The 112835-nt window shown below is 40.7% G+C and overlaps 7 protein-coding genes across 10 annotated transcripts; 2 read left to right on the top strand and 5 right to left on the bottom strand.

Annotated features, from left to right (window-relative positions):
- Nucleotides 1-4233: 4233 nt before the first annotated feature.
- On the bottom strand, nt 4234-17061 carry srgn (serglycin). The gene is made up of 3 exons (XM_029698919.1): nt 16857-17061; nt 7929-8067; nt 4234-4738 (listed from the first exon to the last, which is right to left on the bottom strand). Exons 1-3 carry the CDS (start codon nt 16927-16929, stop codon nt 4528-4530), a joined length of 423 nt encoding a protein of 140 aa, XP_029554779.1. The 5' UTR covers nt 16930-17061; the 3' UTR covers nt 4234-4527.
- A 6733-nt stretch (nt 17062-23794) lies between these two features.
- On the bottom strand, nt 23795-25648 carry LOC115153458 (KIF1-binding protein homolog; the record flags this gene model as incomplete). Its single annotated transcript, XM_075074240.1, is given in 7 exon segments — nt 23795-23989; nt 23992-24373; nt 24459-24571; nt 24691-24784; nt 24931-25114; nt 25208-25287; nt 25538-25648. Coding segments are annotated over 7 exon segments (1062 nt in total), but the record flags the coding sequence as incomplete, so codon positions are not given.
- Nucleotides 25649-39794: 14146 nt separating this feature from the next.
- On the top strand, nt 39795-42968 carry LOC115153457 (interferon regulatory factor 2-like). Its single transcript, XM_029698916.1, has 8 exons — nt 39795-40061; nt 40444-40543; nt 41223-41402; nt 41514-41606; nt 41758-41910; nt 42033-42085; nt 42222-42315; nt 42449-42968. The coding sequence occupies exons 1-8, from the start codon at nt 39975-39977 to the stop codon at nt 42526-42528; spliced, it is 840 nt and encodes a 279-aa protein (XP_029554776.1). The 5' UTR covers nt 39795-39974; the 3' UTR covers nt 42529-42968.
- A 15-nt stretch (nt 42969-42983) lies between these two features.
- LOC115153455 (nucleolar RNA helicase 2) lies at nt 42984-62079 on the bottom strand. The gene is made up of 14 exons (XM_029698915.1): nt 61900-62079; nt 60717-60941; nt 60224-60364; nt 60030-60102; nt 57418-57596; nt 52595-52712; nt 50189-50374; nt 49886-50031; nt 49172-49321; nt 44761-44922; nt 44292-44645; nt 43993-44127; nt 43765-43809; nt 42984-43448 (listed from the first exon to the last, which is right to left on the bottom strand). Exons 1-14 carry the CDS (start codon nt 61981-61983, stop codon nt 43218-43220), a joined length of 2229 nt encoding a protein of 742 aa, XP_029554775.1. The 5' UTR covers nt 61984-62079; the 3' UTR covers nt 42984-43217.
- Nucleotides 62080-75311: 13232 nt separating this feature from the next.
- LOC115153454 (membrane-spanning 4-domains subfamily A member 15) lies at nt 75312-83424 on the bottom strand. 3 transcript variants are annotated; one of them, XM_029698912.1, is made up of 7 exons: nt 83310-83424; nt 81678-81803; nt 81307-81417; nt 81052-81108; nt 76336-76512; nt 75976-76089; nt 75312-75538 (listed from the first exon to the last, which is right to left on the bottom strand). In XM_029698912.1, exons 2-7 carry the CDS (start codon nt 81801-81803, stop codon nt 75500-75502), a joined length of 624 nt encoding a protein of 207 aa, XP_029554772.1. In that variant the 5' UTR covers nt 83310-83424; the 3' UTR covers nt 75312-75499. The 3 variants fall into 3 exon arrangements, with proteins under 3 accessions (XP_029554772.1, XP_029554773.1, XP_029554774.1); XM_029698913.1 differs by lacking the exon at nt 83310-83424 and adding an exon at nt 82671-82809; XM_029698914.1 differs by lacking the exon at nt 83310-83424 and adding an exon at nt 82429-82451.
- A 3280-nt stretch (nt 83425-86704) lies between these two features.
- Nucleotides 86705-104096, top strand: LOC115153451 (chitin synthase). 2 transcript variants are annotated; one of them, XM_029698904.1, is made up of 19 exons: nt 86705-86810; nt 88939-89074; nt 92830-93015; nt 93129-94210; nt 94450-94551; nt 94914-95078; nt 95232-95379; nt 95553-95618; nt 95768-96002; nt 96323-96523; nt 96774-97058; nt 99698-99877; nt 100259-100775; nt 100896-101041; nt 101476-101819; nt 102288-102398; nt 102491-102708; nt 103153-103219; nt 103428-104096. In XM_029698904.1, the coding sequence occupies exons 1-19, from the start codon at nt 86764-86766 to the stop codon at nt 103497-103499; spliced, it is 4308 nt and encodes a 1435-aa protein (XP_029554764.1). In that variant the 5' UTR covers nt 86705-86763; the 3' UTR covers nt 103500-104096. The 2 variants fall into 2 exon arrangements, with proteins under 2 accessions (XP_029554764.1, XP_029554763.1); XM_029698903.1 differs by having other exon boundaries at nt 100893-101041.
- A 270-nt stretch (nt 104097-104366) lies between these two features.
- Nucleotides 104367-111950, bottom strand: LOC115153453 (mitochondrial pyruvate carrier 1). Its single transcript, XM_029698911.1, has 5 exons — nt 111778-111950; nt 109788-109791; nt 109321-109417; nt 108885-109017; nt 104367-104886 (listed from the first exon to the last, which is right to left on the bottom strand). The coding sequence occupies exons 1-5, from the start codon at nt 111846-111848 to the stop codon at nt 104865-104867; spliced, it is 327 nt and encodes a 108-aa protein (XP_029554771.1). The 5' UTR covers nt 111849-111950; the 3' UTR covers nt 104367-104864.
- Nucleotides 111951-112835: the final 885 nt, after the last annotated feature.

Raw genomic sequence — 112835 nt, 5'->3', positions numbered from 1 at the left:
GGGTCCTCAAAATGTTCTACAGCTGCAACATTGACAGCATCTTAAAATAATCCTCTTAAGGATCAGCCCCTTTTAAAAAAAAAAAGTCACCTAAAATGACATACCCTAATCTAACTGCCTGTAGCTCAGGCCCTGAATCAAGGATATGCATATTCTTGGTACCATTTCAAAGGAAACACTTTGAAGTTTGTGGAACTGTGAAAGGAATGTAGGAGAATATAACACAATAGATCTGGGAAAAGATAATACGAAGAAAAAAACAACCGTTCTTTTGTATTTTTTTGTACCATCTTTGAAATGCAAGAGAAAGGCAAAAATTTATTATTCCAGCCCAGGTGCAATATAGATTTTGGCCACTAGATGGCAGCAGTGTATGTGCTACGTTTTAGACTGATCCAATGAATCATTGGATTTCTGTTCAAAGTTTTGTGTCAAGGCTGCCCAAATGTGCCTAAATTGTTTATTAATAACTTTATGTTCAAAATTGTGCACTCTCCTCAAACAATTAGCATGGTATTATTTCACTGTAATAGCTACTGTAAATGGGACAGTGCAGATTGATTAACAATAATTTAAGCTTTCTGCCAATATCAGATATGTCTATGGCCTGGGAAATGTTCTTGTTACTCACAACCTCATGCTAATCGCATTAGCCTACGTTAACTCAACCGTCCCGTGGAAGGGACACAAATCCCTAAAAAGTTTTTAACTAGCTGTGTCACCGTTTAGTATGGCAACTGATTGGCATCCGACCGTAAGACGCTACAGATGGTAGTGCGTATGGCCCAGTACATCACTGGGGCTGAGCTCCCTGCCATCGAAGACCTCTATACCAGGCTGTATCAGAGGAAGGCCCTAAAAATTGTCAGAGACTCCAGCCACCCAAGTCATAGACTGTTCTCTCTGCTACCGCACAGTAAGCGGTACTGGAACGCAAGTCTGGGTCCAAAAGGCTCCCAAACAGCTTCTACCCCCAAGCCATAAGACTGCGGAACAGTTAATCAAATGGCTACCCTGACTATTTGCATTGACCCCTTTTAATTTGCACTGACTATCTTGCACCGGCTTTATGAACACTCACTGGACTCCACCCACATTCACAGATACTACACTGACACTCCAACACACACATACGCTCACACACACAATGCACACACACACACTTTCACACTCTTTCATACGCTGCTGCTAGTCTGTTTGTTATCTATCCTGATTGCCTAGTCACTTTTACACATACCTAAATGTACACATTACCTCAATTACCTCTACCTCGTACTCCTGTACATTGACTCGGTACCGGTACTCCTTGTGTATATTCTCAATATTTTATTGTGTTACTATTTATTTTTAGCAAATGTTTCCCACTTTTTAACTTTGCATTGTTGGGAACAGGCTTGTAAGTAAGCACTTCACGGTAAAGTCTACACCTGTTGTATTCGCTACATGTGATAAATAACATTTGATTTGATTTGAAAAAGTGAAGGTAGCAGATGTATAACAAAAATTATAAATTCTTTATTTAGACAGGTTATCACATTGAGAATGAGATTTCTTTTCGAAGTGTCACCTGAGTTTGAAAATAATAATAACAAAGCAGCTTGCATAGGCTAAAAATCGCTTTCACCTGGAAAGGAGCATTCAAGAACATTAATATGTAAATGAACACGCACTGTTTGCGGATGACAATACATTTCTGAAGGTTTTGGCAATATCTCTATTGTTTACAGTAACTTTCTTTCGAAGAGGTTTAGATTATGCCTATTCACTTTGATACATATAGCACTGTGTGACCATCCAGCGTTACTCAGTAAACTTTTATTTTGGCAGAGAAATGTGTACTGTAAATCCTCTTGTTGCAACATCACACTTTAAAATCCATGAGCTATCATGTGACCTAAAGTCATATGAATAGGTGGAGTGGGCTTGCACCTTTAAATGCACAATCCTTAATTCGTTATTCAGCCTGGAGAAATGTAACCACTCTCAAATTCAAAGATGGATCTATGAATGCAAAGACTGACAGTCTGTGAGATCAACATTATAGCTTGAAGCTAAAGATACAAAAACCTGTGCACTACTATGTGTGTACTAAAAGGAACAATACAGTCTATCCTGCATTCTCATCTGGAAGGTTTCGCTAAAGAGAGGCAAGTGCGTTTGCCACTTACTAACTCATGACAGGCTAATATATTTTGTAACAGAGGTTTTCTAAGTCATGAGAAACTCTACAGACGAAGCTCAGGGAAATATTCAACGCAAGGGTGCGATACCAGACTATGGGCAGTTCAGGAAATGATCCAGTGTGGTGGAAGTGTCATGTGGGGATCTGAACAGTGGAGGGGGAGGACCATCCTCAGTGAATTTCTTAAAAGTTTAAATAGTGAAACATTTAAAAGCTATCCTTTTCAGATAAAACTATACTAAATATATTCACATCATCAAGTAATTGAGCGAAACACACTATTATGCAATGAAGGTCTACAGTATCTTTAACAGCACTCTGTAGGGTAGCACCATGGTGTAGCCGGAGGACAGCTAGCTAGCTTCCGTCCTCCTCTGGGTACATTGACTTCAATACAAAACCTAGGAGGCTCATGGTTCTCACCCCCTTCCATAGACTTACACAGTAATTATGACAACTTCCCAAGGACGTCCTCCAACCTATCAGAGCTCTTGCAGCATGAACTGACATTTTGTCCTAATTTATTGCCACTGGGCCCACCGGTGTAATTGCTGGGCCCACCGGTGTAAATTATTGCCACTGGGCCCACCGGTGTAAACTGCTTACTGACTATACACTGTACTGCATGATTTAATTCTTTTTAACCTTTATTTAACTAGGCAAGTCAGTTAAGAACAAGTTCTTATTTACAATGATGGCCTAGAAACAGTGGGTTAACTGCTTTGTTCAGGGGCAGAACAACAGATTTTTACCTTGTTAGCTCGGGGATTCAATCTAGCAATCTTTCTGTTACTGGCCCAACACTCTAACCACTAGGCTACCTGCTGCCCCATGATTAGCAGGGTTACGAACACATTAGTTCTATTGGCTATGTTGACTTTACTATTATGTTACTTTAGCTAATATGGTGACAACGATGTAGACTGTGTGTAGCAGTCAGCGGTTATGATATGGTTTGGCTTGGAAAGGTTTTTTCACCTGGTCACAGACAGCTGATGTATTGTGCATTGAAGTCCACAAGCAAAGGGAAAAGGTGAGAGCAGGAGAGTGTGTAGATGCGAGAAGGAATACAACGTGGCTGCTATGAAAGTGAACTGTGTTTAAGTGTGATGAGGGGTGTATTCATTCTGTCGATTCTGTTGAAAACTTTTCTTAGACAGGAGCAAACAGAACGAAACGGGCATAAACAATCCTAATTTTGCAAATAGAAATTCTTGTTTGCAAATGTCGGACTAATGATTAAGCCCTAGATCAGCAAGATGCAGGCAAGTGTATGCAAGGCAGTGTGTCACTGTCTGTCACCTCAAATTTGTCTCTCGACCTGTGTGCACCTACATTAAAAACATTAATTCATAGGCTATGTTGTAGCATCCTCCTGATGGGTGTAGAGAAAATTTGAGTATCATGTAGTAGCCTAAACCTATCGATGTTACTTTGAGCTGGGTGAATGGAATATGAATGTCAGTCATCCAATATGCTGTAATTGAAATAAGGCCATGCTCATAAGAAAAATAATCATCCTCCCTCATCTTAAACGGCACCCATTGCCACTGGATCTGAACCATGGTCTCCCACAGGAGAAACCAATGTATTGACCATTAGACTAACAGGGAATACCATGTGGTGTTGAGCGTGACTGATTCTGAAGTCACAGGCAGGGCTACCTCATCACGAGACCATGAGCCCGACTCATGTCCGCTACAGAAGCATAGGGAGCTCATATCCTCTCTAAAACAGTATTTGAGTTATAAATCATTGGATGATTAAAACATATGTTTATTTAATCGTTTAAATTGTCATGTTAGATTGTGACCATCGTGGAAATTCTGAATAAAGTATATTTGAAAATGGAGTGTTTCACAATATATCTTATAGTTTTAATTGTGGCTCAGTTGGTAGACCCTGGTGCTTGCAATGCCAGGGTTGTGGGTTTGATTCCCACAGGAGCCCAGTACTAAAATGTAAACAAATATATGCACTCACTACTGTAAGTCGCTCTGGATAAGAGCGTCTGCTAAATGACTAAAATGTAAAACAATAAAAGCACGATATACCCTTGAAAGTCGTGTTTAATAATCTAATTATTAACATTCTTGGCTGGTATTACAAATAATAATAAAAATACAGAAAAAACCACACGGAAGACTAATTTAATCTCTTTGGTTCCATGGGAAAATAACTACACTTCAGTTACCTAAATCAGATTAAATACAATCTTACACAGCCAAGCATCAATAACTGGGTCAAAAAGCATGTGCTACTGTAATCTTGAGAGGTTGCAAGAGCCAATTCATTTTACACAACCAGATTAACATCAACATTTCAATATTTTGCATTCTGGCAGGCTACAGGATCAGGTGATCCTCTTTCAATTCCCGAGCAGGAGGCAGAGCCTGATCCATGGTCCTTTTCTGTGGGTAAACAAAGTCAGAGTAGTCAATCCCGTCCACATCTGCACTGGCCAACTGGTTGCCAGAGCCCTGCTCAGTGAAGAGGATTCCAGTGTCAGAACCCTCGCCTGACTGCTCTAGCTCAGAGCCACCCTCTTCCAGCACTCTGGAAGAAAAACAAAAGCACAGGACCATTAGTCATTACAGTCTACATCCTCTGAGCTCTTCCTGTGATTTTTCACAACAGCACAGGCTGGGGCGTCTCTAAACTCCCATCATCCCTGCTTCCTTTGTGTGGGAGCCTTAAGTCGTATTCAGTTGAATTGTGCATTGAATCAACAATATTTCACAAAGTGATTAACAAGAAAGGCTGAGTGATAACTCTAAAACCGTTCTATGAAGAGAATATATTGTTGAAATAGTGTTCCTTTGCTTACATTATCAACTAAGTAAATTAGAAAATAAACACATTTAGATGAATCTGTTGTAAAACATTAAAAAGTTGCTCAAATACCTGTGAAGAAACACTTATTACTCCAGTCACTACATTGGATTTGTTACATAGTAACAGTGGTGGAAAAAGTACCCAATTGTCATACTTGAGTAAAAGTAAAGATACCTCATGTCACGCCCTGACCTGAGAGAGCCGTTTTTCTCTGTTTGGTTAGGTCAGGGTATGACATGGGGTGGGCATTCTATGTGTCAAATTTCTATGTTGTTTTTTTCTTTGATTGGCCTAGTATGGTTTCCAATCAGAGGCAGCTGTCTATCGTTGTCTCTCATTGGGAATCATACTTAGGCAGCCCTTTTTCCCTCCTTCAGTGTGGGATCTTGTTTTTGTACAGCTCAGTAAGCCTGCAGAACGTGACGTTAGTTTTTCCTTGGGTTGTTATTTTGTTTGAGTGTTCAGAGTTACTATAAATATGAGCACTTTCCACGCTGCACCTTGGTCTACTCATTACGACGAGCATCACAGAAGATCCCACCACAAAAGGACCAAGCAGTGTGCCCAGGAGGAGCAGGGATCCTGGGCCCGGGAGAGGAAAGAGTGGAGGACGTCCTGGACCTGGGAGGAGGTAATGGCAGGGGACAAGACCCTGCCATGGAAGCAGGTGGAGACAGCGAGGGAGGAACAGCAACGTTATGAGGAACTAGCACGGCAACGACGGAAGCACGAGAGGCACCCCCCCCAAAAAATTGTGGGGGGTGGCACACGGTGAGATTGGCAGAGTCAGGGTGGAGACCTGAGCCAACTCCCCGTGCTTACCGTGGGGAAAGTAGGACTGGTCAGGCACCGTGTTATGCGGTGATTCGCACGGTGTCGCCAGTGCACATTCACAGCCCGATGCGCTCTGTGCCTGCACCCCGCAGTTGCCGTGCTAGAGTTGGCATCCAGCCAGGAAGGATTGTGCCGGCTCAGCGTTCCTGGTCTCCGGTGCGTCTCTTCGGTCCAGGATATCCTGCGCCAGCTCTACGCACTGTGTCGCCAGTGCGCCTGCACAGCCCAGTTCGTCCTGTGCCACGCCCCGCACTTGCCGGGCTAAAGTAAGAACAGTGAGACCTGTTCCGGCTCCATGTAAGAAGCCTCCAGTGATGATCCATGGCCCGGAGCCTGTAGGGATGATCCATGGCACGAAGCCTCCAGTGATAATCCATGGCCCGGAGCCTCAAGTGATAATCCATGGCAAGAAGCCTGTAGGGATGATCCATGGCCCGGAGCCTGTAGGGATGATCCATGGCACGAAGCCTCCAGTGATAATCCATGGCCCGGAGCCTGTAGGGATGTTTTTTCCCCTTTGATTGGCCTAGTATGGTTTCCAATCAGAGGCAGCTGTCTATCGTTGTCTCTGATTGGGAATCATACTTAGGCAGCCCCTTTTCCCTCCTTCAGTGTGGGATCTTGTTTTTGTACAGCTCAGTAAGCCTGCACTTGTTTGAGTGTTCAGAGTTACAATAAATATAAATATGAGCACTTTCCACGCTGCCCCTTGGTCTACTCATTACGACGAGCGTCACACCTTAATAGAAAATGACTCAAGTAAAAGTGAATGTCACCTAGTAAAATACTACTTGAGTAAAAGTCTAAAACTATTTGGTTTGAAATATACGTAAGTATCAAAAGTAAATGTAATTGCTAAAATATACTTAAGTATAAATAATTTCAAATTCCTTATTTTAAGCAAACCAGATGGCAAAATGTTCTTGTTTATTTTAATTTATGGATAGCCCGGGGCATGTTCCAACACTCAGACATTATTTACAAACGAAGCATGTGTTTAGTGAGTCTTTCAGATCAGAGGCAGTAGGGATGACCAGGGTTGTTCTCTTGATAACTGTGTGAATTTGACCATTTTCCTGTCCTGCTAAGCATTCCAAATGTAATGAATACTTTTGGTTGTCAGGGAAAATGTATGGAGTAAAAAGTACATTATTTTCTTTAGGAATGTAGTGAAGTAAAAGTTGTCAAAAATATAAATAGTAAAGTACAGATATTACGTATTAGTAAACTTACCGATGCTTCTGTTTGCATGGCACTTTTAACAACCGTAGTACACAACATTTATAATTAAACAGTATTTCCTGACTTTTTGCCAATGTTTTTTTTAACATGCTTAGAGTGAATTTATAATGATAAGCCCTTTCTGTGCGACCTACAGTATAGGGAAGAGGGTTTCGTGAGATCCAACCCTTTTGGGTCCTGATGTTTTCTAACTGATACAATGTCTTGCTGAGGACTTAAACCACTAAAGGGGAAGCGGTGTCTTAGGCCATATGATAGCAAATGGCCATATGATAGCAAATGTCTAGCTTCCTCAATAGTGAAAACGTTTAACAGAGCTGAGTACATATTGTTCTCTTCTGTCTGCTGTAATATAATGAATGCAGATATTAATGCTTGGGTGCTCCTTCACCCATGTATAATTAGATCACCTAATTCATATGGCTTGTAGTTTAAACACTCAACTTTCAGCAGGATAATCTACAACCATAGAGTGTAGTTTAAACTCATAGTAGTAAGTCAATAAAGTGCTTACTTCTTGTATGCTACCATCACTCTCGGAATGAGAAATAATATGAGGCCATTCAAATCACAGTACGCAACTACCAGACTGATTCTGTCATTAAAAAACATTTCCTACTACAGGAAATTGTATAATGATTCTTGAAAATTCTGAAATGTTATTGATCAAGTCTATGATTGCAAACCTTTATGGGGACATATCTCATCAAAAACAATGGAGCAAAGAAGCTAACTTAGTCAGGACAATTCTGTCACATTATGTTCAATTCTGAAATTCAATAGCCCATCAAGCTTTGGTCTCCTGATAAATACATTTGCGATGACGTATACTTACATATCCTTTACTGCAAATGGAGGGAGTCTGTCAGGAGGCCCAGGCAAGTCCATCCAGGGACCCCTCTGTGTCTCACAGTTGGGATTCTTGGTGTCTGGCCTGCACTTAACCCACATATATCTACCTTTTGCTGGAGCACCTGTGTTTCATAAGGGAATAACAATATATAAACATAACTCATTTGTGACAGAGAATCTTCATGGACAATATTCCTATTGAATATGAAATGCAGGTTACTGCCAAAATAAAGGAAACTGAGTAAATGAGGGATATAAAGTATATTGAAAGCAGGTGCTTCCAGGTGTGGTTCCTGAGTAACATCAAATAAAATTAAATGTGATGTTATTTGATGCATTTGTCACATGCGCCGAATGCAACAGGTGTAGACCTTACAGTGAAATGCTTACTTACCTAGGCGCTGAATACAACAGGTATACCTTACAGTGAAATGCTTACTTACAAGCTCTTAACCAACAATGCAGTTATAAGAAAAATACCTACAAAAAATAAATAAAAGTAACAAATAATTTAAGAGCAGCAGTAAAATAACAATAACGAGGCTATATACAGGGGGAACCGGTAAAGTCAGTGTGCGGGTGCACCGGTTAGTCGAGGTAATTGAGGTAAAATGTAAATGTAGGTAGAGTTATTAAAGTGACTATGCATAGATAATAACAGAGAGTAGCAGCAGTGAAAAATGGGTGGGGGGGGGGGCAATGCAAATAGTCTTGGTAGCCATTTGATTACATATTCAGGAGTCTTATGGCTTGGGGGTAGAAGCTGTTTAGAAGCATTTTGGACCTAGACTTGGCGCTCCAGTACCACTTGCCGTGCGGTAACAGAGAGAACTGTCTATGACTAGGGTGGCTGGAGTCTTTGACAATTTTTAGGGCCTTCCTCTGACACCGCCTGGCTGGTATAGAGGTCCTGGATGGCAGGAAGCTTGGCCCAAGTGATGTACTGGGCCGTACGCCCTACCCTCTGTAGTGCCTTGGGGTCGGAGGCCGAGCAGTTGCCATACCAGGCAGTGATGCAACCCGTCAGGATGCTTTCAATGGTGCAGCTGTAGAACCTTTTGAGGATCCGAGGACCCATGCCAAATCTTTTCAGTCTCCTGAGGGGGAATAGATTTTGTCGTGCCCTCTTCACGACTGTCTTGGTGTGCTTGGACCATGTTAGTTTGTTGATGATGTGGATACCAAGGAACTTGAAGCTCTCAAGCTGCTCCGCTACAGCCCTGTCGATGAGAATGGGGGCGTGCTCGATCCTCCTTTTCCTGTAGTCCACAATCATCTCCTTTGTCTTGATCACGTTGAGGGAGAGAATGTTGTCCTGGCACCACAATCCCATCATGCTTAGGGTCTTGCATAAAGATGTCCAGTTGCCCATTATTTTGCCTACCATGGTTAGAAGAGATATCAATGACTTTGAAATAAGCAAATAAGCAAATAGGGGTCTCAAAGGAGCATTGAGTGTTTAAATGGTGTGCGTGTGTGTGTGTGTGTGTGTGTGTGTGTGTGTGTGTGTGTGTGTGTGTGTGTGTGTGTGTGTGTGTGTGTGTGTGTGTGTGTGTGTGTGTGTGTGTGTGTCTCAGTGACCAGATCACAACTCAATTGAAAACGTATGGGAGATTCTGGAGTGGCACCTGAGACTGCATTTTCCACCACCATCAACAAAACACCAAATGATGGAATTTCTTGTGTAAGAATGGAGTCGCATCCCCCCAATAGAGTTCCAGACACTTGTAGAATCTATGCCAAGGCGCATTGAAGCTGTTCTGGCGGCTCGTGGTGGCCCAACACCTTATTAAGACACTATGTTTGTAAGTTTCTGCTTTTCTTTTCTTAGTCAAACTTGTGTTCTTTTTCTTTGTGTTCTTGAACGTAGCCCTGTTTCGTTGTGTTCTTGAATGTAGCCCTGTTTCTTTGTGTTCTGGAACGTAGCCCTGTTTCTTTGTGTTCTGGAACGTAGCCCTGTTTCTTTGTGTTCTGGAACGTAGCCCTGTTTCTTTGTGTTCTGGAACGTAAGCCCTGTTTCTTTGTGTTCTGGAACGTAGCCCTGTCTTTCATTTTTGTTCATTGATTTCACCTGTGTTCGTTTCTCACCTGGTCTCATCAGCTCCCTATTTAGTTCAGTTCTTTCTGTTTGTATGGTTGTGAGGTATTGCTTGTTTTTGACTGCCTACCTGTGTTTGACCATTGCCTGCCTGTGACCATGATTCCTGCCTTCTGCGAAGGCTTAATAAACATCTGCCATGCTCTGCGTGTGAATCTACACCTTTTTCTCCCTGAGTATTCATTACAATGTTGGTGTTTCTTCTATTTTGGCAGTTACCTGTACATGCTTATAACCATTGTCTCTGCTATTGTAGCAAGAAATTTGTAAATATTTGTCTAGAACCAAAGTAACAGGACACAGTGACTTGCTTTATAGTGTTAACCTAAAGGAACTTGATTGAAGTGATTATTGTGAGCCATCAAGTTGTAGTTGTGCTTGAAAGGGTATTGTCATCTACATACACTATGGTTATTCATTTCTACACATCTGGATGCTGATTATAATGCCTGCAGCCTGTGCATAATCAATAGGCCTGAAAAGGTTAAGGGCAGGGGTGTCAAACTCATTCCACGGAGGGACGAGTGTCTGCGGGTTTTTGTTTTTTCCTTTCAATTAAGACCTATAGACAACCAGATGAGGGGAGTTCCTTACTAATTAGTGACCTTAATTCATCAATCAAGTACAAGCGTGGAGCGAAAACCCTTAGTGGAATGATTTTTACACGTGCTCTATCTAAACTCTTCTGGGGCCTTATGTACCAAGCAGACTAGGAGTTCTGATTAGGGATCAGTTTTGCCTTTAAGACCACAGTGGACAGAGGGGACCTGATCAGCACTCCTGCTCTGAGACGCTTGCCCATTTCTTGCCAGGATACTTGTTCTTGCAATCTGTGAGTAAATTATTGCTTTTGAAAAAATACAAATAATAGGTAGCCTACAGCTTAAGTCTTTGTTGGACAGGACCATTACTGCATTCGACAATTGATATAGGTCAACTTATTTGGATTTTTAAACCGAAAAGGTACAAATTCATTTTAATAAGGGGTCCTTATTACAGTGTAATTACACTGTAACAAGTATTGTAGTTAATTGTCATAACTCATAGTTACACTGTTATAACATGTAACTGGTGGTAATTGGAGTCTGTAATTACAGATGTGTAACAACAAATGCCTGTTACAAATGGGCAAGTTTCCACTAAATTCACCAATTTAGTGTTAAGTTTCTTCTCAGCTGCATCTGATTCAGTAATAACTGTCCCAAGGCTGTAATCTCTTTTGGACAGATGCACTGGGAGTCAGAGATTACAAAGGTTGGAGGATCACTAGGCTATAATTACCAACCCATGAATGCGCACTCTTCAAAATCGCCACTCAATGTTGTATTTAATGACTTATTACTAATTACCAAGTGAAAATACCTACAAACAAACGGACAACCTGGCCGGCCAAACCCTCACTTAACCTGGACGACGCTGGGCCAATTGTGCGCCGCCTCATGGGTCTCCTGGTCGGCCATGACACAGCCTGGGATCGAACCAGGATCTGTAGTGACGCAGTGTCTTAGATTGCTGGGCCACTTGGGAGGCCCTTGACTATGACTTTTTAACCCAGCAGTGCTATTTGCAGAGTTAGCTCCAAGTAAATGTTGCAATTCTTCAACCATTCCTGAACCTGCGACCAGAATGACTGTTGCCTTTAGTTAGAGGTCAATTTTTTTATATGTAATAATTTCTACCCTCTGATTTCATATTCTGTAATGCGTGTATATGGGAGGCGAAGTCAAGTGCAGGAGAGCGGAGTAATATAAACAGACGCACTTTAATACCGGTTACCAAATGACAGCGCATAACACATACAAGTGCCAAAAACACGGTCTAAAACAAAAGTGCAACGCCTGACAATAATCCACGTAACAAAATAACAATCACTCACAAATACAACATGGGGAACAGAGGGTTAAATAATAAACAAGTGATTGGTGAGTGAAGCCAGGTGTGATAAGACAAAGACAGAACAAATGGAAAATGAAAAGTGGATCGGCGGTGGCTAGAAAGCCGGCGACGTCGACCGCCGAACGGCGTCCGAACAAGGAGAGGGACCGACTTCGGCGGAAGTCGTGACATATTCATTATATAAATAGGCCCGTTTAATTTTGTCTGGCTTGCCATTCCTAATAAAATTGAATATTTCTTGCACATATCATTTAAAAAAACAAGTCACTAGGTGTAGGCAAGGCCATAAGCAAATAGGTAAACTGGGATATGACTAGAGTTAATCAGGGTGATTTTTCAACAAATAGACAGGTATTTTCCATTCTACGGTTGCACGATCTTATCTGTTTTTACAAACTTTCTATTAAAATGTATTGTTATGAGATCATTTCTTTTTTTCGGGATATGAATACCGAGGATGTCCACTTCACCGTCAGACCATTTTATCGGTAAACTACACGGTAATGTAAAAGTTGTAATTTTTTGTGATTCAATACTTAATATTGTAAACATATCATACATTTGGTTGGAATCCAGAGACGTTAGAAAAAGTATCTAGATTATTTATGAGGCTGAGGAGGGATCCAATTTGTGGATTTAAAAGAAAATATGAATCTTTAGCGTACAATGACACCTTTGTTTTTAAGACCTGGATTTCCAGGCCCTTGATATTATTGTTGGATCTGATTTTAATCATCTAACATTTCGATGGCCATATTAAATAGATATGCTGATAGTGGGCAACCTTGTTTTACTCCTCTTGACAGTTTTTATTAACCCCTTGTATAAGAGATTCTCCTAAATTGAAATATTCCAGGCATTTATACATAAATTCCAGTCATACTTTATCAAAAGCCTTTTCAGTCAGCTATGAATACCAGGCCTGGTTCCCAGATTTTTCATAGTGTTCTATTGTTTCCAGTACTTGTCTTATAAAGATCCAGTCCATTTAAACAATTGGAGGCCCTTATACCTAATCAGACATTTTTTTTTTACATGGACAATACATTATAGATAATATATTTACCACTTGGGTCCTGTGTCAGTAATAATTAAATCTTGTTGAGTATCTGATAATCTGCCATTTGTATTGGAGTGGTTAAAACATGGTAATAACGGTCCTCTGAGTACATAAAAAATGGTTTGGTGTACCTCAACTGGTAAATAATAATAATAAGGATTTTTTTTATTGTTAATACATTTATTAATTAGACGAAACAAAGATATAGGCCTACTCAATAACATAAATCTGTAGCCTACAGTATGGTGAGTAGCATAGATCATTGTTTCCCAACTACAGTTCTGGAGTGTCCCCAACACTACACATGTTTGTTGTAGCTCCAAACAAACACACCTTATTCAACTAATTTAAAAATATATCTATATTATTTCACCTTTGTTTAACCAGGTAGGCTAGTTGAGAACAAGTTCTCATTTACAACTGCGACCTGGCCAAGATAAAGCAAAGCAGTGCAACACAAACAACACAGAGTTGCACATGGAATACACAAACAGTCAATAATACAATAGAAAAATCTATATACAGTGTGTGCAACTGAGGTAGGATAAGGGAGGTAGAGGACTTGATGATTAGTTGAAAAGTTGAATCAGGTGTTTGTCCGGGGCTTCAATAAAAATGTAAATACTGTTGGGGGTACTCGAGGACTGGAGTTGGGAAACACTGGCCTAGACAGATAATTTAGAAAAACAGGATTGTCTCTTTCTTCCCTTTTTAACATTACAAAATGGAAACTGACAACTGTCTTTGTCTTCATCTGTTTATTTATTGTAAACAGAGACCTTATAGTCCAGTTCTCTGCTGCCAATGACTGGAGCGAACTGCAAAAATTGCTGAAGCTGGAGACTCTTATCTCCCTCACTAACTTCAAGCACCAGTAGTCAGAGCAGCTCACGGATCATTGCACCTGTACATAGCCAATCTGTAAATAGCCCATCCAACTACCTCATCCCCGTACTGTATTTATTTATTTTGCTCCTTTGCACCCCAGTATCTCTACTTGCACATTCATCTTCTGCACATCTATCACTCCAGTGTTTAATTGCTATATCGTAATTACCTCGCCACTATGGCCTATTTTATTGCCTTACCTCCCTTATCTTACCTCATTTGCACACTGTATATATACTTTTTTTCTCTACTGTATTATTGACTGTATGTTTGTTTATTCCATGCGTAACGCTGTGTTGTTGTATGTGTCGAACTGCTTTGCTTTATCTTGGCCAGGTCGCAGTTGTAAATGAGAACTTGTTCTCAACTCGCCTACCTGGTTAAATAAAGGTGAAATAAAATAAATAAAAAATCAATTGTAGGTATCTGTGGTAGAAAAGAAGAATATATATGACAATTTAGCATAGACACCATTACCTCTGGTTATCTTCATAATGATTTCTATGATTTAGGCATAGCTTGGCCTACCTAACTACCTAGCTAGTTTGTTGTGATATCCCACTAGCCATATTAGTGCTTGCTAACCCTAATAACAAAGATTTGTTTAACTAACCCAAGATAGATCAGAGCCTGTCGTTTCCAATTGGAGCATATTAATCATAGGGGGCAGAACAAGCACAAGCTAGTGAGAACCTATTGGCGCATTCTAGCATTTATTTGCATATTTCCGTTAGGGAACGCCTACTCTGTGAAGTGCGCGTGTGCAATAATTCGATTCACCCTTGCACTCATTCTAAACAACTCAATTTTTTACACTTTGGCAAGAGTAAAGTCTACAAAACGCAGTCCAATCTGTTTGTTACAGATTCTAGTTTTGGAAAAAGAAAACTGTAGGAGATCAAATGTTTCATCGATGAGAAAATGATCAGAATGTCGGCCAAAATCAATCTTCTCGCACTGCTGGCTACTGGTAGTGAGTGGATACGCCAACCGGATGCTCGACACATTTATACATCCGGTGAAATATCTGTCTCACTGTTCTATCTGTGCTGATAAATTATCTAGTGTTAAATTATTAGCTACATTGAAAATGCACCAACGTTACTCATAGTGTGTTGACACAAGTAGCTAGCTAGCTAACATGCTGGGTGTGTCTCACGCTATACCCAAGGTTCAGGGAAGATAAGACCATCGAGCCAAGCTAACGTTAGCTAGCTAGTTAGCTAGCAAGTAGCGACCATAGCATAATTGACAGCGTTAGCTAGCTAGTTAGTCAAGGTTAGCATGCTAACTAATCCCCAAAAAACTATATTAGATGGTAACTAGCTAGCTAACTTAGTTGGTAGGTTAAACAAAAACATGAGCTAACGTTTGCTAGCTAGTTACAGTTAGCTAGCTAACATTAGGCTAGCAAGCTAACTACCTATGCTAAATCATTCAGCATAATTCATGTGTTCAAAAAAGCAAAATAAATTGCATGGAAACTATACTTTCTCTCTCATGTTGATGTTTTTGACCTACAACACTTTGTTTCTTTCATGTCTGGATTTTTGGTGCTTACAAGACACCTGGGACCTCGGAAAAAACAGATCAAATCATGACGTCAGGTCGGAAAGTCAGAGTTCTGGAAAGATACCAGAGTTTCCGACTTGGAATTCTAAGTTGGATGACCTTTCAAAACTATTTTCCCAGTCAGAGATAATTTTTTCCCGAGTTCCGGAGATTTCCCAGTTGTTTTGAAAGTGGCATTTGCACACTGACCTACTCGACCATATTCTCTGCGCACTGTCACATGACGCCAGTGTCAACACGTTCTACATGTTCGAGGTCATTCTTATTTCGAGCGTGTTGCACAGATAGGCAAATCTTGACATGATGCCTTAATTCCTGGGATAAATAAATAATTGCACCAATGCATTCCATTAAAAAGTGATAATGCTCCTCAACAGTGAAACCCTTGCAAGGTTACATGATGGAATAAGAGTTTGTCTTATGATCATTTTAAGTGCATTTATAAACCATTATTCAACCAAGCTTAATAGGCTTACAATTTGGCAATTACGATTGACTATTTCACAAGTTTAACCATAACCAGGGGTGAAAGTAAGCATAATTATTGCAATTATGTCAATGAGCTGAATTATGATGCGGTCCGTGCTATCCGGGATCCTTGGGATGTCCCTACCCCACTGAAGTTGATATTTAAAATGGTTAAGGTAAGGGTTAGGGTTACGTAAGGGTTATGGTTCGGTTTAGGGTAGGGGTTAAGGTTAGGGTAAGGATGACCCACGGATTCCGGATAGCACTGACCAATATGGTGCGGTGGGATGCTATCACAAAACTTTAACATGTGTAACAAGCATGGTAACATGCATTCATTGTTATACCTCTGTAATTACAGACTGCAATTACCAACAGTTACATGTTGTTATTACAGTGTAACTATGAATTATTACAAGTAATTACAATAATTGTTAGTTTAATTCCATATGTAATTACGCTGTAATAAGGACCCATTAAAATAAAGCGTTTCCGATCAAATTACACATTCACTTATGCAACCACCCCTTTTATAAATGGCAGATTAAAGTTATAAGCAACATGTGCATTGTTCTAATTTGTGGTTCTTCAAATGTTTTAATACTCTTACTCATACTTTATTCTGGTAGTGAAAAAGATGTCCTTCAGACAGAAAATACAGACAAATTTAAACAAAATACACAGACGCGGTTTCGTGACATTTTGTCAGCAACCTAGGGTATTTTGTCAAGCGTGCCAAAAGCAGACATCAAATTGATAGCAGAAGTTCAGATACGTTTTCAACATGAATTAATCAACATAAATGTTACTGTTACAAATCCGTAACTACACCTACTTACTTTTCTCAACAGTTAAATACTGTAGAACCCAACATGTGGCTAATCCAAACATTTGATATAGCCTATTATTTATTTGAATAGGCTACTTACCAAATCCGTTATCTGCGAGAAAGAAAATAACAGCCAGTGTCAGACAGATCTTCAAATTCAGTAGTCCCTTCATTATTTCCTTTGTAATGAGAAGACGTCAATATATCCTTTAAAGAATAACCTCTGTGTGAATATTCTTAAATACACTTAATCGTGCTGTTGAATGTCTCCAAACCCTGCCCATATATGCGTCATTATTTCCTGAAACCAGACGTCTTCGTAAGAAGTTTAACATCCGCAGTGGAAAGTTATTGTCTTCCATATCTGGCATGCCGACGTTCACCACATTGAGTTAATAACGTAGATATAGCCTTAATAAATATGATGAATACAGTATATCTGAACATTCAACGGCTATAAAAATTGGTAGTCCCACTGTAAAACTGCAGTAGACCATAATCTGTTGACACATAGCATAATTTGAATCATCAAAATTCTCTCTTTGACCCAATAGATAATCCAATAGATTAATTCATAGTAGTCACTCAGAAATGTCCTTGTTTTCCATGAAAACATACATGAAATGAGTTGCAAAATGAATAGGAAATATAGTCAAGACGTTGACAAGGTCATAAATAATGATTTTTAATTGAGATAATAATTGTGTCCTTCAAACTTTGCTATAGTCAAAGAATCCTCAATTTGCAGCTATTACAGCCTTGCAGACCTTTGGCATTCTAGTTGTCAATTTGTTGAGGAAATCTGAAGAGATTTCACCCCATACTTCCTGAAACACCTCCCACAAATTGGATTGGCTTGATGGGCACTTCTTACATACCATATGGTCAAGCTGCTCCCACAACAGCTCAATAGGGTTGAGATCCGGTAACTGTGCTGGCCACTCCATTATAGACAGAATACCAGCTGACTGTTTCTTCCCTAAATAGTTATTTCATAGTTTGGAGCTGTGCTTTGGGTCATTGTCCTGTTGAAGGAGGAAATTGGCTCCAAATAAGCGACGTCCACAGGGTATGGCGTTGCAAAATGGAGTGATTGCCTTCCTTCTTCAATATCCCTTTTACCCTGTAAAATCTCCCACTTTACCACCACCAAAGCACACCCAGACCATCACATTGCCTCCACCATGCTTGACAGATGGCGTCAAGAACTCCTCCAGCATCTTTTCATTTTTTTTATGTGTCTCACGAATGTTCTTCTTTGTGATCTGAACACCTCAAACTTAGATTTGTCTGACCATGAAACTTTTTTCCAAACTTTCTCTGTCCAGAGTCTGTGTTCTTTTGCCCATATTAATATTTTATTTTTATTGGCCAGTCTGAGAAATGGCTTTTTCTTTGCAACTCTACCTAGAAGGCCAGCATCCCAGAGTCGCCTCTTCACTGTTGTCATTGAGACTGGTGTTTTGTGGGTACTATTTAATGACGCTGCCAGTTGAGGACTTGTGAGGCATCTGTTTCTCAAACTAGACACTCTAATGTACTTGTCCTCTTGCTCAGTTGTGCACCGGGGCCTCCCACTCCTCTTTCTATTCTGGTTAGGGCCAGTTTGCACTTTCTGTGAAGGGAGTAGTACACCGCGTTGTACGAGATCTTCAGTTTCTTGGCAATTTCTCGCATGGAATAGCCTTCATTTCTCAGAACAAGAATAGACTGATGAGTTTCAGAAGAAAGGTCTTTGTTTATGGCCATTTTGAGCCTGTAATCAAACCCACAATGCTCCAGATACTCAACTAGTCTAAAGAAGGCCCGTTTTATTGCTTCTTTAATCAGAACAACAGTTTTCAGCTGTGCTAACATAGTTGCAAAAGGGTTTTCTAATGATCAATTAGCCTTTAAAAATGATCAACTTGGATTAGCTAACACAACGTGCCATTGGACACCAGGAGTGATGGTTGCTGATAATGGGCCTCTGTACGCTTATGTATTCCATAAAAAATCTGCAGTTTCCAGCTACAATAGTCATTTACAACATTAACAATTTCTACACTGTATTTCGGATAAATTTTATGTTATTTTAATGGACAAACAATTTGCTTTTCTTTCAAAAACAAGGACATTTCTAAGTGACACCAAACTTTTGAATGGTAGTGTATATTGTTGTAAGTGACTGTATGGATACTATATTTTACAGATGTTATTGGTAACAAGTGAAATGTTGAAGTGTGGTTAGTCACCATCTTGGATGTGGTTTGAGTCGGAAAAACAAATGACTGCTGGAATGTAAAACTGTGGAAAACACCAAACAACTTGGTGCATTACAAGCCATACTCAAAATACACAAGGGTGAGAATATTAGAATTAGATGCATCTGACAAGCAATCTAAGCACTTTACCTATTTTGGTCACCTTAAGTCATATAAAATATTAGTACATTAATGAAAAATGCTGAATGTGCTCTATCTGAGTTTAATTAGGAAAATTAAGTTAACTAATTAAGTTTGCAGTTGCGCTGTTGAGTGAGTTTGGGGGGGTGAATGTAGCAGATGGGGATCTGTGAAACTCACTCCTCAAGTGTCTCCACTTGCGCTGCCAAATAGGTAGCTTTTCGGTTGCGCAACTGGGTAAGACGCTTTCAGGGGGGCAGTCACATGTGTTTGTGAGGCAGAGGTCCTGGTATGAGCCAAATCAGGAGGAAGCGGTACTGCTCGCTAAACAAGACAGTCCTTTACTCTCATGTGAAGTTTATGCAACACTCCTCCAAAAAGTTTAGTTAACTCAAAAAGGCTGTGGAACTACTTACTAAAAGATCTTGAGCTGGACCAGCTAGATTTTTTTTACACTGTACTGTAAAGTATGATGATTGATCTCTTTCATGTTAATTGTTCTCTTGAAATTCTAATTTTGAAAGGGTCATGTGGATGTGTATGAACGCTTGTTTTCAGCTGATGCACAGCTGTGAGATGGTACAGGATATGGGTGTATCGGGCCATTTTACCTTTCCTCAGGAAATGACATTTCAATCTCTTCATTGAGACATCCAACGCCACTACTGCAACTCATAACTTTATAAAATGTCAATCTCAATTTCAGATTAGATTTGTTTTCTTGGTCCTGTGCAGTTGTAAATCAAACAAATACATGTGTTAAGACAAAGTTTTTAAATTTCAACTTATTTTAAAATAGTGAATCGTGCTAAGGTGCCAATATATTTGACTGCAACTGTTCTTATGGGTCTAAACATAAAGCTCTGCCAAACTGTCCTCTTCAGGAAAGATTGCACTGGAAACCAAATTTCATATGTTTTTATTTTACATGAGAATCCTCTAATTTCTTCTAAGCAGTCATCTGATAATCCAGACTCTCTCTCTCTCCTGAACTGTTTCAACTGTCTTTAGTCAAATGCATCTGCAGGTGCCATTATGCCTCATCCTCTCTTTGTGTTGAGTATGCTGTCTGGTCTTCCACCCCCTTATGTCTGCTCCATATTTATCTCCATCTTCCTGTTGCTACCTGCTGTCAGAATAAAGGTTACATTCATCCAGATGTGGGAATCTCCTCAATTTTCATTAGGGTTCCATTATACTTTACCCTTCAACCACATATCCCATGAAAACACATTTCTTGGGATAGTTCAACTATTGGACTAACTTTACTAATACCACTATACATTTTATGACTGATAATCAAGTGTTTGCTTATGTTACTTGTACTCATGCTGTTTTTCAGGTCAATCCTCATCTGGAATAAAAAGCAAGCTCAATGGATAATATCCATAACAAAAAAATAGTTGTCCAGGACTAGGCTAAATCTGTGTCTGCGGGAAACCATCCCATTGTGTTGAGCACTTACGCAAACAGAAGATTTTCTGGAGAAAGGTAGATATTTGAGACATTTTATTTTCTGCTTAGACAAGTTCCTAACTGTAAGGGGTGTTTAACTGGCGGCAGAGAAGTCAGACGCAGGAGAGAAATAACTGTTTCCAACGGCGCAGTTTATTACAACAACAAAAAACCACCGGAAAACATAATAATAAAAATCAATGGGTAAACATAACCCGACGCACACCAGTACATGTAACCAATGTGAAATGGCTAGTTAGCTAGCGGTGGTGCGCGCTAATAGCGTTTCAATCGGGTGACGTCACTCGCTCTGAGACCTGAAGTAGTTGTTCCCCTTGCTCTGCAAGGGCCGCGGCTTCGTGGGTGTCAGTTGTTGATGTGTGCAGAGGGTCCCTGGTTCAAGCCCAGGTTGGGGCGAGGAGAGGGACGGAAGCTATACTGTTACATACACACCAGTACAGACGTACACGAACACTTACAATAAACAATCTCCGACAAGGACATGAGGGGAAACAGAGGGTTAAATACACAACATGTAATTGATGGGATTGGAACCAGGTTTGAAGGAAGACAAGACAAAACCAATGAAAAAGGGATCAGTGATGGCTAGAAGGTCGGTGACGTCGACCGCCGAACACCACCCGAACAAGGAGAGGGACCGACTTCGGTGGAAGTCGTGACACTAACGATAATACCATTAAAACTGCAGTGAATGAAGTCATCTAAATTATTTGCTGCCTGTCTGTCTCAAATATCAGTGGGAGTAAAATACCCTAGGTGAGCAAAAACAGAAGTGTTTGATGTGCAGTTTGATGACCTAGTAAATTAAATGTCTTAAACCAGTCATTTTTCTAGAGCAGTGAGAAAGCATGTTTCAATTATAATATTGTTGTTTCTTTTAGTTTGTTATTGTGGACACCATGTTTGTTTAGTAAAATATATTAAATTCACATTTTTGACCCACAAAAATAATGATTCTCCACCTTGCCACCGAAACCAGCTTTTGCTTTAATAAAAATAAGTATTAGCTACTATTTTAGAATGTTTATAAAGTAACAAGCATGCTCGTCAGCTGTCATTGCGGTCTGTAATCTCTCTTTAGCACACACAGAGAAAGGAAAATACCTCTTCATTGGGGTTTTGAAGACTGCACTGTCATTGTCAGGCTGAGGTTTCATCTTACAGCCAAGTCATACCAAGACGAGCTAAATGCTATCCACAGCTCTGTTTACGTGTCACTCTAGAGAATTCACATTCGGATGGTTTTGCATTCAAAGTATATTTAGAGCTGAAGTGGTAATACATCTTGGCACAGATACACATATATGCCTCTTAAAATTGAAACAATAAAGGTCTGTAATTAACTACTCACAGGACATGAAAGTTACAATTATGTACATCTAAGTCTGTCTAAGCTGTTTTAGGGTCCATTTATCAATGGCAATCTTTTCTTATTTAAGAAATGTATTACACGTTTGTGTGAATGTTACAATAAAATGTTTCCTTTATGAAATAAATATTCATATACATCAAGCATTCGTGAGCCTTTCAAAGGGGAACTAAGATAAAGGTACGTTTCTGCAGTATCCTGTAGCGGACCAGTGATTAGGATAAAAAAAAAACTGATTACCAATAGATTGACATTGCGTAATGACCTGCCTAACAAAATGTCGTCCTGGTAACTTGTCTGTGAGGAACTAGTAGATAGATCAATAGATGAAGCTTATCAGATGTTTTTATTTTCAACTATCGACACAGTGAAGACTTGTTCATCTAAACATAACATCTACTACTTTGTAATTGAGAGCTAAGGATGTGTGTGTATGACAAGGGGAGGGGGGGGGTTATCAGAGGAAAAGATGAAGTGATACATACTAGTCATAGTCACATCTGCTAATACACATATCATAAGGGTAATTTCCAATGAAAGGCACAATCTGTTATTTTAACACCCTGACCCTACCACTTTGTTTGGTAAACTGAGGGATGGGGCTTAGGAAATGTAACCACACTCAAATTCATGGACGCAAGGACAGCTATGGACGCAAGGACATCCATAATACCTTTGAAAACCATTTTAAATATATATGTTGTTTGTTTACAAACACTCAAATTGTTACAAAAACATAAACACTGGAATAATCTTAGATTTTGGGTTATGATAGGGTAAGACATCTACGGCTATACTTGCCTGGGAGCATTGGATATATTCATGTTTCTCATTAGTATAGTACTGACAATGAAGTAAAGTTCTTGTAGAACTACTAAAATAAGTAAGTAGCTAGAGAAATAAATAACTTCCACTGTATTATCTGCCTGTGGATTTTATGACCTAGAAGCCATTTGATGAGTAACAGCACCCTCTTCAGTTTCGTGGGCCACACTGACCGTTCTGTTGCAGCAACAAATCTTCATGGAACTTTAATACATAGATACGATTTGATACTGTATTAAAAACACAATTGTCACTTCCTGGACAAGAACAAAAACAGATCGTCATAACCAACCTAATTGGGGACTATTTGCACTGACATTCTTGCACTATGTACACTCACTGGACTCTACCCACACACCACACTGACACTCCAACACAGAACACACACTTTCACACACACTGCTGCTACTGTTTATTATTTATCCTGATTGCCTAGTCACTTTTACCCCTACCTACATGTACATATTACCTCAATTGCCTTATACCCCTCCATATTGACTTGGTATCGGTACTCTTTGTATATAGCCTCGTTATTATTTTATTATGTTACTATTTCCCTTTTTTTGCTAATCTATTTTTACTTTTTAACTCTGCATTGTTGCAAAGGGGCTCTTAAGCATTTCATGGTAACGTCTACATCTGTTGTATTCGGGGCATGTGATAAATCATACTTGATTTGTTCAAAATAACTTCCAACAATGAAAGCTTTTGAGAGGCAAGAAAAGGTTATTTGCACGTTATGTTTATTTAGGGTTTCCGTAGTCAGTTGGAAATAGACAGATACTTTTCAAAATAAATATCACATCAGTTAATTCATGTTTCCATTATATTGTTTTTATCTGCATATCTACAAACCATACAACATTACAGTTATTTTCAATCAGCCAGGAGAACAAATAAATTAGGCAATGAATGTGGCATCATGCATATAACTAATTATTTTCAGTTATTAAAAGGTGTTTTTAATTAGTCATCAGGAAATGCAGATCATCAAATGGGGGTTGAGGAGAATGACCTATTTAATATATGATAGGGGTGTTTAACCAGGCTTTGTAGTGTGGAGTTTAGGGCACATTCAGAGTCAGTTAGAGGAGGCCAACTTTGCCTTGAGTCGGTTGATCTTGAGGGGCAGATGCAGCTGGCGGCAGATGAGGAGGTAGTACTGGGCGTTCAGGTCTTGCAGATGGGCTCCATCATGTCCACCCGCCGCTTGTGCATTTTGCAGCACCGCTCCAGGTCCTCCTCAAAGAATGCCAGGGCCTTGAAGAGAGCGCTGTGGTCCTGCAGAATCTCAATGTGATCTGTGACACGGCCGTCCATCTCAAAGTACTCCTTAGCTTGGTTTACCAAGGCCTGGCCAACCAGAAAGATGGCGCGGGCCTCCTCAAAGTTGACGGGGACGACACAACTCACCTTCTCCTCCAGACCACAGATGGAGTCAAAGGTGTCAATGGAGCCAAACAGAACAGCATTCTTCCTTCCTCTCTCCTTCTCCTTCTCCTCTTGTAGCTGCGTCGCTCTCAGCTCTGCCTGTCGATCCACCTCTAGCTCTCCAATGTTGTCCAGCAGGCATACAAATTAGATATTGTCTCACAATATAGGCTAATCAGCTACAAAATTACATATTGTTTGAAGATGTCTAAATTACCTCGAGAAGTTTCTTGGCATCTTGCAACAAATTAAGACAGTATTTTATCCAACACCTTGCAATTTCGTCTCTCTTCTGTCTAAGTTGGTCTCACTTCTCAGCCTCATCTTCATCTAAACACAAAGGTTTGAGATGTGTGTTAATGAGTACAGAATGATCGACAACATACAAACATTTCAGAATGAACATATACAGTCAAGGCTGAGTATATGACTTTAGAGTGAGAACTTACTCTCCTGGGCAGCGGCTTCTGAGGGGACCTCTCCAGCTAGGCCTGCTATGACAATGGCAGCAGATAGACAGTGCCTGCCCTCTATGTAGAGGGTCTGGCAGACAAAGTGGTGGGAAGAGAAAGATGTGTTAGATTAATCTATAGAAATATCATTATAAAGAAATCAAGTCATTTACGCACTGTAAAGAAATGATAAGTAATTAATCTTGATGAAGAGATTACATACAGTTTATAATTTACCTTGGTGATGTAATATTGCGATAACGTGGCAGCGTTGATGGCCCATTCCAGAGGAATGAACTGGTTGAATTCCAGCTGTCTCTGAAGAGTACTGTGGCAGTAGCCCCCAGCTTTCTCATACAGCTCCAAGTTCTTGTACATTTGTGCAGGATAGTACAGTGTGTGGGTGTAGGCCATTTGAAATCTGTTCGAAGAGAGTGAAAAGTTAAAGTTAAAAGAGCAACTTCACTTCTTTCTGTCATTTATGAAAGACTCCACACAATAATGACTTCCCTACCTCTTTATCCTCTCCTGTTGTGGTAATGCATCTTCCTCTGCCACAAAGAACTCAGTGAGGTCCATTGGGGGTTGCCCATCCTATGTTGTGAAATAAAACAATAGATTATCCAGTCTGAATTGTCAAGGTCACATTTAAACAGATGCCATAGGATTCAGTCTGCCGGGACAGTAAACCATATAGAATGCACCACAGCTGAACTTCCAGATGACAGATGATGAGGCCTGATGATGATGATGCTGCTGCTTGTTCTTCTCCCAGAAAGAAAATGATAATGTAGGCAAATTATGCATAGGCAGGCAAATTGCACATAGACAGTCTCATGCCTACCTCTTTCATGTAACAAATATACATTGCTTCTGCAGTTTCCAAAAATCCTTGGGTTCTCTCAATTTCATCCCTACCAGCCCACAGAATACCCAGTTGATAAAATATATATATATATATATGTCAGTCCACAACATTTAGGGTAGGGTCATATTCATTAGATTAGGGCACACGGTAGCCATGTGTTTTGCAACAGAAAACATGCATGAGCGTTAAGTCACAGAGTTTCTAAACCCAGAGGCGCAACATCGCAACACTTCCGGGAACGCTTGCGAAGCAGACCAAACAGACCAGGCTGGGGTTTGAGAAGTCAACGAGAGCGGTCTTCTTCTTCGATGAGGTTAAACGGCGGTTGGCATCCAATATGTTGCATTACCACCACCTCCTAGACTGGAGTACAACTCCCTTATAGTTTGCTTGAAAAATAAATAAACAAATACCCTACCACCATACCTTCAAGACTGTTGGAAAAGCAATGGAGTGTGCAAAGAATGCCAAGAGTGTGCAAGGCTTTCATCAAGGCAAACGGTGGCTACTTTGAAGAATGTCAAATCTAAAATATATTTTGAATTGTTAAACACTTTTTTGGTTACTACATGATTCCTTATGTGTTTTTTCATAGTTTTGGTAGCCAATAGTTTTGCAGAAAATAGTAAAAATAAAGAAACACCCTGGAATTAGTAGGTGTGTCCATACTTTTGACTGGTAGTGTATATTTACCCCCAAAATATATGGGGGATTGGAAATGATGCAGACATACACTACTGTTCAAAAGTTTGGGGTCACTTAGAAATGTCCTTGTTTTTGAAAGAAAAGCATTTTCTTTTTTTTGTCCATTAAAATAACATCAAATTGATCAGAAATACAGTGTAGACATTGTTAATATTGTAAATGACTATTGTAGCTGGAAACGGCAGATTTTTTATGGAATATCTACATAGGCGTACAGAGGCCCATTATCAGCAACCATCACTCCTGTGTTCCAATGGCACGTTGTGTTAGCTAATTTTATCATTTTAGTAGGCTAATTGATCATTAGAAAAACCTTTTTCAATTATGTTAGCACAGATGAAAACTGTAGTTCTGATTAAAGAAGCAATAAAAACTGGCCTTCTTTAGACTAGTTGAGTATCTGGAGCATTAGCATTTGTGGGTTTGATTACAGGCTCAAAATGGCCAGAAACAAAGACCTTTCTTCTGAAACTCATCAGTCTATTCTTGTTCTGAGAAATGAAGGCTATTCCATGCGAGAAATTGCCAAGAAACTGAAGATCTCGTACAACGCTGTGTACTACTCCCTTCACAGAACAGTGCAAACTGACTAACCAGAATAGAAAGAGGAGTGGAAGGCCCTGGTCCACAACTGAGCAAGAGGACAAGTACATTAGAGTGTCTAGTTTGAGAAACAGACGCCTCACAAATCCTCAACTGGCAGCTTCATTAAATAGTCCTCAACTGGCAGCGTCATTAAATAGTACCCGCAAAACACCAGTCTCAACGTCAACAGTGAAAAGGTGACTCCGGGATGCTGGCCTTCTAGGCAGAGTTGCAAAGAAAAATACATATCTCAGACTGGCCAATGAAAATTAAATATTAAGATGGGCAAAAGAACACAGACACTGGACAGAGGAACTCTGCCTAGAAGGCCAGCATCCTGGAATCGCCTCTTCACTGTTGACGTTGAGACTGCTGTTTTGCGGGTACTATTTAATGAAGCTGCCAGTTGAGGACTTGTGAGATGTCTGTTTCTCAAACTAGACACTCTAATGCCATTGGAACACAGCAGTGATGGTTGCTGATAGTGATCCTCTCTACGCCTATGTAAATATTCCATAACAAATCTACAATAGTCATTTACAACAATAACAATGCCTACACTGTGTTTCTGATTAATTTGGTGTTATTTTAATGTACAAAAAAATAGCTTATCTTTAAAAAAAACAACGACAATTCTAAGTGACCCCAAACTTTTGAACAGTAGTGTATACATTGATGGAAGCTACAATCTATCCGCAATATTAAAGCTGATCTACCCTCTGTTAAAATATGAATAATAAAACATTTAAAAAACAGTTTCTCCTTATCTTCATACTGTACTGTCTTTGGTTTAGTGTTGGAGAACTTCAGATAGTCCCTCCCTGTTTCAGTCTGTTTGGTTTCGGTTGGTGCCTAAAGAATAGAACCTTGGTCACACTCAGTACATATAGATGCCACCCAAAACAAGTGGGAACTCGGAACTGGGAACTCGGAAATTTCCGACTTCAGTGCGTTCAAAACCAATGGAACTTGGAAAAAAATGACCTCCGACTGGGAAAGGTCGATTTGAACGGTCATTCAACTCGGAATTCCAACTCGGGAACTCGGGCCTTTTTCTATACCAGGGTTTCCCAAACTTGGTCCTGCCCCTACAGCTTAATAACAAACACATCATCAGGCTTTGATTATTTCAATCAGCTGTGTAGTGCTTAGGGAAAAAAACAAAACGGGATTTTTCAGTTAGCTAATTGAATTCTATATTATCCGAGTTCCCAGATGTTTTGAACGCTGCAAGTGAGTGATGGAACTCCGAGTCGTGGTGAGGCAGACATGTTATGTTTTTGTTTGTTTTGTGCATGAAGAAGTATGGTAAGTAAATCATTCACCACGAAACAAGCGTTAGATGCGACTTTGAAGAAATGTAAGAAGGAAAGAGATGATCTGATCCAGACAGTTTTCTTGTTATACTTGTAATATTATTTGGAAATATTTACTGTGTCGTAACGCATTGGCTATTTGGTTTATTTTAAAACATTTACTATTTACTGTGTCGATAACATAGCGTCCAATGCATTTTATTAGCCTAGTCTACAATAACTTTGTTCCGTTATTATATATTTAATTGATAAATTCAATTGTAAATTCAAATATACACATTTGGTGATACAGTGTTGATTTTATATTGAAAAAGGCCTATATCATTAGAGGCTACAGCAACAAAAAATCAACAATGTAGCCTACTATGCTATATTTTCACAGCACAGAACTTTCCTCAACCCCAAGGCATTGTATTATTCCACTATATTGATATTGACAATATACACACTTGGTGATACAGGGTTTATTTTATATTAGAATAGGCCTATAGGCTACAGCACAGAAAATGTACATTGAATGCCAAATATGTTGCATTTTCACAGCACAGAACTTCCTACAAACCGCTACCATTACAAGAAAACAATAGCATAGGGCAGGTTACCGAGGTAAAGACAGTTTCAAGCTTTCAAACCTCAATAGCTTTCAAACCACTTGAGCCACAGACTCCAAATAAGTGTCACGATGTTGGAAAAATTGCGCACAACATACCACAGGTCTTATTTTCACGATTTGGACATTAATTCGCTTTCCAAAGCAAATAAATATGTGGAAATGTGAGCAGCATTTTGTATTCCTAGTTGAATTAGTTAGGGAGCATAACTAATGTACAAACTTTTTTACATTCAAATTTTAATAGCTCCTTGGTCATGTGACCTACTAACTTCAAACAAGGTTCAGAATGTCCACCCAGTGGGCCTACACATTGCACACACTTTAGTTTGTCCATTTTCATCTCACATGATTTTACATGAATGTTTTAAAATTTAAAATTTCAATAGCTCCTTGGTCATGTCTCTGGTCACCCCCAAAGCCAATTCCTCCTTTGGCCGTCTCTCCTTCCAGTTCTCTTCTGCCAATGACTGGAATGAACTACAAAAAATCTGAAACTGGAAACACTTATCTCCCTCACTAGCTTTAAGCACCAGCTGTCAGAGCAGCTCACAGATCACTGCACCTGTACATAGCCCATCTATAATTTAGCCCATACATCTACCTCTTCCCCTACTGTATTTATTTATTTATTTATTTATTTTGCTCCTTTGCACCCCATTATTTATATTTCTACTTTGCACTTTCTTCCACTGCAAATCTACCATTCCAGTGTTTTACTTGCTATATTGTATTTACTTTGCCACCATTGACTTTTTTGCATTTACCTCCCTTATCTCACCTCATTTGCTCACATTGTATATAGACTTATTTTTCTACTGTATGTTTGTTTTACTCCATGTATAACTCTGTGTTGTTGTATGTGTCGAACTGCTTTGCTTTATCCTGGCCAGGTCGCAATTGTAAATGAGAACTTGTTCTCAACTTGCCTACCTGGTTAAATAAAGGTGAAATAAAAAATGTTTAAAAAATGTGACCTACTGACTTCAAACAAGGTTCAGAATGTCCACCCAGTCGACCTACACATTGCACACCCTTTAGTTTGTCCATTTTCATCTCACATGATTTTACATACATTTTTCTAAATTTAAAATGTCAATAGCTCCTTGGTCATGTGACCTAATGACTTCAAACAAGGTTCAGAATGTCCACTGACTATGCCTTCATATCGCACAGTCTGATGTTTGTCTACTTTCATCTACTGCTATTAGACTTAAATCTGTAAGCTTTGCAGGCCTTCATTTACATGGGTGTTCAACTTTAAAAAAAAGAAGTTATTAACAAATGTTCCAGCCTCGCAATAACTATCTTTCACATGGACACTGAAAAGATCCGCAAATGGCTGTATGTGGTATGGATCAAGGACAGGAGAGGTGTTCAAACAGAGGTGCTTAAAGGAAGGCGCACAGGTGGGCCTCATGAAAAACAATGTTTCATATGCTCTTTTTAATCACAGTGATAGGCAGGGATTTGTCAGTCAGAGTGAGCTTGATAACGTGAAATAATCATTTTCATAGCATCACTTTCGTATACTGCATATTAACACAAATCCTTCTACTGTGAGTATTAGCATGCAGTTTACATAACTTGATAATGACTTGATATTTGAGTGCATTCACAACAAGCCACCTGCAGACAACTTACAAAATGCTATAGTGCATTTGAGGGTTTCCTTTTCTGATGAATATAGTTATTTGACGGGAAAATAAATTCCTATGTCTTTGTGTAACACCAAAATGTATAACATTCCAACCACCACTACACGTTAAAACTACAGTTTTCCTGTGCAGTGATCAACTTACATTTTGATAGCTTTTTGTATTTCTGAGTGACGTAAAGGAATCGACATAGTGATTAATTCACTTTTTATTGTCATTACAGAAAACATACAGCAACAACACAACAACAACAAAATGACAGAGTTAACAACACATTAGAAACAGAGCGTGTCATGAAACTGGCAAATAAAGATGACAATGGAAAGGGAAATATTGATGATGGCCAGAAATCCAGTCAACACCAACTAGATCATTACTCCAGAGACAGAGGGACAGAAGGTGAGGCAGAGACTCTAGAGGACTAGAAAGATGACATGCAAGCACAGTGACAATGTTTTTTTCCCCAAATGTTAAAGGATTGTGATATTTTGTTTTCAGTTGATGTTTAAGAGGACAATAACTCTTCTAAATGTGTTTCATTTGCATATTGCAGGTCACAGCTCTGCGGTGAAGAAACAATTGCAAGGTGGCGGTTGCTGTTGTGAGGTGTACAGACAAAAAGTCCTCTTTCCTTCTCCATCATTCAGAGTTTAAAACTCTGCAGCCCCACAAATGCTTATGGGTGAGGTAATAAATACTAGTCATAACATGACAATATGCATTTTTTTAATCACAATTCTAAACGTATTGTGTAAAAAAATTCATACAGTATGAAAGATGAACAAGTACATTAGATGTGCACCTAACCAAGTCTAAGGACATGTAATATCATTATGTAGTTAACTGGAATTGTAGTTGAATGTTTTTGATGACATACACTTGAATATTTATGGCCCTTAATCTGTCACTTTAAAGTAAATAGTGAAGATGTGTCATCATGTAAACAGTATTGTCAGCAATAACACACTTTTTTGACTACATAACACCTTATGTATGATACTTAATCTCCCTAACAAGGCATATATACAGTTGAAGTCAGAAGTTTACATACACCTCAACCAAATATATTAAAACTCAGTTTTTCACATTTCCTGACATTTAATCCTAGTAAAAATTCCCTGTCTTACGTCAGTTAGGATCACCACTTTATTTTAAGAATGTGAAATGTCAGAATAATAGTAGAGAGAATGATTTATTTCAGCTTTTATTTCTTTCATCACATTCCCAGTGGGTCAGAAGTTTACATACACTCAATTAGTATTTGGTAGCATTCCCTTTAAATTGTTTAACTTGGGTCAAACATTTTGGGTAGCCTTCCACAAGCTTCCCACAGTAAGTTGGGTGAATTTTGTCCCATTCCTCCTGACAGAGCTGGTGTAACTGAATCAGGTTTGTAGGCCTCCTTGCTCGCACACGCTTTTTCAGTTCTGCCCACATATTTTCTATAGGATTGAGGTCAGGGCTTTGTGATGGCCACTCCAATACCTTGACTTTGTTGTCCTTAAGCCATTTTGCCACAACTTTGGAAGTATGCTTGTCTATTTGGAAGACCCATTTGCGACCGAGCTTTATTTTCCTGACTGATGTCTTGAGATGTTGCTTCAATATATCCACATAATTTTCCTCCCTCATGATGCCATCTATTTTGTGAAGTGCACCAGTCCCTCCTGCAGCAAAGAACCCCCACAACATGATGCTGCCACCCCCGTGCTTCACGGTTGGGATGGTGTTCTTCGGCTTGCAAGCCTCCCCCTTTTTCTTCCAAACATAACGATGGTCATTATGGCCAAACAGTTCTGTTTTTGTTTCATCAGACCAGAGGACATTTCTCCAAAAAGTATGATATTTTTTCCCCATGTGCAGTTGCAAACCGTAGTCTGGCTTTTTTATGGTGGTTTTGGAGCAGTGGCTTCTTCCTTGCTGAGTGGCCTTTCAGGTTATGTCGATATAGGACTCGTTTTACTGTGGATATAGATACTTTTGTACCCGTTTCCTCCAGCATCTTCACAAGGTCCTTTGCTGTTGTTCTGGGATTGAGTTGCACTTTTCGCACCAAAGTACATTCATCTCTAGGAGACAGAACGCGTCTCCTTCCTGAGCGTTATGACGGCTGCATGGACCCATGGTGTTTATACTTGAGTACTATTTATTGCTTGTACAGATGAACGTGGCACCTTCAGGCGTTTGGAAATTGCTCCCAAGGATGATCCAGACTTGTGGAGGTCTACAATTCTTTTTTCTGAGGTCTTGGCTGATTTCTTTTGATTTTCCCATGATATCACGCAAAGAGGCACTGAGTTTGAAGGTAGGCCTTGAAATACATCCACAGGTACACCTCCAATTGACTCAAATGATGTCAATTAGCCTATCAGAAGCTTCTAAAGCCATGACCTAATTTTCTGGAATTTTTCAAGCTGTTTAAAGGCACAGTCAACTTAGTGTATGTAAGCTTCTGACCCACTGGAATTGTGATACAGTGAATTACTTGTCATGCACAAAGTAGATGTCCTAACCGACTTGCCAATACTATAGTTTGTTAACAAGAAATTTGTGGAGTGGTTGAAAAACGAGTTTTAATGACTCCAACCTAAGTGTATGTAAACTTCCGACTTCAACTGTATGTGACAAATTGCATGTGGCCAGAATATATTAGACAAATAAAAACAAAGGCAAATGTATTTGCTTTTGTTTTAAATCTCAATTAACAATCATTCTAACTAACCAATATTCTCTGAAATGTCTATGTATTTTAGTTTATGCTTAATTATTTGTATAATGTTCTTCACATTCAAAGCATTTGTGATTTTAGTTTCTCTCCTTATACAGACAATCGAATGGTACTTTCAAGCAACCACAAAAAGCTGCGGTCACGGGACAAAGATTTACATCCTAAATCACTACTCAGCCCAAGTCATTCTAAATGGAGAAAGAAGTTTAGTGTGCAAGCAAAGTCTGGCAAAGGTACTTATATAATCTGTTAGTGGAATTTTAAAGGATTAACTATTGATCAAACATTTTTGGCTTAGTGGCAAGCATGTGAAAATATTTATTTCAGGTGAACTTCAGTAACTACAATGTTGTCATGAGTTTCTTGAACGTGAACCTGAACCACTGGAAGTTCATTGTGAGTAAAATCCTTTTTCCAAAATTGATTTAGGTACATTTTTGTGAAGGGGTATGAGGGTTGTGATATGGGTGATTTAATAGTAAAATCATTTAAGGGATCAATACATTTCTATATTGCTTCCCCAGTATAAACCATCAGGCCAAGTGTTTTTGGTTGACCCTGTTGGACAGAAAGAGAAGGAGGAATCGGAACACGCTGCATTCAAATTCAGCTCTTAGTTATTCCATTGTACTGGATCTAATACATATTAGCATTTTACATACATTCATAAGTGTAATCATTTTTTATGACACACTGTGAAAAGCTCTCTTGGCTGCTGGCTCTGTCACTAAGGAAGTTGCACAGAACTTACCCAACAACCCCTCCCAAATTGATATAGAACCTTCACAAAAACACAAAAAATGGCTGAGGATATACTGAAAATGTCTGGTTTGTAATGACATTTAATTCTAAGTAAATGCTAATTCTTTATTTTTATGTCATTGTGTGGGACAGCCATATGTTCAGTTCATACCTATGATTTTAGAGTTCAACAAAGCCAACAACTGCTTCATGTGTGCCACTGATAAAGAACCTGGATGTGGCCCAAAGACTGACTGGGTAATTAACTATATTTACATGTTTATAATCTTTTGACAACAGTGACGGCATGTAAGATGTAAGACAATTTATGATATAACACAATGGATGGCTAGTTTGTCATACTGCATTGATATTTTATATTATTTACATGACCAAGGAGCTATTGACATTTTACATTTTAAAAATTCATGTAAAATCATGTGAGATGAAAATGGACACACTAAAGGGTGTTCAATGTGTAGGCACACAGAGTGTACATTCTGAACCTTGTTTGAAGTCAGTAGGTCACATGACCAAGGAGCTATTGTCATTTTAAATTTAGAAAAATGTATGTAAAATCATGTGAGATGAAAATGGATAAACTAAAGGGTGTGAAATGTGTAGGTCGACTGAGTGGACATTCTGAACCTTGTGTGAAGTCAGTAGGTCATATGACCAATGAGCTATTGAAATTCAAAAATCAAAATAAATAATTTAAAATAGTGCGAGATGTAAATCAACAACAAAAAAGTGTGTGCAATGTGTGTCTATGCCATCGGGTTAAATACAACCAGATTTTAATGTTTTAGGAGTAATGGTTAAAGAGCTATTGAAATTTGAAAAATGTGATTTGTCACTATGTTGACGGTCCCTAACTACTGTTGGTGGATGTAAGGAAATCTACAGGCAAATATCCTTCGAATATCCAACCTGAAACTGTCTTTACCTTGGTGGGCAGGTTATAACATTAACCCCTTCACACCACTGAGCTGAATGGAGGGAAAAAACACCACTGAAAAAAAAAACATGTTGGTAATGAAGGATTTTCTGCTTTGAAATGTGGCAACATTTTTACAATGTAGAACTAATTTCTAAATAAATGTTTCTTTTAGTCAAGAAGATGAGATGTGTCAGACCAAACAAGATGGGCACAACAGTACTACCACAGGCAGAACAATGAGCCAGATATTTCACCGGATGTATAAATTTGAAACATCCGCTTGACGTTTCCACTCACTACCAAATAAGATGGAACGAGAAGGATTTTGGCCAACATTTTGCTGATTTTCTCATCAATTAAACATTTGATCTCAATACAGTTTTCTGTTCACAAAACTAAAATCTGTTACGGACAGAGTGGACTGCTTTTTGTAGACTTTACACTTTGCCAAAGTAATTTTTGTTTAGAAGTAGAGTAAAGGCGACTTGAGTTATTACTCATGCGCATTTCACAGAGTAGGCGTTCCCTAAAGGAAATAAGCAAATGTCTGCTAGAACACGCCAATAGGATCTCACTAGCTCTTGTTTGGCTCTGCCCACCTCCTTGCTTGTTCTGCCCACTGTGACTCATTTGTTCCCATTTGAAACAACAGGTTTTATTATTATTATTATTATAACATTTTTTACCTTCATTTAACTAGGCTAGTCAGTTAAGAACAAATTCTTATTTTACCATGACTGCCTACCCCGGCCAGACCCTCCCCTAACCCAGACAACACTGAGCCAATTGTGCGCTGCCCTATGGGACTCCTGATCACAGCTGGTTGTGATACAGCCCAGGGTTGAACCAGGGTCTGTAGTGACGCCTTTAGCACTGAGATGCAGTGCCTTAGACTGCTGCACCACTCGGAAGCCCCATCTTGGTGTAGTTGTAAAAATCTTTGGTACTACACTGTGCCCCACAAGAGATGGTACAGGACCCTTTAACAAAAACAAATTCAGCTGCAACTTCATGTACAACAACAATGCCTATAAAGTCTTTCCCTAAGGCGCAATACACATGAAAGGCCAGTAGATGGGGAACTAGTCCCACTAATGAGGTGACCCAATGTGACATTAGGAATGGCATCCAACGGTGGCATAACATGTGAGTGAAAGACATGGCAATTCTGTGTGATTGGTATTTTTGTTCTGTTGAAAAGCAGATGTGGACAGTGGACAGTAGTTGTTGGTTTGTTTGAAATTTTTCCCCCCTTAAACTTATAGAGGTACTCAAGACCTGGGTGAACCACAATCTGGTGATGGATATCTTGTTCATTATAGTTTGCAGTGCTTTTCAAATAAAAAACAAAGAATTTCAATATGAGTTTTTAGATTTTTTTGCCTTTATGGCACATTATCACTCATATACAGTAAGCGTCTCAAAACTTTGTTTTGACATATATTTTTTGTAGCTGACAGTGTGCTGAATCCATAGACCTAAAACAGTTGATGGTGCCTATTACATAAATGCCTGTAGAAGCCAAAATGTGAAGGTAATGAAAAACGTCAAAAAAAGCCTTAGTCTTTAGGGTTTCTTAAAGGATTCCACTCAGAGAGACGGAAGCAATACTGTTACACATACAAGTGAAATCTGAGGCTGCTGAGGGGAGGACGGCTCATAATACTGGCTAGAATCGAGTGTAATGACCCGTCCTCCCCTCAGCAGCCTCCACTGAATCTGACCATTAATCTTGAGCAGAAAGTGGACACATGGAGACAAGATACATTTTTTTTGCCGTATGCCACTATGAGCCAAACTGCAAGCTCTCAACACTCTATCACGACACTGAAGTTCCATTAGGTAAACAAACAATATCATGGCACAGTATCCATCCATCCTCATCACACAACATTCATGCAAGTTATTCATTGAAATAATATCTCAAGATGGTATTTTTCTCTTGTCAATTCATATGCCAGTAATCAAACTATCTTCATAAATTTAAGAAATGCTCACGTAAAGCTTTGTCTTGTCTGATGGTCCACATCCTGGCCACTGAGCAGTATTTGCACTTTCACCACCCTGTGAATAGCTTAATCAGAAAGTGAATAACGTAATCAATTTATAGTGACAGAATTAGATTACATTTTTTGTCTCCTCCACTATGGTTGTAGCTCAGAATCTGAATGTCAAAGAAATGGATCAATGATATCTCCATATGCATTGGAGTCAGGTCTTTCCTGGGTGTTTTACAGCTTGTTTCTAGCATAAAGCTTTGCCGACCAAAGCGCTGTTATACACTGAGCGTACAAAACATTAAGAACATGCTCTTTCCAGGACATAGACTGACCAGGTGAATCCAGGTGAAAGCTATGATCCCTTATTGATGTCACTTGTTGCATCCACTTCAATCAGTGTAGATAAAGGGGAGGAGACAGGTTAAAGAAGGATTTTTAAGCCTTGAGACAATTGAGACATGGATTGTGTATGTGCACCATTGAGGGTGAATGGGCAAGACAAAAGATTTAACTAAGTATGGTAGTAGGTGCCAGGCGCACCAGTTTGAGTGTGTCAAGAACTGCAATGCTGCTGGGTTTTTCACGCTCAACAGTTTCCCATGTGTATCAACAATGGATCACTACCCAAAGGACATCCAGCCAACTTGACACAAATGTCTGAAGCAATGGAGTCAACATGGGCCAGCATCCCTGTGGAACGGTTTCGACCCCTTGTAGAGCCCATGCCCCGACAAATTGAGGGTGTTCTGAGGGCAAAAGGGGTATCAACTCAATATTAGAAAGGTTTTCCTCATGTTTTGTATACTTAGTGTATGTAAGGCTACAAGTTGTTACAACCAAGTTTGTTTTTGTGTGGGAGTCATATTTCTGTATATAATGTAGTGGCAAGAAAAATATGTGAACCCTTTGGAATTACCTGGATTTCTGCATAGATTTGTCATAAAATTTGATCTGATCTTCATCTAACTCACAATAATAGACAAACACAGTCTGCTTAAACTAATAACACACAAACAATGTTACGTTTTCATGTCTTTACTGAACACACTGTGTAAACATTCACAGTGCAGGGTGGAAAAAGTATGTGAAGCCTTGGATTTAATAACTGGTTGACCCTCCTTTGGCAGCAACAACCAAACGTTTTCTGTAGTGGCCATTCAGACCTGCACAACGGTCAGGAGGAGTTTTGGGCCATTCCTCTTTACAAAACCATATCAGTTCAGGATATTCTTGGGATGTCTGGTGTGAACCGCTCTTTTGAGGTCATGCCACAGCATCTCAATCGGGTTGAGGTCAGGACTCTAACTGGGCCACTCCAGAAGGCATATTTTCTTCTCTTGAAGCCATTCTGTTGTTGATTTACTTCTGTGTTTTTTGTTGTTGTCCTGTTGCATCACCCAACATCTGTTGAGCTTCAATTGGCGGACAGATAGCCTAACATTCTCCTGCAAAATGTCTTGATAAACTTAGGAATTCATTTTTCCGTCGATGATAGCAAGCTGTCCAGGCCCTGAGGCAGCAAAGCAGCCCAAACCACAATGCTCCCTCCACCATACTTTACAGTGGGGATGAGGTTTTGATGTTGGAGTGCTATGCCTTTTTTTCTCCACACATAGTGTTGTATAATACTTCCAAACAACTCAACTGTAGTTTCATCTGTCAACAGAATATTTTGCCAGTAGCGCTGTGGAACATCCAGGTGCTCTTTTGCGAACCTCAGACGTGCAGCAATGTTTTTTTGGACAGCAGTGGCTTCTTCCCGTGACGTCCTCCCATGAACACCATTCTTGTTTAGTGTTTTACGTATCGTAGACTCGTCAACAGAGATGTTAGCATGTCCCAGAGATTTATGTAAGTCTTTAGCTGACACTCTGGGATTCTTCTTAACCTCATTGAGCATTCTGCGCTGTGTTCTTGCAGTCATCTTTGCAAGACGGCCACTCCTAGGGAGAGTAGCAACAGTGCTGAACTTTCTGCATTTATAGACAATTTGTCTTACTGTGAATTGATCAACATCAAGATTTTTATAGATACTTTTGTTACAATTTCCAGCTTTATGCAAGTCAACAATTCTTAATCTTAGGTATTTTGAGATCTCTTTTCTTCAAGGCATGGTTCACATCAGGCAATGCTTCTTGTGAATAGCAAACTCACATTTTGTGAGTGCTTTTTATAGGGCAGGGCAGCTCTAACCAACATCTCCAATCTCTTCTCATTGATTGGACTCAAGGTTAGCTGACTCCTGACAGCTTTTGGAGAAGTCATTATTAGCCTAGGGGTTCACACAGTTTTTCCAACCTACACTGTGAAAGTTTACATGATGTATTCAATATAGACAAGAAAAAATAAAATAATTTGTGTTATTAGTTTAAGCACTTTGTGTTTGTCTGTTGTTGTGACTTAAGATGAAGATCAGATCTAATTTTATGACCAATTTATGCAGAAATTCAGGTAATTCTAAAGGGTTCACATACTTTTTCTTTCCACTGTACATAGAGGAGGGGCCTTAAAGGGTGCTGTGTGGGTGTAATAGAGTTTCCTAGCTACCTGTTAGTGTGGGCACCTGTAGTTTAAGGAAACCCGTCAGTGCGAGCACACAGGAGGTTTGAGGATTCCATGCGCAGGTTAGTGAAGTAGCTATTATCAGGATTATTCTAAACAGTGGGGGATCAATTATAGTCAAATATGAAAGGATAAGTATCACAAAACATAGACATCAGTCATTATTAAGCATGGTCTGGTTCATGTCTGAAAAGCAGTCTAGTTGGACAAAATTGTGCATGGTGATTGCAGAATTGAGTCAGTTGTATAACTAGTTGAGTGGGATCGTTTAAGAAAAAAGCTGTCATGCAGTATTTATTTCTATTTGTTATAATCTTTGAGAGATTCACCTGACTATTTAGGGTCATTCCTCACCTCATTTTATAATCACCAGGACATACACATACTCACTTATCAAGTACAGTTCTGAATGCTGAATCCCCTGGACAAGACGTTAATGTAGTTGAACATAGTACAAATACATTTTAGTACAAATACATTTTAGTACAAATACATTTTGGTACAAAATGTGTTTTATTGGATGTCAGGTGTGAAGTAAGGCAGACTGCAACCCTAGGTTCATTAGAAGATGCATCAAGGTCGTCTAAGACTGCGACCCTGGCTTGAGGAGCAGATACAGTCAGGGAAATACCCAGGGGTCACCTGGCGTGATGAGGTAAAACATTGTTTCAGATGTTTTAAATCATTTTACAATAAAAATGTCATAATCCAGATTGTAATTTCTTCTGTTCTTGTACATTTGTAGTATAGTTATTCTGTACACTTAAATGCATTTAGGTCCAACGTCTGATACAAAATATCTAACAAAAGCAAGATTTTTATGTAAGACTTCACTCACACCAGAAAATGCTTAAGTCCATATCCAACAGGTATCATATCTCAAGTGAAATATCTTTCTGGTTATAGCCAATATAATTTAAATCCCCTCTCTAATAGAGGTCTCACTTATTTCTTTTGGGAATATACTGCTTTTGTCACAGTCCAGATGTGAAAAGATAAAAAGTTTACCATTTGGACTACTCTGCTTTGATCTTTAGACAGCTCAAGTTTTTCAGATTCCTTGGAAGCACGCGGCTCGACATGGTTGGAATATAGACAAGGACGCCACTTTGTTCCGAAACTGGGCGATACACACAGGTAAGAAGCAAGTTCAGACACCAATGGACAAAGCTCTCTGATTGCACCATGAAAAGCTCTCTTCCACCATGGCATGAAGGTATTATGTATACCCAAGTTTCGCATGGTCCGTTGCCAGTAAAGTGCATTTATCACATCTCTAAAGCAAGTTAGAATAGCAGCAAATGTATCAGTTTGCTTGCTCCAATATTTGTCACTGATACTTGATATTATAAATTATAATACATCCAGGTCAGCACTAAATATCCACTTCATTGTGTCTAGTGTTTGGATCATGGACCTAAAGAACAGAGTTCTGCATTTTTACATGACCCTTGTGGATTAAACCTTATCAAAGATTTTAATCTTATTCTCATCTTCAATGTTCAATGGCCATAGCAACTGAAACCCTGAAAAGCCATCTGCCTGTAAACACATCACACAACAACAACATTTGTATGATCTATTTAGATCTATGGATGGGAAAATCCATTTCCATTGTAGATATTAATAGTTTTATCAATTGCCACAATTTTTTTTCTGTACTGACAAGGGCAACAAATTGACCTATTTGTGCATGTTTTCCAAGTCAGTAGTGAGAACCTTTGGGATAAAACAATACTTTCTCATCCTTGCTTGTTTGTAAAATGACACTGTTCAGTTTTGCTTTGATTAATTCATTTTATCCCTTTGGTTCAAGGCAGATACAAACCTGGGATAGACAAGCCTGATCCGAAGACATGGAAAGCTAACTTCCGATGTGCCCTGAACTCTTTACCCGATGTGAAAGAGCTACAAGACAAGAGCATCAAGAAGGGCAGTAATGCTTTTAGGGTTTACATGATGCTGCCTGTTATTAAAATGACCAAACAAAGAAAAGGTGAGTAGCTTTAGAAAGCTATCAAGAGTAAACATCTCAATGACGGAATATAGCCCAGTGATAATAATGACAGTCGTGTTATTTGCTGCCATTTACTTTGTTGCTGTCTAGGACTAAAGGAGTCAGAGGTTGCCATAAAACAAAATTTGATCTCCCTCTCAGAAACTCAGGCAGGTTCTTGTGCGTCACTGGATAGATTTGCAGGTAGGGACAACTAACTACATAGTGTATTGGCAGAAAGTCACTGTCCTGCATTCTCTTATGGCGTGTTGATCAGTGAATTGGGTTCTCTTGGTATCAAGCCCTCTGTCAAATTCAATGTTTAATTAAGCATCAGTCACCCCTGTTTCCATAGAGGTTTTCCTGAAGTATAGAGGCGGGCAGGCCAGTCACAGCCCTGGTATATTTCATGTCAATGACAATTACCCTCCCTACAACACCATAAAGGATGAACAGTCACCAGAACAGTCCTACTCTCACCAGTCTTCCTTAACACCTGAAGTGCATGGTAAGAGCTGCTAAGTATATAGCTAAAGTGCCAATGTATGTACATACAAAAGTAGTTCAAGCGCATAACATTTTTTCTTTCTAGAAATAACTTTATGCATGGCCTTCTTTTTACGTATACAGAAAGATCTGATACTACCACTGACGACAATGAGCAAGCAGAGGCTGTATTCAAGGTAAACTAGCAGTTGAAGTTACTGTGATTTCAGAATTGTCATTTGTAAGCTCATTAATATGGCTAATATATGTAGATAAATTAAAATGACATTCCATGCATCTATAATTTTAAACCAGTGATATGTGCTCCTGCAGATAGTTGACCACCTAAAAACCATAGAGCACTGGAGCCAGTCTAATGAAAACAGAAGCTGGAGGGCAGCAGCCACCGGCTGGGTGGACTGTTACTGTAAGGCACTTGGCTACTGCCTACTTTCTCTTTACTCTCTAAAACGGACAACTTTTTCAAATCATTTCCTCAGATATGGTTAACTTTTTTGGGTGGGAAATTCTTCTCAATATGTTTATCCTCCACTCTACAGGTGAGGATATGGATTACTTGGGGTATCCCTTACAGACCGATTGCTACACACACAGTGCACAGCAAAGACCACTTCTATAAGACGAGTGGGATCAACATGCATCTAACAGACTGCTGTGCTAAAATCCCTGAAAAAGGTGGAGACATTTTTCTTCCAAGCCAGGCACAACTCTATAATGTTGTATTCAGATGAACTGGAAGACTGACCAAGCAGTTGAGAGCACATACAGTACATTAAAAACTGAGTTTATCACATTAAGCTGAACAGGTAATGACTGTCATTGTAGAATAGATTTTTTCCCCTAAAATGTTTGCCTTTTATTAAACTTAAATTGACAAAAGGCCTATATGTTTAAAGTTGTTTTCATTATAACTACAAACTCTTCTAGAAACTTAAATTGAGAGTATTAGCACAGTATCTCAGGAAATGCCCTTCAAGATACATAAAGCAACGTCCATGGAGGAATTTCTTTCTTTAGGATAAAAAGGAGCAGGTACAAAAAAAGAAAGAAAAAACCCCCAAAATAGAGCAGATAACCATTTCATTCCTCAGACCACCTTTAATGAAAAAACATCTCATTCCAATGAATGAGTTTATCAAGTAGAGATAGTTAAATATATAATTGCAAAGCAATCAGCTCATACATATTTTGGGGATATACTTTCGGGCACAGGGTTAGCCAGTCCCACAAACACCAGTAAAAACCACCAGCTTGCTGTGCAGGAAACAGACAGCCATGTCATCAGTCCAGAGAACGGGAAGTCTGTGGTTAATAATCAAATGCACTGCTGAAGCTGCGTTTATGACTTCCTCCACCTCCTCTCCAGTTGCCACCACCGCTGCCGTTTCTGAAGCCACGGCCACCCCCCCGTCCTCCACCACCACGTCCACCGAAGGAGCGTCCGTATCCACGGTCACCACCCATGCTCTGTTTCTCCTCCAGCTCAGGGAGCTCTGTGGCGATTGACAGCTGCCAACGCCTACCATCCTGCCATGCATCCTGAGGAAAATAAAACTGGAGTGGTCACCACAAGTACAATAGTGTCTCTGTGTTACTAACCACATTATCTACGTTTAGTTTTTTACGAATGAGGGATTGCTTTTGTTGTGAAACTTGAGGAGTAGCATCACTCATTCAAAGCTTGACAGTACGGCTGGGGAAATAATACTCCAAAACTGCACACGAGGAAAATTCTGTTTGAAAAAAAGGGCTGGGATAATTGCTCCTCTCAGCTTTGAATCACCTTACACCAAGCCTTTTACATGTGTCCAATTGCTCACAGTTAAGAGGAAAGGTATCTCTGCTTTCTACTTACTTGGTACTCCTTTACTTTGTCAGCTGGAACATCAAAACAGACTCCCTGCAAAACAAAATTCACTCATAATATTCATATTTTCGCTTAACATTAGGCAAGTCAATTCCAGTCTCAACAGTATTGTCATTATAGTACCAACAGTGAATGAGGGTGGTTTTATTTCAAAGGTGAAAACAGAGACGTCACCTGTCCCCTCCCGACCTGAGGCACATTAAATGACAAGCCTACCATTTTGCCCTTGAGGAAGGTCATCCCCCGGATCACATTGTCAATCTCTTCTCCCAGCTGCTCCTTTAGACCACGCCAAGCGCAGCCAATGTTGTGCAGCTCCTGGGAGCAGTTCATTGTCATTGTGGTGTAGCCCTGGAAGGTTTGAACAACAAACATGAACATTAAATATAAGTTCAAACCATTCAAAATGCATTTTAAATCATTCAGGGCATTTACATGTCAACATGTCATTCATTATTCAATTGCTACATATAAATGGCACTGAATGTGTGAGTTAGTAGAGCCTGAACACTCACAGCGTCAGAGTTGAGGAGGGACCTCTGCTCCAGGGCAGTGGCACCTGATATGTGTGCCAGGGCGGCAGCCAGGGCATCCACGGCCCCACGCTCCTCAATCAGCTTGGTAGCAGACACACGGAAGTACTCAATGGCTTGGGGAGGCACAGAGTCTAAAAACCTCACTGCGTCTTTACTGGAGGATTTGATGATGTCATTGGCAGTGGGCACTCCAACTCTCTTAAATGTGATTCCTGCTTTCTGCTCTACGTATCGGAGCTGGTCTTCCTCTTTGCGTTGGTAGAAACAGATGCAGACGCCTGTCCTGCCAGCCCTACCAGTGCGACCTGACCGGTGAATGTATGACTCCACATCCTGGTAGAGGGTCAAAGCAACGTTCATGTTTTAATACATTGTTCTTACTAGATCAATTAAAGTGTTACTACACAGGTATAAGAGCAAACGAACAGTTATCACAGCATTTGTCTACCTTTGGGGGTGAGCACTGCACGACCAGGTCTACCTCTGGGATGTCCAACCCACGAGCAGCAACGTTGGTGGCCACCAAGACCTCAAAGGTGCCACTTCTGAAGCCTTTCAATGTGATCTCCCTCTGCTTCTGAGGAATGTCCCCATGAAGTGACTGGGAACTCTGTAACATTCAACATTTATCACAATCAGATAATGAATCAGCTAATGAACCCATTAGAAATAAAGTCAACTACCTCACTTCATTTTCAATGTAATTTACATCTCAAGGTCTAACCTTCCATGTTTATCCTGGTCAGAGCCAGGCGGCCCTATACACTCACTACGCAATTTGCGTAGGGCCCTGCAAATTACGCAAGGGCCCCGCCTCCCCATCGTGTCAAAGTGGGTGTCAATGTTTACAACTTCAATGAGAGGATGAAGCAGAACTATCCTTCTGGTCACGAAAAGAGAAGAAAAAAAACACAATGAGAGTAAATTGCGGGAACAGCAATCAGGTAAATTTGTGTTCTCTCCAAGATTGATGTCAGCAAATAACATGAATGTTAAGTTGATGTGCTAGCTTACAGTGCATCTCTCTCTAGTCTGTCTGTCATGCTAACCTAGCTGAGCAGTGCATCTCTTAGTCTGTCTTTGTCTTGCTTGCTTGCCAGCCACTTCCAGTGCTGTGTCCTGTGACTTTGTGCCTGACAAAAGTGAGAGGGAAATACAACTATTTATTACGTTTGATAAACGCCAACGAGCAATGGTGTTTATAAACTGCAGCTTGGAAAAGATAACCACGTGAACATGCGTTCACGTGCACGAAATGAAACTCGCGCTTTCCAGCAACAACCTCTGTGGGGACCAGTCCAGACAATATAGGGGTGTGATGGCACTCCTCATAGGTGCACATCATTTTAAAACAAGACAATGATTATCTAGTCTCTCAGTCAAGGTTTAGTTACAACTCTGGACTAATGCAAGACGGAAAGCAATGGATTGACATTGATTTATATATTGAATTTAAAATGTTGATTAGCTGGGCATACTGGGAAATATGGATGCACATCACTCAGTAAATAATAACCATCAAGTACTCAGCCAAGCCATAGTATAAATAGTATTTTATATTTGAAAATGTATAAAATGAAATCTGGGGGAGCCAGTTTGAATGGGCCTGATGTAGCTGATAACAATACTATTATTAATTGTACCTATAATTTACAGGTACTATGCTTACATTTGTCAATAGAGGAGATGCTGGATCATCAGCCAGTTCAAGCACAGGCTCAGTTGAGTCTGGATGTGGATCCATCCATCCTGTTGATCCACATCCAGCCTCAGTCAGTACTAACACAGACCCAGTACAGCCGGCTTCAGCAAATACTAACACAGACCCTGTACTGACAGCTTCAGCAAGTACTAACACAGACCCAGTACAGCTAGCTTCAGCTAATAGTAACACAGACCCAATACAACCGTCTTCAGCATGTACTAACACAGGCCCAGGTGAAGTACAGGCAGCCTCAGCCAGTACTAGCACAACCAGTTGTATGCAGCCAGTATCAGATACAAGCAGCTCAGACCCTAATAGAACAGTTGCGGCTCCACCAAATTACCCAGCAGATTGGCCCGCAGTCTTAACATACTTAGCGTGCAGAGGTCCATTCAAACCAAGATTGAATTTTTCTTACCCTAAAGACAAGTCCAGAAGAGGTTTCCATTCAGGCTTATTACAGAGACAGATGTCAAATGGGGAAAAGATTACCAGGAGCTGGCTTTCATAATCAAAAACTACACTGTGTATTGTTTTGCTGTAAGCTCTTTTCTAAAAGACTACAAAAAAAGGAAGGTGCGAATGTCTGGTCAAATATCAACGCCATTCTGAAACACCATGTGGGTAGTCCTGAACACACAAACAATATGATTAAGTGGAGAGAACTTGATCTGCGCCTAAGTCGGGAACAGATTCTTGACCAGATACAAATGACAATTTGAGGCTGAAAGAAAGAGATGACAGGATGTCCTTACACGTTTAATAAGTATCACCCAGTCTCTGGCTGAAAGAAACCTAGCATTCAGGGGTTCATCAGACAACCTCTTCCAACCAGATAATGGAAACTTCCTAAAAGAGGTTGAATTACTGGCAAAATTTGACCCCGTTATGGAAAATCATCTCAGCAAAATCAAAGATGGAGAGACACATGCTCATTACCTTGGGAAGTGCGCACAGAATGAGCTGATACAGATTGTGAGTGACAAGATTCTGGAAGCAATAGTGACTCAAGTAAGAGACTCCAAGAACTTCTCCATTATCTTGGACTGTATATCTGACAGTCACCAGGAGCAAATGTCCATTATTCTGAGAAGTGTGGCTTTAAAGGGAAAGCCAGAGATCAAGGAGCACTTTCTCTGCTTAGTGAACGTTGAGGTTACAACAGGCTTGAATCTGTCCACTGTCATCTTAGATAAGCTGAACGAACTGAAGATTCCATTTGAAGATGGCAGAGGGCAAGCTTATGATAATGGGACCAATATGAAGGTCAAGCACCAAGGAGTACAAGCCAGACCGCTCAAAAAATATCCCAGAGCCGTGTTCGTCCCATGTGGAGCACATACTCTAAACCTTGTCATTGCAGATGCTGCATGTGCAAAAGCTCTTCACGTTCTTTTCAGCTGGCACACAAAGATGGGAGTGTTTTGAAGAAACATGTGAACATAACCGTGAAGTCATGGAGTGACAAGATGGGAGAGTAGACTCCAAAGTGTTCATGCAATCAGGTATCAGGCTTCTGAGGTTTGGGAGGCATTACTGGAAGCCAGACAGATGATCAACAATCCTGTGGCCAAAGTGGAGGCAGAAGAACTTGCAGAGGAAGTTGGGTCCTACCGCTTCTTGATTTACTGTGTCGTATGGTGAGATAATGAGAATGACAAACAAGGTGAACAAGCTCCTCCAATCCGCCTCAATGCAGTTGGATATCGCAGTGAATTTAAAAAGCAAAGGCCTCCCTCACTACATACCGGGAAACAGGATTCGCTGAGGCCCAGACAACAGCCAAAAGCATTTATGAAGAAATGAATATGGAGGCTATTTTGAAAGAGACTAGACTGAGAAACAGCAAGAGGCATTTCAGCCATGAGGCTCCTGATGAACCAGTGACTGATGCACTGAAAAACCTTGAAGTCAACTACTTCAACATTGTGGACGACTCTGCTGTGACATCCATGGATGAGAGATTTGAAACACTCAACCAGGTGAAAACCAAATATGGAGTGCTGCTGAACTTCAGCACTGCCTCTCAGATGTCCCGTGGATCTTTAAAGGCTCACTGCATGGAAGTTGAAAATACTCTAACCTTCAGAGATGACTGTGACATCAGTGGAATGGATCTGGAACACGAGATTCAGAATTTACTTGATCTGACATCAGATAAGATGACTGCCTTTGAGCTGCTTTCCTTTCTCTGTGAGAAAAACCTGGAGGAACTCTATCCTAACCTTTGGATAGCCAAAAGAATTGCAGTCACCCTACCAGTAACATCGGCAGAGAGCTTCAAAAAAACTACAAGAGGTCTTCCATGTCACAGGAACGTTTTGAGTCATCTGGCCATTATGATGATGACATCATTGATGATTTTGCCTCAAGAAAGTGGATTCTTTTTTTTTCAGAAGAGGATTCTTTTTTTGCTAAGATTTTAATTCAAACATTCAAATGTTTACACACTTAGTAACATTTAAGATTGTATGGCAGAAGTGCATTTCTGTAAATGACTGCTTAACTATGTGACATACTCTCTTAATTTCTTCTAGACAGTCCAGATGGACTGGTGCCCATGCTGAAAATGCCCAGGCTGTAGAGGGAACCAAAGTTAATCACACAGATGTATAGGTTTTATTTGACTATTTTAAGACATATAGCTGCAGCCATAGCCTATAGGCTTATGTTTACATTGTATAGACAAAGCTAGTTGTATAATATTGTGAGGACTGGACTAATTACCAGGCAGCAGAGCCAAAGCTCAGTGTTATATTTGATTATTTTCTCCATTTTATATTTTCTACAATTTCTTATGTTAATGTTAATATTCACTTATCTTAAGATTCTATAGGAAATATTATATTCAATAAATATTGTTTGTTTATTCCTCATTCTGTATAGGTCTACTTATTCTTAGACCCACAGATGGAGCAAGCTGTTTTAAAGGAGGGAGGATTGTAGTGGGAGCACTGGGGTGTCAGGTGTGACAATGGCAAATGGTTTACATGGCTCATGGGTCAAGCAGGAGGGCCCCTTAGCAGAATTTTGCTTAGGGCCCCTGGGAGGTCAGGACTGGCTCTGATCCTGGTATCAATGCCATACCTCACAAATGTTCTGTATGCACTGTGTAACAAAATAAATAAAAAACGCTATGGCAGGTTTCTGGTACCTGTTTTATGGAGGTGTTCATTGACAGCTCGTTGGCATCCTTCTTGGTCTCACAGAAGACGATGGTGCGGCCGTGGCTCCCGCTGTAAACCTGGACCACATCCCCAATGACTGCAGCCCTCTGAGACCAGTGACACGCAATGGCAAGGTGCTGGGTGGGGAGCAAGAGACCGAGAACGTTTAATAAAGTGCTGATAAGTGTGAAAACGACAATGTTCAGTCGGCCCGAGTGAACCAAACATTAAATAAAAACCATTTCTAAATGACTGCCAAGTCAGTATTGTGTGGTATTTTACCAGTTTGACATGAACCACAGAATAAGGTAGACGGCGTGTAGGCAGGTTAAATATCTCTGCTATATGGAAACTGGGTTGCGTGTGTCAGAAGTGGCAAAAATGTGGCTCACATAGCTTTAGCCAGAGGAAACTGGTTCAGCAAGTAGGATATTTGAGAAACTTGTTGTACATTTCTTAAGAATCATGCAACTATTAACGAAATTTCCATGACCTGGAAAAAAAGTATTAATAGCAGCCTGGTGGCTTCACGTTACTCAATAGAAAAAAGCATAAATTATACATTTGTTTTCTAAAATGTACATTTCAAAGATCAACATTTTCATCTGAAGTCTGACCAATATTTTAACCAAAGTGGAAACCATTGTCAATCAAAATAAAACATCACTTGTTGAAAGCATAACATATTTTTTCTTTGTTACCTCTACTGTGGTGGCAGCTTTCTGGGTCTTTTTGCCAATGAGGTCCACATGCTCATAGGTTGGCCTCATGTACTTCTTTGCCACAACATACACCCATGGTGGGCATGTGGCAGAGAAGAGCAGGGTCTGGGGATTGCTCTCAGAGTCTGCACACAGAAAACATTGGATCAGATGTGTGCATTTACTATCGTCTGACTCAGTACTACTGATGAGGTATACTATCAAGGCCTCCCATCCAACCTAATGTAAACCTACAGTATATGGCCTAAAATCAAACAATCCCATATGAAAACGTCTCATTACCTTTTTGGTAAGATGCAGAAAGTATCTCCTCCACCTGTTCTGCAAAGCCCATATCAAGCATTTGGTCCACTTCATCTAATACAACGTGCTTCAATTGAGACAGGTCCAGTTTGTTATTCTGTAGATGGTCCTTGATACGACCTGGAGTTCCCACTAGGACATCGATGCCACTGCGGATTGCATCAACTGAGGAGGAAAAAAACAATTTTCCACAAATATGATCAACTTAACCATATGCAATTTACAGTATTACTTTTCACCCAAAAAATAAGGCTGAGGATCTGACTTTTCTGCACCCCGCTTCCCGGTGGCTGGGGTCGTGTGGCTTATGTGCATGTGTTGGATTCTCTACTTTTGCTCTACCCGTAGAGAACCTCACTTCACGTTTCTCACTGTCAATCACGGATGATAATTCTTCAAATTTCACCGGTAAAACATCCATGCAGCATCTGTATAACTATCATTTGATGTCAATCAGTTTCATGGGGATATGCACTTAGATCAACTTTAGCTATAAGCTACAAATTCGAAGTAGCCTACAATGTTGTTTTGAATTATGTGCAGCGAGTGAATTTTAGAGCAGATGGTGTTAACAAACTGTAGCATAGCCTACCTATGTTTAGTTTCAATCAAAGCACATACAGTGAGGGGGAAAAGTATTTGATCCCCTGCTGATTTTGTACGTTTGCCCACTGACAAAGAAATGATCAGTCTATCATTTTAATGGTAGGTTTATTTGAACAGAGACAGAATAACAACAACAAAAATCCAGAAAAACGTATGTCAAAAATGTTATAAAATGATTTGCATTTTAATGAGGGAAATAAGTATTTGACCCCTCTGCAAAACATGACTTAGTACTTGGTGGCAAAACCCTTGTTGGCAATCACAGAGGTCAGACGTTTCTTGTAGTTGGCCACCAGGTTTGCACACATCTCAGGAGGGATTTTGTCCCACTCCTCTTTGCAGATCTTCTCCAAGTCATTAAGGTTTCGAGGCTGACGTTTAGCAACTCGAACTTTCAGCTCCCTCCACAGATTTTCTATGGGATTAAGGTCTGGAGACTGGCTAGGCCACTCCAGGACCTTAATGTGCTTCTTCTTGAGCCACTCCTTTGTTGCCTTGGCCGTGTGTTTTGGGTCATTGTCATGCTGGAATACCCATCCACGACCCATTTTCAATGCCCTGGCTGAGGGAAGGAGGTTCTCACCCAAGATTTGACGGTACATGGCCCCGTCCATTGTCCCTTTGATGCAGTGAAGTTGCCCCCTTAGCAGAAAAACACCCCCAAATAATAATGTTTCCACCTCCATGTTTGACGGGGTGGATGGTGTTCTTGGGGTCATAGGCAGCATTCCTCCTCCTCCAAACACGGCGAGTTGAGTTGATGCCAAAGAGATCCATTTTGGTCTCATCTGACCGCAACACTTTCACCCAGTTGTCCTCTGAATCATTCAGATGTTCATTGGCAAACTTCAGAAGGGCATGTATATGTGCTTTCTTGAGCAGGGGGACCTTGCGGGCGCTGCAGGATTTCAGTCCTTCACGGCGTAGCGTGTTACCAATTGTTTTCTTGGTGACTATGGTCCCAGCTGCCTTGAGATCATTGACAAGATCCTCCCGTGTAGTTCTGGGCTGATTCCTCACCGTTCTCATGATCATTGCAATTCCACGAGGTGAGATCTTGCATGGAGCCCCAGGCCGAGGGAGATTGACAGTTCTTTTGTGTTTCTTCCATTTGCGAATAATCGCACCAACTGTTGTCACCTTCTCACCAAGCTGCTTGGCGATGGTCTTATAGCCCATTCCTTGTGTAGGTCTACAATCTTGTCCCTGACATCCTTGGAGAGCTCTTTGGTCTTGGCCATGGTGGAGAGTTTGGAATCTGATTGATTGATTGATTGCTTCTGTAGACAGGTGTCTTTTATATAGGTAACAAGCTGAGATTAGGAGCACTCCCTTTAAGAGTGTGCTCCTAATCTCAGCTCGTTACCTGTATAAAAGACACCTGGGAGCCAGAAATCTTTCTGATTGAGAGGGGGTCAAATACTTATTTGAGAAAAATGCGAAAAAATGCGAAAAGTCACACAATCATCTTAAAATTTCATTTTTTATCTTACACTGACATTATACTATGGTATTATATCGTGTTCTATTATGTAGAATACTTATGTGATCTTTATTAAGCTTTGATCTAACTTTAATAAACAAGCAACATCTGCCAGAGTAGCGTTATCTCTACGATTGTGTGTGGAGTGAGGCTCCGGCACATGCGCAGACTTCGGAACCGTTAACTATTGGGAAGAAAGGTTCTGAAAGGTCGGATCCGCAGGCACTCGTAAATAATAGGCACTTTGCAATGAAGCCAAATTTTTTTACCAGATCAATTGTAGGAATACTACTCACGTTGAGGGTTGTAGGAGCTTCCACCATAGAAACAGGTAACAGACAGTTTCTTTGTCATGTCCTTGAAATCCTTGGCTACTTGAATAGCCAATTCTCTCGTTGGAGCAAGGCACAGAACCTACAAAATTACAAAAAAAAAGAAATGGTTAATGATGGGAAAAACATAAAGCGTTCCGGGAGCCTTCTGGTCAAAAGATTATGGATGCTCCACAAAACTATTCTTAAGAAATAAGGCACGAGGTGGTGAGGTATAATGGCCATATACCCCAAAAAATGTAAAACAGATACCCGCCTTACTGCAATTATAAATCGGTTACCAACATGAATATAACCGCAAACAAGTAGATTTGCTTCATACCTGTGGTATATTGTCCGATACATAGTGCCTTCAGAAAGTATTCATACTTCTTGACTTATTCCACATTTTGTTGTGTCACAACCCGAATTCAAAACGGATTAAATCGATTTTTTTCACTTTATTGAAAAAGAAATACAATTTACATACAGTTGAAGTCGGAAGTTTACATACACCTTAACCAACTACATTTAAACTCAGTTTTTCACAATTACTGACATTTAATCCTAGTCAGATAGGATCACCACTTTATTTTAAGATTGTGAAATGTCAGAATAATAGTAGAGAATGATTTACTTCAGCTTTTATTTCTTTCATCACATTCCCAGTGGGTCAGAAGTTTACATACACTCAATTAGTATTTGGTAGCATAGCCTTTAAATTGTTTAACTTGGGTGAAACGTTTTGGGTAGCCTTCCACAAGCTTCCCACAATAAGTTGGGTGAATTTTGGCCCATTCCTCCTGTCAGAGCTGGTGTAACTGAGTCAGGTTTGTAGGCCTCCTTGCTCGCACACGCTTTGTCAGTTCTGCACACATATTTTCTATAGGATTGAGGTCAGGGCTTTGTGATGGCCACTCCAATACTTTGACTTTGTTGTCCTCAAGCCATTTTGCCACAACTTTGGAAGTATGCTTGGGGTCATTGTCCATTTGGAAGACCCATTTGCAACCAAGCTTTAACTTCCTGACTGATGTCTTGAGATGTAGCTTCAACATATCAACATAATTTTCCTGCCTGATGATGCCATCTATTTTGTTAAGTCCACCAGTCCCTCCTGCAGCAAAGCACCCCCACAACATGATGCTGCCACCCCCGTGCTTCACGGTTGGGATGGTGTTCTTCGGCTTGCAAGCCTCCCCCCTTTTCCTCCAAAAATAACAATGGTCACTATGGCCAAGCAGTTCTATTTTTGTTTCATCAAACCAGAGGACATTTCTCCAAAAAGGATGATCTTTGTCCCCATGTGCAGTTGCAAACCGTAGTCTGGCTTTATTATGTGGTTTTGGAGCAGTGGCTTCTTCCTTGCTGAGCGGCCTTTCAGGTAATGTCGATATAGGACTTGTTTTACTGTGGATATAGATACTTCTGTACCTGTTTCCTCCAGCATCTTCACAAGGTCATTTGCTGTTGTTCTGGGATTGAGTTGCACTTTTCGCACCAAAATACGTTCATCTCTAGGAGACAGAATGCGTCTCCTTCCTGAGCGGTATGACGGCTGCGTGGACCCATGGTGTTTACTGAGTACTATTGTTTGTACAGATGAACGTGGTACCTTCAGGCGTTTGGAAATTGCTCCCAAGGATGAACCAGACCTGTGGAGGTCTACAATTATTTTTCTAAAGTCTTGGCTGATTTCTTTTGATTTTCCCATGATGTCAAGCAAAGAGGCACTGAGTTTGAAGGTAGGCCTTGAAATACATCAACAGGTACACCTCCAATTGACTCAAATTATGTCCATTAGCCTATCAGAAGCTTCTACACCCATTACATCATTTTCCAAGCTGTTTAAAGGCACAGTCAACTTAGTGTATGTAAACTTCTGACCCACTGGAATTGTGATACAGTGAATTATAAGTGAAATAATCTGTTTGTAAACAACTGTTGGAAGAATTACAGCTGAGTCTTTCTGAGTAAGTATAAGAGCTTTGCATACCTGTATTGTACAATATTTGCCCATTATTCTTTTCAAAATTCTTCAAGCTCTGTCAAATTGGTTGTTTATCATTGCTAGTCTTGCAATAGATTATCAAGCAGATTTAAGTCAAACCGTAACTCTGCAACATTCACTGTCATCTTGGTAAGCAACTCCAAGATTTGGCCTTGCGTTTGAGGTCATTGTCCTGCTGAAAAGTGAATTCTTCTCCCAGTGTCTGGTGGAAAGCAGATGGAACCAGGTTCTTCTCTAGGATTTTTCCTGTGCTTAGCTCTATACCGTTTATTTTTTATCCCGCAAAACTCTCCAGTCCTTATCAATGAAAAGCATACCCATAACATGATGCAGCCACTACTATGCTTGAAAATATGGAGAGCGGTACTCAGTAATGTGTTGTATTGGATATGCCCCAAACGTAACACTTCGTATTTAGGACAAAAAAAATTCCTTACTTTGCCACAATTTTTCCAGTATTACCTTAATGTCTTGTTCAAACAGGATGCATGTTTTGGAATATTTTTATTTTGTACAGGCTTCCTTTTCACTCCATCAATTAGGTTAATATTGTGCAGTAACTACAATGTTATTGACCCATCCTCAGTTTTCCACGATCACAGCCATTTATACTCTGAAACTGTTTTAAAGTCACCATTGGCCTCATGGTGAAATCCCTGAGCGGTTTCCTTCCTCTCCGGCAACCGAGTTATGAAGGACGCCTGCATCTTTGTAGGGACTGGGTGTATTGATACACCATCAAAAGTGTAATTAACTTCACCATGCTCAAAGGGATATATATATAAAAAAACCCAGCAAAAATAGAAACATCCTCACTGTCAACTGCGTTTATTTTCAGCAAACTTAACGTGTAAATATTTGCATGAACATAAGATTCAACAACTGAGACAAACTGAACAAGTTCCACAGACATGTGACTAACAGAAATGGAATAATGTGTCCATGAACAAAGGGGGGGGGGGGGTCGTCAAAATCAAAAGTAACAGTCAGTATCTGGTGTGGCCACCAGCTGCATTAAGTACTGCAGTGCATCTCCTCCTCATGGGCTGCACCAGATTTGCCAGTTCTTGCTGTGAGATGTTACCCCACTCTTCCACCAAGGCACCTGCAAGTTCCCGGACATTTCTGGGGGGGGGGGAAATGGTCCTAGCCCTCACCCTCCGATCCAACAGGTCCCAGATGTGCACAATGGGATTGAGATCCGGGCTCTTCGCTGGCCATGGCAGAACACTGACATTCCTGCCTTGCAGGAAATCACGCACAGAACGAGCAGTATGGCATTGTCATGCTGGAGGGTCATGTCAGGATGAGCCTGCAGAAAGGGTACCACATGAGGGAGGAGGATGTCTTACCTGTAACGGATAGCGTTGAGATTGCCTGCAATGACAACAAGCTCAGCCCGATGATGCTGTGCCACACAGCCCCAGACCAGGTCAGACCCTCCACATCGATCCCGCTCCAGAGTACAGGCCTCGGCGTAACGCTCATTCCTTCGACGATAAACGCAAATCCGACCATCACCCCTGGTGAGACAAAACCGCGACTCGTCAGTGAAGAGCACTTTTTGCCAGTCCTGTCTGGTCCAGCGACGGTGGGTTTGTGCCCATAGGCACATGGCTTACTACAGGCCTACAAGCCCTCAGTCCAGCCTCTCTCAGCCTATTTGCGGACAGTCTGAGCACTGATGGCGGGATTGTGCATTCCTGGTATAACTCGGGCAGTTGTTGTTGCCATCCTGTACCTGTGATGTTCGTATGCACCGATCCTGTGCAGGTGTTGTTACACGTGGTCTGCCACTGCGAGGACGATCAGCTGTCCGTCCCATCTCCCTGTAGCACCGTCTTAGGCGTCTCACAGTACGGACATTGCAATTGATTGCCCTGGCCACATCTACAGTCCTCATGTCTCCTTGCAGCATGCCTAAGGCACATTCACACAGGGACCCTGGGCATCTCTTTTTGTGTTTTTCAGAGTCAGAATAAAGGCCTCTTTAGTGTCCCAATTTTTCATAACTGTGACCTTAATTGCCTACCGTCTGTAAGCTGTTAGTGTCTTAACGACCATTGCACAGGTGCATGTTCATTAATTGTTTGTGGTTCATTGAACAAGCATGGGAAACAGTGTTTAAACCCTTTACAATGAAGATCTGTTAAGTTATTTGGATTTTTACGAATTATCTTCGAAAGACAGGGTCCTGATAGAGGGACGGTTCTTTTTTTTGCTGAGATAGATATCTTTCAACTGATGCCCTTTTGTAGGAGGCATTGGAAAACCTCTCTGGTCATTGTGGTTGAATCTGTTTGAAATTCACTGATCACCTAGTGGACCTTACAGATAATTGTATGTATGTGTTACAGAAATCATGTTAAACACTATTATTGCACACAGAGCGAGTCCATGCAATTTATGTAATTTGTTGAGCACATTTTTACTCCTGAACTTTGGGTTTGCCATAACAAAAGAGTTGAATACTTATTGACACCAGACATTTCGGCCTTCCATTTAATTATAATTTTTTTTATTCAAAAAACATTCCACTTTGACATTATGTGTAGGCCAGTGACAGAAAAAAAAAATCCCAATTTAATCAATTTAAAATTCAGGCTGTAACCCAACAAAATGTGGAAAAAGTCAAGGGGAGTGATTACTTTTAAGTCACTGTACACACTGCTGGCATGCCGTTTCAGCCAATCAGCATCCAGGACCCAAACTACTCAGTGATAATATGCAATTGACAACATCTTCGCACTAACAGAAAATGCTGAATATTTTATGGCAGAATCTGCAGCAGACCTACCTTTGGGGCTCTGCCCCGCCTCTTGTCATCCGGGTCATTTTGGATTTTCTCGATCAGCGGAATGGCAAAAGCTAATGTTTTGCCAGTGCCTGTTCTTGCCTGACCAATTACATCCTTTCCCTCATACACTGAATTGAAGGTTTGGGTTTGGATGTCAAAGAGGAAAGATATGCCTCGTGCTAGGGGGAAAATAAAGTTAAAATGTAGGTTAGTGAATTAAAAGTTGTTTTACCAGAAATGAAAGGGATATTTCAGGATTTTGACAATTAATCCCTTTTATCTACATCCCCAGAGTCAGATGAATTTATGGATTTTTATGTCTCTGCATACAGTTTGAAGGAAGTTGCTAACTAGCATTAGCACAAATGTGCTAAAGATAGAATATACTTCCAGTCATTGTGCTAAACTACCTCTTAACTTCCTTCATACTGAATGAAGAGAAAAAAACTTGTATCCATGAGTTTCTGACTCTGTGGAAGTAGATAAAAGGGCTTCACTGGAAAAATCCAGAAATAACCCTTTAAGTAAATGGATAACTAGTCACCTTAAACAATGCCACTCTAAATAATACCTACATAACTTACATTACTCATATCACATGTATATACTGTATTGAGACCCAATCACTGGACACTTTAATAAATGGGTCAAGTCACTTTAAACAATGTTTACATATCTTACATTACTCATATCACATGTCTATACTGTATTTTATACCATCTACTGCACCTTGCCTATGCCGCTCGGCCATCGCTCATCCATATATTTACAGTTCAAGTCGGACGTTTACAAACACTTCGGTTGGAGTCATTAAAACTCGTTTTTCAACCCCGCCACAAATTTCTTGTTAACAAACTATAGTTTTGGTAAGTCGGTTAGGACATCTACTTTGTGCATGACAAGTATTTTTTCCAACAATTGTTTACAGAGATTATTCACTGTATCACAAGTCCAGTGGGTCAGAAGTTTACATACACTAACTTGACTGTGCCTTTAAACAGCGTGGAAAATTCCTGAAAATGATGTCATGGCTTTATAAGCTTCTGATACGCTAATTGACATCATTTGAGTGAATTGGAGGTGTACCTGTGGATGTATTTCAAGGCCTACCTTCAAACTCAGTGCCTCTTTGCTTGACATCATGGGAAAATCTAAAGAAATCAGTCAAGACCTCAGAAAATAAACTGTAGACCTCCACAAGTCTGGTTCATCCTTGGGAGCAACTTCCAAACGCCTGAAGGTACCACGTTCATCTGTACAAACAATAGTACGCAAGTATAAACACCATGGGACCACGCAGCCGTCATACCGCTCAGGAAGGAGACGTGTTCTGTCTCCTAGAGATGAACGTACTTTGGTGAGAAAAGTGCAACTCAATCTCAGAACAACAGCAAAGAACCTTGTGAAGATGCTGGAGGAAACAGGTACAGAAGTATCTATATCCACAGTAAAACGAGTCCTATATCGACATTACCTGAAAGGCCGCTCAGCAAGGAAGAAGCCACTGCTCCAAAACCGCCATAAAACAGCCAGACTACAGTTTGCAACTGCACATGGGGACAAGATCATACTTTGAGAAATGTCCTCTGGTCTGATGAAACAAAAATAGAACCGTTTGGCCATAGTGACCATCGTTATGTTTGGAGGAAAAAGGGGGAGGCTTGCAAGCCAAAGAACACCAACCGAACCGTGAAGGATGGGGGTGGCAGCATCATGTTGTGGGGGTGCTTTGCTGCAGGAGGGACTGGTGCACTTCACAAAATAGATGGCATCATGAAGGAGGAAAATTATGTGAATATATTGAAGCAACATCTCAAGACATCGGTCAGGAAGTTAAAGCTTGGTAGCAAATGGGTCTTCCAAATGGACAATGACCCCAAGCATACTTCCAAAGTTGTGGCAAAATGGCTTAAGGACGACAAAGTCAAGGTATTGGAGTGGCCATCACAAAGCCCTGACCTCAATCCTATAGAAAATTTGTGGGCAGAACTGAAAAAGCTTGTGCGAGCAAGGAGGCCTACAAACCTGACTCAGTTACACCAGCTCTGTCAGGAGGAATGGGCCAAAATTCACCCAACTTATTGTGGGAAGCTTGTGGAAGGCTTCCTGAAACATTTGACCCAAAGTTAAACAATTTAAAAGCAATGCTACCAAATACTAGTTGAGTGTATATAAACTTCTGACCCACTGGGAATGTGATGAAATAAATAATTCTCTTTACTATTATTCTGACATTTCACAATCTTAAAATAAAGTGGTGATCCTAACTGACCTTTACTCTGATTAAATGCCAGTTATTTTGAAAAACTGTGTTTAAATGCATTTGGCTAAGGTGCATGTAAACTTCTGACTTCAACTGTATATGTACATATTCTCATTCACCCCATTAAATTTGTGTGCATTAGGTAGATGTTGGAAATTGTTAGATATTACTGCCCTGTTGGAACTAGAAGCCCAAGCATTTCGCTACACTCGTATTAACATCTGCTAACCATATGTATGAGACCAATAACATTTGATTTGATTAAATAATAGATTACACCTTTAAAAAAATAGGTAACAACTCAAACAGCATTTTAGTTGCATGAAAATTGACAAACAAGGAAAAATACCTTGAAGTAGTTTGATGGTGTTGGGGGAGATTCTGAAGTTTGAAAAGGCTCCCTCTTTTTGTTCTGGTGTCTCCTGAAGGCATGAAAAAGAAACACACTGATACAATGTTCTTAAACTCATTTAAATTGTTTTTCCACAAACCACCATGCTACATCTTCACTGATGAATGAGAATGTCACTGGGAAAGACTCACGATTTCTTTTTCCCCGTCACTGCCGGAGTCTTCGCTTGATTGTGCTGGAGTTGTCGTCGTGGAACGTCCATTAGTTTGTGCGATCAGCTTGGGAGTCTTAGGCAACACTCTGTTGACAACTTCTTCTGACGTCTTCTTTTTCTGTTGGTAATGACAAAACGGGACATAGTAAAAAGATGCCTTGCCATGGTGATTACTAATTAACATTTAATTATAATCATTCCTATTTTAAGACGAGCAAAATAAATGTATTTGATAAGAGATATCCCGTGTAGCTCAGTTGGTAGAGCATGACGCTTGCAACGCCAGGGTTGTGTGTTTCGATTCCCATGGAGGACCAGTATGAAAATGTATGCACTCACTAAGTCGCTCTGGATAAGAGTGTCTGCTAAATGACTACAATGTAAATATCAAAATAAATAAATACCCATCCGTTGTAATGCAGTACTAAGTGTAGGAATGTTTTAACAAAACACTACATACTCTAAGTTACCTCAGTTGCTTTGTCATTGTCTGCAGACTCCTCATTGGAATAAGATGTGTTGTTCTTCAAAGGTGATTCAATATTTCCATTAACATCAATGGATTTGTTCACATCTCCATTTGCTTTGTCCACTTTTTCTTTCTTCTTCTTCTTGGGAACAGGAGGTTCCTCTTCAACAACTGTTTTATGTTTCTTGATTTTCTTTCCCTCCTTGGTCTTCTTCTCCTTTACTTTCTACAAACCAAACATAGAGCGCCATGCATTAGTTTAAGGGGAAAGAATAGTAGCAGGCTATATCAATGTATAGCTACATTTCTTACCACATACCAGCGCTAGTGAACTTGAACCCGAGTAGAATGACAGATGGATCATTATTGACATACTGTATTGGATACATAGTTGCAAGTTCAATGCTGATTTGCTAGGTATGCTGCGTTCAACTGATAGTTGGAACTGGGACTCTTGCTACCTGAATGAACGCGGCACGTGTGTCTAACTACAATCATTTAGAACGTCGGGCATTTCTGAGTTTCCTGGTTCTGACTAGCATGTGAACGCGGAATTATGCCGCGTTCAAAACAATTGAGAACTCAAACTACGAAGTCAAATCACGACGTCAGTGATCTTCAGATCGGAGGTATAGAAAGAGGGCCGAGTTGGATGACCGTTCAAATCGATATTTCCCAGTCGGAGACCGTTTTTGTCCGAGTTCCCAGTTGTTTGAAAGCACTGAATTTGGAGATTACCGAGCTCCCAGTTGTCTTGAACGTGGCATTAGAATGGCAACATGTCCAGCAACGTCATCAAGTGATGTACGTTGCACAAATTGATCGGATGTGATTGTACCAGAGCACGCCGAGGCACGTTGATCCTTCTGTTATGAAGATCAGCTAAACACGTGTCATGGGCACGAGGCTGCGTGCACTGGTAGCAATGAACATGTCATGTGCGGCGCTAGCTACTTTCTACAGTGATTGACAGTTATTTAAATCTCGAACTACTTGTATTTTCCTTACCTCTAGCTAGCGTAATGGAAATAATATTAGCAATATGACATAACGTTAAATTAGCTACCATGCGGCTGTAGAATGTAACTAGCAAGCTACCGTAGCTGTTAACAGTCGGTGCTAACGCAGTTTCGGCTGTTTTAGAAAACGTAAACAACCAGCTATTTGTGTTCTATTTTACTTACTTTGGGTGTCGTACTGCCCGCACTAATGTCCAGTTCACCTTCCATCCCGATGTCTTCGGTTTCAAAAATAATCTTTGATGGCATCTTCCCGGGTTGTTTTCCCTTCGAGTGGACACTAGCTAACCCTACGGGCACGCGTACGGAAAGGAACTACACGACTGTGCGGTGTTGAGGTAGACCTTTTACAAGCATAGAAATTAAGTAGGTAGAATGGACCTCCCATTGGAAGCCAATACAATGCAACTTGCACGCCGTGATGTGGAACTTTAAATGTGTTCTTTAGTTTATAAAGATTAGTACATGTTCATTTCTCAACACCGCAGACATATGATGGTTTTATGAAAAATGATGTACAACATATATATTTCTGCTACTTCTAGGGATATGATGGAAAGCCAGAGCCATAACACATTGGTATTTCTATGTTGATGGGCTTTCCTGTGTCAGAGCACACAGATTATTTTGTATTTTTGCTTTATCCCAACACCTCTTAGAGATAATTTTTTATTATTTCACCTTTATTTAACCAGGTAGGCTAGTTGAGAACAAGTTCTCATTTGCAACTGCGACCGAGATTAGACTACAATGTCCGCCGCAATGCAGCGCCCCAGCAATTTAGGTGCCTTGCTCAAGGGCACAACGAATGGCAGGAGATACATCTAATATATATATATTACACTGAGTGTACAAAACATTAGGAACACCTTCCTAATATTGAGTTGCACCCCATTTTGCCCTCGGAACAGTCTCAATTCCTCAGGGCATGGACTCTACAAGGTGTCTACAGCGTTCCACAGGGATGCTGGCCCTAGTTGACTCCAATGCTTCCCACAGTTGTGTCAAGTTGGCTGGTAGTGGATCTCCACTCCAAATAGCTTGTTCCATCTCATCCCACAGATACTCAATTGGATTGAGATCTGGTGATTGGTCAGGCCACTGCAGTAAGCTCAATTCACTGTCATGTTCGTGAGAACCATTCCTGGACAATCCTAGCCTTGTGGCATGGGGCATTGCTGAATTTTTCTGCTGAAATTTTTTTTTATTCACAGATGTATACACTGCTGCCACAAAGGGATGCACCTGATTGGTAATGATGTTTAGCTATCCTGTGGCATTGAAATGTTGCTCCATTTTTATCAAGGGGCCCAATGTGTGCCATGAAAACTCACCCCACACCAACACCACTACCCTGCAATGTTGGCATGTGGCATGATTGATGCATGTACTCGTGGTTTTCTGCATACCCTAGTCCTCCCATCAGTGAAACAGCAGGAACCAGGATTCATCAGACCAGGCAATATGTTTCCAATTCTCCAGTATTCTGTGTTTTCGTTCCTTAGTCTACAACCTCAGTTTCTTGTTTGTTGCTGAAAGAAGTGGAACACTTTAAGGTCGTCGGTTGACATACACTATTCGTGTAAAAGTACGACAAGTTGAGCATTCTTCTATGGGTCTTTGGGCACCAATGTTTTCATGGACTGTCAGTTGACTAACTGTAGCCCGTCACTTGCTCTGCACAATTCGTATCAGCCTCCTTTGTCCTCTTTCATCAATGACCCGTTTTCAACCACTGGCCATGCTGTTGGCTGGATGTCCTTTGGGTGATGGACCATTCTTGATACATACGGGAAACTGTTGAGCGTGAAAAACACAGCAGTGTTGCAGTTCTTGACACTCTCAAACCAGTGCGCCTGGCACCTACTACCATACCCTGTTCAAAGGCACTTAAATATTTTGTTTTGCCCATTCACCCTCTGAATGGCACACAAACCCAATCTGACGAGGTGAATCATTATTTAATCTGATTCCTTCCCTTCATCTACACTGATTGAAGTGGATTTAACAGGATACACCAATAAGGGATCATAGCATTCACCTGGTCAGTCTATGTCATGGAAAGAGCAGGTGTTCCTAATGTTTTGTACAATTAGTGTGTGTATATATTTTACCAGAGAAACGTTAATGTCTTTCATATGTCACATGTGCTTACCTAAGTCTTTTTACAGACTTCATCATTGGCAGTGTACAAGATCTTACTGCGAAAAAATGCCATGCTATTGTTTGAGGAGAGCTCCTAACAACAAAACACTTTTTTCACCGCAATAGGTTTGATAAATTCACCTCTGAAGGGAAATGTGTACTTACATTCTGAAATCTTGCTCTGATTTATCATCCAAAGGGTCCCAGAGATAACATGAAGTGTTGTTTTGTTAGATAAAATCCTTTTTCATGTCTTAAAAAGGTCCATATAGCATGCATCGATTTTGTATTCCCACTTGTTCAATTTGTAAAGAAAGGAATCTGTGAAAATCTAACCCTAAACGTTGTTTCAACCAGTCAAATCATGTCCGTATGTATTCCTCAGAGATTTACATCCTAGAACGTAACCAGACTTCACTATATCTTTAGGGGTGTAGTATATCCTATACGACACCAAATTTGGTCAGAGAGCGACACCTTCATGGCACGCCGATGACGCGGCGGTCTACACTTGATCGACTCTAACTTTGTCAAAGAAGCACCAATTGGGGTGAAACAATGCTAGCCAGATAGCCAATGAGCTGGGCTTTACGGGAGTATCCAGAAACCCTGTATCTGTCGCAAAATGTAGCTGCTAACCTTGTGCGACAGCATGCCTTTTCCTTTTGGTCCAAAATTTTAAGAATATTCAGAGTTATGAAGTTATGAAAACTGGTTGTTTTGCAAATGTTGAACTTATAATATGGCTACTATTACTGGAAAAGCTAAATCAAAGTCCAAGTATACAGATTTGACGATATTCTTGCATAAAAATGTAATATGAATGCAAATGTCTCCACGATTTGCCCAAATGTACCTGGGTGACTTCACACTAAATGTCATGTAGTTCGCTGATACTTCAAGTTATCCATCTGAAACTTTGCACATACACTGCTGCCATCTTGTGGACACCATCGGAATTAGAGTGATGGCTAGAATTTTGACTTTTATGTTGCATTTCAAAGATGTTGGTAGAAAAAAATACATTTTTTTTCTCCTTTGTATTTTCTGCTACCAGATCTATTGTGTTATATTCTCCTACATTCAATTCACATTTCCACAAACTTCAAAGTGTTTCCTTTCAAATGGTACCAAGAATATGTGTATTCTTGCTTCAGGGCCTGAGCTACATTTACATTTTACATTTTAGTCATTTAGCAGACGCTCTTATCCAGAGCGACTTACAGTAGTGAATGCATACATTTCATACATTTTTTTTTTTTTTTTTCCTGTGCTGGCCCCCCGTGGGAATCGAACCCACAACCCTGGTGTTGCAAACACCATGCTCTACCAACTGAGCTACAGGGAAGGCTGCTACAGGCAGTTATATTTGGATATGTCATTTTAGGCAAACATTTTAAAAAAGGGGGCTATCCCTAAGAAGTTGTTAAAGCTTTGGAGGACCTGACCAAATTCACATAGACATGTGAGCTATAGATCTCTCATTCTCATTGAAATTAAGTCTAAGAAGCGCAGATTTGTTCTGTGTGTGATTTCTTTGCTTCCTGTTCTTCAGTTTCGTTTTTGCATCTTTTACTTTCAGTTTTGTACACCAGCTTCAAACAGCTGAAAATACAATATTTTTGGTTATGGAAAAAATATTTTGTACACACAATGTATGTCATTGGTTGCAACTGATACTAGATGTCGGCAGCAACCCTCCAGTTGACAGTTCACTCACTGACTTAAGATTCGAACTGGCAATCCTTGGACTGCTGGCCAACCTCTAGCCTACCTGGCGCCCACACCAGACAAACACAATGATATTCTGGGCCGATGGGTTGTGGTATATGGTCAATATACCATGGCTAAGGGCTGTTCTTATGCATGATGCAATGCTGAGTGCCTGGATACAGCCCCTAGCTGTGGTATATTGGCCATATACCACAAACTTTAGAGGTACCTTATTGCTATTATAAACTGGTTACCAACGTAATTAGAGCAGTAAAATAAATGTTTTGTCATACCCGTGGTATACTGTCTGATATACCATGGCTGTCAGCCAATCAGCATTTGCGTGCTCGTCTCAACCTTTGTTTTTTTTTAAACATGACATAACAAAAATGTAACATTAACCTAATAAAAACAGTTCTGTAGGAATGAGGTTTGTGCAGTAGGCCTAATACATTATCACAGCATATTGGCTATATACCTGGCCTACCAATATTGTATTGTCAGACCATATTATATTTCAAAACTCGAGCTTTGATAACAAAATAGATCAGTTTGTGTATCACTTGCAAAGCATAGCTGAGTATAAATTGAAATAATTTGCTTTTTTATTTAACTGGATTGATGGTTAAGGTGCTTTCAAGACAAATGGGAACCTGGAATAAAAACAAGACCGAATCATGGGTTAAGAAAATATTTACCAAATAAACTAAAGTAAAAAAGAATACAAAAATTACATAATAAAATAACAATAATGAGGCAGTACCCTGTGCATATAGCCTCGTTATTGTTATTTTATTGTGTTACTTTATTATTTTTTACTTTAGTTTATTTGTAAAATATTTTCTTAACTCCTTGAACTGCACTTCTGGTTAAGGGCTTGTAAGTAAGCATTCCTCGGTACTACACCTGTTGTATTCGGCGCGTGACAAATAAAGTTTGATTTGAAGTCAGTGATCTTCAGGTCGGAAAGTCGGGGCTCTAGAAAGATGCTTGAGTTTCCTTTCCTATTTTTCCCAGTCGTCTTGAAAACACTGAAGTCGGAAGTCTGAGATTTCCGAGTTCCCAGTTGTTTTGAACACGGCATTAGTCTCAGTGGAGGGAGGGAGAGAAAGAGAGACAGTAAACAGGGCCCTGACAGTACATCTCAGTAAGACAAAAGCAATTGTGTTCCAAAAAGGGTCCAGTTGCCAGGACCACAAATACAAATTCCATCTAGACACCATTGCCCTAGAGCACACAACAAACTATACATACCTCAGCCTAAACATAAGGACCACAGGTAACTTCCACAAAGCTGTGAACGAGCTGAGAAACAAGGCAAGAAAGGCCTTCTATACCATCAAAAGGAACAGAAAATTCGACATACCAATTAGGATCTGGCTAACAATACTTGAATCAGTTAAACAACACATTGCCCTTTATTGTTGTGAGGTCTGGGGTCCACTCACCAACCAACAATTCACAAAATGGGACAAACAACAAATTCAGACTCTGCATGCCCGAATTCTGCAAAAATATCCTCTGTGTACGAAGTAAAACACCAAATAATGCATGCAGAGCAGAATTAGGCCGTTGCCCGCTAATTAGCAAAATCCAGAAAAGAGCCGTTAAATTTGACGCTGGGGCAATTGTGCGCCGCTCCATGGGATTCCCGATCACATCTGGTTGTGATACAGCCTCGGGATCGAAATAGGGTCTGTAGTGATGCCTCTAGCACTGCGATGCAGTGTCTTAGACCGCTGCGCCAGTAGGGAGCCCATATTGTATATATACAGTTGAAGTCGAAAGTTTACATACACCTTAGCCAAATACATTTAAACTCAGTTTTTCACAATTCCTGACATTTAATCCTTGTAAAAATTCCCTGTCTTAGGTCAGTTAGATCACCACTTTATTTTAAGAATGTAAAATGTCAGAATAATAGTAGAGAGAATGATTTATTTCAGCTTCTTTTTCTTTCATCACATTCCCAGTGGTTCAGAAGTTTACAAACACTCAACTAGTATTTGGTAGCATTGCCTTTAAATTGTTTAACTTGGGTCAAACGTTTCGGGTAGCCTTCCACAAGCTTCCCACAATAAGTTGGGTGAATTTTGGCCCATTCCTCCTGACAGAGCTGGTGTAACTGAGTCAGGTTTGTAGGCCTCCTTGCTCGCACATGCTTTTTCAGTTCTGCCCACAAATTTTCTATAGAATTGAGGTCAGGGCTTTGTGATGGCCACTCCAATACCTTGACTTTGTTGTCCTTAAGCCATATTGCCACAACTTTGGAAGTATGCTTGGGGTCATTGTCCATTTGGAAGACCCATTTGTAACCAAGCTTTAACTTGCTGACCGATGTCTTGAGATGTTGCTTCAATATATCCACATAATTTTCCTTCCTAATGACGCCATCTATTTTGTGAAGTGCACCGCTCTTTCCTGCAGCAAAGCACCCCCACAACATGATGCTGCCACCCCCATGCTTCACGGTTGGGATGGTGTTCTGTGGCTTGCAAGTCTCCCCCTTTTTCCTCCAAACATAACAATGGTCATTATGGCCAAACCGTTCTACTTTTGTTTCATCAGACCAGAGGACATTTCTCCAAAAAGTACGATCTTTGTCCCCATGTGCAGTTGCAAACCGTAGTCTGGCTTTTTTTAATGGCGGTTTTGGAGCAGTAGCTTCTTCCTTGCTGAGCGGCCTTTCAGGTTATGTCAATATAGAAATCGTTTTACTGTGGATATAGATACTTTTGTACTTGTTTCCTCCAGCATCTTCACAATGTCTGGTGCTGTTTTTCTGGGATTGATTTGCACGTTTCACACCAAAGTACATTCATCTCTAGGAGACAGAACACGTCTCTTTCCTGAGCGGTATGACGGCTGCGTGGTCCCATGGTGTTTATACTTGCGTGCTATTGTTTGTACAGATGAACGTGGTACCTTCTGGCTTTTGGAAATTGCTCCCAAGGATGAACCAGACTTGTGAAGGTCTCCAACTTTTTTTTCTAAGGTCTTGGCTGATTTCTTTTGATTTTCCCATGATGTCAAGCAAAGAGGAACTGAGTTTAAAATACATCCATAGTTACACCTCCAATTGACTCAAATGATGTCAATTAGCCTATCAGAAGCTTCTAAAGCCATGACATCATTTTCTGGAATTTTCCAAGCTGTTTAAATCCACAGTCATCTCAGTGTATGTAAACTTCTGACCCACTGGAATTGTGATACAGTGAATTATTAGTGAAATAATCTGTCTGTAAACAATTGTTGGAAAAATTACTTGTGTCATGCACAAAGTTGATGTCCTAACCGACTTGCCAAAACTATAGTTTGTTAACAAGAAATTTGTGGAGTGGTTGAAAAACGAGTTTTAATGACTCCAACCTAAGTGTATGTAAACTTTGCTCTTGCTGTTGGTGATTCTCTGGTCCACCTCTACGCAGACAACACCATTCTGTATACTTCTGGTCCTTCTTTGGACACTGTGTTAACTAACCTCCAGATGAGCTTCAATGCCGTACAACTCTCCTTCCGTAGCCCCCAACAGCTCTTAAATGCAAGTAAAACTAAATGCATGCTCTTCAACCGATTGCTGCCCGCACCTGCCCGCCCGTCCATCATCACTACTCTGGACGGTTCTGACTTAGAATATGTGGACAATTACAAACACCTAGGTGTCTGGTTAGACTGTAAACTCTACTTCCAGACTCACATTAAGCATCTCCAATCCAAAATTAAATCTAGAATCGGCTTCCTATTTCGCAACAAAGCATCCTTCACTCATGCTGCCAAATATACCCTCGTAAAACTGACTATCCTACCGATCCTTGACCTCGGCGATGTCATTTACAAAATAGCCTCCAACACTTTATTCAGCAAATTGGATGCAGTCTATCACAGTGCCATCCGTTTTGTCACCAAAGCCCCATATACTACCCACCACTGGGACCTGTATGCTCTCATTGGCTGGCCCTCGCTTCATATTCGTCACCAAACCCACTGGCTCCAGGTCATCTATAAGTCTTTGCTAGGTAAAGACCCGCCTCATCTCAGCTCACTGGTCACCATAGCAGCACCCAAGGCGAGCACTTATTTAACTACAACCAGTAAGCAAGTCGGAAATGTCAGAGTTTCCTAGTTCCGACTAGCACACGAACCGGGCATATACCCAGGTATTTCTATCAGAGACAGAAGAGGAAGCGAAACACCGCGCTTGCTGTTTTTTGTTGTTACTTTTTTTGGTTCAATTAAAGTCAATGAGCTAAGTAGGTAAAGGTAAAAGGTAAAAATCTGTCGTTCTGCCCCTGAACAAGGCAGTTAGCCCACTGTTCCTAGGCCATCATTGAAAATAAGAATTTGTTCTTAACTGGCTTGCCTAGTAAAAATAACGTAGACCAGACCAACCTCCAATTGCATTGGTGTCGATGGGAGACACACCCAGTTAAGTAGACGGGAACTGAAAAAAAAGAAAAGTTCAACGGCCTGATTGAATTATTGCTTCTATTTAGATGTAACTTTTGCAAGGATTCTATGCACTTATTTAAGAAGAGTGCCTTCACGATGAATGTAACACAATAAGTCTGTCTTATTTTATTGATTTTCGATTATCTTATATGCTATTAACCAGTATATAAAACTATAGGCCTACTTAATGAAAATGTGAAATGTCATTATTTCAGAATTTAATCCAGTGTTTCACACTTATTGCAGCAAATGCCAACTTTATCACAGTAGGCCTGTACATACTGAATATTACTTATATTTTTTAATGGTCATTTTATTGAGTGAATCAGTGGCGACCCGTCATTCAGGGCAGGTGGGGCAGAGCCTTTACATGTTTTTTGCATGTTATTTTGGCATTAATATGTGTCACATATCAGTTTGCCAACAATGTAAAAAAATGTCTATATCATTGTTAATAAAGCTGCATACAAACATGGTCTCTTTTTTGTTTTCTTGAGTAAGGCAGCTCCAAAAGGCAGGTGTTTAAGCCTAGCTCAGGCTTTCTGTGGTGATGGGGCAAGACAGCAGAAAATAGGAACATTGTACCGTGATTGGCTGAGCATTGCACCGTGATTGGCTCAGTGTTCTGTCACTCATGGGGACACTATGTCACCTACCTTTAGTAAGGGTAGATATCAAGAATGTGAGCCCTTTGGGTGCTGCCATAGAGTTACATTAGAAGTGTCCTTCTTAGAAGGCTAAAGGTCATTGGCCACAGATAAAATGACGTCAAATCACGTTATATCTACAGTCGCTTTGATTGGACTGATGATGTCAACATCAACCTTTCAAAATCTTAGTAGTCATCATCATGAATCAAGTCGACAATCTACTGACAAATCCTTTTTAATCATTGTCATATGAAGAGAAATAATGAAGAGAAATTATAGATAAAACGTATCGGTGCTCATCGGCCATTGGACATAAACATTACACAAGTTGGAAATCGCAAATTCAACAATGAGTGGTTTGGAAGGAATCAGTGTGTCTAACTGCAAGCATTGCAAAACAATCATTAGCCTGCTATTCAGTGGAGTGGCTGTGTGGTCCCAAGTCTAAGATTAATGGTCTCTTTTCCTAGTTTAAAATGATAAACATACATTGGCCAAGCTGTCAATGAAGCATGATTTGTGCCGCGCTCAAAACAACTTAACTCGGAACTGCAAAATCTGACTTTAGTGAGTTCAAGACAACTGGGAACTTGGGAAAAACAAGCTACAACTGGGAAAATACTTTTAGAATTTTCATCCAACTCAAAATTGTACATTTGGGACTTGGGCCTCTTTCTAGAGCTACGACCTGAAGATCACTGATCGTTATCATGATTCAACTTTTTTCTTTTTCTTGAGTTCCCAGTTGTCTTGACAGAACCATAAATCCAGAGAATGCCAGACTTTGAAAGTTTGATAACAAAATTTGTCCACTTTTCTGTTCAAGTGAGCACAGCACAACAAGGTGAGTCCAAAAATGTATTGTATGCTGATGCATAAATGTAATATGCGAGGGAGATATGTATAATGTAGCTAAAAAAAATATGTTGTGTAGCAAGCTGTTAGTGGCCCATGTGCTTCACCCTAATAATGTTGTTTATTTTCTCTTAATTTCACCTACTGTTCTGACTTGGTGGTGCACACGTAGCCTGTGGTAAGGTGTTGGGACTGCTGTTGGGACTCTGCTGTTGGAACAGCTTTATGTAGGCCCTAACTGTCCCGGGTGTCGTAGGGTAGAGACCAAGACGCAGCGGGAAAATGTACACTCATCTTCTTTATTTGGTGAAGAAGGAAAACACATAAACGTATACAAAACGAACTTGACAGTCTTGTCAGGCAAACAAGAACAATCTCCCACAAAATCCCATGAAAAACAAACTCCTAATTATAGGACCGTCAGAGGCAACAATAACCAGCTGCCTCCAATTGAAGGTCCAACCCCAATTAACTAAACAGAACTACAAAAGACTAGATAGAAATATACTAACAGAACAATGACTAACAAATCCCGGACTAATGAATCAAATACCCCTCTACATAAACACATACACAAAACACACCCTGAACCACATAAAACAAACTCCCCCTGCCACGTCCTGACCAAACTACAATAACAAATAACCCCTATACTGGTCAGGACGTGACAGTAACCACCCCCCCCCCCCAAAAGAAAAATATAAAAAATAAAAATAAAAAAAAAATCCCAAAACTAAAGGGAGGGAAGGGAGGGTGGTAGCCGTGCTACACCGCCCCCTCCCCAAACCTCCTACAGTGGAGGTGGCTTAGGCTCAGGCCTTAATCCCCTACCTGACCAAACCACCCCCACTGCATACCTCTGCCTGAGGCCAGTCACTGAAGACCCTGGACTGTGTGGCGACTCTGGGAGCTCCGGGCCGTGGGACGACTCTCCTGGTTCCGGACAGTCTTGACGAGGCACTGTCGCCGGAAGCTCGGGACGAGGCACTGTCGCCGGAAGCTCGGGACGAGGCACTGTCGCCGGAAGCTCGGGACGAGGCACTGTCGCCGGAAGCTCGGGACGAGGCACTGTCGCCGGAAGCTCGGGACGAGGCACTGTCGCCGGAAGCTCGGGACGAGGCACTGTCGCCGGAAGCTCGGGACTGGGCTGACGCACTGAGAACCTGATGCGTGGGGCTGGTAGTGGAGGTACCGGACTGGGGACACGCACCTCAGGGCTAGAGCGGGGAGCAGGAACAGGACGAGTTGGACTGGACTGACGCACTGGAAGCCTGGTGCTGGTTTAGGAGACCCCAGACTACGCACCTCAGGGTCAGCACGAGAAGCAGGAACTGGATACACCGGGACATGGGTAAGCACTGGAGGTCTGGAGCGCACCTCCTGCACAACCCGTTCTGGCTGGATGGAAATAGCAGCCCTGCACAAGCGGAGTGCTGATACAGGGCGAACTGGGCTGTGCAGAGGCCTGATGGTTGCCGTGCGTAGAGCAGGCGTAGGGTAGCCTGGGCCTAGGAGGCACACTGGTGGCCAGATGCGCTGTGCAGGCATCCTCCTTCCAGGCTGGATGCCTACTCTAGCACGGCACTTGCGAGGGGCTGGGATCGCTCGCACCAGAGTGTGCGTGCGCATGGGCGAGATCGTGCGCACTACCGCATACTCCGGCGTTCTCCACTCCAAATGCTTCCCATAATAAGCACGGGGAGCTGGCTTAGGGCTCACCCTTGGCCCAGCCAAACTACCCGTGTGCCCCCCCCAAAAAAAAAATTGGGGGTGCCTCTCGTGCTTCCCATCGGCGCGTACATAGCTTCATACCGGCGCCGCTCCGCCTTGGCTGCCTCTATCTCCTCCGGTGGGCGACGATATTCCCCAGCCTGGTGCCATGGTTCAGCCCCATCCAGAATTTCCTCCCATGTCCATGATTCCTCTGGGCTCTGTTGCTGCTCCCTCTGCTGCTTGGTCCGTGTTTGGTGGGAGATTCTGTCACGGGTGTCGTAGGGTAGAGACCAAGACGCAGCGGGAAAATGTACACTCATCTTCTTTTTTATTTGGTGAAGAAGGAAAACACATAAACGTATACAAAACGAACTTGACAGTCTTGTCAGGCAAACAGCTAAACAAGAGCAATCTCCCACAAAATCCCATGAAAAACAAACTCCTAATTATAGGACCCTCAATCAGAGGCAACAATAACCAGCTGCCTCCAATTGAAGGTCCAACCCCAATTAACTAAACATAGAACTACAAAAGACTAGATAGAACATAGAAATATACTAACATAGAACAATGACTAACAAATCCCGGACTAATAAATCAAATACCCCTCTACCTAGACGCATACACAAAACACACCCTGAACCACATAAAACAAACTCCCCCTGCCACGTCCTGACCAAACTACAATAACAAATAACCCCTATACTGGTCAGGACGTGACACTAACAGTTTGTGGCCACTCGTTGTCACTTTTATACTGCAATTAATGTATTGTTTAGTGTTGTGTAGTGGCTTTGCTGGCATGCATCCCAAATTATTAATTTTTTGCCCCACCAATATCTACATGCTACAATCGCCACTGGAGTGAATTAATGCAAATTCTGGTCATTTAGGCTATAATAATAGGTCTACAATCTAGGTATTGACAGGCCTATAAAATGTCACTATTCTGTCTTGTTTCATGTTGGGATGTTAATTGTATTTTATAAATGCAAAACCAAATCGACCTGTTGTGTGCATGAAACTCAAAATCAGTTCTACAGGTTTGAAAATGTGTTTATTGTTGCACAGAAGCCCTCTAGGGTCATTGAAATTTTTTTTTTATATTGTTGTCATAATATTTGCAATTGTCTAGCTAGCCTACAGATCTCTTCATATTGAACAAAAAGACTCCACACTCTAAAGAGTTAGATTAAAACAAGTAATTAAAACACTCTGTAACCGAGATGAAAGCTGTGGGGTGCATGCTGTGGCCCTGCTGAGGAAACTATTTTTTCAGAGAATAGAGCAAAATCTCTATCTGGCCCACAAAATGTCCTGGCGGTTTATAGTCCCGTCCTGGCTTCTCTTTTCCCTAGTAAAGGTGCACTGTTGGACTTGCAGTTTCCATTCCCTTCCACTGAAATTATGGGGTCTCTGTTGGTATTGATCTACATTGGGGCACTACCCCCACCAGATCAGGATGAATCTCTTCTCTCTGCTGCAGCTGCTACTTATTTGCAAATGGAGGAACTACAGCAGACTTTATTAAGGAGCCACCTGGACCCATCATCTAAGTCAGACTGCTCTGTTGCAGGTAAATAATCCATCTGTTCATTATTTCAATTGTATAAGAATAAAACACTTTTGGTAATATAGTCTGTGCTACCAGCCATTTGATGAAAAGGAAATGCTTTCAGATGTTCTCTCTCACTAAACAATTTGGGAAAGCACTTTTTGGCATTAGTCTACTGTGCCATGTCGTTTGATGAAGTGAAGACGACATTAAGGTGGATTTCTCTTAAACTCTAATTGAAGTGGTCTTATACTGTACAAGTGACCGTCTTTGTAAATCACATATCTAAAGTAGGCAATGAGGCATTATAAATTGTGTGTTGTATGCACTTAACTGAGTGCTTTACTCATACTTGAGCAAAAAGTGATTTTTTAATAATGAGTAAACAAGCCGACAGTGTTCTATGAAATGGTAATGCTGTGAGTGGCATATAATGAATGATCTTGTTAAATACTACTGTATTACATGATCTTGTTAAATACTACTGTATTACATGGATGTGTTATTTTATTTTATTACATTTATTTCAAAGTAGAAATGAAAAGTGTATACAAAGACAATTTCTATATGTGGATTTAATGAAATGTTCTACACATTGAATACATTTATTTTATATCAATAAAGCCAAGTTTTCTATCCATCCATCATGGCAGAGACAGTCAGAAAAGGCTTGCTTTTTCTTCATTCAGTCTGCTGATGGTAGATTGTTCATTACCACAATTGCCTGTAAAGAAGAAAAAGGACAGAGTTTATCTTAGGCATTCACCTTGCAAGAGAAAGACAAAAAAACATTATGTACACTGTATACAGTACAAACATACCAGAGGAGGTTGGTGGCACCTTAATTGGGAAGGACAGGCTTGGGGTAATGGCTGGAGCGGTTGAGTGGAATGGTATCAAACACATGGTTTCTGTGTTTGATGCCATTCCAATTGCTCTGTTCCAGCCATTATTATGAGTCGTCCTCCCCTCACCAGCCTCCACTGAAACATACACTGTAATAACATAATTTACAGATAAGATTATGTCAGATTCTTTAGGGCACTTAATAAAAATCTAAATGTATTTGATTAATTGCACTGGCATACTTACCACAGTCTACAAGCCCCAGGCTAGGATAAATAAAAGGTTATAAAGTATGTCACTGGCACAGTACTTTACCTGTGTCTTACTGGACCGCAAGGCAGCCCTGGCAAATGCTGTCATCATTATTAGGAGCACCATTCCCACTAAGCTCTGATACATGAATACAGCCTCAAGGCTGAGCAACTGGCCCTGTCAGGAGAGAGAGCAAAATTAAGGGTCTCTTTATTTGGAAAGAATGAGAAAATGTACAGTTTATTAAAGCTATGTTATAAGATGTTTATCCTTTCTTTATTCCATTTACTGGATGTGATTTTAAAGAGATTGTCACAAACCAAATACCCAAGAGAAGAGTGCCAATAATAATTTTTCCAGATAGCAGTGATCCAGTTTCACAACAACAACAGCAACAACAACAAAAACAACAACAACATTTACCGTATGATGTTTACGCCAGGGGACATCAACTCTGGTAGAGTTTGTGATGTCATCATAGTAGGAATGATAATAGCGGTAATGGAAATACTGCATGTTCAGGATGCCTTTAAGGAATTCAAAGAAAGCCACTGTGACCCCCAATATAGAGATGATACTAAGGGCCAGGCTTGCTGTCACCTGGAGGGTGAGAACAAAGAAAATTGTGAAAAAACAGCAAGCACGGTGACTAAGCCTCTTTCAAGGCACGCATCGGAGTAGGATTCTATTGCATTGACAAGCCATACTCTACACAGACCTGCGTGGCATAATCAATCAGAGCTGCAGGAGGCCTATATGCAAATAGACCATTGCATGGAGTATGGAGGAGGTGTGATAGTGTGGGGATGCTTTGCTGGTGACACTGTCTGTCACGTCCTGACTATAGTAAGAGGTTATTTTCTATGGTAGAGTAGGTCAGGGCGTGACAGGGGGTGTTTTGTGTTTTTCTATGTTTTGTATTTCTATGTTTAAGTTCTAGTTTTTCTATTTGTATGTTGTTGTTTTTTTGGTTGATCTCCAATTGGAGGCAGCTGGTCCTCGTTGTCTCTAATTGGAGATCATATTTAAGTAGGGGTTTTTCTTCCTGGGTTTTTTGGGTTATTATATTTTGAGTAGTGTTTGTTTCTCTCTGCGTCACGGTTTGTTGTTTTGTCATTTTCAGTTATTTGTGTATTGCAAAGTTTCACGGATTTAATAAACTGTGGAACTACAACCACGCTGCACTTTGGTCCACTCCTTTCGACAGCCGTGACACTGTCAGTGATTTATTTAGAAATCAAGGCACACTTAACCAGCATGGCTACCACAGCATTATGCAACGATATGATATCCTATCTGGGACTATCATTTGTTTTTCAGCAGGCCAATGACCCAACACACCTCCAGGCTGTGTAAGGGCTATTTGACCAAGAAGGAGAGTGATGGAGTGCTGCATCAGATTACCTGGCCTCCACAATCAACAGATGGTTTGTGATTAGTTGGACCGCAGTGTGAAGGAAAAGCATTCAACAAGTGGTCAGCATATGTGGGAACTCCTTCAAAAGCTGGTTGAGAGAGTGTGCAAAGCTGTCATAAAGGCAAAGGGTGGCTACTTTGAAGAATCTAAAATATATACTGCTCAAAAAAATAAAGGGAACACTTAAACAACACAATGTAACTCCAAGTCAATCACACTTCTGTGAAATCAAACTGGCCACTTAGGAAGCAACACTGATTGACAATAAATTTCACATGCTGTTGTGCAAATGAAATAGACAACAGGTGGAAATTATAGGCAATTAGCAAGACACCCCCAATAAAGGAGTGGTTCTGCAGGTGGTGACCACAGACCACTTCTCAGTTCCTATGCTTCCTGGCTGATGTTTTGGTCACTTTTGAATGCTGGCGGTGCTTTCACTCTAGTGGTAGCATGAGACGGAGTCTACAACCCACACAAGTGGCTCAAGTAGTGCAGCTCATCCAGGATGGCACATCAATGCGAGCTGTGGCAAAAAGGTTTGCTGTGTTTGTCAGCGTAGTGTCCAGAGCATGGAGGCGCTACCAGGAGACAGGCCAGTACATCAGGAGACGTGGAGGAGGCCGTAGGAGGGCAACAACCCAGCAACAGGACCGCTACCTCCGCCTTTGTGCAAGGAGGAGTAGGAGAAGCACTGCCAGAGCCCTGCAAAATGACCTCCAGCAGGCCACAAATGTGCATGTGTCTGCTCAAACGGTCAGAAACAGACTCCATGAGGGTGGTATGAGGGCCCGACGTCCAAAGGTGGGGGTTGTGCTTACAGCCCAATGCTGTGCAGGACGTTTGGCAGTTGCCAGAGAACACCAAGATTGGCAAATTCGCCACTGGCGTCCTGTGCTCTTCACAGATGAAAGCAGGTTCACACTGAGCACGTGACAGACGTGACTGAGTCTGGAGATGCCGTGGAGAACGTTCTGCTGCCTGCAACATCCTCCAGCATGACCGGTTTGGCGGTGGGTCAATCATGGTGTGGGATGGCATTTCTTTGGGGGCCGCACATCCCTCCATGTGCTCGCCAGAGGTAGCCTGACTACCATTAGGTACCGAGATGAGATCCTCAGACCCCTTGTGAGACCATATGCTGGTGCGGTTGGCCCTGGGTTCCTCCTAATGCAAGACAATGCTAGACCTCATGTGGCTGGAGTGTGTCAGCAGTTCCTGCAAGAGGAAGGCATTGATGCTATAGACTGGCCCGCCCGTTCCCCAGACCTGAATCCAATTGAGCATATCTGGGACATCATGTCTCGCTCCATCCACCAACGTCACGTTGCACCACAGACTGTCCAGGAGTTGGCGGATGCTTTAGTCCAGGTCTGGGAGAAGATCCCTCAGGAGACCATCCGCCACCTCATCAGGAGCATGTCCAGGCATTGTAGGGAGGTCATACAGGCACGTGGAGGCCACACACACTACTGAGCCTCATTTTGACTTGTTTTAAGGACATTACATCAAAGTTGGATCATCCTGTAGTGTGGTTTTCCACTTTAATTTTGAGTGTGATTTCAAATCCAGACCTCCATGGGTTGATAAATTGGATTTCCATTGATTACGTTTGTGTGATTTTGTTGTCAGCACATTCAACTATGTAAAGAAAAAAGTATTTAATAAGATTATTTCATTCATTCAGATCTAGGATGTGTTATTTTAGTGTTCCCTTTATTTTTTGAGCAGTGTATTTAGATTTGTTTAACACTTTTTTGATTACTAAACTGAGCAAAAAAAGAAACGTCATCTCACTGTCAACTGAGTTAATTTTCAGCAAACTTAACATGTGTAAGTATTTGTATGAACATAACAAGACTCAACATCTGAGGCATAAACTGAACAAGTTTCACAGACATATGACTAACAGAAATTGAATAATGTGTCCCTGAACAAAGGGGGGGTCAAAATTAAAAGCAACAGTCAGTATCTGGTGTGGCCACCAGCTGCATTATGTACTGCAGTGCATCTCCTCCTCATGGACTGCATCAGATTTGCCAGTTCTTGCTGTGAGATGTTACCCCACTCTTCCACCAAGGCACCTGCAAGTTCCCGGACATTTCTGTGAGGAATGGCCCTCACCCTCACCCTCCGATCCAACAGGTCCCAGACGTGCTCAATGGGATTGAGATCCGGGCTCTTCGCTGGCCATGGCAGACCATTGACATTCCTGTCTTGCAGGAAATCATGCACAGAACGAGCAGTATGGCTGGTGGCATTGTCATGCTGGAGGGTCATGTCAGTATGAGCCTGCAGGAAGGGTATCACATGAGGGAGGAGGATGTCTTCCCTGTAACGCACAGCGGTGAGATTGCCTGCAATGACAACAAGCTCAGTCCGATGATGCTGTGACACACCACCCCAGACCATGACGGACCCTCCACCTCCAAATTGATACCGCTCAAAAGCACAGGCCTCGGTGTAACGCTCATTCCTTCGATGATAAACGCGAATCCGACCATCATACCTGGTGAGACAAAACCGCGACTCGTCAGTGATTAGCACTTTTTGCCAGTCCTGTCTGGTCCAGCGACGATGGGTTTGTGCCCATAGGCGACGTTGTTGCCGGTGATGTCTGGTGAGAACCTGCCTTACAACAGGCCTACAAGTCCTCAGTCCAGCCTCTCTCAGCCTATTTGCGGCCAGTCTGAGCACTGATGGAAGGATTGTGCATTCCTGGTGTAACTCGGGCAGTTGTTGTTGCCTGTACCTGTCCCGCAGCTGTGATGTTCGGATGTACCGATCCTGTACAGGTGTTGTTACAAGTGGTCTGCCACTGCGAGGACGATCATCTGTCCGTCCTGTCTCCTTGTAGCGCTGTCTTAGGCGTCTCACAGTACGGACATTGCAATTTATTGCCCTGGCCACATCTGCAGTCCTCATGCCTCCTTGTAGCATGCCTAAGGCACGTTCACGCAGCTGAGCAGGGACCCTGGGCATCTTTCAAAGTGTTTTTCAGAGTCACTAGAAAGGCCTCTTTAGTGTCCTACATTTTCATAACTGTGACCTTAATTGTCTACCTAAGCTGTTAGTGTCTTAACAACCGTTCCACAGGTACATGTTCATTTATTGTTTATGGTTCATTGAACAAGCATGTGAAACAGTGTTTAAACCCTTTACAATGAAGATCTGCGAAGTTATTTGGATTTTTACAAATTATCTTTGAAAGACAGGGTCCTGAATAAGGGACGTTTCTTTCTTTGCTGAGTTTACATGATTCCATATGTGTTATTTCATAATTTTGATGTCTTCACTATTATTCTACAATGTATAAAATTGTCAAAATAAAGAAAAACCCTTGAATGAGTGGTGTGTCCAATTTTTGACTGATACTGTATATGTTTTTTCCCCCTGAGCTTTCTATATCTCCTATATATAGGAAAGATGCTTCAAAGCCTTATTCCTTATGATTTATTTTTTGACTGTCTTTTTTGCCATTTATGAATGTGTTATTCAATGCGTTTCTTTGGGATTTGGTACTAAAGTCCAAATTCAATATTTTATAAAATCATTATTTTATTTTTTATATATATACCTAAAGGGTCATAAAATTCAAACCAAACGTCTTATACTCAAGAGAATTACATTTCCTGCAGGAAAGTTATCCTGGAACAGGGTGATCAAATTAAGATCTTACATCTGTAATGCCTTTACACTGAATTCCAATTCATGTTACTCACCAATTGTTTTGAAGTATTCTTCTCTGTGAGCACGTATAACAGCCCACAGATCATGAACTGCAAAACAGCGGAGGGAGTGGGTTTATAAATTCAAAAACACAAAACTGTCATGGGAGAAAGATATCATTGATTGGAAGATTTGAAAACTTGGGCTTAAGACTCCAAGTTATGTGTTACTGTAAGTTAGATGTTATGGTATGACATTTGGATTGTCAATATGATAGATTTATATATACACACGCAAGAAATGCATACCAGGATTCCTAGCCAAAAAGAGGTGAAATTCTCCGCAGAGGACTCCAGTGGATCCATTCTCATGGGAATTGCCAAGATGAAGAGTGATGATCCCATGAACAGCATTACTATCTAACCAACCAGACAGAGAAATTATATATTTACACATAAATGACGGGGTATCTGGGCATATAATGTTTTCATTATGAGTAACTGTAGCCTGTTACCATGCTATTACCATGTTATTACCACTTTATTTTGTACTGTAATGTAAAGTGCTACCACTACATTAACGGTAGATCCTCAAATTCAAAGTTTACATTTTTGTCTGCAATGATATCTTGGAGTATTTGTTAACAATGAATACATCAGTTCTCTGTTTCCAGTCTCACCCCAATACTCTTCGGCTCCCCTCTTATGAAGCGGTGCAGGGGTTTACTCCCTCCCACTGTAGCAGAATGTGGCTCTCTTACTCCCCCTGCTGGACTGATGTCAGACACCATATTCACCGACATCATCTGTTGAACGATACAGACCTGTTAAGATCTGTAGGCTTAACAACACAACACTAATAACATAGTAACACAATAACAGCACAATAACAACAATAACACCATGACAACACTGATAACACCATGACAGAGAAACAGAAGAGGGACATAAACAAGATAAGCTTTGATTAAAATAATTGAACCCGTGTGGTTTTATTTACACTTTAAACTATGTGGGAACAGTATAAGAACAGTGGCAAAGCAATCCTCAGAGCAGCCAGCCTTGAAAATACTTCTGTAAAGGGCCAGACCCAATCACAGGGGTCTAGAACTTGGGGAAAGTTCATAAATATGCTATGGTATGCATCACACAAAAACAATCTAGCAACAAATTAAACATTTGAAAAAAACCCCACTGAGCTCATCTTTTATACATTAGAGAATCATCTTAGGCCATAAACTGATAAGCCGATTATAATGTATAGCCGGTTGCTATATGCCTCATCAAACCAAGATAGCCTAACTTTTTAGTGTTTTGAAAACACAATCAGGCTGAGATTAAGTACTAGGTCTGAATCTATAAATCAAAACTAACGAATGTCATAAATAATGTATTATACTGTATTTGTTTGAAGAGAACTGCAATATTCACCAAATAGTTCACCACCAACAAAAACAACACTAGAATTGCACAGAGCACCACAGAACCTATGACATAATATGGTCGTCATGTTCAAATGGACTTTGATTACTTTTGGTGACATATGTAAAGATAAGGATGTCCGATGTGTTGATAAGAGAACCTAACCTGTTACAAATGCACAAATAATTGAATTGCAGAATATTTAACCGATATATATATATAGCATAGAAAGTGGTAAAATAGTTACAGACCTGGCTTGAAACAGAACAGAACCTTGTCGATGAACAAATATTACACAATGGAGGGAGATATTGACACGAGGGAGACGGGTGGATGTGGGGGTGGTTGGGGATGATAGAGCCACAGAAATGTGTTTACAATGAATCTGTCCTGAAACATTAAAAGGAACTGAACACTTTTGAACAGGTTTATTTCGTTTTTTTCATGTTCAATGTCCATCAGTTGAACTTAGAGAAATGACAGAGCTAGTTTGTTCTGCAACCCCAGCTGTTTTCCAACATGAGAGATGAAGAGAGAGAGACCATAGAGAGGAGCAGTGGGGGAGGTGAGAGGGGAGAGGCGGTAGGGGGTTAACAGAAAGCAAAGGGAGTGGGAGGGAGAGAAAGAAAAAGTTTTACACAAGGCATACTTCTATTTGGCGGGGGTTGAGATTAGTACAGTATTCCAGAAGAATGAGGAGAGGGAGGAGAGGGGAGAAGGAGAAGGAGATGGATCATAAAGGGTATAAAGGAATGGCTTGAAGCAATGTCTGTGTGTAACATCCTATACATTCAGGATTCAGAAAATGTTCCATGCAGAGATGCTTTCTGAGCTACTGAACAAGGGAAGAGATCGAGACATATAAGGATCAAGATCAAATTGTAGCTTACCAAACTTTAGAGACTTGATCTGTTGACTAAATCAAGAGGTCATCGATCTGAACTTTTCAACAAACTTAAACTTGGGCATTTCCTCATCACTGAAGCCCTCTTATCTGACGGCTCGTAAATAAGCTTTTCTAGCAATGTACAACTAACCTCGAATTTCATGATACCACCTCAGCCCCCCCCCCCCGCCCACTTCCAGACCCAGCTTCAACCCCTACCCCCCTCTTCCCCAAAACAGCTGTGGAGTAAATAATTATCTTTGCCCAAACTAGTGTAACATCTCTCTCTCCACACACACACACACACACACACACACACACACACACACACACACACACACACACACACACACACACACACACACACACACACACACACACACACACACACACACATAGAAAGTGGTCAAATAGTAAGAGCTGTCTCAAATGTTTGTTCTCTCAGTGCTTCTGTAGGTTTATTGATTATCATTTGACAACGAATAAACAGAAATATCAGGTAACCATGCAACCAACATATCCAATTAAATGTTATTAACTTGCCAATCTATTGCATTGAAAACAATTGAGTATGAGTTAGGGTTGGGTTTGCTTGCTGGTTATGATAGTCAGTGTAAATGTGTGTCATATCAAAGTTCAAGTTGAATAGATGGCTGTAATTTACTGTAATAGTATCAGCTAGACCTGGCACATCGGCCAAGGGGTCATATTGCCCTCTCAAATTCTTCTGAGTGAACAACAGGGATATTTTTCGTTCTATGCTAATGATCTGTGATACCGTAGTAAGTTTATAAAGTGCGTCCCTGTATTTGTAATTCAGTTGAAAATCACAAAAACCTTAAAAAAAGATATACCTAAAGAGTCTAACTTGGATGAATAAATTACATAAAAACGATTTATAAAAAAAATAAATGACTATAACTACCTATATTAACTATCCCTGAGGTTGAATGCTTAACCTTGGCCAGTCAAGTATAGAAGAAAATCTACTTTGTCATGTCATGTATAATGGATAAAGTCAATTCAGACATATTGATTGCTCTAATAACTTAAATTGTTTTGTTAAATCAAAAGGTCTTCACTTCCTCATGTCCTACATCCTTGGCAGGATTGTTATATATATATATACTGCTCAAAAAAATAAAGGGAACACTTAAACAACACATCCTAGATCTGAATGAAAGAAATAATCTTATTAAATACTTTTTTCTTTACATAGTTGAATGTGCTGACAACAAAATCACACAAAAATAATCGATGGAAATCCAATTTATCAACCCATGGAGGTCTGGATTTGGAGTCACACTCAAAATGAAAGTGGAAAACCACACTACAGGCTGATCCAACTTTGATGTAATGTCCTTAAACAAGTCAAAATGAGGCTCAGTAGTGTGTGTGGCCTCCACGTCCACGTGCCTGTATGACCTCCCTACAACGCCTGGGCATGCTCCTGATGAGGTGGCGGATGGTCTCCTGAGGGATCTCCTCCCAGACCTGGACTAAAGCATCCGCCAACTCCTGGACAGTTTGTGGTGCAACGTGGCGTTGGTGGATGGAGCGAGACATGATGTCCCAGATGTGCTCAATTGGATTCAGGTCTGGGGAACGGGCGGGCCAGTCCATAGCATCAATGCCTTCCTCTTGCAGGAACTGCTGACACACTCCAGCCACATGAGGTCTAGCATTGTCTTGCATTAGGAGGAACCCAGGGCCAACCGCACCAGCATATGGTCTCACAAGGGGTCTGAGGATCTCATCTCGGTACCTAATGGCAGTCAGGCTACCTCTGGCGAGCACATGGAGGGCTGTGCGGCCCCCCAAAGAAATGCCACCCCACACCATGACTGACCCACCGCCAAACCGGTCATGCTGGAGGATGCTGCAGGCAGCAGAACGTTCTCCACGGCGTCTCCAGACTCTGTCACGTCTGTCACATGTGCTCAGTGTGAACTTGCTTTCATCTGTGAAGAGCACAGGGCGCCAGTGGCGAATTTGCCAATCTTGGTGTTCTCTGGCAAATGCCAAACGTCCTGCACAGTGTTGGGCTGTAAGCACAACCCCCACCTGTGGACGTCGGGCCCTCATACCACCCTCATGGAGTCTGTTTCTGACCGTTTGAGCAGACACATGCACATTTGTGGCCTGCTGGAGGTCATTTTGCAGGGCTCTGGCAGTGCTTCTCCTGCTCCTCCTTGCACAAAGGCGGAGGTAGCGGTCCTGCTGCTGGGCTGTTGCCTTCCTACGGCCTCCTCCACGTCTCCTGATGTACTGGCCTGTCTCCTGGTAGCGCCTCCATGCTCTGGACACTACGCTGACAGACACAGCAAACCTTCTTGCCACAGCTCGCATTGATGTGCCATCCTGGATGAGCTGCACTACCTGAGCCACTTGTGTGGGTTGTAGACTCCGTCTCATGCTACCACTAGAGTGAAAGCACCGCCAGCATTCAAAAGTGACCAAAACATCAGCCAGGAAGCATAGGAACTGAGAAGTGGTCTGTGGTCACCACCTGCAGAACCACTCCTTTATTGGGGGTGTCTTGCTAATTGCCTATAATTTCCACCTGTTGTCTATTCCATTTGCACAACAGCATGTGAAATGTATTTTCAATCAGTGTTGCTTCCTAAGTGGACAGTTTGATTTCACAGAAGTGTGATTGACTTGGAGTTACATTGTGTTGTTTAAGTGTTCCCTTTATTTTTTTGAGCAGTATATATATATATTTATAATTGATTACTGTACACATTAACAAGGAAATAACCCCTCTGAACTCTCTCTTAAGTCGTTGGAAAAACTTGGCTCCTCATGCAGTGGAGATTTGTATATCTTATTTTTGTACACATAGGCTACAAGTACAAACGGAGGATCTCCATATACTAAGGGATATTTCGATCAAATTCATAATTTGTAATCCAACAAAACCATAGTTAAAGAAGGCCTGAAAGAAAAATCACATCTAAAAGTGTTTAAGATTGTGTGAGTGGTGGATTTTCATCTATGAGGTCCTTCATCATACTATGACCCTGCACTGAATCACTGTTAATTTATGCTCTGTAACAATATAACTAGAATATCAAACATGTTCTCAAAACATTGTTGCTATGTAACTCATCTTGGTAAAGAAATTGCCCCACTGAAGACATGTTAATGTTTGAGTTGGTTAATTTTGTACATACAACATGTAAATCAACCTTTCACATGTATACTGTCATAAAGGCAAACAAAAAGACACCTCATAATGCCACATTTCTTGTTTCATTAATTTCTGTGAGCGATAATAAAGATGTTAAAGTGTCTTACGTATGATCCTTGTACCTCTTTATGGTTAATGAGTAGTAAACGAGGGAGTGGCGAGGCGTTGCAGACAGTGGTAGTTGATTAAAGTAAATGTACTTAGTACCTCAGTAAATGAACTGCTACTAAGGACTACTAAGCTCTACCGCTAAGGTCGGTGAAACATGGAGGAGCTCAAATTCAGAGGGCGGAAAAGGGAAGGGAGGCACAGGTAAGTTTTAGTCATCTAAAATAAATACATTCAGATGGAATGTGGGAATAATTTCAGGCAAAACTGTTAGGATTCACAGGGCCTGATCCTGAAAATAATTAGCTCTCTAGAAAAAAATGAAATTATTCCATAAATTGAAAATATTCTACCTATACTGAAATCATACTAAATAGAGGTAATACAACTATATCATGATACAACTATACCATGTACAATGACAGATATAATCGACCATTATTTGGAGGGTAATGAGCATTTTGTTTTGAAGATATACACCGTGTGCGCAAAACATTAGGAACATGACACAGACTGAACAGGTGAATCCAGGTGAAAACTATGATCCCTTATTGATGTCATTTGTTAAATCAAATCAAACTTTATTTGCCACATGCGCCGAATACAACAAGTGTAGACTTTACCGTGAAATGCTTACTTACAAGCCCTTAACCAACAGTGCTGTTCAAGAATAAGAAAATATTTACCAAGTAGGCTAAAATAAAAAGTAACACAATAACATTAACGAGGCTATGTACAGGGGGCACCGGTACCGAGTCAGTGTGCAGGGGTACAGGCTAGTTGAGGTAATCTGTACATGTAGGTGGGTGCGAAGTGACTATGCATAGGAAACAAATCCACTTCAATCAGTGTAGATGAAGGGGAGGAGATGGGTTAAAGAAGGAATTTTAAGCCTTGAGACATGGATTGTGTGTGTGCCATTCAGAGCGTGAATGGCTCAAGACAAAATATTTAAGTGCCTTTGAACGGGGTTTGGTAGTAGGTGCCAGGCGCACTGGTTTGAGTGTGTCAAGAACTGCAATGCTGCTGGGTTTTTCACGACCAACAGCTGTGTGTATCAAGAGTGGTCTACCAACCAAAGGACATCCAGCCAACTTAACACAACTGTAATAAGCATTGGAGTCAACATGGGCCAGCATCCTTGTGGAACACTTTTGACACATTATAGAGTCCATGTCCCGACGAATTGGGGCTGTTCTGAGGGCAAAAGAGGGTGTAACTCAATGTTAGGAAGGTGTTCCTAATGTTTTGTGCACTCAGTGTACATTCAAACCCACTAGTTTTCATTTACGTTTGGTTGAGTTGTTAACTCGCGTGAATTCAATTTGAAATCCACAACAAATTTCACCATGTCATTGGATTTAGGTTGCAAGTTGGGTGAAAAACAGACAAAGATCGCTTACGCTGATGACCTTTTGCAAATCCATGTTCCACGTTGATTCAACCTCATCACATTTATTGTTGTTTTTGTTGTTGAAATGACGTGGAACCAGTTTTTGCCCAGTGGGAAGAAAGCAAAGTTGAATTCCTTCCCAAATGCTTCTTATGACCTTTTGTTCTGATAAGCCTATCAATAGGAATGAAAAAACAAAGACATTACTACATTATGCTTACAATAAGTGTTTTGAGACTCATTCGAATGAGCATGACAGATGCATAACAATATATTCATGTTTTAGGGTGAATAATAGCCTACAAATATAGGTGTAAGGCTTGTGATCAGGCCTATTTTATAGGTGGCCAGGTTGAGAACCACTGAGCTAGACCATAATCAACTGTCTATTCAGATTAATTATTTGAGACAAGATTATCAATGTTTGGTTCCCTCTTCAAATCAGTTTCTTTCAGTAAGCCTGGTAGAGATGACACTTAACCCACAAAGCTTGTATAAGCAATAGTTTACATAAGGTTAATATAATGGATAACGGTCTTATCTTTATTAGGGTGATTCAACTTGTAGGGCTGGTCACAATTGGGTTGGGTGTGTATTGGATGTTTCAAAGCCAAAGCTCATTAGATATATGTAGACTGGGGTATGAAGTTGTCAGTAACTACTGTACCCCATCAACAGTCCCATTTCCAATGATTCAATAGTGCCTAATATACTGTCACCTTTGCCTGCCACACACTTGAACATGGATGTTGTTCGATGCCACTTGTGACTCACTTGTGCCACTGGACTTCCTTCGATATAACATATCTTCAAGTTAAATATTAAAGTAAAAGTTTATAGGGGTTTATAAAGACTGGAAGTTCACGTTTTAAGGATGGTTTATGAATCAGTAATACAGTTTTAACTAAATGTTTGAAATTGTTTTCGATACTGCCACAGGGACACCTGGGATCCATTCCAGTTGAATCCCATTGGTGCTGAGAAAGAGGAGAAGAGAAGATGCTTTGAGTTGTTCCAGCACCTGGTGGCAGGGTTCGTGGGGATAATGGTCCTGTCCAGTGCTGTCATCAGCAAGGTGAGCCACAATTAGGGACCAGCACCCTGAACCTGGCAACTACTAGATCAACACATTCAAGCATAATACCTTCTGTGATGTCATCTTATAATCATATTTTAAAGGAATAGTTCACCCAAATTACAAAAGAACACATTGGTTTCCTTATCCCGTAATCAGTCTATGGACAAGGTATGACAGCAATACATGATTTGGTTTAGTTTCCCTTGCACCATATGCTAACATTTTAGCATTTCCGGTAGAAATCCCATTTAAGTAATGGGACAGATATTAGCATTTTTTCGCACATCATATCCAAATATTGGTCCCATGACTTGAATGATTTAATGGGATTTGTGCCACAAATGCTAAAATGTTAGCATGTGGAACAGTGGCAGGGAAATTAAAACAAATCATAGATTGCTGTCAGACATCTACCTTGTCCATAGACTGCTTACATAGACTGCTTACAGGGTAAGGAAACCAATATGTAATTGTGTAATTTGGGTAAACTATCCCTTTAATGTATATCATATCCATACAGTATCAGATACAGTGCCTTCAGGAAAATATTCAGACCCCTTGACTTCTTCCACATTTTGTTACGTTACAGCCTTATTCTAAAATGGATTAAATATATTTTTTTCTCAGCAATCTACACACAATACCCCATAATGGCAAAGCGAAAACAGTTTTATCTAAATTTTTGCAACAAAAAAAATAAAAATAAATATTTACAAAAGTATTCAGACCCTTTGCTACGAGACTCAAAATTGAGCTCAGGTGCATCCTGTTTCCATTGATAATCCTTGAGATGTTTCTACAACTTAATTTGTCAGAGAGGTGACCAAGAACCCAATGGTTACTCTGACAAAGGTCTAGAGTTCCTCTGTGGAGATGGGAGAACCTTCCAGAAGGACAACTATCTCTGCAGCACAATCAGGCGTTTATGGTAGAGTGGACAGACAGAAGCCACTCCTCAGCAAAAAGCACATGACAGCCTGCTTGGAGTTTGCCAAAAGGCACCTAAAGGCTCTCAGACCATGAGAAACAAGATTCTTTGGTCTGATGAAAATAAGACTGAACTCTTTGGCCTGAATGCCAAGCATCACATCAGGAGGAAACTTGGCACCATCCCTACGGTGAAGCATGGTGGTGGCAGCGTCATGCTGTGGGGATGTTTTTCAGTGGCAGGAACTGTGAGACTAGTCAGAATTGAGGGAAAGATGACCGGAGCAGAGTACAGTGAGATCCTTGATGAAAACCTGCTCCAGAGCACTCAGGAATTCAGACTGGGGCGAAGATTCACCTTCCAACAGAACAACGACCCTCAGCACACAGCTAAGACAATATAGGAGTGGCTTCGGTACAAGTCTTTGTACCGAATATCCTTGAGTGGCCCATCCAGAGCCTGGACTAGAACTTGATCGAACATCTCTGGAGAGACCTGAAAATAACTGTGCAGCAACATTCTTCATCCAACCTGACAGAACTTGAGAGGATCTGCAGAGAAGAATGGGAGAAACTCCCCAAATACAGGTGTGCCAAGTTTGTAGCGTCATACCCAAGAAGACTTGATGCTGTAATCACTGCCATAGGTGCTTCAATAAAGTACTGAGTAAATGGTCTGAATACTTATGTAAATGTGATATTTCTTTTTTAAACATTTTTATAAATTAGCAAACATTTCTAAAAACCTGTTTTTGCTATGTCATTATGGGGTATTGTCACGATCGTCAAAAGGAGTGGACCAAAGCGCAGCGTGGTAAGTGTTCATCATAGTATTTATTTACCTCAGAACACTACAAACAAAAGGAACAAACAATGAATACAACCGTAACGTCTTCTGGCTTAACAAGCAGTACAAAATAAAGATACCACAAAACAAAGGGAAAAACAGGCTGCCTAAGTATGGCTTCCAATCAGAGACAACGATAGACAGCTGCCTCTGATTGGAAACCATACCCGGCCAAAACATAGAAAACAAAACATAGAATGCCCACCCACCTATCACACCCTGACCTAACTAAACAGAGAAAACACAGCTCTCCTAGGTCAGAGCGTGACAGGTATTGTGTGTAGATTGATTAGGGAAAAAAAATATTTAATCAATTTTAGAATAAGGCTGTAATGTAACAAAATGTGGAAAAAGTCTGTTATTGGTATGTTGGCATTGCAGTTTTTGCATCCTTTTCGGTTTCTCTGACCTGGTGGGAAAACCCAGTGCAGGCGAGCAAGAACATGCAAGAAATGCTGACTGAGTTGGACACCTTCAGAGACTTTGTGTTTGTGATATCCAGCCTCTTAAGGATAGTAGTCATTGCTGCTGTGTACCTCATCTACCACGTGTTGATACAGGAAAACATTGTATGGTCAGATTTTGATTTCACTGCTAAGGCAGATGACGATGAAAATACAATTGCAAGGCATAGAGAGACACTTGATATTGGTCTTATTGTCCTTTTCCTCCAAGCCTTTTTCTCTGCTGCATGCCATTGGTTTGGGGTGGTGGCTTGTAAGATCCACTCTATGCGAATGAGCTTCGCCTTCCCTGTCTGCTTCAGTGGGCCCACCGTTCCCTTACCCACATCAGCAGTAATTCATAATTTACAAGGGAAGTGGTATGGGTTCTATATGAGACAAAACTCATGACTGTCTTTAATGAGAGGGTTTATATAAATATGTTATGTCTATATCATAGAAGGTTGGTGGCATCTTAATTGGGGAGGACGGGCTTGTGGTAATGGCTGGAACGGAATAAGTTGAATGGTATCAAATACATCAAACACATGGTTTGATGCCATTCATTCGCTTCGTTCCCGCCGTTATTATGAGCCGTTCTCCCCTCAGCAGCCTCCACTGGTCTATATCCACATATATTATTTATGTGATACTGTAGGCCATGCATGACAAAGACTGAGCAATTTATTTTTTCTAACTAAATTAACAATGTTTCCATTGACAGAAGTGATACTTATTAAAGCCTCTTGTACGTTTCCCCTTACCGTCTCAGCTGGTATTGCCATCTCCATGGGCACGTGTGGAGCAAGAGAATTTATGACATGACTGTACCCTAGACACTTTGTACTCTCCTATCTGTTTTTCTCTCTAACATGTACACTGCACACATTCTCATTGTGAAGTCAAAATACTATGAAGGAAATGTTCACACTCACTATGTAATTTCAGGGTTGAGTAACTAACTTTCTAAATGTAATCCTTTACAGTTACTAGTTACCTGTCCAAAATTGTAATCAGTAATATAACTTTTGGATTACCCAAACTCAGTAACGTAATCTGATTACATTCATTTACTTTTGGATTACTTTCCCCTTAAGAGGCGTTAGAAGAAGACAAATAGAGCCCATCAAACGCATTTGATGTGTCATCATAGCGGTCTCTGACTTGTGGTTAGACTCACTCAGATGGAACAAACTTAAACTTGAGCCTTGTTTCAGGGCTGAATTTAATGTCATTGAGAAAACGGAAAGGTGTCATAATGTATTTTTGCCTATGTCCTTTCTGAATTTAAAAGTAATCCAACTAGTTATCATCTAGTTTTTAAAAAGTATATGTAATCTGATTACAATATTTTTGATAGTAACATAATGGATTCCAGTGTTATTTAAAAAAAATCTGATTACATGTAACTGATTACATGTAATCAGCTATTACACAACCCTGTGTAGATCAGTGTCTAAATTAATTAATTCAGTCACCTTTGATTTTATAATATAAGAAGTCTGATGTCAGTTGTGTTTACATCCAATCTGCAGGGCTCTCTGCTCGTTCTATCCACACTCTCAAGCCCCACATCGACTAGGACTCCCAAGGAAAGACAATACTACGTGCTCATGCTGGTGTGCTCTTTGGTGGTGCCCAACCTGCTCGTGTTCCTCAAGTCACTGTGGAAATGCGCTTTCAAGAACTTTGTTCCGCCAAACATGAGAACTATGGGAATTGTAAGTTGACACTGTGAAATACTATACAATTTGACTCCTTTGTGATCTTTGTAACTCTTAATTGCTCCTTGAATTGCTTGCTGTCAATACAAATTGAAATCTATATCTTTCAGGTGTGTGGCATTGAATGCCTGGTGTCTCTTGGGACCTCCATCCTGGTGCTGGTAGTGATGCCCCAGTTTGATGTACTCACAAACCTGTTCATCTCTGGGGGAGTCTGCATGCTTTCCTCTGTCCTACAGATAGCATTTCGCCTGCAGAGAGAGAACTGGAAGATCATCTTCCCCATTTGTTCTCTTATGCTTGTCCTGACTGGCTACTTTCTCCTTGGGGCAGACTATTACGTTCGGGTATCCTCTTTTGTATCAGGCCAGGAAGATGACTGTTATTGGTATGTTGGCATTGCAGTTTTTGCATCCTTTTTGGTTTCTCTGACCTGGTGGGAAAACCCAGTGCAGGCGAGCAACAACATGCAAGAAATGCTGACTGAGTTGGACACCTTCAGAGACTTTGTGTTTGTGATATCCAGCATCTTAAGGATAGTAGTCATTGCTGCTGTGTACCTCATCTACCACGTGTTGATACAGGAAAACATTGTATGGTCAGATTTTGATTTCACTCCTAAGGCAGATGACGATGAAAATACAATTGCAAGGCATAGAGAGACACTTGATATTGGTCTTATTGTCCTTTTCCTCCAAGCCTTTTTCTCTGCTGCATGCCATTGGTTTGGGGTGGTGGCTTGTAAGATCCACTCTGTGCGAATGAGCTTCGCCTTCCCTGTCTGCTTCACTGGGCCTGCCGTTCTTATCCTCGGCATGATCCTTTTCCTAACGCAATCTGAAGACCTAGCTGGGGCCGACACAACTTCTATCATGGACTTTTGCTCGAGCCTAGTTGAACTAAGCACAAAGAACACTAGCACAGTTGTGATGCTGGAGATCACCAAGAGCATCTGCAGGACTTCTTTGAGCAGCTATTACTGGACCTGGCCTTTCTCCCTACTTGCGCTGGAGGGGATTTGCATGTGGCTCGGGCTCATCACATGCACCTACTACGTGTGGAACTTCAGGGTCCAGAGGATCGAGCGGACAACTGAGCTGTTTGTGCGACGCTTATACGAGTCTGCCTTCATCGATCTGTCTCTGCTTCTGAACACCAAGATGAAGGTTGTACGAACGAGGAACCAAGAGAGGCAAGATTCTGCTATTTAATTGATTAAGTCCATGTGGTCCAATACTTCACATTACAACAGTGCAAATAGACATTTGTTCACTTATTGTTTCGTTTTACCGACAGTGCACTATATAACACAGAGACTCAGTGGTATTGTGCTGAAATATACTCACTGACATTAACATGATTAGAAAGAGTTCTCTCTATCCCATCCATCCAAACAAGTTCTCACACTTTCCCAACGTTTTCATTCTACAGTAGTGTTGTTGACGACGTGGAGAATTGTGTCATTTACCTCTGTGCAACAATGTGGCATGAGACCTACGACGAGATGCTGAAGATCCTGACATCCATGTTCAGGTAAAGCAGAGGCCTCTTGTATACAACACAAAACAATGGCCCCGTACACACTCAAGTTGTATAACTCATGAAGCCTTTTGGCACAAACACATTTGGCACAAACGGTTGTGATACAACAGAGAGTTGTTCTGAACAAAAATAAGTACACCGTAAAATGTTTGTGTAAACATGTTTGTACAGACAAACTCTCTGTTGTATCACAAGATATAATTTGTATCACAAACATTGTGTAAAATGCGTTGCATATCAGTTGTACGGAGCCAAAAGACTTTCAGAAAATAGAACGAATGATAAGGAGGTGATCATAATGTTAAGCAGAAAAATCTGACTTTATGTAATCATATGTGTCTTGATGGTTTCAGGTTGGACCGGTACAGAGGTGAACCAAAAGAGGAACATAAAGATGTTTTTGACTTTGAATGCCACATATTTGTTGATGACGCATTCATGATAGAAAAGGAGACAGGCAAAAAGTTTGTCAACGAATATGTGACCGATCTCATTCATGTGGTCATAGAGGTATACAGGTAAGTGGACATTTTGTTTTTCTTTGCTCTTTGTTCCATATAACCGAACCAATAGTGTCAATTAATAAGCACAAGCACTTGTAATGATGCATTCACTACAACTGACAATTCTATTAATCCAAAGACTGCAAACTGTATTACAATGAATTTCAGGGTATTCACCAATAAGGAGCCTGATGATGTGTCAATTATTGAGACTCCCTATGGTGGCCGATTAATGTTTGTGATGCCAGAGGGAAACATGCTGTATTTCCATCTGAAAGATAAACAGCTGATCCGAAACAAGAAGAGATGGTCACAGGTTGGTGGGATGATTTTCAATATTAACTATTTTCAATATTCCTGTATGTTAACATACTTTAATTACATTTCTTGCAGAATATATGTATATCTTGTAATTGCTTTCTGGTTTTAGAATGGAAACACTTCAGGAAAATCAAATGGTTATAGGTTTGCATCTGACATGTCTTTCAGATCATGTACCTGTACTATCTGCTTGGGTGGAAAGGATACATTGTCAAGAATCCTCAAAAGATAACGGTATGTAATACATTTAATGCAAATTTCCATGTTATTGCCTTTATCCCTGCAATACAGGTGATCTGTAAATATGATAAATCATTAGACAGCCATGGTTTCCATGGTTTTCCTAAATTAATGTGTATGATATTTTTGTGTGTCTTGTATAGAGACAGAATAATCCTTGCCGTGCCAGTCTAATATCATTGGATGGGGAGAGTTTCCTGTTGCCACAACATGACAATGACAGTAAGAGAAAACACATATCTGATGACAATACCTACATCATGGCTCTGGATGGGGATACAGACTTCCACCCCGCAGCTCTGATCTTACTGGTGGATCGACTTCGGAAGTACGGCAATGTGGGTGCTGCATGCGGAAGAATCCATCCAACAGGAATGGGTGAGTAAAGCTTTACTAAATACTTAGGTGGTCCACTCAGACATTGCTATGTCTAGCATATACACTGAGTGTACAAAACATTAGGAACACCTGCTCTTCCATGACACAGACTTACCAGGTGAATCCAGGTGAAAGCTATGATCCCTTATTGATGTCACTTGTTAAATCCACTTCAATCACTGTAGATGAAAAGGAAGAGACAGGTAGAAGAAGGATTTTTTTAAGCCTTGAGACAATTGTGGCATGGATTGTGTATGTGTGTCATTTAGAGGGTGAATGGGCAAGACAAAAGATTTAATGTGCATTGTATTCTATTGTAGGTCCAATGGTGTGGTATCAGAAATTTGAGTACGCTGTTGGTCACTGGCTCCAGAAAACAGCTGAGCACGTTTTTGGTTCAGTCCTCTGCAGTCCTGGATGCTTCAGCTTGTTCAGGGGATCAGCTCTGATGGATGACAATGTGCTCAAGAGATATACCACCACTGCAACTAGAGCCTCTGAGTACGTTCAATATGATCAAGGTGACTACTTTCTTATTCTCTCATCAACAACACTTGATTGTCGATATCAGCCTTTACACAGGTGGTTCATAGAAAGTATTATTATCACAGTTCCTTGAGCTATCTCTGTTGGCTTCAGTCGACCAAGGGTGCCATACATATTTGCAAGCTGATTAAGTGTTCCCTAGAGATAATCATTATGGTGCGCACCTGTCCTAGGACCTGATTCGTACATTGACTTTCATGAATCTTCCCTCTTCCTACTGGCCAGGTGAGGACCGCTGGCTGTGCACCCTGCTCCTCCAGCAGGGCTGGAGAGTGGAGTACAATGCTGCGTCAGATGCCTACACCAACTCCCCTCAGGAGTTCAAAGAGTTCTATAACCAGAGGCGTCGCTGGGGGCCCTCCACTCTAGCCAACACCCTGGACCTCCTGCACAGCGGCAATGAGACAGTCAAGAGGAACTCTTCTATCTCCAGGCTCTACATCTTCTACCAGATATTCACTGTCAGCTCCTCCATTCTTGGCCCTGCCTCCGTTTCTCTGATGATAGCAGGTGGGCACCAATCTCACACTGTACTGTTCGGTTATTTCTTGGAATTTTATGTGTATGAATACCGATTATACTGTATGACCTAGAATAACTAGAGCTCTGGTTAAAGTAGATGTACCACTTATTCCCTTAAAAACTGGTGCGTCAATCTAAATGACATAACAAAAAAATACCCGTCAAAATCTGTCAGCTTAAACTGGAGATATCTGTTTTTTTGCATTGAATGTGTCTAAATCCACCGCATCCGTCAGTGTCGCACTTCCGCACCTGCGGTTTGACCTACAAACTATTATAACCGCTCTATGGAAAGGGACACTCTCACAAACATTTATGAATGTGTTATTCAATGCGTTTCTATGGGCTTTAGTAGTAAAGGCCAAAATCAATATTTAAATTATCCATAGTATGACCATCTTAAAACAATCCATATGTCAACTTAACACCCCCCAACATCTTACACTCTAAATAATGAAGTAAAATTAAGTATTTCTAATTGTCAGTAAATTCAAAAGCTCAACTTCAGGCAGAGCGTTGACTGACTGGGTGGATGAGATTACATATGACTTTAACATTTTAGGGCACAGGGCTAAAGGTATAACCATAAAGTATGTCTACCCATCAGTTAAAGCAGGGGTTTTCAAACTGGGGTCCGCGGAGGTACTGGCATTTTTTTATGAATATCGCTAGCTGCAACACAATATCACCTTGGATACCATTTTTACGTCTGCGTCCAGCATGAAGGAAGTTAGTTTCACGAGGAGGTAGTTTCATGAGCCAATGCTAACTAGCATTAGCGCAATGAACAGTTAACATGCTAGCTGTTCCTGTTCGTCCAACTCTGGGGAAGTAGATAAATGGCTTCATTGCCAAAATCTCGAACTATCCCTTTAATATGGAGGAAATTACAGTCATTGGAGTTAATTACTGATACAGAAAATTACATTTTGGGATGGAAAAAAAGTTTCAGTGTTAACTTAGATGACCAAAAACAAATAGAAAGCATGCAGAAAAGATATTGAACTATACATCTTTTTTTAATAATACCATCTTTGAGAACTAACAATCAAACACAGTCAGACAGTTAGGGAGAATAGAAATGTTTTAAACCGGGCATTCAGGACACATGACCATTGATTTTGTTGTAATGCTTGAGCAGAGGAACACAGCATTAGCCATGGCAAAATGCATAGAATTGCAGCTTTAAAACTGCAACATTTTCTCTTAGCTCCATGAAATAATTTGTAGAATTGCAGAAAATGTGCTTTACAAAAGCAATATGTTTTCTATGCCGCCAAGATACCTTTCTAGCTAATAGACTATGTTAGACTTTACACTTCCTCTTCCAATGAACAGTGGGGAGGTCAAAATAAAGAAACTGTCTCCCAAATCTATTCAGTTTATTCACTTTTTGTTGCTAATTTATGATGGGGGTCACTGGGCCTCATGTTCGCCTGGTCAGGGGTCCCTGGGCAAAAAAGTTTGAAAACCCATGAGTTACAGTATACAGTGCCGTGAAAAAGTTTTTGCCCCCTTTCTGATTTGTTCTATTTTTGCATATGTTTGAGACTGAATGTTAACCAAAACCTAATATTAGATAAAGGGTATCTGAGTTTACAAATAACAAAAAAAAATGTATACTAATTTTATTTATTTAATTAACAAAGTTATGCAACACCCAAAAAGTTGACTCAAGTTGCCAAAACGCAGCTGGAATGATGATCATCAAGACTCTTGGAAGAATGTTCTATGGACAGATGAGTCAAAAGTATAACTTTTTGGATGACATCAGTCCCATTATGCCTGGCAAAAACCAAAAACTGCATTCCACAGTAAGAACCTTATATCAACAGTCAAGCATGGCGGTGGTAGTGTGATGGTTTGGGAATACTTTGCTGCCTCAGGACCTGGACGAGTTGGCTTAATAGAAGGAACCATGAATTCTGCTCTGTATCAGAGAATTCTACAGGAGAATGTCAGGTCATCCGTCTGTGAGTTGAAGCTGGAAGACAATGCAGCAGCAAGACAATGATCCAAAACACACAATCAAGTTTATATGAAAATGGCTAAAAAGCAACACATTTGAAGTTTTGGAATGGCCTAGTCAAAGTCCAGACCTAATCCCAATTGAGATGTTGTGGCAGGACTTGAAATGAGCAGTTCATGCTTGAAAACCCACAAATGTCGCTGAGTTACAGTTCTGCATGGGACAAAATTACTGATCAACAACCACAGGAAGCATTTGGTTGGAGTCATTGCAGCTAAAGGTGGCACAACCAGTTATTGAGTGTAACGGGGCAATTACTTTATCACACAGGGGCATTCGGTGTTGTATAACTTTGTATATGAAATAAATTAAATAAGTATTTCATTGTTGTGTTATTTGTTTACTCAGGTTCCCTTTATCTAATATTAGGTTTGGTTGAAGATCTGATAACATTCAGTATCAAAAATATGCAAAAGTAGAGAAAATTAGAAAGGGGGCAAATACTTTTCACAGCACTGTATGACTTTTGCTTTGGTTCAATAAAACAATAAAAGTAATGTGGCGAAGATGAGTTAAGATGAGTTCAAATGGTATTGTTCTTATATGATCAGGTCTCCATTCCAGGAAGTATTCACCCTTTTTCTGTCTTCCTCTTTAGGTGCTTTCCAGTTTGTGTTCAAAATTGAAGGAACCCTGTCCATAATCATAGCAGTCATCCCACCTATTTTCTACATGTTTATTTGCTTTTTGGCAAAACCAAACGCCCAGATCATCATTGCAGCTATTATGAGTGTGTTATATGCCTTTCTGATGTTAGCATCATTCTTCGCCATCATCGGTAAGCTTTGGCAATGACTTTTCACTACATACCACAAGTTGTTTATGCAAAGATAGAGGCTACCTCTTATCTTTTAAAGGGTGGGGGCTGGTGATAAATAAAATGTTATTGCCAGTCCCATCATCATAACTATTTCTATATTTTGACATTGTCGGTTAACCTATCATCAGTACGCCACAGGTAGACTTTGTTCTAGTTTCTTTTCACCCAAACATACTGTATGACATTGAGCTGTATTTAGTCTCATGACAGCTTAAGTAACTGATTTAGTTCTGGGTTCTGAGATTAAGCTGTAGTTTACCACTAACTCTTACATCACTATTGTTGATTGGTGCCAAGTCAGACTGTTACGAGTCACATTTTATTTAATTTGTTCCCCAGGTGACATGGCTATGCAGGGCACATTTATCACCCCAACTGGCCTCTTCCTGGTGTCAATGGCTGTCATGTACCTGGTAACTGCCATCCTTCATCCCCAGGAGTTCAGCATGATCATCTATGGTCTGATGTACTTCATCTGTATCCCCAGTGGTTATCTCTTGCTCACAATCTACTCGCTGGTGAACATGCACATTGTCACATGGGGCACCCGAGAGACAAACAAGGAAAAAGAAGAAAAGATGACCCAGAATGTTCTCTGTGATCGCAACTGCAAACTCTGCTGTTGGGATATGAAACTACAAGTTACTCAAGAGACCGATAACTTGCTACTCCAGCAACTCCAGCAGGCAGTCAATCCAAACACGCAAGTCACCGAACAGGTGGTGAAAGAACAACAGGCCAACTCTAAGAAAGAGATAAATAATGCACCGAATGAAGAAAACAACAAGGGCATACTTTCAAAGTCTTCAGACAGCAAATTGGCCAAGAAAGACAGCGACTCAAAATCTGATACAAGGCATGTACAAAGCATTTCACAAAGGCCCAAAGGATCTTGCTCATTATACTGTTTAATGCAAACTTTTATCAAATGAAGTGCTACATCTGTTGTAACTTTTCATAATCTTGTTCACAGCAGTGATGACAGTGTTGACAGCATTCCTAAAAAGGAGAGTGCTTATTCCAGCATTGAAGATGACAACGAAGATGATGATAATATGCTTTATGATGGTTCGCTTTATAGTGGCTTCACCGAGGAAGAAAGAGAAATACTACCTCAAAGTGGTAGGTGTTTCAGTACATGAAAGTCTAATCTTTACCATCCATTTGCTAACCTGCTTCTTGCTCACTCTTTTCAATTGAAAGCACTTAATCTTACAGTACAGAAATGACTAGGCATTTATTGAAAAGTTACATGGTAAAATTGTAGTTACATCATAATAACCAATTAATTAAAAACATTTAATTAAATAAAGTACCATAAGCCACCATCTGGTATCAAAGTATCCACTGATTTCCTACATACAATACCAGGTAAATACCAATAGAAACATCCTGTGAAATAATGCGCAACCTGTAGACATGTTTATTGATAAAGGATCACGTCAATAAAAGAGTATAGCTGTAACCTCTAACATACAAAAAGTCAGTATGTAACTGCAAGTTGAATTATACTCAACAGCACCCTCATCTCTACACAATTTGCTTTCAATAAATAGATTGGGTTCAGCCTGTCAAGGAAGAGTTCCTGAAGAAATTGACCTACGCCAACATGAAAAGGAACCTTCAGGAGCAGATCCGCTACTCCCTGAGGAACAAGAACCAGGAGGATGTGTGTGAAGAGCTGGTGATGATGCTAACCGACACGGTGAACGGAGAGCTGAAGGACAAGGTGGGCCCAGAGGACGTGCTGAGCGACAGCCAGCTAGAAGAGCTGCAGTATGCCCTTAACGAGGCCGCCAGGAGGATCCTAAAAACCAACCGCATGGAGAGGCTGGAGAGAAGGGTGAAAAGAGCCATAGAGAAGACCCTCATTGCCCCACAGGTGGAGAAACTGACTGAGGTATTTGCTTGAGTGCCACATGCCATTCATATTGTATTTATATGTTATATTGTATCGCCTGGTGTCTTATCAATGCAGCTCCAGGCATTGTTTTCTCTACATGTTTGGCCTGGGATGGACTTCAGAAACAAGTAGACTCAGTACTCTAGAACCACCCTTTGAATTATAATCTGAATCAGGGGCGAACTGGCTGAAATGACAGTTGGGCTGGTCCATTTTTAGCCCAGTGTGCCTGTCTAACCTGGGTTTTTAGCGCAAAATTATAAATATCTGGCTAATAATGGGGCCCTCAAGGAAAATAATCGTCAGGTGTGTTATAAATGCCAGGGCTGATTTCTGGTCCGAGTCCACCCCTGACCAGAATAATAGACAGTTGCGCAACAATGTGTTTGCCCTCATCTAGGTGGGGATTATGAATATTACAAATGGGCAAATATAGCTACCATGTTTCCCTATGTATTTTGGCAGGAAGAACATGACTTTTGGAAGAAACTGCTTGAGAGATACCTTGCACCTATTGTTGATGATAAAGCACATAAAGAGGAAGTGACAAGGGAACTGAAGTCACTACGGAACAAGGTGGGCTTTTATATTAATTTATTCTAAATCCGTCTACTATTTATTTACTGACATGGCTTGTATAATGATATTTTATTTTTGCTGTTTTACAGGCAGTGTTTCTGTATTTCATTGTCAACGTTTTGTGGATTGTGGCCACTTTCTTTTTACAAGCCATTGGAAATGACGTGATTAGTATCAAGATCGAAAAAGTCTGGCCAAATGGCACATCATCTGGAGAATACCTGAAGGTGGAGCCTCTCAGTCTGATGTTCCTCTTGTCATTTGCTGTGCTTCTAGTGGTGCAGTTCCTGGCTATGCTTTACCACAGGTGGGCAAACATTTCTCAAACACAATACGATACATGATATAGAATAATTTGATACATGATATATCATGGCACCCCTATGGTGGAACAAGCTCCCTCACGACACCAGGACAGCGGAGTCAATCACCACCTTCCGGAGACACCTGAAACCCCACCTCTTTAAGGAATACCTGGGATAGGATAAAGTAATCCTTCTAACCCCCCCCCCTTAAAAGATTTAGATGCACTATTGTAAAGTGGTTGTTCCACTGGATATCATAAGGTGAATGCACCAATTTGTAAGTCGCTCTGGATAAGAGCATCTGCTAAATTGCTTAAATGTAAATGTAAACATAACACCACCTTCCAAACATGCATAAGACAGACATTTACAAATAAAAGACAAAGACTAATAGAATACAATTACAACCTCAAACTAAAAGTATACTGTGTGGTTTCTCTTTTCAGAGTATATACTCTTATCCATGTAGTGTCGTACAGAAGCACAGAAAAAGACTACATTCCCAGAGATGAGGTGAGTGACCTGTTAATCCAAACAATAGGAAGGATAAAGTGTACTTGATCATTATGCACTTTAGTAGACAATGAATCCTTTGTGTAATTATGGTGCAAATAAATCTAATAGGTTAATAAATTATTTCCTAGACCTTGTATGAAAAAATATTGTGCAGACCTAAAATGCTTGTTGTTGATCATTTTAACTATCTCCATTGTTCGTGCAGGAGGACGAGGAGGGGCTGATTCTTGAGAACCAGATAGCCAATGGCCTTGTGATCACCAGTGATGACTTGTGAAACAGGCTTTTTTGGGGGTGACTTTTTTTTTTAACCAAGTGTTCCATCAATAAAAAGGGTGACTTTGTGAAGTGTATTGCACCTTTATGTCTAAACATAATTCAGATATACCTAGCAGGGAAAGCTTATTATGATACTGCAGCAATGAAATAGGAAACAGTATACTAGGATTAAAGTAGTTGTCCAATGCCTCAGTAAAAAAAAAAAAAAAAAAATCTATTGAATAACAATATGAGTGATAAGATGTGTATTGAAAATGATAGTAATTACAATCTGTCTGAATTACAAACAAGACAGTATTACGATCAGACAATAAATAAAATCATTAAACACATACATACTTCTAATACACTAACCTCCATTTTTCAAGGGAAAATGACCCTTTCTAAATGTATTGCACTGAACCTATCCAACTGAAGGAAAGCCTGACCATAATAGGCCGTTTCTTGATAAAAAAAATTAAGTGGGTTTTGCAATTTTCAACAGACAATGTAAAACATTTTAGGTAATTTTACTAGTATTTATACTCCTATGTTTATGATGTAAATGTGACTGCTTATACTAAATGCAAATAAAAAAATGAATATTTTTAACAGATACTGTATTACGAGTCATAACATTCAATGGCCACTGCATGCGTCTATAAGAAGATATGTCTATATACTTCACCTCAAGTATCATTACTAAAATGAACAACATTTACAATAAAAAGTATGATGAGAGCAAGATACAACTTCAAAAAGTCATTGCAGTACACATAACTAAGGCAGAATGTTCACTGATGCCTTTCATCAAGGTCATTCAGAATGCAGCCTTCCTGGAAGAGTTCTCAGCCTTCATGAAGGTAAAAGTTAAAATCAGCCACTCAATGGATATCAGACAGTTTATTAGACATGAGCATGTAGTTTGATCAGTGTAAGAGGAAGTTTCATTTATGGAAAATAGATAATGGTTTATTCATAATCTTCAGAAATAAACACTGCCATGGCAACACAGAGTAACACTGTACTGCCTGTTCATTCTGATAAAGATTGTGTTATTGGTAGCTAATACATTTACCAAAATGAGGACGTAACCTAGAGTGCATGTGTTACAGACCATCTCTTTAAAAGACATCTGTAAAAGGGATTCTACAGACTCCATTTCATTAGTTTGTGCATGATACATGGTGCAAAATCAATCTATTCATTGACCTTATATACACCTGAAGAAACAGACATTGTGATCAACATAAGTTGAAACTTAATTAACAATTTGAGTTTTACATAGGTATGCAATGATAAGATAAAATTGCCATACACCCGAAACCCATACAACCAAACGATGCTGGTTTCTAACTAAACTAAATATTCTGCAATTCCACCCCTAAGATGACTTCTTCTCCAAGCTGGAAAGAAGGGAAAAAAATCCATAAGAATTACTGGAGATACACATTCTGTAGAACAGCATTAAGTCTTAAATTATAACCAGTGACTATGTTTCAATATCTATGTGGGTACAGTGTGGGTGTGTAATATATATATATATTGCTCAAAAAAATAAAGGGAACACTTAAACAACACATTCTAGATCTGAATGAAAGAAATAATCTTATTAAATACTTTTTTCTTTACATAGTTGAATGTGCTGACAACAAAATCACACAAAAATAATCAATGGAAATCCAATTTATCAACCCATGGAGGTCTGGATTTGGAGTCACACAAAATTAAAGTGGAAAACCACACTACAGGCTGATCCAACTTTGATGTAATGTCATTAAAACAAGTCAAAATGAGGCTCAGTAGTGTGTGTGGCCTCCACGTGCCTGTATGACCTCCCTACAACGCCTGGGCATGCTCCTGATGAGGTGGCAGATGGTCTCCTGAGGGATCTCCTCCCAGACCCGGACTAAAGCATCCGCCAACTCCTGGACAGTCTGTGGTGCAACGTGGCGTTGGTGGATGGAGCGAGACATGATGTCCCAGATGTGCTCAATTGGATTCAGGTCTGGGGAACGGGCGGGCCAGTCCATAGCATCAATGCCTTCCTCTTTCAGGAACTGCTGACACACTCCAGCCACATGATGTGTAGCATTAGGAGGAACCCAGGGCCAACCGCACCAGCATATGGTCTCACAAGGGGTCTGAGGATCTCATCTCGGTACCTAATGGCAGTCAGGCTACCTCTGGCGAGCACATGGAGGGCTGTGCGGCCCCCCAAAGAAATGCCACCCCACACCATGACTGACCCACCGCCAAACCGGTCATGCTGGAGGATGTTGCAGGCAGCAGAACGTTCTCCACGGCGTCTCCAGACTCTGTCCCGTCTGTCACGTGCTCAGTGTGAACCTGCTTTCATCTGTGAAGAGCACAGGGTGCCAGTGGCCAATTTGCCAATCTTGGTGTTCTCTGGCAAATGCCAAACGTCCTGCACGGTGTTGGGCTGTAAGCACAACCCCCACCTGTGGACGTCGGGCCCTCATACCACCCTCATGGAGTCTGTGTCTGACCGTTTGAGCAGACACATGCACATTTGTGGCCTGCTGGAGGTCATTTTGCAGGGCTCTGGCAGTGCTCCTCCTGCTCCTCCTTGCACAAAGGCGGAGGTAGCGGTCCTGCTGCTAGGTTGTTGCCCTCCTACGGCTTCCTCCACGTCTCCTGATGTACTGGCCTGTCTCCTGGTAGCGCCTCCATGCTCTGGACACTACGCTGACAGACACAGCAAACCATCTTGCCACAGCTCGCATTGATGTGCCATTCTGGATGAGCTGCACTACTTGAGCCACTTGTGTGGGTTGTAGACTCCGTCTCATGCTACCACTAGAGTGAAAGCACCGCCAGCATTCAAAAGTGACCAACACATCAGCCAGGAAGCATTGGAACTGAGAAGTAGTCTGTGGTCCCCACCTGCAGAACCACTCCTTTATTGGGGGTGTCTTGCTAATTGCCTATAATTTCCACCTGTTGTCTATTCCATTTGCACAACAGCATGTGAAATGTATTGTCAATCAGTGTTGCTTCCTAAGTGGACAGCTTGATTTCACAGAAGTGTGATTGACTTGGAGTTACATTGTGTTGTTTAAGTGTTCCCTTTATTTTTTTGAGCAGTGTACATATATGTAAATATATTTAAAAAAAAGAGAGAAAGACAGACAGAGACTGTAGTTAAGATGCTATCATGGATATGGTTAAAATGAATGCCATAAAGTACTGTGCTTCCATGTTGTACATTTTTTGTTAATTTGATGGTAACTTTCAACATGTCCTTGGACGGGGAAAACCCAAAAGATGTTTGGGCTTCAAGGCTGTGGCCTCCTTGAAATATCCGTCTATTATACCCTAACAAGTGCCACAAAGAAGTTGTTACGGAGAGTAGACATCTGAGCAGTGACTAAATCACATACAGTATCAGTCAGAACACACCTACTCATTCAAGGTTTTTTCTTATTTTTTTAATTACTATTTTCTACATTGTAAAACTATGAAAAAACACATATGGAACCATGTAGTAACCAGAAAAGTGTTAAACAAATCAAAATATATTTTATATTTGTGATTCTTCAATGTAGCCATCCTTTGCCTTGACAGCTTTGCACACGCTTGGCATTCTCTCAACCAGCTTCATGAGATCGTCTTCTGGAATGCATTTCAATTAACAGGTGTACCTTCTTAAAAAGTTAATTTGTGGAATTTCTGTCCTCCTTATTAATGTGTTTGAGCTAATCAGTTGTTGTAACAAGGTATTGTTTTTATTTAACTAGGCAAGTCAGTTAAGAACAAATTCTTATTTACAATGACGGCCTACCCTGGCCAAACCCAAACGACACTGGGCCAATTGTGCACCGCCCTATGGGACTCCAACCACAGCCAGTTGTGATACAGCCTGGAATCGAACCAGGGTCTGTTGTGACACCTCTAGCACTGAGATGCAGTGCCTTAGACCGCTGTGCCACTCGGGAGGGTTGGTATACCGAAGATAGCACTATTTGGTAAAAGACCAAGTTAATATTATGGAAAGAACAGCTGAAATAAGAAAAGAAACCGACAGTCCATCATTACTTTAAGACATGAATGTCAGTCAATGCATAAAATAAAAAAATAAAAAAGTTTCTTCAAGTGCAGTTGCAAAAACCATGAAGCACTATGATGATACTGGCGCTCATGAGGACCGCCACAGGAAAGGAAGACCCAGAGATACCTCTGCTGCAGAGGATAAGTTAATTTGAGTTACCAGCCTCAGAAATCGGCAATTAACTGCACTTCAGATTGCAGCCCAAATAAATGCTTCACAGAGTTCAAGTAACAGACATGTCAACTGTTCCGAGGAGACTGCATGAATCAGGCCTTTATGGTCTAATTGCTGCAAAGAAACCAATACTAAAGAACACCAATAAGAAGAAGAGACTTGCTTGGGCCAAGAAACACGAGCAATGGACATTAGACCGGTGGAAATCTGTCCTTTGGTCTGATGAGTCCAAATTTGAGATTTTTGGTTCGAACCACCACGTCTTTGTGAGACACAGAGTAGGTGAACGGATTAACTCTGCATGTGTGGTTCCCACCGTGAAGCATGGAGGTGGTGGTGTGATGGAGCTTTGCTGGTGACACTGTCAGTGATTTATTTAGAATTCAAGGCACACTTAACCAGCATGGCTACCACAGCATTCTGCAACAATACGCCATCCCATCTGATTTGCGCTTAGTGGAACTATCATTTGTTTTTCAACAGGTCAATAACCCAAAACACACCTCCAGGCTATTTGACCAAGAATGAGAGTGATGGATTACTGCATCAGATGACCTGGCCTCCACAATCACCCAACCTCAACCCAATTGAGATGGTTTGGGATGAGTTGGACAGCAGAGTGAAGGAAAAGCAGCCAACAAGTGCTCAGCCTATGTGGGAACTCCTTCGAGGCTGTTGGAAAAGCATTCCTCATGAAGCTGGTTGAGAGAATGCCAAGAGTGTGCAAAGCTATCATCAAGACAAAGAGTGGCTATTTGAAAAACCTCAAATATATTTAGAATTGTTTAACACTTTTTTGGTTACTACATGATTCCATGTGTTATTTCATAGTTTTGATGTCTTCAATATTATTCTACAATGTAGAAAATAGTAAAAATAAAGAAAACCCCTTGAATGAGTAGGTGTGTTCAAACATTTGACTGGTACTGTATGTTATTTTATTTATTTAACTAGGCAAATCAGTTAAGAACAAATTCTGATTTACAATGATGGCATACACTGGCCAAAGCTGGACGACCCTGGGCCAATTGTGCGCCACCCTATGTTCAGGTTGTTGTTGCACGGTGCTTTGCAACCAAAATGGAAAACTGGTATAAAACAAAATTACTTTGGCATTGAAATAAGCAAATCATGCAGTACAGTAAAATGTGAGCTTACTTGTATTTGATAAGTCGTGATCCTTGAATGAGCTGGGCTGTCTCATTGGTTAGGTGGCAAGCAAAGAGGAGCCAATTCCTTGGCTGAACTTTGTATGCAAACCTCATAAACAGGAGTGAGTAGCAGGTCAGAGCTTCGGGGGGGGGGGGCAACAACAAAGAACACTGAATAAATAAGGACTTTCAGACATCCTTATCAGAAAAAAACAAAATGTTCTTGCCTCGTGTTTCAGACTGCAGGAAAGGATTGTTGAAGTTCAAAGAATAATGTTAACCTATTGGAATTCTACTTTATCAAAGCATGGAGTTATTCAACAAGCGTGAGACTGCTGCTGGTATTATAGTGAACAGGTGATCAAGCCCTGGCAGAAAGTCCCTAATGCTATAGCTTGCTAAACGGCAGCAATTGTGTTGAGTCTGTTTTCCAATCGTCTCACCAAAGGTCATTCTGCCACTGATAATCTCAGGGCTTTTCTTCATGTCACTTATGGCAGCTATGGGCAGACCCCAGTTGGCCACAGGTCCCCAGAAGTGCTGGAATAGAAGTAGAAAACAAAATTAAGGAACAATTAATGTAGAGAGCAACGAGGTTACTGTAAGGGTCAAATGTATTCAAGCTGCCATAGCAATTATACAGTCTTGCCAACTAAATACCTATGAGAGGAGTCCATCTGCTATGTTCAATGAAGCCAAAAGATTCTGTGATTTTTTTTTAGTATACAAAAAGTTCTGACAAAGACCTTGAAGCCGACACGTAAAGCTAAATAAACAGCAGTGATACTAACAAACGCAGTGTGTGGGGTTTCTTCTTTTTTCCCCTCGTTATTCAATTGTTACCATGTACCAGTAACACAGATAGCTCAGATGTGCGAGTGCCTTTTGAGTAGACAAAAACAAAACTTACTGTGCTTATTTTGAACGTTCCCGGTAGGACACCAAGATGACAGACATAAGACAAAAGGAGTTTTGGTTAGGAGATATGCCTATACAGGAAAACAACCAACACATCGCATCATGCCTGACAAACTAATAATGCAGAGTTCAAGTCATGTCGGGAACTCGTGAAACATTGCATGTGAACGCCCCTCCAACTCCTAATTACGACTAGGAAACTCCGGTATGATCTCTGGACCCCGAGCTTTCCCACATGCTGAACTATGCATCATTGAAAATGGCCACAAACATGGCCGTGTTTTCGGCTGTCAATGTTGAGAATGGTTCTTGCATCTTTCCTTTCTCAACGCTCCCAAGATGTTCCTCCGAAGTAGACAAGTCATTCCTCTGATTACTCCCGACATGACGTAAACGCGGCATAATACTAATATAGGGCTGACATCACCAGCAACACATCAGCACACACAGCAGTAGGCTAGTTTGACAGCTAGCTCTCGAGAACCCAAGGAGGCCCACAAGGGCTTATAGCCGCCGGCCCCCTTTTGGGTTTTCGGCTGAAGGTGTCCTGACACTCTGTTTTGACGTTTAGAAATGTTAAAGCTGCAATATCTAAAGTTTTGGGGCAACACCGACCAAATTCACATAGAAATGTGAGTTATAGATGTGTCATTCTCACTGAAGTGGTAAATCAAATCAGTCACATACACGTGTTTGCGGGTGTAGAAATGATTCACAAGCATTTTGCTATGTGCGCTATTTCTATGCTTCCTGTCTTAAATTTTGTATTTGTGTCTTACACCAGCTTCAAATACAATATTTTTGGTTACTGAAAATTACTTCAGTGATTTAAAGGGTACAATGATTCTCTAAACGTGCTTGATGTCACAAAACGAAATTAGGCAAACTATTAGAATTCTAGCAACCAGGAAATGTCGGAGCGATTTCTGCATATTGCACCTTTAATAATCCTCGCTTGTGATACGGTTTTGGAACCCTTAACTTTCATACCAACGAGAAACAATCTTTCAAATACAAAAGACGTATGACACAGCCTCCAGCCGAGGTACCACACAACCTCCCTTTCCTGAAAACCCACGTTGAATTGCGTAAGGAACACTCATGACCTCTACAAGTCAGAATGTTAAATAAAATGATATTTTAACATACTTTACCGGTTGTCCGTGCGGTTGGTCCTTTTGGCGGTAAGAATGTGAGACAATATATCCATAGGAACGTATAATTACAACAACTTTTCAAAGCGCTGGTTGTGCATTCACATTTGATATCGCCTGAAACATTCGCACAAAATAAAATAAAAAAATACATGCATGAGAAGCATGCATACTTGCCGAGCTCGTGTTTATATGGTTCTGCACATGTTTCAGGTGATAGAAATCTGAACGCACTACCAGCGCTTTGAAAAGGTGATGTAATTAAACTTTCAGGTAGATATATTGTCTCGTATTTCTACCGCCATAAGGACCAACCACATGAGCAACCCGTACTTTAAAATATAATTTTATTCAACATTCTGGCTTATAGAGGTCACGAGAGGAAACGTTCCTGATTCAAATCCCATGCAATTCAACGTCGGGTTTCAAAGCAAGTGTTACTCGGAACACAGCTGGGTGCAACTTTGCTAAACTAAGTACGTTAAGTGTATCTTTTGTATTTGTACAATTTTTTCTAACTCGTAAAAGTTAAGTTCGAAATGTTTCCCGCAAAAGGGGACGTGCAATAATAACCCAGCAATGTAATTGGAGCCATGACAAGTGCTAACTTGAGTGATGCCAAAAACATTCAAGAACAAACGTCCTTCAGGCCGGACACAATATTTGTTTTAAAAAAAAACGTTAACGGCGGGAGCTACAATTTACAACTAACGTTAGCTCGATGCGTTTGATAATTAATTGCATTGCTATATTAGGTAGCTGGCTAGTTGGTAAAGTAAAAGTGTTACTGTAGCTAGGTATCTTCCAGATCTTGCAAATGCGTCATACCTCATGAGATACTCTCTGAACTCCTTGCTTTTAAGATGGTCAACAGCTTTACGTGCCAAAGTACCTGCCATGACTGTGGTGGTTAGCAGTGCAGAGGAAATTATAACTATGGGAATGTGCAAGCTGGATAAATGCAACTTAGGGTAGAGGACACTAGTGGTCACCAAAACATTATATTCACGACACTATCGCAATCACTCAGTTAGGACGGCTCTCATTGGTGTTGCTATGCAATCTCACGATTTCCGGCCTCATGGTGATGACTCGCCTTTACCAAATATTGTTTACAATTAAACCAAGATTGAACAAAGCTTGTCGTTTCCGATGGGAACAAATGAGTCATAGTGGGCAGAACAAGCAATGAGGAGGGCAGAACCAAGCACGAGATAGCGAGATCCTATTGGCGCGTTCTAGCATCATCTGCATATTTCCGTTAGGGAACGCCTACTCTGTGAAGTGCGCGTGTGCAATAACTCATTCACCTTTGCACTCTTTCGAAACAACGAGATTTTAAAAAAAACTTTTGCCACGGGTAAAGTCTACAAAACTTTGTCCACTCTGTGGATTACATATTCTAGTTTTGGGAACAGAAAACTGTATTGAAATGAAATGTTTAATCGATGAGAAACTTTGCAGAATGTCGGCTAAATTCCATCTCGTTCCATCTTCTCCCACTGCTGGCCAGTGGGTTTCCTCTCACTACCATATTTGGAAACGCCAAGCAGGTGCTTCACATTTAGGCATCTGGGGAAATATTTGTCTCATTTGTCTATCTGTGCATCTACTTTCTGAGATTGTGCAACTGATCCAGGATCAGCATCTTCTCTCTTGGTAGATTTATTTTTCATTATTTAACCTTTATTTAACTAGGCAAGTCAGTTAAGAACATATTCTTATTCACAATGACAGCCTAACCCGGACGACGCTGGGTCAATTGTGTGCCGCCCTATGGGACTCCCAATCACGTCCGGTTGTGATACATCCCAGGATCAAACCAGGGTCTGTTGTGACGCCTCTAGCACTGAGATGCAGTACCTTATACCGCTGCGCCACTCGGG

The sequence above is a fragment of the Salmo trutta genome, chromosome 18 (genome assembly GCF_901001165.1).
Source record: "Salmo trutta chromosome 18, fSalTru1.1, whole genome shotgun sequence".
NCBI lineage: Eukaryota > Metazoa > Chordata > Actinopteri > Salmoniformes > Salmonidae > Salmo > Salmo trutta.
The sequence above is the reverse complement of the archived record's forward strand: the minus strand, read 5'-3'. Positions and strand labels throughout refer to the sequence as shown.

Excerpts from the sequence above, each read along its gene's own strand:
- srgn (XM_029698919.1), bottom strand. The coding sequence starts at position 16,929 with ATGAAGGGACTACTGAATTTGAAGATCTGTCTGACACTGGCTGTTATT. Across the intron at positions 8,068-16,856 it reads TCTCGCAGATAACGGATTTG|GTGCTCCAGCAAAAGGTAGA; the intron begins GTAAGTAGCCTA and ends TATGAAACACAG. Across the intron at positions 4,739-7,928 it reads CCATTTGCAGTAAAGGATAT|AGTGCTGGAAGAGGGTGGCT; the intron begins GTAAGTATACGT and ends TTTTTCTTCCAG.
- LOC115153457 (XM_029698916.1), top strand. The coding sequence starts at position 39,975 with ATGCATCAAGGTCGTCTAAGACTGCGACCCTGGCTTGAGGAGCAGATA. Across the intron at positions 41,607-41,757 it reads GTCACTGGATAGATTTGCAG|AGGTTTTCCTGAAGTATAGA; the intron begins GTAGGGACAACT and ends CTGTTTCCATAG. Across the intron at positions 42,316-42,448 it reads CGGCTGGGTGGACTGTTACT|GTGAGGATATGGATTACTTG; the intron begins GTAAGGCACTTG and ends TCCACTCTACAG.
- LOC115153455 (XM_029698915.1), bottom strand. The coding sequence starts at position 61,983 with ATGCCATCAAAGATTATTTTTGAAACCGAAGACATCGGGATGGAAGGT. Across the intron at positions 57,597-60,029 it reads CACCATCAAACTACTTCAAG|CACGAGGCATATCTTTCCTC; the intron begins GTATTTTTCCTT and ends TTTTCCCCCTAG. Across the intron at positions 50,375-52,594 it reads AAGCTCCTACAACCCTCAAC|TTGATGCAATCCGCAGTGGC; the intron begins GTGAGTAGTATT and ends TTTCCTCCTCAG.
- LOC115153454 (XM_029698912.1), bottom strand. The coding sequence starts at position 81,803 with ATGATGTCGGTGAATATGGTGTCTGACATCAGTCCAGCAGGGGGAGTA. Across the intron at positions 76,513-81,051 it reads AGAATACTTCAAAACAATTG|GTGACAGCAAGCCTGGCCCT; the intron begins GTGAGTAACATG and ends CTCACCCTCCAG. Across the intron at positions 76,090-76,335 it reads CCTGGCGTAAACATCATACG|GGCCAGTTGCTCAGCCTTGA; the intron begins GTAAATGTTGTT and ends CTCTCCTGACAG.
- LOC115153451 (XM_029698903.1), top strand. The coding sequence starts at position 86,764 with ATGGAGGAGCTCAAATTCAGAGGGCGGAAAAGGGAAGGGAGGCACAG. Across the intron at positions 86,811-88,938 it reads AAAAGGGAAGGGAGGCACAG|GGACACCTGGGATCCATTCC; the intron begins GTAAGTTTTAGT and ends ATACTGCCACAG. Across the intron at positions 89,075-92,829 it reads CCAGTGCTGTCATCAGCAAG|GGCTCTCTGCTCGTTCTATC; the intron begins GTGAGCCACAAT and ends TCCAATCTGCAG.
- LOC115153453 (XM_029698911.1), bottom strand. The coding sequence starts at position 111,848 with ATGGCAGGTACTTTGGCACGTAAAGCTGTTGACCATCTTAAAAGCAAG. Across the intron at positions 109,018-109,320 it reads CAGTGGCAGAATGACCTTTG|CTCTGACCTGCTACTCACTC; the intron begins GTGAGACGATTG and ends CCCCCCCCGAAG. Across the intron at positions 104,887-108,884 it reads TCACGACTTATCAAATACAA|CTTGGAGAAGAAGTCATCTT; the intron begins GTAAGCTCACAT and ends CCTTCTTTCCAG.